At 41.1% G+C, this 130,602-nt stretch overlaps 2 protein-coding genes across 10 annotated transcripts; one reads left to right on the top strand and one right to left on the bottom strand.

The window, feature by feature from the left end:
• Positions 1 to 84,933: 84,933 nt before the first annotated feature.
• FASTKD2 (FAST kinase domains 2) lies at positions 84,934 to 103,322 on the bottom strand. 2 transcript variants are annotated; one of them, XM_032354554.1, is made up of 13 exons: positions 103,191 to 103,322; positions 102,824 to 102,941; positions 101,191 to 102,011; positions 97,980 to 98,083; positions 97,217 to 97,325; positions 96,570 to 96,693; positions 96,162 to 96,301; positions 94,461 to 94,633; positions 90,545 to 90,708; positions 89,361 to 89,564; positions 88,881 to 88,962; positions 87,364 to 87,478; positions 84,934 to 85,130 (listed from the first exon to the last, which is right to left on the bottom strand). In XM_032354554.1, the coding sequence occupies exons 3-13, from the start codon at positions 101,911 to 101,913 to the stop codon at positions 85,011 to 85,013; spliced, it is 2,058 nt and encodes a 685-aa protein (XP_032210445.1). In that variant the 5' UTR covers positions 101,914 to 102,011; positions 102,824 to 102,941; positions 103,191 to 103,322; the 3' UTR covers positions 84,934 to 85,010. The 2 variants fall into 2 exon arrangements, with proteins under 2 accessions (XP_032210445.1, XP_032210443.1); XM_032354552.1 differs by lacking the exon at positions 102,824 to 102,941.
• A 94-nt stretch (positions 103,323 to 103,416) lies between these two features.
• Positions 103,417 to 130,028, top strand: MDH1B (malate dehydrogenase 1B). Of its 8 annotated transcripts, none has more exons than XM_032354556.1 (11): positions 103,469 to 103,568; positions 107,847 to 107,959; positions 110,675 to 110,809; positions 111,356 to 111,498; positions 113,429 to 113,925; positions 117,351 to 117,492; positions 118,824 to 118,987; positions 121,963 to 122,102; positions 122,408 to 122,459; positions 128,364 to 128,429; positions 129,242 to 130,026. In XM_032354556.1, exons 1-11 carry the CDS (start codon positions 103,547 to 103,549, stop codon positions 129,280 to 129,282), a joined length of 1,515 nt encoding a protein of 504 aa, XP_032210447.1. In that variant the 5' UTR covers positions 103,469 to 103,546; the 3' UTR covers positions 129,283 to 130,026. The 8 variants fall into 8 exon arrangements, with proteins under 8 accessions (XP_032210454.1, XP_032210447.1, XP_032210446.1 ...); XM_032354555.1 differs by having other exon boundaries at positions 128,361 to 128,429; positions 129,242 to 130,024; XM_032354563.1 differs by lacking the exon at positions 107,847 to 107,959 and having other exon boundaries at positions 103,417 to 103,568; positions 128,361 to 128,429; positions 129,242 to 130,025.
• Positions 130,029 to 130,602: the final 574 nt, after the last annotated feature.

Raw genomic sequence — 130,602 nt, 5'->3', positions numbered from 1 at the left:
CTTACCAATCCATCAGCATTGCTTGGTGCTCATCAGGGTAACCATAAGGAATGACAGCGTCCTCACCAAAATAATGAATGCTTAGGAGCACAGCATGTTGTCCTTTCTGTTCTCTCTAATGCCTATGACAACTCTTACCCTCCACAATGGAGGTCTTCTCTACAGAGTGTTACTGACTGCCCATTTTTGGAAGTACCCAGAGCTTCAAGAAAAGTTCCCAAAAATCAGAGACTGTCAATCTCTTCACTTTGAAATGACAAAATCTTTCTTAATGGTGAGGGAATGCCAAGAATTGGGCACAGAAATTCATGCTTCTCCCTATTTTAACTCCAAGCATCCCATAGCTGATGGTTCTTCCCAAGTGAGTTTTCTGTGCCTGTTTCTGCCCACCTAATAGAGTGAATCATTTACCAAATGTGCAAATTTTCAGCCAGAACAATATCTATTTTAACAATATTTTATTTTCAGTTTTTCTTATAGAGAGTGAGCAAATGCTTTGTAGGTAGGAAATGTGTTGGGGGTCTTTTTGTTTTGTTTTGTTTTCAGTGGGTCTCATGGACAAATCCAGAAGGCCCACAATGACACAGATAGTCTATGCATGCACAATTCATAGTATTTTTTCTTCTCACTGAAAGATATGCTAGACTGGTCTGACTTTATTGATTCAACAAACATGTCTGTGCTCCCACCTGTCCCAGGTGCCAAATCTTGGGGTTGTACTTCCTAAGTGAGTCAAGGTTGTGGTTGCCTGTGAGTGTGGTCTCCTGTTTCCTCACTAGCTTCTTAAACCTGACATTACAGAATAAGAGTTCTATTCTCTCATTTAAAAAAAAAAAATAAGAGGCTTTGTTCCTTATTCAAATGTGTAAATAATATTAAACAAGCCTCGTGGTTGTTTACACTTTTCTGCTCCTTAGCTTAGGAATATGTATGCTTTCCAAGAAATAGATTTTGGCTAAGGAAAGTTGAAAAGCCCAGGATATAAAGGATGAGGAGAAAAACAGTTAGGTCTAGTAGAATGGAGTCATGTAAGCCTCATTTACTTCTTTCCTACTCAGGACCTTAGCCACAGGGCTCCATTTTGGATACATTTGCCATAGTTTTGCTTCTCAAAGTATAGTCCTTTACCAAATGTTATCAAATTCACTGGGGAGCACTGATCTAGATACACGGACTGCAAAGTATGATAGACAAGTCACAAATCTATGTGTATTTGATTGCCACTACCACCCCTCATAAACTAGAAGCACAATAGAAGAAAACACAACCATTTCTCTTCCCAAGTCTACATTTTAATGGTGAATATAGATGTGAAAAGTAGTCATTTTGGTATTTTGTGATGAGTGCTATAAAAAAATAAGAATATGCCAGTATAGCAGGACATAATTGGGGCATCTAACCTAGTCTAGGGAGGACTGTGAAAAAAGACAAGGAAGAATTAGCCAGGGGAAAAGGATTTAAAGTTAAGAGTGGGAATAAAAAAGATATGGTCCATATATACAATGGGGTATTTTGCCTCCATCAGAAAGGGTGAATAACCATCTTTTGTATCAACATGGACAGGACTGGAGGAGATTATGCTGAGTGAAATAAGTCAAACAGAAAGAGTCAATTATCATATGGTTTCACTTATTTGTGGAGCATAAGGAATAACATGGAGGACGTTGAGAAATGGAGAGGAGAAGTGAATTGGGGAAAATTGGAGGGGGAGACAAACCATGAGAGACCGTGGACTGAAACAAACTGAAGGTTTTGGAGGGGATGGGGGAGAGAGATGGGTGAGCCTGGTGGTGGGTATTAAGGAGGGCACGTACTGCATGGAACACTAGGTGTGGTGCATAAACAATGAATTTTTGAACACTGAAAATAAAATAAAATAATATAAAATTCAAAAAATAAAGCACTGTCAAAATTAAAAAAGAGTGGGGACATCATTTGAGGCAGTAGGCATAACATATATAAAGGACTACAGTGAGAATAGGTGTGAAATAATAAGAATATATTGGTTTCTGCCCCCAGTTCCTGCTAATATTTGGTCTTTGATGCCAATATAGCAGAAAGATTTTAAAACCCCAGGAATTTCCTGAGTAATGTGAATGATAAGAGCATCTTATACAGGGCTCCAAAATCCCTTAGAATTTTCTGAGTGATAGGAGCATCTTTATTTCTAATAAAGCAACTCTTAGCAGGCTCCTGGATGGTTGTTGGTCACCCAAAGGACTAGTCAAGAAGCTTAGAACTTTCAGCCCCACTTGCCATCCTCAAGGGAGGAAAAGGGCGCTAGAGATTGAGTTAATAGTGGATCATGCCTACAAGAGGAAGCCTCCAGGAAAACTCTAAAGTTCAGGATGGGCCATGCCTCAACTTATTTAGAATACAACCACTGGATACACAGATGATTGGAACTTGATAGTCACAATAAACCCACTTTGCAGAAAATCCATTTACTTTATAATTTTGAGGTCCCAAAGGAGAAATTAAAAGTTATTCTATTATGTTAAAAAGAAGGCTGTTACCCCTTTGATCTCTTGCCCACACTAATTTCCAGTCTCCTGGATCATCTAAAAGGTCTTCAGCTTTTCTAGTGCAAAGCAATCTGTATCCCTGGAGAACTTCTGTAAAAGCCAGCTGAGTTCTGCCAGTCTGGCCCCAGCCATAGACTGTTTCTCCCTCCTACACTATTTCTATCTTCTCTTTTTTTGGGGGGGGGGGGGTGTGGAGGGGCAATGTGTGTCTTCCCTAAAGATGAAGTAGAATCTTATCAGGTAAAAGTACAGATTCTATGAAAAAGTATCTCCTGGTAGGAGACAGTGGTTTCACCTGTTATTTTAAAAGAAGGCATTTGATATTAACAATAATTAATTAGATAAAAAGAATTGCTAACTGAAAAAGATAAGATGAAGTAACAACTGCTGGAAGCAGCTGTCACTCCTTAGAGAGAAAGAGCAGAGGGAAGAAGTTGGAATTATTAAAATGTAGACACTTGGAGGAGGAAATCTTCCCAGAGCGGGGTGCCATTCTGCTAGTGCTAGGAGTGTTGGGAACACTGGAAACTGGATCCTACGGCAGCCGCTGGAATGAACTGCTGTTGCTGAGATAAAGAGTTTTGCTGGGTTATATTCCCTGGAGAGAGTGCTGAAAGGAAGCCCACAGGAAGCAAATAAAAAAGAGAAAGTACCTACTTCCTGCCCTAGTCTGGCTGTCCATTGTAGCACCCCCTGCTGGCAAAGCCAAGCACAGACTCAGCAGGCAAAGCAGAGACGTGGTCCAGTGAGACCCAGCCTCAGCCTCAGCCTCAGCCGCAGAAAGCAGCAGATAGAATGGTGAGTTTAATTTGAGAGATAATAAATGACATTCTTCTATTTTTTTTTTTTTTGTAAAAAGGCCCCTGGTTAAAAAAAAAAATGGACTCTAACTTCTGAATTACACATCAACACCAGTGTCCAGAAACAGAAAAAATAAAACCTTGATTATAAGTACAACAGATTTTTATGAGTTAGCCACCACTTGTACAAGCTACAATAAATGATGATACTGTTCAATTTTCTTAGAGATGATGAATCTTACTTTCAGCCAAATGTGGTAGATTTGATTACTGGTTCCAATTGCTTCTTCCTACATAATAAAATCATATAGCCACACCCCATAATAAAATCATATAGCCACACCCTTGCCTGGCTTTATGGTGGGAAGAATGGACTCTTCTGGCTCTTGATTTTGTGCCCTGACGTGTGACTTGCTTTAATCAATGAGACATTAAGTAATGTGACCAGGGCAGAAATGAGCTTGCACAACTGAGCTTCCGTCCTTCTATGATCTATGGTGAGATTAACATGTTCCCAGTGCAGCTGCAGCCCTTTCAACCTCAGTTCTAGAAGAAGATACATGAATCATACCATATGTTCTGGATAACCACTGGTCCAAAAAAGAGGAGAGACATATGGCACAAACTTGAACTCATCTGGAAGCCTGGAGCCCAATAGATCCATCAATATAGGAAGCAAATCTGTTATGTTAAGACCATAACAATATCTGGAGTTTGTTATGCAGCACTACTGTGGCAATAGCTGACTAAAACATTAGGTTTCTCGGCCTCATCAATGTATCAGTAGGTTTAATCAGGAAACGGAAAACACTTTGATTATTCAATAAAGAGAAATTTAATGCAGAGAACTGATTATGTTCTATCACTCAATCAAAAAGGCTAAGAGGTCAACCAGAGGACATTGAGGCAAGCCAGAGATTGGTAATAAGAAACTGCTTCTACCCCTAGAGTGGAGGGAAAAAGAGAAGACTGAGGATCATCCTGTGGATTTTGAAACCTTGACAGGCCTTTTGGATGGCAACTGAAGCCATCAAAGATACATAATCACTGCCAGAGATGCCACCTAAGAACACAGAGGGAGGGAGAAATACCCTGGTTTCTCCCGATTTCCACCCTCTAATCTCCTTCTAGTGCCTCTCGTTGGCCAAAGTCCCCAGAAGCCAGAGGATGATGTCTGAGAAGTACAGCTTGCAGGAGACTGCATGTCGTACAGAGCTGAGCAAGGGATGGGGAATGAATGGATCTGTTGGAGATTCTCTAATCAACATTAATGCTTACCTTATTTTTTACCACAAGAAAGCCAGTCTTGGAGAGTTCCTTTCTTCAAGAAATTTCTAGAATGCCCACTAGAATGCTTACATGCACTAATTAGTCATCTGGATCATTGTCACTGTGGTGACAAGTTCGAGGACTCCAGTCCAAGCAGTTTCACAGTGGTTTCAGGTCAAGCTACAGCTCTGCTCTAGAGGCCATACCTGCTGTGCCATGAGGTCCCTGGAGCTGGAACTTTGCAATGCCCCGGTGCTGATAGGATAAGAATGCAGCAGAGCTGATATAATACCACCATTCTTTAAGATCAGAGATTCACATACTGATTTTAAGAAATGGAAAAGTATGCAACGTTTATGTTTTTAACTGGAAGAAGTTCCCACAGTTAGACTTTGTGAATCCTAAAGCATTATAGCATAGTGAAAAATCTTTGTCCATTCCCATATGTTGTTTTCTCCCAGAACATACAGCTTATGCCAAGGATGACTAGTGTCAAATGAACTTTCCTACCATTCACCAAACCATTGACAGAAATATGACCCTCCTTAATATTTAGAGTTTGTATGTGCTTCACGTTTTTATCATTTATGGTGAATTCCCTTAGAGGTCCTTAATGACCTTTTCTATGATATGGCCTTAGTCAGAGCTCCCCAGCTTATTAGACATGCTTTACAATAGTGAACCTCCAAAATTAAAACCTTGGATACTGTTTAAATATTTTTCCAGGAGAATGCATTACCCCATTTTAAATTGGTAGAAGGAATACTTAATGGAATGGGTATGACCACATTCACTAGCCAGAGCATCTGGGTCTCAGCTCCTTCTCAAATGAGTTACCTGACTCTGCTCATGGGTCAAGCTAGAGGGATTCTAGAGGTTTCATTTAATGGTGTCAATTTAGATTTGAGAAAACTGAGGTCCAGAAACATGAAATTATTTGCCTGAGGCACAAGGTTGGCTAATGAGTTGTGAATAAGTTTCCGAATAAGCCAGGTAAGACACAAACTAAGGGAGACTCGGTGGCAGCCAAAAGCACATGAATAGAATGCTGGAGAAGAAAATAAGACCAGGGAAGCTTAATTTAAAGAAATAAACTCAGAAAAGTTAGAAGATTACATATGTATATTTGTATGTAGCTACCTACCTACCTACCTATCTACTTACATTTAGGCTTTGATAAAGGAGCTCTAGTCTCTTCAAGAGCCCTACCATGTCTTTTCTTAATTCCTCTTTTCTTGAGTTGTAGAATTACTCAACTCACATTTTCCCAAACTAAACAAACAAACAAACAAACAAAAAACTCTCAATATATCTTGAGATAATATGAACTGAGAGTCCACTGTGCATAGTAGAGCAGAACAAAGCAAGAGAGACAGGCCGACCTCCTACATTAGGAATGAGATAATGTTATCAGTTGCTCCTCTACTATCCGCAGAAGTGGTCTCACCCCCAACATTTCATCTTGCCTCCCTGTGTCTGTTTCCCCATCTATAGAATGTGATTAGCTCCATGCAACCCCATCCCTCTCATAGAACTGCTGCTAGAATCATGTTGGGCATAAGATGCCTTTTAATTCTTAGGAATGACATGAACATACCTAAGGAAAAAGCAATGAGTTGCGGAACTAAAGATGATTATTGTTTTAGATACCTATAACTTTAATAATCAGGAAATAAAAGGAAATAGAAAACCTGGTCTTATTGGAGGTTAAGATAATAATCATTCCTCCTGTCTTCTTTGAGCCCAAATCCAATTATAGCTAAAGGGGCTTTTAAAAATATGATTTGTACTAGTAAAACTATATTGAAGCGTAAAGCTTGGACTTGAGGCCAGTGTAGGCTTCGGGATACTCCTCACTCACCCTTCGCACACTCAGAGACTTCAGACCTGCAAAACAGACATTTGCCCCCACGAGGTACTGGAAGATCCTGGCTTGCCTCATCCTTTTTGAATGCAGAGGGTCCTGTTAACAGAGACAAAGGAAGGAGGCCACAAAGCCTGCAACCTTCCAGGTCTTCACCCAACAGCAGACAGCTAGCTGCCCCACCCTCACCATCACACCAAACAGGTGTCACCCCTCCTTTTATGGGAGTGGGCCAGAAAAAGAAAAAAAAAAAAAAAAGCACTTCTTCCTCTTACCACAAACAGGCTGCAGATGTCTATTTTATTTATTTTTTAAAGAGTTATTTATTTGACAAAGATCACAAGCAGGCAGAGAAGTAGGTAGAGAGAGAGAGGGGGAAGCAGGCTCCCCGCTGAGCAGAGAGCCCAATGTGGGGCTCGATCCCAGGACCCTGAGATCATGACCTGAGCTGAAGGCAGAGGCTTTAACCCACTGAGCCACCCAGGCGCCCCGAGATGTCTATTTTATTGACCAGGAAGAATAAGAATAGAGGGAGGGGGGCATCTGGGTGGCTCAGTGGGTTAAGCCTTTGCCTTAGGCTCAGGTCATGATCTCGGGGTCCTGGGATCAAGCCCCACATCAAGCTCTCTGCTCAGCAGGGAGCCTTCTTCCCCCCCACCCCCGCTGCCCCACCCTTCTCTGCCTGCCTCTCTGCCTACTTGTGATCTCTCTCTGTCTATCAAAGAAATAAAATCTTAAAAAAAAAAAAGAATAGATGGAGAGGATGTTTTTCTATAGGTCCTTCCGGTCCTGGTTACCCTGGTCAAGAGGGAAAAGGTTACTGGTGTGCAGTGTACAACTTTTAGCTGCACTCCTGCCTGGACAGGGCACCCAAGTGAATAGTGGAATGGAAGCAAGGGAAATGATGTTTGTGACTGCCTTGGCCTAGGCTGACCCAAGCAAGTGAAGTCGGGACTGTAAAATGAAGCAGAAAATATATATATATATATAAACAGTCGACCAGATAGTAGTTGTCTAGAGACTCTTCATTTCTTATATGTTTAACTGGAATTTGGGGTTTGGAAATTAAGTCCTTTTTCCCCTTTTGATAAGAAGGTGGATCTTCACAATATTCAGGAGGAAGCAGCTGCATATTTTGGCAACCATTTAGAGGAAAAGAGTGACTATATGAAATATTACTGCAAAAGTATAAGGGAGAAATTTGAGTAGACAGCCAAGAAAAAAAGTGAGGAGTGGAGAACAGTAAATTTAGGAGATCTCCATCTGATACAGTTTTTCGAAGATTGTGTATTTGAAAAGAAAGAAAGAGAAAGAGAGAAAAAAAGGAAGGAAGAAGGGAAGAAAGGGAGAGAAAGGAAGGAAGGAAGGAAGGAAGGAAGGAAGGAAGGAAGGAAGGAAGGAAGGAAGGAAGGAAGGAAGGAAGGAAGGAAGGAAAAGAAAAAGAGCAAAGGAGAAAGGGATGGAAGCAAGGGCTTGTGCCGGGGTCGCGCCCCTAAGACGGCGCCGGCTACATAGCCCGAGCAGCACGGACAGCCTGAAAAACACCCGCCCTGGCCACACGTGACCTCGTGCTGGTCACATGAACACCGCGTGCCACCACTGCCTACGAGCCCCAGATACCTCCTGTTCACGTGAACACCTCTGTGATTGGCTGTTATGCCCTATATAAGGCAAGGGAACTTCCCCGCAGGGGAAGGAGAAAGAAAGGGAGGAGAAAGATTGACCAGGGAATAAACAAGAGCTTGTGCATCGACCTGTGTGTGTGGGGGTGTTGCGTCATCTCTGCAGGCAGGGAGAGCGCGACAGGCTTGGACCAGTGAGTACCAAATTGAGGAAGAACTTTCCTGAGAGACACTGAAAAAGTAATCAAAGAAACAAGTTAAAGACGCAGGAAGGGCAGTTTGCCCGGAGCTTGATATGGAAAGAATCACGAAGAGATTCCCTACTATGTCAAACTCTCACTGGACCGGGAAATCTGCTGTGCTAATAGCTCTGAACCAATTGCTTTGCATGAGATCCAGGCTGGTCTAAATGACTTTGTCAAACTTCAATTTCCTGTTTTAAACACAGAACAAATAGTGGTTTCGAGATGCATATAGCATTAGAACTATTAAATTACCTCCTTGCAAAGAAGCCCAGTAAGTTAATACACTCCGGAGTTTCCTCACGTGAGCCTGAGAAAGGCTGGGTGAGCCGCTTCTGTAACACGCCTTTCCCGCCCTGCCCTTCTCACCTTCAAAGTGCACTTTGCATCTGATGCTAACTCATTCCTGGACAATGCTGTGTCACCACTCTACTCTTCCTCTCCCTTATCGGGTTCTCTGTTGATAGACCAGACAGGCCTACGGAGAATTCATCGTTGATATAAATTCAGAATTTCTGAGACTTTAGATTACTCCCTGTTCTACACTTAAGCTGACTTCTTATCACACTTGGATACAAGGTGTGCCATTCTAAGGTAATCAAGTGGCAAAAGCGACCCTAAAAGCTGTCCTAGGGATTTAACATTTAGATCAAATAAAATCCCAGCTGATAAAAGCAACAGTCATTAAGGGGTATTGATATTGAACTCTGACTGAGCAAGGGGTCATTTAATCAAGGCTTAAATATCTGATTTTCTAAATGATACCATCTGAAATAGATCTTCCCCCACAAATGAGCCAGGTGGAGGGATGTAGAAAAGGCTCATCAAACTATTGTGGACTGGGATGCCTGGGTGGCTCAGTTGGTTAAGCAGCTGCCTTCAGCTCAGGTCATGATCCCAGTGTCCTGGGATCGAGTCCCACATCAGGCTCCTTGCTCAGCAGGGAGCCTGCTTCTCCCTCTGCCTCTGCCTACCATTCTGTCTGCCTGTGCTCGCTCTCTCCCCCTCTCTCTCTCTGATAAATAAATAAAATCTTTAAAAAAAAATATTGTGGACTGTCTTCTAATCAATGGAAAGAAACTAAAATGTAAAAGAGAGTCTTCTGAATTCCATAAAGTTCGCTAACTGATTTTATAAACTTTATCTCATGGTGGCATTGGCATCACTACTTTCATTTTAAAGGTGCATAAACTTAAAATTAAAGGGATGATGTCATTCATTCAGGTTCATACCACTGTGATGTGGCAAACCCAGACTTCATGCTCCCAGCTCTCTAACTCTATTAACTCCCATTCCTTGGTTATTATGGAGTTGTCCTAATGGATTTTTTTTTTTCTTCCTTGGACCATAGCCCTGGGTTTCATCTCATGGGACCTTCCAGAGAGAAGTCAGCACCCACTGGGAGAACAGACGCTGTCCTCTGTGGAACTGGAAGAACTCGATGAGGTCCGGTGGACAGCACATCGACGACACTATGACAGATGCCAGAATAGGGAGCAGAGAATTTGGAATAAAAATACAAATACAAGTATGACATGTCTCCAAACCTTTGTAACAGTTTTCCTTCCCATGAAGTCCTAAAAAAATAAATAAATAAAAAGATGATAGATAGATAGATAGATAGATAGATAGATTTGACAGAGAAAGAGAGAGCACAAGCAGGGGGAGCCCATAGGCATAGGGCAAGGAAGAAGCAGGCTGCCTGCTGAGCAAAGAGCCTGATGCAGGAGTTATCCCAGGACCCTGGGATCATGACCTGAGGTGAACACAGATGCTTAGTTGACTAAGCCACCCAGGCATCCCTCCTTCTAATGAAGCCTTTTCTGCACCTCCCTTCCTGGACTGACTTCTCCCTGCCTTCGCTAGCAGAGATATCTTCCACCATGGCTCTCCTGATGTTGCATTACGCTTGGAGCCTGTTTCACAAAGGAGAATCCTGCAGTTGGTCCTCCTTGATGGACTGGAGGAGAGGAAAAGTTTGCAAACGAAGTAAACACTTCGTTTTCTCCCTACATATGACTGTCTGCTCCTTGAGAGGAGGAAATGCATCTGTACCAAGGGTTTCGCACAGGAGTTGGAGCATGATAAGGTTCAGAATGAATTAGCCTAGTAGTGGAGAGAAATATGAAAACAACTAAGTGAAGATTTGAGGGAAATCAGGGGGAGACAAACCATGAGAGACTGTGAACACTGAGAAACAAACTGAGGGTTTTAGAGGGGAGAGGGGCCGGGGGTTAGGTGAGCCTGGTGGTGGGTATTAAGGAGGGCACGGATTGCATGGAGCACTGGGTGTGGTGCATAAACAATGAATCTTGGAATGCTGAAAAAATTTTAAAAATTAAAAAAAAAAAGAAACAGACAAGTTAAACTAAGGGCCAACTCAACTGATAAGATTTTTCCAAATAGGGGTTCAGCTGAAAAAAAGAATCACCATAAAACAAACCAAAAAATGCTGAAACATCAAAAAGAAGAATCCATAAACATACAGTATGATATTATCCCTTTACCTTTTTCACACTGTCTTCTATGAGCATCTGCAGACACCATAATTTATGCTGCCCAATGTTCTCCCATTGCAAACTACAGGCAAGGTGTGTGGCATTCACTGTAATATTATTTGTTTTCTGACCCACTTCCTTCATCTTCTATTATCTGCTTCTCCCACTATGAGACTACATTTGGCTCGTGCCTCATAAAAGGGCAGAAACACCTTCTTTGATTCATAGTAATGTTAACGGCTTTTACTTACTGAATACCTACTATGGCTGGGGAATAGTTTCCTGACACACTGATTTTGTTTAATCTTCACAAATGTCCTGATGAAATGACTATTAAGTTTCCACATTTCCCAGACAAGATTTCTGGGACTAGGTTAAGGAATTTCTCCCCTAAACTCCATGGTAACAGGAGGCAGAGTAAAGATGTGAATTTTGGTTTGTCCAACTTCAGAGTCAGAACCCTTAAACACTCATCTATGCCCAGCAGCCTTAGAATCATTTTGCAGGAAACAAGGATACCCAACATCCTTCAAATGCTTCATCTCCGGAGGAAAAGGACCTTCCTCATAATGGATCCTGCTGCACCGAGCTGCCTCTATAGGGTAAAGTAGTAATTCTAGTATGTGATTCCAGTCCAGTTCAGCTGCCTCCAGGAGCAGCAATCACCCATGGGTACAGCTGGGAAGAAAGTTGGGTCTGAAATGGAGTCACACTTTATTTTGTGGGGTCATTTTCTGCATCAGAGAAACATTTTGTATCAGCAACAGAAGAGGACAACACCGAATCCCCAGTAATCTCAAGAGGAAGCGTTTCCCCTTCTCACCAGTTGCAAATTCTCAACTCCTCTGGAACGTAGGCATGTAAATAATTAGAATAAGTAGAGTCAAACTCAGAGCCTCTAGGGAGGGAATTCATAAGCTCTGTGCAAAGTGGTTTATAAATGTCGTGTTATTATTTCTCAAAATGGGTTAGGCAGGTGTTTATCCACACTTTTTTTATAGACCAAAATGATTTCATATTCTCAGATCTTTCTCCTGCAGACTGGAAATGGTTACAGGCTGTCTGTAAAGGAGAAACTGAACACATATAAGCACATATGTGTTAGGGCAGAAGGAGCCTCAGAGCTCAGCTAGCCTGACCACTGTCAGCTAAGGCCAGGAAAGCTGGGGACTGGCCTCAGGACACATCCTGGGTACATCAGTAGATAAGTTCAGAGCCTGGAACCCACATTTGCCTACTTTCAGTACGGGATGACTTTTATAACACTCCAGAGGAAGCAGTGTGAATTCAGAGAAGCCAGAGTCAGAGTGTCATGTAATGATTTGGAAGGCTCATACTAAGTCAATATGCCCCAGTATTTTTTTTAAAGTAAATATAAGAACTTTTAAATAAATAATACAGATTTGGGGCACCTGGGTGGCTTAGTGGGTTAAAGCCTCTGCCTTCAGCTCAGGTCATGATCTCAGGGTGCTGGGATCAAGCCCCGTATTGGGCTCTCTGCTCAGCAGGGAGCCTGCTTCCTCCTCTCTCTCTGCCTGCTTCTCTGCCTACTTGTGATCTCTGTCTGTCAAATAAATAAATAAAATCTTTTTTTAAAAAATAAATAATACAGATTTTTTTAAATAGATAAATAAAAAACAAATGGATAGGGGAAATGACATAATCACCTTATCACCCCGAGACAGTCACTGATTAAACCTTGGTATCTATGCCTCTGGATGTTTCTATGCTTACGTGTGCCTATAAATTGACTCCTTCACACACATGGGACCACACATAAACACTGTCTGATAATTAGCTTAGTAGCATATTTCAAACATCTCTCCAAGCAGATGTATCTTCATCTATGTTATTTTTAGGGGTGACTAGCATTCTATGGCATGGCTGCTCTGTAATTTATTACATCAGATCCCTAACATGAGATCTTGACTTTTTTTCACTGATAGAAGCAACAGGAAACATGGTGTGATGACTGAATGGGCTCCACCCCCTTCCAGTGGTGTTGCTTTACAGCTGTGCCAGCATGGACAAGCTACTCACCTCCCCACACCTTTTCCTCAACCAGCAGTCAGTCACACCTTTCACAGGGTTGGGAGAGAGTTAGGGGAGGGAGCTCTTATAGGATGTGCTTAACACTTGTTAGTTGCCTTCCTTGTTCCTATTTAGTTGGACTGTATATTATTACTAGCAACTCTTCCACAAAAATCTTTTGAGCTAAATTTTCGTGCCCACCCTTAACTATTTCCTGAGAATAAGCCTTAGAAGTTGCACTATTAAATCAAAAAAAAATATTTACAGATTTTTCACATTTGTTGCCAAGTTGCCCTCCTGAAAGACTGTGCCAGGTTACGGACGCCTGAAAAGAAACGAGAGTGCTCATTACCTTACACATTCTCCACAACTGGCATTGTGATTCTTTCTAAATCATCTTTGCCAAATCGAGTATTGATAAAGACATGTCATTATTATTTTCATGTTATTTCTTTGTGTGTCAAGAAAGTCAACCATTTCCATCTATGTTGTGGTCACTTACATCTCTCCTTCCTCCTCCTCCTCTTTGTGGACTTGCCTCTGGCACAATTTTATCTCTCTGAAATTGTTCATGAAGTCCGTTTAGCAGCTGCTTTAGACCTTTGGGTTAAAAAAAAAAAAAGTCTGCTAGACTGCTTAAGTACCATGAGGACAGGGATGGAGACTGTCTCCTTTACTCTTCTCACTCTCCATAGAGCCTCATTGTAAATGGCCCCAGTAGACGTTGATGGAATGACTGATGACCGAATGGATGATGGATGATGGTGGGGGGCTTGCCACAAGGAGGCTCCCCGCAGCAGCCCTGCAGCAGTTACCCAACATAGGTCTCCAGCTTTGCCAAGCTCTCTCTCCAATCCATTCAAAGAAAGATACCCAGACTCAGGCCATGTCTCTAGTGAGACCCTCACATCGACCAGGATCTCCTCCCCATCTCAAGAATGTTCTTGGCATGAGGTCGTGCATGTCACCAAGCATGCTGGCAACTCGCATTCACTGCACATGAAGAGGAGAGCCTGAATACGCAGTCAGCGTCCACCAAATACATGACATCACCTTTGATTTTCATCAATACACCAACATTGTGTACCTGTCAAGGAAAGAAACTAGGCTCTGGGAGAAACAAATAGATGAAGAACATGGAGGGAGGAATAGGGCATGCTGCCTCCATCCTCAAGAACAGGACTTCTTTCAGTGCTTCCAGACATTTCAGGAGCCAGGCAGGTAAGTATTGTGGTGACACAGCCACCACCGAGGGGGAGTGAGTGTGCCCCTAAAAAGGGCAGTCACTTCTCCGCTCTAGTCAACTGCCGCCAAAGCGAGAACACGGGTTTGGAGTTGCCAGAACCTATCTGGAATGTTCATGAAATCACTCGACTGAATGTCGGTTTAGATTTCCAACATTATGCAGGTCCCACAAAAGGTCAGAGCTGGCCCATATGGGAGTTCTGCCTAGGAATCAGACAGCTCATAGGAAATAAAGCAGCCTTGCTGTAAATGGGGCACATAAGTGGTAAAGGGCAGGGGGCACAAGGCGGGGAGTAGTGCTTGTGGGGGAGAGAGCTGCAGGCAGAGGTGAGGCATGAACCTTGTTGTGCAGGTCGATGTTCAGATAGGCTGAAAGGACTATTCGAATGGACGCTGGATGAATTTCTTGATCTTTCAGTACCAGAGAACTGGCGTGCGGGGCATAAAGGCAGAGTCAGGGCAGAGCACGTTAAGTGAAGTGGACATGCAACTCATTGTGACTGACTATAGGATCTGGTGGGTCTGGCAAGACATGAGAGAGCTAGTTTGGGGAAGATGGCAAGCCCAAGCACCCAACAGACAGGGTCCTCTCCAACCTTCACAGCATCATGGATATAGCTCTTACCCTGCATTTCCCCCTGAAAGCTAACCCAGGACACCAGCAGTTTTGGACCCCCATGAGTAGGTGTGCTGTAGCAATCCTAACTAGCCTCACAAAACCCAGAAGACTCATGAGACTGACATTGCAGAATTTATACTGGCAGACTCCCATTTTTCAAGCTGCTGCCCATCCTTTTTCTCTTTAAACAGCAGACTCATGTATGATGTTCTATTTTTCCATTTGAAAACGCTCCAGCTGAACACTTGCATGGTTACCATGGCAACTATCAGGTAGCATCGTCTTGTGCCTGAAGCTGAGACTGCCAGCAAGAAAGCCAATGCAGGAGTATATTGTTTCTTCCTGGACTAATCTTTTAAACTGTAGCCTATAGTGTTCCCATAATATATTCGATCAGAAGCTTGAGTGGTTTATTGAATTTAATGTGCCATGGCTCTCCTTTGACCGAGCAATCCATTCAGTAGTGGGCCTTTATTTTGAATTTTCTCCTTGGCAATAGAAAGTGCAGGGCCCACTGTGGTGCGTGTTTTGTGATTTCTAAGATTCTAAGAAAGGAAATAGATTTGCACACACAAACAGACTCTGTCTTTTTAATCTCACCCTAGTTGAAGAATTACTCATCTTATTCTGACTGGACCCAAGTGGGCTATTTGCCAAACATCTGATTTCTAGATACTGTATATATCACCAGGGGAGAGCTAATACATTTCTGTGATTAGTGAACACTGTAAGGAGGCGAGAAGTAAAAGCCAGCTGGCTCAGCCAGACAGTGGCCATCAATTCTAAACCCTCCAAGGTACCCCCCACCTATGTCCTTACAGAGTGTCCATACCTCCCCCTGGCTTCCCTGGGCGAGGTAGGTAAGGTACGCAGAGGATGGGGGTATGTTTCCAATGGAACGGGGCAATCTAATAGGACACCATGAATTGGTAGTGTTCTTTGAGACTAATAAAATGAGAGGTTCGGTTGTTTCAAGAAGTTTCAGAGTGAACTAGAGACTGGAAGAGAGCAGTGGATTTGAAGGAGCTGTTGTACATCTGTGCATGGACCTTTAAATGTTTGAGAGAAGTGTGGGTGGACACTGGAATCCTTCTGGGGGCTATTCTTCTTTAAATGTGAAACCACTCAGGATAGGGCTGGACTGCATAGGTCATAGCTTAGGACACATTACATTTTTTTCATTGGAAATCTAACTTTTCCTAACAATTTAACTAATAGTCATATCAAGCCTTTGACTAATTATAAAATATTTAATATTAAGCTTTTTATTTGGGGGTGTCAGTTGGACACTTCCTGTGTTGATTTTTTTTTTTAAACCGGACCTTAGGCACACCCTCATCATCCATCCAGACATGGCTGTCTCTGGTAATTCACTTATCTACACATCTGTTTACTTCTTAATAGCATACGGACACCCATGAATCTATCTTCCTCTCTTTACCAGTTCTAGATGTTGTGGGAGGTACAAAGATGAGGAAAATGGATCACTCTTCTTAAAAAGCCTCTGATTTCGTGTGATGGCCTGATAACAGCTCCCAAGGACATGTCCAAATCCTACCATTTGGAACCTGTGAATATCACCTTATTTAGGAAAATGGTCTTTGCAGATAGGATAACGGTAAGGATCTAGTAATGAGTAGATGATCGTGGATCCTCCAGAGGGACCCTAAATAACATAAAAAATGTCCTTATAAGAATCAGACATCTGACCCACGCAGACAGAAGAGAAGACAATGTGAAGAGAGAGGCAGAGATTCAAGCGATGTGTCCACAAGACAACGAACACCAAGAAATTCCTGCTGGTGTCAGAAGCTGGAAGAAGCATGGGACAGATTCTTCCCCAGTGCCACCAGAGGGAATGCAGCCCTGCAGACATCTTGACTTCAGACTTCTGGTCTCCAGAACTGTGAGATAATACATTTCTGTTGTCTTAAGCCACCACGTTTACGGTAATTTGTTATGGCAGCCCTAGGAATCTAATACATCTGGTATGATAGTGAGGCACGCATCTGAGCAGTGACAGTGGCAGCAACTAGGAGAGCTGGCACTTACTGAATACCTTCTCTGTTCTGAGAATTTTACCTGCATTCAGACTTCAGGATAATCGTAGATCGCAGGGACGTAAGAGAAAACAGGACATGTGGAAATGGACGCAGACAAGATAAACTCCTCATCGAGGTGCTGGACAGCAGAAGAAAAGAGAAGAAAGGAGACAGACAGAATAAGAATAAAGGTATCCGGGCATCAGCGGGTCAAGTCTTTTCCATATAGGAGAGACTGAGTGTGTGTGGGGCCAAAGAAGACTGGAAAGGAAACCAGGGATTTTTTTTAAACTGAAGTATAACTGCCGCACAAAGTCACATTAGTTTCAGGAGCACAACGTAGTGATTCCACAAGTCTATACATTAAGCGCTACTCACCACAAGTGTAGCTGTTACCTGTCACCATACAAAGCTATTGCAGTACTATCGACTACATTCGCTAGGTTCTACCTTTCATCCCCATGACTTATTCATTCCATAACTGGAAGTCTGTACCTCCCACTCCCCTTTACCCATCTGCCCATCCTTTCACTCCCTGTCCTCGGAAGTCAATGAGTTTTTAAAGCCCCGGGGTAAAAACGGGAGTCTTTCCTAGATTCCAAAGCAAAGGGACTAAACTCAGTTTGGCAATTCTCCAAGACGGTCCAGGGAGGCACAGGAGTGTGTGAAGTCCTTCGAGAGTCTAAAGTCAAATTTCAGAGCCACTAATGCTTTGATGATGTCTATTTTTAAGTTTTTACACAAATCAATATCTTCATTTAAAAAAAAAATTTTTACTAATATTTAAAGTAGCTGAGAAAAGAAATTGTCTTTTTTTCTCACCTTGGCCCAATTCTGGTCCTGTGATGCCCAACACAGAGGCTATGTTTACCAAGTGATAGCAGAAGGAGTAAAGAGCATGATTCTACCGTATAAGTTCTATGACCTTGGGCAAGTTACCTAAGCTGGTTTCTTGATCTCTAACACGCAGATAATAATACCCAATAATACCCAAGTCACAGAAGTGTCGTGAGCATTAACAGAGATAAAGAATGTAAAGCAGGTAGCATGGTAGGTGACACACAAGAAATGGAGAAACTACCAAGTTGTTGAGACCGTGTTTTAAGAAGCCATGTAACAGAGCTGTCAGGAGAGAAGCTATGAACCAAGTATACTTGACTTCCAATCCAGTTCAGCTGGTTACTGTCTGGGTGACTGTGGACAATTTAATTAACCTTCTTAAAGATTATCATACATTTTTAAAATGTGAGCAATAATATTTACTTTATTAGGGATGTTGTGAGGAATGAAAGAGGTATTATATGTAGAGCTGGCCTCTTCTTTTACATTAATATGCCAATTTAAAAATAATATTTCACTTTTAAATGGAAAAAGAAAGTTGAAATCTCCAATAAAAACTGTTTGGATGCATTATTTTCTTCAAAATGAACAGTGCTATCATTTCCTCTCCATTTTCCCTAGTTTAAGAGACAAATAGTTATGCACTGCTAGATTTAATATCACTCCTTCCCTAGATTAAAAGTGTCCCCAACCTATCCATTCTGAATGGAGTAGAGGTCTACAATGTAGACATGTCTAATTTTACATGTAGACATAATAACATGAAACTCCACAATGTTCCTAGTCTCTCTCTGGTTGGATTCAATACTTCATGGTATATAAAACAAAAAAGGTTCACACTTTCTATCCCCCAGATGATGTGAGACAAATGGGAAGGGTAGCAAGTAAGATCTGAGAAGATTCTGGAATGTAGATTCTCATAGTTCACACAGCCTCTGAGTGCCAGTCCGCAATATCACTTCTAGATGATAACTGAAGACATCGATATTTTCACAAAACATAACAATTAGATATGACACTTTAGGGTCTATAATCCCACAAGGTTCTGCTTGATTAAAAATGGTCCATGTGGAAACTTTCAAAACCTGAAATCAGTTTCAAGATATGAGAAACTCTTTTCACACATTCTAATAACGGACCAATGAGAACCTGGAAATTGTCGAAGGAAGCACATTGATTCAATGCTCTAAGTAACTAGAAACAGCCATGTGTTCCAACTTTTGCTCCACAGCATGCATAATGATTGAGTGTCCATGTGACCTAAGGATAATTAAAACAAGGTCCCTGACATTGAAGGGCTCAAGGTCCAGTGAGGGGGACAGACACTTAAGCATTCAATATAAGTGCTATCATAGAGAGATGGACAGTGGGTCATGAGGGGACATAGTTTGAGGAGAACAAAGTGCTTAAGCTGGTTTGACAGATTTAGCAAAACATTTAATTATTTGGCTTTTAAATCACTAGCTGCAGAATGAGAAAGGCTGTTAGGGAAGCTTAATTTTTAGCTTAATATTAATCTCTAATTTCACATTTTTCCTTTTTAAGATATCCATCTCTTCTACCTCTGATTGGAAATTGAGGTCTTGATGCTATAATGCATTGAAAAATCTATTGGAAAAAAAAAACTTGAAAAATAAGAAACTCAGAGAACCTATTGTTTCTTTGATCTACACTGAACCAAAGTATTGATTTGAGTGGCGAATTGTTGTTTCATTTGTTTCTCGCTAACTTCGTAGTACACAGGTTACAAACTAAGTGAATTCAGAAACAGCAAAAGGTCCCAAGAAAATTAATCTATTAAGAATTACAAGAAGATTGGTGCTACTAAAAAGGAAGGAAGAGTCCGTTAAATGGAAATTTCAAAGCTGTCAGTACTGTTACTTAAAAAAAAAAAAAAATCAAGATTTGGATGTATTTTTTAAAAGTCTTTGAACTAAGAAGCCCAGAAATTGGTTCTAGTCCTGCCTCTCACTTTGTCTAGGTCTGGACAAGTCACCACCACTTTTGGTGTCATTTTCCTATGTCTCTAAAATAAGGAGTTTGTAGTAACCAAAACTATTTTGGACATAAGTAAAAGAAATCCAATTCAAACTGGCTTCATTTTTAAAAAGGAAGGACTCCAATAATTTAGGTAACTAAAAAAAGGTAAGCCAATTTCAAGCATAGCTTTAAGTTATGTCATCAGGATAGTACAGCTCAGTATTAGCTCTAATTTCTATTGTGTTGGCTTCATCTTCACACATATTCTCCTTCTGTGATGACCAAATTGCTACTCACATATTCAGCTTTATTTCCTAAAAACTTAAAGCCCAGTAAAATCTTAAAGGCCAACGAAAAAAAGGGGGGGGGTTGTCCTTCACTGTAATTCTAGGAAAAGTCCCAGAATTGAATTTCATTGGATTTAATCGACTTTATCACATCCCTAAACCATTTGCCTTCTGAATGGGGAATGCAGTGTTTCAACTGGTCAGACCTAGGCAGTATGTCCTCCTCTGGGGCCAGGAGTGGAGTTGGTACAAAGCCTTAGAGTGAGGGAAGACTGATTTCCAAAAGAAAGCCAAGAATCAGCTACAGAATAAAAGGGAAAAGGAGTTTTGAAGCCCCCCCAAAACAGATATCCATGGTAGGATGAAATACATTGCCGTTAAGGCCCCTTCTAACCCTAAAATTACCTCTTGAAACCTTTATTTTATTAGATTTGCCCAAGTCTCACAGCTAGTTCATGATGGAAACTGAACTCTGGTCTCTTAACTTGCAATCATGTGTTCCATATCTTTTCGAGGGTTTTAACTCCAGAATCACAATGGACCGAACCCCACGCGGTTTACAAAGTATGAACCCTACCACTTCAGGAGAATGTCATAATGAAGGTCATTCCCTGTATTGCTTCTGAAGGTGCCATTAGGAACTGCTGATAACTTACGGCAGGTGCCACAGAAAACCTCTGCATTGCCTAATTTGATTAGTTGACCCTAGTTCGAACATGCTACACATGGCACCTGTTTCTTGTCCAGCTGAACATGCTTTGCGTTCTCATTTTTAATGTCTAAGAAGAACTTGTTCATGGTTACCATAGCAACTGTCTGGAGGCTACTTCTGTGTGGAGAGGAGGATGCCAACAAACAGTACTGCTTCTTTTTCTTGCTCTAGACTAGCCTTGCGGGTGGACCCAGACATGGGTGATTTTCTTTCTTAAGCTTATCAGATGATAACATACAGCCAGGGTTAGGAGTTCCGATATAGCCCTTAAAATTCTTCTTTTTTTCTTTTTTTAAATTTATTTATTTATTTATTTATTTTCAGCATAACAGTATTCATTATTTTTTCACCACACCCAGTGCTTCATGCAACCCGTGCCCTCTATAATACCCACCACCTGGTACCCCGACCTCCCACTCACACACACACACACACACACACACACACACACACACACACCCGCCACTTCAAACTTCTTATTGAGACAGGTTTGGTTGAGATTTCAGTTAGTTCCCTCAATCTCATACCTCCTGTTTCACTTCAGAACTTCCCATCAGTGCACACCTAGTGACTTATTTACAACCATATATATTTATTTTTTCTCTTCTTGAAGGATAGGATCTTGTCCACTCTGGCACATTATGTGATTTCTGGCTTTCCAAGGTGCAAACTCATAAATATTCTTAATGAGAACTGTGGTTTCTTCATCTCTTTCAAATTGGGCTATGTTGGAACTTAATTGCAGCAAGGGACTAGGAACATCTGGCAGGTCTAACAGCCATGATCTGTGGTTCTGAATATACTGTATGAATTACCAACAGAGTGGTGCGTCACTGAGATCGCGGATAGGCTGTGAAGATGTGGAGGAAGTAGGAAGCAAAGCAAATAATGACCTCTCAATTAAGTTTTGCAAAAGGCTGGGATGATTCACTGGCTACAGGCAAAGTTTACTCCTCAATTGAAAACATAAGCAACAACATAAAACAGGCACACCTGCCATCCCAATATCTTCGGGCTGGTGAAAAGAAACATCTCATTTTTTTAAATTAGCGGGCTGTCCAATGTTTGGCAGCTCTTTTCCAAATGATTTTATTTTCCTTCCTTCATTAGTATGAAGCCTGAAATCAGTTCTATTCAATTTCATATTATGGACTTGATGTATGTCAAAACATTGTACTAGTTATGACCTAGGCTGTGATAGGCATATTCAAGGGAATGTGGCTTGATATTTAAAATGTGGTCCTTGAAAATTGAATGGGAAATATTTAGTAGAGAAATTCTGCCTTGTTTTTGAGAATTTAATGGAATAAATTTAAATTTTGTGATTGAAAACCAGGTGGAGCATCTTGGTAAATAATCGTGGAGAATGTATTCAGTAAATATTTATGGAACATATACTATTTGAAACTCTTTAGACACTATAAGGGAGATAAAGCTGAATGTTCTTGGGATGTCTATAATCCCCCAGAAGAGATGAGAGAAACATTAAATACTACAGTGTTAGCCATATGCGATAAAATATGATAGTATTTTGAAGTAGGTAGACTTTGAACTTGGCAGAGAAAAGCAACAGTCAGGCAAAAGGACTAATAGAAGCAAAAATTCATAAGTGCCAATGGGGACAGAGCGGGTGGCAGGTGACTTCACTGGGTGTGTCACGGTGTGAAAAGCGGGTTACAGATTCTTTTTAACCCATGTGATCACGTTTCATTCTTGAAACAACCCTATGAGTTTATTCCCAGGTAATTTCCAGATAAATAGACGGAAATTACGAATGCTAAGTAATTTTTTCCCGATCACTCAGGCAGCAACTGGTAATACAGAAATGTAATATTTACGTTCATGGGGAAAGGAGTAGCTCAGATTAAATCAAAAGAGGGAAAGGAGTCTGGAATGTAGTCAACCGAGGCAATATCACACAGGGCTGGAAAGTCAGACTGATGAGTTCAAAGTCAACTCCACAGGTAATGTGACTCATTCGCAGTCTAACCTAAAGCTCAGCCAGCTTGCCCGCGCCCAGAGAGCTTTGACAGGAGCCTGATGCCACAACCTGCGACGGTTCAAATCTCTCCTACATTTCCCACACTTTCCTATGTATATTTCCTCTCAATTTCCAACAGCTCCATGCTCCTGTGTCGTGCCCATCTATGTGGATATGATGCCCGGCTTCACCCTTGGTGTCCCCCAAAGCCATGACTTCCAAATATTTCACAAGCTTCGTAATTTTCTAAAGAGGGGTGTGGGTCGTGCGACAAGACACATCAAGGAGAGAGCTATATTCTGCCATCACCTGGGCCCACTCCATCTACTTCTGATTCCCTGCTTCTTTTGTTTTTTCTACTGCTTTTCCTTATGACTCAAGGCACTGTTCTCATTCGCCTCTTTCAGGACCATTCCAGCCATGACTCTGAGTGGGTCCTGGGAGCTTTGTCTTCTCCCCCAGTACCTTGTGATCTATTTCTTCTAAACAAATGCAGAGTTCTCCGTGGAGGGAGTTCTAGTCCATAGATGGACAGGATTCTGGAAAGCCTGGGAGCAGGGAGACACATGCTGAAGACCATTGTCCAAGTGCAGCCCGAGCCCATACTGACTTTACCCAGATGTTGCCAGTGAGGGGAGAAGAATAAAGGGTAAACCCGAGACATGAGGAAGGAGAAACTTTTCTGTTTTGCGGATTCGTTTGCACCATGAAAACTACCTAAGTTCTTAATGAGGTTTATGCTATTTTTTTTTTCTTTCTCATCAAATGCTTTAGTTCTATCTAAGTTTTGGACATAAGGCAGTATTCTCTCCAGTTATAAAATAGAATATCAGCAGGTGGTCTCAGAAAAGAATTTTCCTAACATGCTGTACACTGTCAGAAAAATTTTTTTTCATGCCACTAGTTTTTTTTTTAAATCATGATTTACTTTCCAGATAGTTAAACCTTTATTTCCATTTAGTTTGCTTTGAAACGCAGCAGATTAGCTGGAGCACAAGAGTGTCTAGGACCGGCTGAGCGGCAGAGAACACTGCCGCAGTGAGAGAGCGGCAAGGCGAATCATTTGTCTTCTCTGCAAGCACACACAAATGATCCTTCCCTGCCATATGTTCCAGAGAATTCTCTTATTTCCCTTCAGGTATTTGACCTCCCATTGAATAGAGGCATTGATCAGAGTTGAAGCTGTAGAACGACTGACAGAACAACTTCAGCTTTCAGTAAATCAAATGTTAAAGAAGAATCAAAAGTAAAATTCTTGGTGTTTAATTCCTGTTCCTGAGTCTGGCTTGTGTGAACACAAAGATGTTGCTTAACAATCTTGGGCTTCTGGTTTCTTTTTCTCTTTTATTTATTTATTTTTTTTAAATATACACAGCCAAGAAAGTCTACAATGAGAAATTATTTTGATTTGGACTGACCTTAGAGATGGAAGTCCTTAAGTAAAAGATGGTAATTTGGACTAAGGCTCCTTGTGTCTATTTCTAAAGAATTATGACTTGGAAGGTTCATGTGAGGGGAAGGAGAACGAGAAGAAATAGACATCTAGTTGAGATGCTGTGCCAAACATCTGGAGGAGAGAATGAGAGAATTATGGGAAAACAGATGGAGGGAAGCTTGGCCAGATAAAATTAAAGGAAACGCCGCTCAACATCTGATTAGCTAAGAGAATTCTATTTAAAAGGAAAATATCTATAAAACCTGTACTTTAAATTGTCTCTTGACATAAAAACACTTCTAAAAATTAGAGTTCTTATCAGGCCTTGAGGTTTACTTTGAAGGTTTTAATTTACTAATTACTCTGTGCATTGTCTCATTTTGTTTTTTAATTAGAAACAAGACCCTCACTGATAACCAAAAGGCTTATAGATAAAAGACCTACACTAAAAATTATTTCTATACTAGTTTAATTAACCCACTGAAATTCCATTTGAACAATCAGGGTCTAAATTAAGCATTTGCGGGTGTGAATTAAATATTTGTGTTTGTCAAGAGAAGCTGATAATGCCTCTTTGGGAATTGGCTTTACCTCTGCTAGGAAGAGCTTACTGTCGTCAATGAATGTTTCATCCATTAGCTTCATTGAGCACAGGGCTGCAGTTCACAGGCTTTGCAGAGAGGTCCATGAAAATGTTTAAGATCTGATCTTAAAAACTAATTGGATCCAAAATAAGACACGAAACTAAAATGGCAGTGAGTAATCACATCAAGAATATATAATACCAAAAGTGAAATTACAAAGATGGTTTCCCATCCTTACAACAGAACACCATACCATATGCAATGTGACACATGAGACATCAGTCCTCTAAAATCGAGATGCCCAGGTCTTACCAGAGGCCCTGTGATAGCCCTGTTGGTGGGGAGAAGCATCCTTCTGAGAGAGCACACACACACACCCTTCTGGTAAACATGTCTTTTGTAGACCAAAGGAAAAGATCCTCCTTTTCTTTCATATCCAGAGGAAGTGGTTTAAGCCCCTAATCCTGGAACTGGGAGATGTATAGGCTGCCCTTCAAGACTCCGTGGCATTACCCTGGAGTCTGTTGCTACCCTACTTCCCCCTGACCCAGACTTCCTGCCTCTTTGACTCCTTGCTGACTTTCCCTTCTCCCGTGACTCCTCTCCTTTTTCCATGCTGTGCGCAGCCACCTTCTTCCTCGTTCCTTCTGACACACACCGCCAACAACAAGCCTTTGTGCACAACAGACTTTTTGGAATGCTTGGGAATAATGAAGAGGGACCAGCTCCTCATGGAATAATGAACAATTCAACACTGAATACAAGAGAAGAGTGTTCTTATAGTTCTCCATCCGTCTCCCAAAGGGAAATTTCTTAACCAGTCCTTTCTTGTCTTGGGTCCTGGCTTGCCACCATATTGCCGGGTCCACTGTCCCTACAAGTTCCCCATTTTCCAATTTTCCTTCTCTCTTGGCTTCCAGTACCCCCTGCCTACCAGAAAAAAGTGAGCATTCCTGTTACAGTCCATCTAGCTCATGGACTTCCTTTTGCATACCTAACAATACCCATTACTGCATTTTCCTAGCAAAGGCAGATTTTGTCCTTAGTTAAATTCTACCACATCCTTGAAATGTGGAAACTGCTAAATATTTCTCTCTCTCTCTCTCTTTTTTAGATAGTAATCTTTACCTTTCTATACAACTTCTAAGGAAGAACCACGTGCTCAAAATCACAAATGGCATATGTTTCAGTAAGCCTTCTTTTCCACGAATAGGTTTTTTTTTCCCCCGAAGTTTTTGAAAAAGAATCCTTGGAGATCTGAGTCCTTTGTTGGTTAACAGAAGAGACAGAATACAAAGAGCCATGAAACACAGCTTTTTCTTGCATGGATCAACATACTTCAATCCAAAATACTGGTTGAGTCCAGGGTAAGGAATTTAGGAATGAATTATGCAGCAGAAACAATCATCATTAGAAGAGTTAAATAGAAGGAGACAAACATAGAAATGATAAGCCAACAAAGGCCCCCGGGAGAAGGCAATGTGTGAATTAGGCCTTGAAGAAGAAGTAGGATCATATCCCAGGAATGCCAGAGAATCGTTTTCTTCAGTTTTATTTGACTCTGGACATTGTGACTGAACATGTTCCCTAAAGAAGTCCATTTTATCTTGATGGTATAGTTTATTTTTTTTAAAGATCTTATTTATTTATTTGACAGACAGAGATCACAAGTAGGCAGAGAGGTAAGCAGAGAGAGAGGAGGAAGCAGGCTCCCCGCCGAGCAGAGAGCCCGATGCGGGACTCGGTCCCGAGCAGAGAGCCTGATGCGGGACTCGATCCCAGGACCCTGGGATCATGACCTGAGCCAAAGGCAGAGGCTTTTAACCCACTGAGCCACCCAGGGGCCCCGATGGTATAGTTTAAAGGATAAAACTATAATTGTTCGTTTACTCCACAAAGAATGAAGAAAACATTCACTTATTTTCACCAAGTTTGCTAAGCTATCAATGGACTCGAGACACTTTTTGAACCTGCCTTGAGCTCAGCACACTATTTTGCCAGTTTCACCAGTGATGATCATTTCAACCTGTTATGGACAAGCACAGTGCTAGGAGACAGGAACAGACACAAGGAAACAAACACAGTAAGACACAACCTCTCTGATCGCTGAGTGAGGGATAACAGAGCTGCAGATAGAGAACTGCAAAACAACGTCGTGAATGGCATAATAGAAAGGGTCAAGGACAGCTGTGGGCACAGAGGGTGACCAACTTTCTCCAGTGATGTTGGGGAGGGTTCTAAGAGAAGGTAGCATCTGAGCTCCTTCTCTAAGTTTGAGTGGAGATCGCCGGGCAGTGAGAAGGAGGAGAACATTCCAGGGAGAGGGGCAGAGGGTACAATGGTGGAGAACTCAGTGAGTGGCCCAGTGTTGAAGCTGCACAGAAGGATGCTGAAGAAGCTGTGCCATGTGCTTCGGATGCTCCTGATCCAGACAGGTTCTAAGGGATCCTGTGGATGCCACAGAGAGGAGAGAAGATGGCTAAGGTCAAGGGGGCGAAACACGTGGGGACATAGACTGGGTGGGCACAGACTCTGCCTGCACCCAACCCTACTTCCACGGAGCACAGCTGCTTCAGTGTTTTATATGTGGGGATTCCAGATAATGTTTCATTTGGGAAGAAAGGAAAAGTAAGGTTTAAAAAAATAGGTGACAGGAAAGCAGGAAGATGACCATTATAGAGTTGTGATTTAGAAAGAAAACTGCACCCTTGGTTACAAAGTAGATTGGAAGACATGGAGACGGATAAAGGGCTTATGGCAGTCGTTCAGGCAAGAGATGATGAAGCCTCGAACAAGGGTATGACATAGTTTGGAAGCCAAATGTAACAACTAGAGGATTTTCAAATGTACTTCAGGGCATTTTTTTAAGGTCGGAAATGTTCCAGAGATCTAAGATCATTCTGGGTAAAGAGGGAGAAATGAATAATACATGAAACTACTTACTCATTTCACTTCGACCTGTGCCCTTACCATAGCAGGAGGATATGTCCTTACTGTCAACTGTTTAAGTGGGTCCATTTGGGACTGTCTTCAGAACCGTCTTCCTTATGGGTGGAATCCAGCTGACAGCTGGTGATGGGGGTGCGGAGCACCAAAAAGGTGTCAAACACAGACTGGGAATCCTGAAAAGGTTTAGTCACTTCTCTGCTTCAGCCTCAAATAAAGTTTTCCATGCAGAACCAGAGGATAATGTACCTCGTCTATTTAAGGCATCCCCACATTCATAGGAGTGGGACCTTCCTTTTCTCCACCTGCCCATAGCCTCTCCCACACTTGGGCTCACTTGGCCTTGTTAATGCCTGCTCCCCTCCCCTTCCAACCCCCAAGGTCCCCCTTCTCTGCGCATTACCAGCATCCTCCCTCCTCAAAGACTATTAATGACTCTGGAACCCAAGGATGGAGAACGGAAAGGATGAGAGACCGTCGTCGTGGCTGATCTCAAGGTTAAAAATGTAAGGTATAATTAGACACTAAGTGAACTATAAAGATTAAATTCTGCCAACCAGCCTCCTTGTAGCTTATAAGGCTAGAAGTGCTTCCAAAATTCTATTGCATTTCAATGTGGATAGATACTGATATAGATAGATGTAGATGTAGATGATATAGAGATGTATAGATGGAAGTGTAGGTATAGGTACAGAAACTATGCTTATACACATATGTACACATGGAGTTTCTCTATTTTCTTACCTTGAGAGAAACCTAGTTCTCCCAAGGAAAACAGAGGTGGTACACCTTTCCCACCACATTTATAAATGTTGTTTCTAACTTAAATAAGATATTTACATAATTAGATGCTAAAATATTAGTTTTTCTTTCCCAAAGTCATGTGCAGATTAGCAAGCAAAACCTCAAATAGAGCAAAAGAAACCAAGACCTAGAGCAACCACTATACATTCCTGGAGGGGTGGGCAGCATTTTTCGACCTTCAGGACATCCTCAGTGGTGAATTTTTCAACTCCTGTGTCTTCCTCACTGGAAGGAGGCTAAGTCCGGCTGGCAGGGAAGAAAAGAAGCCCAGAGGTAGTGGCTGGCAAGGAAGGACATTTTGGTAACTCGAGAGATCTTTCTTCATTAAATCCTCCAGTCTCCATGTCTTTTTCAACAAATTCTAGTCCCTCCTTCAAACCCTTTCATATTCCCTGTAAATCTTCCTGCCTCCATGCTGATCCACGGTGAGTTACTGCTCTCTGAACAGCCGTTATGGTGAAGTGGGTTAAGATCCAAGGGCTTTGGGATCAGTCCAGTTTGCGTCTGAATTCTCAGTCTGGTATAGGATTATTGATTGAATGCTGGTAAGTTATTTAACCTCTCTGATTCTCAAGGTCGTCGTCCTTGAGAATTTTCCCTCATAGGATATATTCACAGACCGTTGACTCCACATAGGCCCTGGTTTAAGCACTATGCTTACATTATCTCCATTAATATCAAATCAGTAAGGTAAGTTCTATGATTATCCTTATTGTTTATCTGAGAAAATGGAAGCAAAGAGAGAGACATCAGTGCTCACAAGGTCACACGGCTGGTAGCAAAGGCTGGATACACCAGCTGAATCTGTGGGATGGAGTGTTCTCCCTCTGTAGCAGGAAAAGGCCAGGCCACAGCCAGAACCAGAGCTTTGCAATCCGATTCCAGAGTCTGACACTAACCACTGCACCTTACTGTGCCCCGCCCCTCCCAACTCCTGTGCCCTGAGGTTGGGGCTTGTAGGTAGAATTCAAGAGATAAATATGTGAACTCTTTAGCATGGTGTCTGGCATACAGCAAAAGCCCATAAATAAAAACGATTGTATAAATGTCTATTGAGACTTGATTATTACCCACGTCAGAGTTAGATGTCCCTTGTATTATTACCTCTGTGTCTATCATATTTCCCTGCAATCTCACAAGGTCCCTGAGAGAAGAATCCAGGTCTCCTATCCAATTCCTATTCAAGCAGCACTGGGAACCTATGTGTCAGTTTACATAGATTACAGACAATTCTAGATTGAGGCAGTATCTGTTGCTGTGGGTTTTCCCCGGTTTGATCCAAAGGAATCAGCATTATGGCAGAGGGTGTGTTTATGCACATTCTTGTCTTGTGTCTTCATAACATGCATTGGCTTGAAAACAAATGTGAGTCACTGACCCTGCCATAAACTAGGGATTGTAAGAAATAGAGAAAGAAAGGAAAGGAAAGGAACCGGGAAGGGAAGGGACAGGGAAAGGAAGAGAGAGGAAAAGAAGGAAGGGGGGGGAGGGAGGAAGGGAATGAAAAAGTGTGGGAATGGGAGGAGAGAAGAACAAAGGAGAGAATTCTGGTTCTTTTTCGAGTATCTTTAAGCATCCTTAAGACAAGCTGTGACATTCCTCTCTTTGTCCTGAACCCCGGATTCCAAGGGTCATTGCAGTTTGTATTAACCACCGTTGAGGGAAAACTTTTATTCCTTTAACCGTCGGGCAAAATCAAGAATGTGGCAGTCATAAAACTCCCATTCTGCTCTAGCAGAATCAGTATTGCCACCTCAGGAATCGGGGACGTAAGTCCTCTGCAAAGTTGTCAAGGAGGTTCTATTTTTGGCCCCCAGTCTGTTTCAGCAGTGATGAGAAAAAGCAGGCCAGAAAAACACGAAAAATTGTTGAGGGCATCTGTAATACCCATGAAAGGGACACGGAAGGAACTTGCATGTGTCAGATGGAGGAGAAAATTTGAAACAAAAGGAAAATCTGGAGGCAGATTATTTAACATTCATTTATGCATTCATTCAACAAATATTTGCTGAGTGCCTACTTGGTGCAAAGCACTGCACAGGGCGATCTTATGGAGGATATAAATATTAAACAGGCTCAGCTCCTGCCTTTTCTTACAGTCGAGTAGGAGAGATAAGGCATGCACATATTTATTATTTAGTGGTGTCATGTAAACGTTTGAGGTGGGAATCTTTAGGCTAAAACACTCTATTAGTCATTCTACCCAGAGTGGAGAGGCAAATCAGCCTGACCTCAGCTTCGTCACTGAGCACATAGCATCGGCCTTCTGGCCTCTCCGTAACCCACAGGACGTGGGTCCTTTGTCGCCAACCCACACTCTAAGGCAAGGCAGCCGAGTCCTCTCTCTTTCAGAGGTAGCACTGGCTACATGAATTACACAGAAATTCCTGTTTTCAGTGGCAGACAATTTCAACAGTCTAACATAAGTGGATATTCTCCGAATTCAGGGAGGCAGTAGGCTATGGAGGCTTTGGAAGCACAGCCAAGGAATGCTTCTCACCCCTGCCTGTTGGTTCCTTGACAGTGAAGTTCTCTGAATCTCCATCTCCTCCTTTATAAAACGGCAGTTGAGAGGATTCCCTGAAGTAATGTGCTCTGGAATAGAGTGCTCAAAAAACAGACACTGGTAATAAATGGACCAGTAAAAAACAAAACAAAATAAAGCAAAACCAAGAAAACCACCACACACAGACATTAAAGTCATCTGGGTCCCTTTGTGTTCCAAGAGCCCTGTACTCCTTACTATACTAGCAGCCTATTCTTTATTTTTCCTTTTGTCTTGGGTGATACTAGGTGAAACCTTTCATCGTTGTCTCATTCTTTCGTATTGCTGTGGTAAAATATACATAACATGGAATTTACCATTTAGCCCATCCTAGGTGCACAGGTTGGCCGCATCAAGTACGTTCACATTGTTAGACAACCATTGTCACTACCCATCTCCAGAACTTCTTCCTCTTCCTAAACGGAAACTCCATGCCCACCAAACATTAACTCCCATTTTCCCCTTCCTCTCCACCCTTGGCAATTACTCTTCCATTTTCTGTCTCTATGAATGTGAGTGTAAACGGAAGTATACAACTTTAGTCCTTCTCTGTCTGGCTTACTTCACTTAGCATCCCGTCCTCAAGGTTCATCCAGACGGTAGCATCACTGGAATTGGCGAAAGGGCAGAATGCTATTCCATGGAGTGTATATATCACATTTCGTTTATCTGTTCATCCATGGATGGACATCTGGGTTATTTCCACCTTTTACCTCTTGTGAATAATGCTGTTCTGGTCATCAGGGTACAAATACCTATTTAACCCTTTCTCATTTTTTTTAAAACAATGTCTTAAAAATATTAATGCTGTATTTTTTTTTTTTAAATACCCTCTTTTCCCTCTAAGTGACAATATAAGGATTGGTGAAGTAGTTTCTCTTTAAACTATTCTGTTTATCATTTATTCTTTAAACTATTCTGTGATCATAGTATGCATATCTGGAAAGTCATTTTATTTGAGTCCTATAGAGAGGGTCCTTCCATCAGTCTCTGTAACCTTAAAGCAAGCATCCTTATAGCCATCATAAGTTTAGTCAATGTAGATTGACTGCATTTAAAAATATATTACTAAATGGAAAATATACTCTTGTTGAACTTTTAAAAAGTATTCAATTTTTCCTATAAATAAAAAAGTTGTAAACAAATAGGGATTGGCTAACAATGGCCCATATCCCCAAATCCAGCCCACTGCCTGGTTTTTATTGTCTGTGAACTAAGGATGAGTTTCACAATTTTTTAATGGTTGGAAGAAAAACCCTAAAAAGAATACCTTGTGACATATTAAAATTAAACAAAATTCAAATCCCAGTGTCCATAAATAAAGTTTTATTGGCACACAGCCACACTCATTTAACCATATATTGTCTAGAGCTCCTCTCGAGCCTACAGTGGCAGAGCTGAGTGGTGTGGTAGAGATTACGTAACTCTCAAATTCTAAACATTTGTGCTCTATCCCTTTACAGAAAAAAATTTGTCAACTCCTAATATAAATCACTGATCTAATCAATCCCTCATTTACAGTCCAAGAAAACCAGTCCCAGATAAGTGTCGTGTCAGACCAGAGATTTCAAACCTTAGAGTGGCTAAAAGGAATCCCCTGCTGCAACCCCACACCCTGAGTCCCTAATCGTGTCTCAGTGTATCCCTAGGTTATAACACAGTGGCTTCCCATACAGCTGTACATCATAGATGAAAACCTCGTGGTTTCACGTTGATAATGAAGGAAGGTCTGCTTCTGTCTTCCACTTCTTCTGCAGAATGCTTGGTTGTTAACTTCTTTGGGAGGGTCACACAAGTTCATATCTTTACAGGCTAACTTTTGTCTGTAATTCTTTTTTATTTTTTTTAATTTTTTCAATTTATTTATTTTCAGGAAAACAGTATTCATTATTTTTTCACCACACCCAGTGCTCCATGCAATCCGTGCCCTCTATCATACCCACCACCTGGTACCCCAACCTCCCACCCCCCGCCACTTCAAACCCCTCAGATTGTTTTTCAGAGTCTATAGTCTCTCATGGTTCACCTCCCCTTCCAATTTCCCTCAACTCCCTTCTCTTCTCTAACACCCCTTGTCCTCCATGCTATTTGTTATGCTCCACAAATAAGTGAAACCATATGATAATTGACTCTCTCTGCTTGACTTATTTCACTCAGCATAATCTCTTCCAGTCCCGTCCATGTTGCTACAAAAGTTGGGTATTCGTCCTTTCTGATGGAGGCATCATACTCCACAGTGTATATGGACTACATCTTCCTTAACCATTCATCCGTTGAAGGGCATCTTGGTTCTTTCCATAGTTTGGCGACCATGGCCATTGTCTGTAATTCTAAAGCACTATTTCAAATAATGCTAATACTTCCCAATTGCTTTTGTGATGAAACCTAAATGATTTAATAGGTCATAAGTCTCGTTTTGACCTGACCTCAACCTACCTTCTCAGTCTTACTTCCCCACCATTGTCTTTCCCCCTTCTCTTGTCCTCTATGCTTACAGGACTTCTACAATCTCTTGGTACCCTCTGCAGACCTATCTCACCTATGAGTCTTTGTTCATGCCATTCCTTACCAGAGGAACAATCTCCTCACTCGCCCAGCAAGCTCTTCATCATCCTCCAAGATCCAGCCCAAATGCCTCTCCCTCGGAGGGGCCTCCCCAATTCTGACCACAGGCAGGAGCAATAACTCTCTTTCCCCATGGACTGCGGCCAAAATCGTCTCAACGGATACTGTATTAAACATCAGAATTTATTATGAGAACAGACAAGAAGTTATTTCTAGAGACTAGCAGACAATACGACATCAAAGGCGAAGGTTCACAGACATTTATTTCCCAACTTTTTGATTCACAAAGATGCGAATCAATGCCATTTGCTCATCAAAATTCACAGAAGCTTGGATTGTCATCATGTGTTCTCCGAGCAGTTTTTGCCACAATGCGTAGATACCATAACTACAGTTTGAGTCACGGTGCTTTACGCTAATATGTACAAAGCATTATGGGGTTTTTGTTTGTTTGTTTGTTTGTTTTTAATTATTATTAACATATAATGTATTATTAGTCCCAGATTTACACACTTCATAGCACTCACCATAGCACATACCCTCCCCAATGTCCATAACCCCACCACCCTCTCCCTACCTCCCCACCTCCCAGCAGCAACCCCCTCAGTTTGTTTTGTGAGATCAAGAGCCTCTTAAGGTTCAAAGCATTATGTTTTGAAAATGAAACATTTTCTTGGGTTTATTCTGAAAGAGCACTCCAAAAACTAGAATAATGAACTCAGAGCCTCATTTTGGTTGGTTCCCAACCAAAAATAAAATCTTGACTGAAGCGAGTTTTATATTTGAGTTTTCTTGAAAAGACCTCCACTGTCAACATGTTGTAATTCAGTTGATAAAACCTTCCTGAAAACGAGATGGCATACAAAGGAGTTTATTGTTTGGTGTGAGCTACACATTTAGATCTTGATATTTTATAATAAATTTGGTTACAATAGGGATTTGAAGGAAAGTCTAAGTAGCCACTTGGATCATTTCTACTATCATTTCATTACCACCCCATTGATTTTCCTTTTCTTCCCTAGCGCATGCTGGCCAGAGGGACAAAAGAATTTTCACTTGGGTAAATTTTGGAAAAGCCATCCATGTTTCAGCACCCCTAAAATTGTCTCTAAAGGCAAATGTATAGGTAAAAATTCCCTTCCTGTCAGAAAACCAGGACCCGAGTCTTTATTCCTTTATTCCTATCATTAACTTATTTTGATCAAGTCAATCTCTCCTTATGCTATTTCCTTATCAGTAAAATTGTAATAGCAATTCCTACCTTCTGGTTTGTTTTTTGAGAATTATATTATGTAACTTCTTTCAAAATTGGGCACAGCCATTAGGAGTATGATGCCTATTTAGAGCATAATTCATCCCAAACTCATCCTGTCAAATTCTCACCAGATGCTGAAGAAGAACATAAGTGTTCTGTCTAGTGAAGAGAAAGGGATCATCTCCCTCCCCCCGCTTTTTTAAAAAGATTTATTTATTCGACAGACAGAGATCACAAGTAGGCAGAGAGGCAGGCAGGGGTGGGGGGAGAAGGCTCCCCAGTGAGCAGAGAGCTTGATGCGGGGCTTGATTCCAGGACCCTGGGATCATGACCTGAGCCGAAGGCAGAGACTTTAACCCACTGAGCCACCCAGGTGCCCCACCATCTCTCCTCTTGAGGAGCAAATATCCAACTCTCAGAGGCATCGAAGAAATAAATATGTGAGTAGAGATTGTGCTGCGTGCTACAAAGGAATGGACAAGCTGCCCTGAGAGACAGAAAACACTTCTCAGGGCGTGACATGTAAGCTTTAGTTCCCACAGGCTGAGGACGCATCGGTCATGGAAAGGGGATGGACTCCATGTGAGTGATTAAAAAATAATAAAACCCAGACCTCAGTAAGGCCAAAAGGACGCTGCTCCCTGTGACAGGAGAAATGTTTAATCTCCTTATCTATGCCACAGATAGAGGAAGGGCTTGTACAACACATTTGTCCTTTCTAGGCGGGATCCAGGGGCAGGTGTCAGAAATCCCAAAACTCATGGAGCACACCACCCACGCACAGCACTACTAGGCATCATGCGTGAAGAAGGTTCCTGGCGTTTTGTGCAATACAAACACTCAGAATACTGAATCTGACTTCCTGAGGTGACCACAAATTGTAACTCTGTGTGCAACAGCAGCGTGAGAATTTGTTGATTCCTTCACTCAGTAAGCATGTATGTGGGCCATGCAGTCTGTAGGCCTGGTATTGTGATGGACAGTGGAGAGGGATAAAGGCATAGTCCCTGCCTTCCGGGAGCTCAGAGCCACGCTCTGAATAGAGAAGTGAACAAAAGAGTTCAGGGAAACACATCATAATGTGAAGAAGGAGGTAAGTTCCGGCCCGGTAGAGGTCCAGGGGGGACTCGCTCAAACTTCAGGGGATGCAGTTGGAGGAGGCTTCCCAGAGGAGCCCTGTATGGTAATGGAACAAGGCATGCGATGAACACCCATCTGGGATGTTGCAGGTGGTTCCATACAGTTGGGGCAGAAACTGTACATTTTAGGAGACAAAGGAGAAGAAAAACAGGCCAGTTAGATGGGCCTCGTGTGCCCTCCTGAAGATTTGGGATAATACCCTAAAGGTTATAGATTGCTAATAAATGGCTCTAAGCAGGGAAGTTACGCATTTCTTTTGCATCCATGAGGAAATGTTACTATATTTTAGATTTAACTTTCAGAATTGTTATATACATAAAATTCATAAATCATAAGTGTGCAGCTTGAGAAATTAGAAATTACACTTTAGGAAGGGATTTTATTATTCTATAGTAATTTACAGTCATCTTGGCTGCTATCCTGTATTTTGACACTACAGGTGCTTACAGTTTCAACTTGAAATGAAGACATTGTTTATTCTGGCCTAAATCATGATAGAGCAGTGCTAAATTACTCGAAGTTGTATGTCTGAGGGTTGCAAAGGAATCCAATAAATATTCACTGAGTTTCAGCCATACCTGTCTCTCTTCTGTTACTCAAATTGCAAAACACTTTTCTCAGCTCAGAGTATTTGTACCTGTGGTTCCCTGCACCTGAATTCCCTCCAGATCCCACTGAATTCCACTCCTTTCCATTCTTAAAATCCCAACTTAAATGTAACCTCCCTGAAGAGATCTTCCCTCACCTACAGAGTCAGAAACCCTGGGGTTGAGCATAGCATATACTGAGCTTTGAGAACCACTGGCTAAGAGAGCATATGGAAAGAATTATAGTATACGCCTGGGAGACTCTGAGTTCTAAAGAATTTATGCCCCATAAGAAATGTATTCCGATAAATAAATGCCCTCTGCATATACTTATGCAACGTTTGTGTAATAAGTACTATAGAGGAAACCGAGTAAGCAAGGACCAGTGCTGATAGGGGGCCACGAACCCCAGGGTTCACAAAAATCCATTCATTTATTCATTAAACAGTGTAGTGACTGTGGCCAAGTGCAGGTGGTAGGATGTCACGGACAGTATCCTGTGTTCCTGAGCTGGGCTTGAGTTGACATGTGGATGAGGAGGTTTCTGAGGATCGGGGGAAGGACAGTGCTGGAAAAGGCCTTGAAGTGGGCAGGGATTTGGAGTGTTTGAGAAGCAGAAAGGGGACCAGCATGTCTACAGCACAGAACAGGGGTGTGGAGAGAGAGGTAGGTGTGCAGAATGCGGTAGAAGCAACTGTACATGGCCATGGTGAGCTTGGCATTTAACTCCTCACACAAGGAAAATAGCCCCAGAGTATTTTAAGCAGTCAAATAACATGAAGGAATCCTCAGTTTTTAAAAAAAATCGCTGTGGATACTGTGTAAAGAGTGTACCACGAGGGTAGTGGCAGAACTGATGATATTACTGATACTCTTATGGGTCTCGAAGCATACTTACTCGGGACTGCTTTAAACCCTTGACAAGCATTAATTCACCAAAGCTCTAACAGCTGATGAGGTGAAGATACTATCACTAGTCACACTTTATGAACAAGACAACTGAGGCACAGAGAGGTCAGTAACTCTTCTGAGATTGGACAGCTGGTAAGTGGGAGAGGCAGCACTCAAAATCCAGGCAGTGTGAATTCAGAGTCTGCACTCATAACCACTGTGCTAAAATAGGCATACTGTTTCTGCCTTCCCTCCTGACAAAGGATGGATTGGAGCTAAAAATAGAACACTCTAGTAAAGTGCTTTGAATATTAAGAAGGGTACTATGTGAATTTAACAATGCCGTTATATTGTATAAATATAACTCATTAAACAAAGTATAATGAATTGGCTCCTAATCTTCTGTATATTATGGTTAAAAGCAGCACTAATATTTGCAGCAAGAAAAACAATTAGCACATTCATTAAGTAGAGTCCTGCTTACACTTCACTCATTAACTTTAATCATCTATGAAATGCTTGAACTAAACTAACCTGTCAGCCCCAGAGTCATTAGTGCCTGTCTGCAAAGGATGATGCTTTAATTTTTAGGGTATGTTTTAATTTTACAGACTAACAAAAAACTGAGCTCAGTCACTTCTTTCCCTTAATGGTGCTTGTGATCAAGACATTGAATATTATTTAAGCTAAGAAATTATTATCCTTCACCATAGCACCATAAATTGGATCCTAATTAATAGTTGTATTTATTTCCCTTTACTTTCCCAAATATTATAACTCCATTCGACCTTCTTTTATCAGCAATATACGTTCTTTTTAAAAAATATTTTATTTATTTATTTGACAGAGAGAAAGACAGTGAGAGAGGGAATATAAGCAAGGAAAGTGGGGGAGGGAGAAGCAGGCTTCCTGACAAGCAGGGAGCCTGATATGGGGCTCGATCCCAGGATGCTGGGATCATGACCTGAGCCGAAGGCAAACACCTAACTACTGAGCCACCCAGGCACCCTGAGCAATATACATCCTTAAATGGAACATATCAATGCAGTTGACCCTTGAACATCATTGCAGAGGAGCGGAGAGGAGTGGAGAGTGGTGCCAACCCCCTGCACTGTCAAAAATCCACATATAACTTCTGGGACTTCCCCAAAGCTTAACTACTAAGAGCCTACTGTTGACTGATAACAGGGACAGTTAACACCTATTTTGTATGCTGTATTTTTATATACTGTTTCTTATCATAAGTGAGCCAAGTCAGAGAAAATAAAATGTTATTTAAAAAATCATGAAGAGGAAGTACATTTACAATACTGTACTGTATTTTTTTAAAATCCAAGTATAAGTGGACCGATGCAGCTCAAACCTATGTTGTACAAGGTCAACCGTATTTCTAAGAATGTATAATTCTCAAGCTTCCATCAACATGGGGAACTCCTTATGTGACACCAGATAACCAGAAAAAAAATTTTCCTTTTTTTTTAAATTTTATTTTATTTTTAAAAAGTAGTTTTTAATGACAGACACCTTTAAGAATCTGAGTATACAATGGACTCTCTTCCAAGAAAAATTTACATATGCACTTTCAAGAAGTTCACCAAACTCCTAGGTGTGTATCTTTAGGTCACTGGGAATCCCACAGTAGGAATCTGTGCTTTAATTTAACTTGGCTGTTGAAAGGCAACTAAAGTTTATCCCTAGTTCATGATATAAACCCTTCTTCAAAGAAGGATACTGACTACTAAGTATAGAAGGAAAAATGGATGTAGCAAACTCACCACTGGGAAAATTTGAATATGGAGTTGATATTGGATGGTTTTAGGATATTATTGTTTCTTTTCGTTAGTGATATAGTACCTTTGTTATGTAGGAACCTGCTCTTATTTTAGGAGATGTAAGCCTTTAACTATGAAGGGTCATGATTGAAATTTCCATTGAAAGGGTTCAACAAGATTAGATAGATAGATAGATAGATAGATTGATTGATTGATAGATAGATAGATTTATGGACAGAGTTGATCCACTGCCATTCTGCCAAATTCTTATGGTTGACCCCTAATTCCCAATGTGATTATATTTGGAGATAACTCTTTAAAAAGCCATTAAGGTTAAATAATATCATAAGAGTGGGACCTTAACCGAATAGGACTGGTGTCCTTATAAGAAGAGGAAGAGATAGGAGTGTGCACAGAAGAGAAAAGATTAGGTAAGGACACAGCAAGAGGGCAAGCCAAGGAAAGAGACTTTAGGAGAAACCCAAACTAACAACTTTGATCTTGGATTTCCAGGCTGTAACAAAATAAATTTCTGTTGTTTAAGCTACTCAGTCTATGGTATTTTGTTATAGCAGCCCTAGGAGACTAAGATAGGTAGGTAGATGATAAAAACAGATTACATGATAGATAGATGAGAAAAAAGAGAGAGATGACAGAGAGCTAAATAGAAAAGAAAGAAAGAAAGAGAGAGGGAGGGAGGAAGGAGAGGGTGGTGAGTATCTGGTTTCTATCTTAAATGTTCTTGCAAATTTTCTGACTTTGAAATTTTCATATTAAAAATTTGCAGAGGAAATAGTCTTCATTTTGAGCATTTTGGGTATTGGAAAAGAAAGCATTAATGTAATTTTGAATTCTAGGGGGGGAAAGGTAAGACTTAAATGGATATTTTAAAATAGAAGCTTCTATTAGAAAATTCCAATAGAAAAGAAGTTTCAGAATTGTTCTAGAAATAAGATCAGGCAAGAGGTTAATAAAGAAGGAAAGCCTCAGGTTAGGATCATAAATTGTCTCAACCCACCTTAATTTCAAATAAACTGAAACTTCTTTGCAAATTTGGTTTGTTTACTCTTTTCTATGTAGAGCTATCACTTTCAGCCTTGACCACTGGAGTCTTAATTTTTTGAGGAATCTATTAAAAATATTGATCTGATGTGTGTTTTATCAGAGTTTGAGGATATTACCAGTAAATAGAGCAGGTGGAACTGATGTGAGGCAAGGGCCTTCCACAGCAAGCAGAATCAATGGATAAAAGGAATTTTAATGCATTGCTAGGACACAGAAGAAAAACTGGGTAAGTGAAGAGATGTACTACATTCCTGGGTGGGAAACCTTGTAAAAATATCAATTCTCTCCAAATCTGTACCTAGATTCAGTGTCATTCTAACAAAAATCTCAACCAGATTTCTCACGTCTCTTGAAAAGCTGATTCTAAAATCTGTGTTGAAGACCAAGGCGGGGGTGGGGGGACTTCTTCACATAAAAAGAACAAAAAGATTGAGTGACTTGCCCTCACAGATACTAAAAACAGCATGATGGTGTACTATTGGTGTGGGATAAATAAACAAAAGTAGAGTGTCCAGGGTGCCTGTTTGGCTCAGTTGGCCAAGCGCCTGCCTTCCCCTCAGGTCATGGTCTCAGGATCCTGGGATCGAGCCCCGCATCAGGCTCCCTGCTCAGCCGGGATTCTGTTTCTCCCTCTCCCTCTGCTGCTCCACCTGCTTGTGCTCTCTCTCTGTCAAATAAATAAATAAAATCTTAAAAAAAAAAAAAAAAGTAGAGTGTCCAGAAACTGATCCCCATACATGGAAAATTAATGTATCACAGAAAAGACTTTGCATATTAGTGAAGAAAGGGTAGATTCTTGAATAACTGGTGCCTGGATAATTGGCTGTATGTATTGAAAATATGAGCTAGATCCCTTACAGTATAACCCAAAAAATCCTTTTTAATTCAGGTCTAGGTTTCAAATGAAACTTTTCTTTATAGACTTTGGTGAGGAAAAAATGTACCTCAATATGGCCAAATAAACAAAAAGTGAAGGTAAATATTGCTACTTTGACTACCCTAAAGTTGAAAATTTCTGGATATCATTTAACAGGTAAAAAATAATCCACTCATTGGCAGAAGATATTTACAATTCATATATTAAACAGAGGATTAGTATGCAGAATAGTTAGAACTCCTAAAAGTAAAAAAGACAAGCAAATGCACAGAGGCATGAACTGAACCAGCATCTCACTGAAGAAGAAACGCAGAGTTAATAAACATACGACATGTTGTCCCCTGATAAGAAACTGAGGAAATGCAGATTGAAACTGCAAAAAATATACCATTTACGTTCACCAGATCGGCAGAAGTTGTCAAGTCATACAGTCCCAAATGTTGGCCAGGATGTGGAGCATCAGTGACATGTATACACAGCTGGTGGGAACGTACGCTGGCACACCCACATTTTCCAATCAAGTAAAAAAAAAGGCAGATACCCTGCAGTCCACCAGTTTAATTTCAAACACATACCATAAAGAAAAGCCTTCACGTGTGCACGAAAATGCACATGCCTGGATGTCCACAACAGTGTTGTTCATAACAGCAGAAAACTGGAAAAAAAATACATGACTATGATGACCCTGAATAAATATCTGTATCTTTATAAACAAATAGGTAGGTAGGGATAGATAGATGGATAGATAAATCCCTTAACAGTTTAGTTTCTCTTCCTTTTAAGGATATTCTCTTCATATAACTACTGGATATCCCAGTTATTAACATCAGGAAATTTAACAAAAATAACAACATTTTTATCTAATCTTCAATTCATAAGACTTTAATCTTCCATCCACAGCCAGCTTTTCCTATTATGTCAATTATGTATCTTTTTCCTCCAGTACAGGATGCAACCCAGGATTATGCATTACATCTAGTTATCATGTTGCTTCAGTGTCCCTTAATCTGAATTTCTCAAATTTTTTCTTTGTGTCTTTCATGACATTGACATTTTTAAGAATTTTGGCCAATTACTGAACAGAATAGTCTCAGTTTATCAGTTTTTTCTTTTACTATGTTTGGTTTCAAGTCATGGTTGTAAAAACTTTATCTAGATCTGGATTATAGAGGAACTCATCCATGTCCCCTAGTCATTGGAGTTTCATTCTTCCATATGGATCTTCTATTAATTTGGAGTTTACTCTTGGGTGTAGTTTTAACTTTATCTTTTCCCAAGTGGCTATCCAGTTGTCTCAAATCCCTATGGTAGAAGAGCCAGTCTTTGCCCCAATAATTTAAGATACCACCTTCCTCATATACTAGAATTCTCCGTGGAGATGGTTTGGTTATGAACCTTCTCTACTGTTCTATTATTCAGCCTATTCATGTGCTAGCAGCACCACAGTTTCAATCAAAGAAGCTTTGGAATGTGCTCTGATATCCGGGAGAGTTAGCCTTCTCTCACACTTCTTCTTTTTCAACATTTTTCTAGTGATTTCTTTGTGCTTATTTTCTTCTATTATGTTTAGAATCAACTTACCCAGCTGCAACAAGGAATCTGTTGATACTTGTATTTTTATTAGGATTGCATTAATTTAAAATTTAGCTTAGGGAGAAGTAGCATCTTGATTATGTTGAGATGTCCTAAGCAAAACAAGAGATGTGATGTCTTTCCATTTGCTCTAGTCTACTTTTGTGTTTTGCACATTTTGAGAATAGCATTTTAATATGGTTAAACCTAATAAATGGAAGTTTATCATGCCTTTGGAGAGAAGACTTGATATAATGAAGATGTCATTTCTTCCCAACTTAAAGACCAAATTTAATAAAATTCTAATCATAGTCTCAGCAGCAGTTTCATTACCCTTGAAAATAATTCCAAAATTCATCTGCAGAGGTAACAAGTCAAAGATAAGAAAGAGAAGGGAGACGGAGACTTGCCCTATTAGAAACCAAAACTTCCCATAAAACCAAAATAATTAAGACAGTGTGGTTATTGATGCTAGGATACACCAAAAAACCAATGGAAGAAAACAGAAAGCCTGGAATTCCAACCATGGTATTAATCAGGATAAGCTACAGCAACAAATTAGCCTGGAAATCTCAGATGTTTAGCGCTTATAGTTTACTTTTTGCACACGCCAAGTTTGCTATTTTACAGACGACCATAAGGTGATTTAACGATCAGGCAGCTCTATCTTGTGCCCCTGCCATCTCAACACATATTCTTCAGGGAAGCTGAAAGATTGATCAAGGACTTTTTAATCTTTTCCCAAAGTTGACACACATGGCTTCCGCTCACAGGTCATTCATTGGCCATTACTAGGTATGTGGCCCTGCCAAGCCAGCGAAGAGCTGGGAGATAGTGTTTGACATGTCTAGAAACAATAGAATAATGAGATATTGGTGAGTGTGAGTAGTGTCTGCCTTACACAAAAAACTTAATGTATGAAAGTGATGCTATTACAGATCAGTTTCTTTTAAATGGAATATGCAATAAGAGTAAATCAGTTTTCATATAGAAAAAATATTAAATTTGATTCTCATCTTATTCTTTTTTTTTTTTTTTAAGATTTTATTTATTTGTCAGAGACAGAGGGAGAGAGAGCGAGCGAGCACAGGCAGACAGAGAGGCAGGAAGAGGCAGAGGGAGAAGCAGGCTCTCTGCCGAGCAAGGAGCCTGATGTGGGACTCGATCCCAGACCCTGGGATCGTGACCTGAGCCGAAGGCAGCTGCTTAACCAACTGAGCCACCCAGGCGTCCCCTTATCTTATTCTATGTCCAAACATACCAGATGGATTTAAGATTTAAATGTGAAAAAAATAAAACTCCAGCATTTTTTTTTAAAGATTCTATTTATTTATTTGACACAGAGAAAGAGATCACAAGTAGGCAGAGCAGCAGGCAGAGACAGAGGAGAAGCAGGCTCCCTGCTGAGCAGAGAGCCCGATGCAGGGCTCGATCCCAGGACCCTGAGATCATGACCTGAGCCGAAGGCAGAGGCTTTAACCCACTGAGCCACCCAGGCGCCCCATAACTCCAGCATTTTTAGTAGAAATTAGAAGTTACTCTCTTTACTAAACCCAATAAAGATTTCTTTAACAAAACAAAAGCACAATTATAAAGGAAAAAATTGATAAATTTCACTAGGAATAAAAGAAAGCATAAGTAAGCAATGTTTAAAAAAAATTAATCATAGAATTGAAGAAGATATATATATATATTTGCATTATATAATAACAGATTGAATTAAGAAATTTAAATAACTCCCTCAAATGAAAAAGAAAAATGAAATGACAGGGGTTGAATTCTATGAATAGGCAATTCTACTTCTAGATACAAAGACATTTATTGGCGTATTGTTGGTATTAAAGAAAAATTAGAAATGACCAAAACAGTCAAGGACAGAGACCTGGGTAAATCAGCCTATGGTATATCTCATACAATGGATTTTAAACTGAGTTAAAGTGAAGATCTGGATCTACTTGTGTTCATATGGATAGGACCTAGAAAACATAGTGTAATTTTTTTTTAAAGGGAAGTCTTGGAATATGTACAGCAATAATGCCATTAATTCTCTGTATTATTCTGTGTATTCTGAATATATACAGGTATCTTTTTTATATATTCCTATGCATACACAAGCACCTTGTCAAATAAAAAAAATTATGAAAAGAAAGGACACAACAACAACTTTGAGATAGAGATTTCCCTTAGAGAAGGAGGAAAATGGGGTTGGAAGAATCTTTTCTCAACTTTAGAATATTCTCTTCTCCTCTTCTCTCCACCACTTTCCCATGAAAGATATGAAGTAATGTGACAAAACAGCAGCATTTATTAAATCTTGGTAGCTGGTAGCTGCTTATTACATCGCTCTCTACACAGTTCAGAATGTTGGATATACTTCTCAATAATAAGGGAAAATAAAGGAAAGCAGAAAGCACTTAGAAGACCTGATTTGCTAAAAAGATACGTGTTTGATCAAATCGGAGCTCCCTATCTAGTCAGGAGGAGTGAACAGACCTTGTATTCAACTATCAGAGACCAAAGTAAATAGGGAGTTAAGAGACCTGAGCTCATCGCTTAGATCAGACCTTAGTTTTACAACTGGCTTCCTTTTAAGGACACAGCAAACACTGCAGTGTTTGTAAGAACAGATCCCACCTGGACACTGAAAACCTTCAGAGGTGCATTTAAGTCTACAGGTCACAGGGATATTATTTTGTCCTGCAGAAGCAATAATTTAAATAAAGGCACCTCAACCACCTACACAGAATAAGCAATCTCACAAATAGCCCCATTTTATGGTTACTAATATACATGTACCATGTACCTGTCGTTAAGATGCTTTGAATTTCTGAGGAAAACATGATTATAAAATATTATTTGACATACTTTTTCCTTCTATTTTTGGACATCAATGGCATTTTAATAGCTGCCATAATTTTGGCTACACTGCAAAGTCACCCATATATCATTTATGAGGCTCCCCGGACATCTGTTTCTTGCATTAGGTAATTAGTTCAGAACAAGTTATGGTGAATGACATGTATTCAGATGACCATCTGCTTCCATAATGCAGCTCACTTTCAGGAAATGGCTCTTGTTCTATGTCATACCATCAGTATTCAGTGCATAGGTGTATTGCCCAAAGTTTCACTTCTACTCTGATCATTTTTATCTTAACTCTTGCCAAAAGATTTACAGAGCAGACTCACAACTAACACAAGGGAGATTTAGTTTTAGAGAGATTTAGTAGATGCAGTCAAATCCCTTTAAAGATAGACTGGTCAAATGGTTATAAATGGATGTTTTTATATGTGATGTGGTTTTCCTAAATCAACAAATCTTATTATACGTTATACATCACCATTACAATGACAACTAAGAGCCCTGATCCAAAACAACGCTGAAGTGTCACAGCCAATGTCTGGCATTTCTTCTGGGAAAGAACAATAATTCTCAGGACAGTGCCATGACACCAGCTTTGAAATCATCTTGAATTTCCTGCTACGTTCAAAACTGCCTCACATGTCCTGGGATAGCTAGCAGTCTTTCTGGCTCCTTGTTCTATAAGCCTTGTAAAAGTGGATATTCATGTTATTCACAAGGGCTTAGTTTGTTGAAAGACCAATAAGGAAATGTGGGGGGAGTGAGGGTGGGAAATAGGGAGACGTATTATTTTCCAGAAGATTTGAGCTATAGAATGCTGTGTGTGTGTGTGTGTGTGTGTGTGTGTGCGCGCGCGCGTGCGCACAGGTGCGTGCCTTTTAACCTGAGACTTGGTTTTCTATCATAACACTCAAAAATCACCCCATGATGACTTTATTTCTGTTTTCAATTGCCATATTGCTATTCCTGATGTCCCAAGAATTATAAGTAAATTCATCCTAATTTTAACTTGCCTCTGTTTTCTAAATTTTTTTACAATGAGCACGTGTTAATTCTATAAGCAGAAGAAACAGGCACTTTAATTCAGAAATGTTTTCGGGTTTGCCAAAATATTGTGATTTCATCATATAATTTTGTTTTTCTTATCTGGTTTTACCACACACAGATGTGAAATGTGATAGTAACTGGGAATGACCTTATACCCATTGCTTTCCTGCATATTTAAGGTAACTATGTCATATTAGTTACAAATTTATTATTTTGTTCCTGTTGTTACTAGATTACAACACTCAACTGGAAAATGTTAACAAGTAGCAAAGAAAATGTAAACACCATTTGCTCTGCTGATATTTTAATAAGCTTCCTTTGCTGCAAGGTCTCTTGACACCATAACACGATATATATGCAAATATCACTTAAATAGTTAAATAACAATATAATGTGAGTGGATCAATAATGAGGTCCCCACAAATTTAATATACTATGAGACTCAGCTAAAATAAAGAATTGAACAGGAAAGTGTGATTTTATCTACTAGATTAGACCAGGATGAGTAGATTAATACACATGTTTTAAAGGTCAATAACCATAGGATCAGACACATTCTTAAGCGTGTCATATTTTTCCCTTCAAGGCCTTATTCAGATTTTACCTCTCCCATGTGCTTTTTCCTGTTATTTCTGGAATCTTTTTTCTTTCCCTGGCTTTTCTCATAATTTGTGTCTTTTTAGTATAACACTCACCACTGCCTCATACCACATTGTCTCCTTATTGAGGCACATAATTATGCACATTTTAACATTTCTGAAATTAAGAGGCATCCTATAATTTATATGCATATCTAATGTGGTGCTTTTCTCCCTCTTCTCTCCCTCCTGCACCCCCCAATTAGTTCTTATAAATCAGTGCAAGAATTTACATTGATCAAGCCTGGGAATAGCCTTGCAATCCAGCTACCAGGAGGTAGGACAGTTCGTTTTTGATTCTTGTATTTTCTAAGAATAGAGACTATAGTGCTTATAGGATAGAGACCTGGGGGAACTGTAATTAATAACCTCAGGATCTCTTAGACTGAGAGGAAAGAAAAATTTTAAAGAGGTGATCCCAGTCAGGAGGAATGTCTGGATTTATATCATCGGAGAGCCATCCAATGATTTCCCCTTCATCTCTCCAAATTTACATTAGTGTTCTAAGTCCCGGTCTCAGATGATTCTGTGATATTATATTTGTCTATTTGGCAGCAAACAAATCAGACTTTACATATTTTATGTAAGTGACTTAAAGTTCAAAGCCTTAATTGCTTTCCTTTCTTTAATGGACACTGCGCTGGGCCATCGAGAGGCCTCCGCCCTCTCAGAACTAAGGCACTCATTTCCCCAGCTGCTGGGAATATTGGTGGCTGACAGCTCGTGATTGATTTCTGCGGGTGCGATTGCTCTTTGTTAAAGAGAACTGCCTAAACTAAGCTCACGTCGCCTTCTTGGGAACAGCCCACTCCAGTGACTGGTCAGAGAGGTGAGGCCAGGTTCTTTGCCCCAATTTGGGATGACAACACAGAGCCATCCCTGTTTCAGAGCAAACCAGGGGATGGGTTGTAGTTTTGATTATGAATGCGTCACAACCCAAACTCTCCCTCTGCTCACTCCTGATTCCTTCCTTTTCCCACAAGAGTCTATCCAGAGGTTGCTCCCTCCCAGAGAACTTGATCTGGAACAGTTGGTGTGCTAGGAGCAGTCCCCAAAATGATTCAACTATGAGATTTGGGAGCTGGGTCATCTATGAGCCAGTGAATAATAATTCCTATCACTGATGGTAAATGGAGCATGGAGGGACCCTAGTATGTGTAGACATTTTCACTGGGTGTAAACAAATGAACTAGAGTATTTAACAGGTCTGATATATGGGGCATTTGAGGAACATGGAGGAAATGGTAATAATAAGGGTAATTCCCCTTCAACAGCATTGAAAGACTAGGTGTGCAAGCCAAATCCTGCTCTGTGGCATACCATGTGACTTTTTTCTCCTGCCATTGGAGGGCAAACAAAGTTGAGAACCATGCCCGAGACTTATAAAAACAAGAGTTGTATAACTCCCAACAATTCTACATCCCTGGCAGGTCTGATACACCAAGGCCAAGGCCCAGTTTGGAAGGAATAGACCTTGAGACATGAGATGAAGATATCCAGGTTGATGCACTTGACAATGTTAAGACCTCAGGCTTTCCTGTAGAAGTGACCCACTCTTCCCTGTTAAAAACTGATGCCACCCCAACTCCTCTGTTGGAAGGCAAGGCAGAGGGACTCTGTCCTTCCAAGATAACATAGATTCTACTCAGGACCTGCCCTATCTTCCTCTTCTGGCCACTCAAATAACTAGATTTAACTCATACTAAAATTTGGCCCAGGAAGTGCTGGGTGTGGTAGAGGAATAAAGGGATCCTAGGCCAAAGGAGCTATAGAACCTAGACAATAGTACTGGCAGGAGAGTTGTACAGGACTGAATTCCAAGGATTAAGAAAGGGATAGAACATAAAGGCAGATAAGGGAGAATTTATAGGTATGCGGGTAATATAGAATTTAACACTTGGCAAGAACCCGGTTAGACAGTGCTAATATGTCACTAGGAGGGATCTCAGGAGCTTAGAGAAAGTAGTGGCCCACATTAAGTAATGTAGAAATACTGTGCCATATGGTTGAAGGAAGGATCAAAAGCACCAGGAAAGTAGGGAATAATGGGTATACCAATAAAATCTGGGAAACCTATGAGACGATTCTGATCTACAAGAAGGCCCAGAAAAGCATGCTACTTAATAAAACAGTAAGGAATAAACGGTTGCAGGGGGCAGAATTGCAGGGAAGCGCAGTGGTGGCCATCATCAGAAGATCACTCCCGTCAGTGGTAGATGTTACAGAATTAAGCTCCCTGGTGAGGGACGGAGTGGCATTTAGTCGTCTGAAGCAAAGTGGGTGCATTATTATGATGAGTATCAAGGACAAACTGGAATTTTCTAAATATATATCTTTAGACTTACTAGAGCAGAAATATCTGGAGAAAAAATATATATATCCATTTCTCATTTTCCACCCCATACCTACAAAACCACAATATTTGTGGATAGGCCCAGGAATGTGTATTTTTTTAAGCTCTCTGGATGATTCTTGTGTGCAACTTAATTTAGGAACTGCTGCTACATCAGGAGCTCAGACTCAAATCAGCCTAAGATGCATCTATATCTTCTTTTTAAAAAAATCTTGCTCTGTCTTCCTGTTCCAGCCTATTACAGAATGGAGAAGCAAATATGGTCCAAAGTTTGGTACTACTAAATAAAATGTGGAGAGCCGATGTATAAAGTTCTCAGGAATGACTGGTATATTTTTGACTATTGGGCACTGACTACGGCAGCTCATCCCATTTCCCTGATTACCCAAAAAGCTCTGAACAAGGTTTATAGCCAACCTCTGGCTTTCAGGAGAACTTGATCATTTTGGTTTCCAAGTGTTAACCTCATCGCTGGCTGTCTCTCAGTTTTGCAATCCAATTTCCCTTTCACCCCAATTTCCTCATCTTTGTCTTGTTATATTTATATTCCACATATCACTGCAGGCAACTTCAAACCCATTTTGTTGTTGTTGTTGTTGTTGTTACTGCGAAGAACAAGTAAAGAATCAATTAAATGAAGAAGGAGAAAAAGGATCTCATTAGTGCTTAGAAAGAGAGATATCACGGATGTACTGGACCTGAATTCTTCAGAATATGGATGATCACAAGCTGCTTTTATCACACCGTTATTTTAGAATGAGCGTTTACTATTGGGCATTTTCCTAAATATTGGGAAGTTAAATATGCAATATGTAGATTTGTATATATCTATATCTATATGTCTGCATCTATATCTATATATTGGGAAAGATAAGAAGGTATGGGAGGATGAATTTGGCCATGGTTGGTCTGGCCCTGACTGAAGGTTCAAGTTTCAGTGTCTTTCCTCAGGCATGACCAGATCCCTACCAAGCATTAGTCTTCAGACCCAAAGTACTCAGAACATCTATAAGCAAGGCAGCTAGGTGGGGAAGGTGTGGAGGGCAGGCCTGAGGGATATCCTTCGTAATCATTCTTACCTTGTCCAGAGTGATATTTATTATAATTGTAGATCCCTAAATTCCCATTTGATCCTGTTCTTTTTCTACCCAGTAACCCCTGTGTGTTTTATATTAAGATTCTTAGTCATGGGAGGAGAAGTGAAAAGCTTTCTCTGGAACAAATCTGGAATGGAAACCTACTAATGTGTTTTTTTTTTTCTTTCAGGCTGGATAAATGTCCTCAATGAAAGTGCCAAAAAGTCTGACATTACATCCCTGATTATAAGCTTTTTTCTGTCCTTCTGTAATTGGTAATTCCTTGGAAGAAGAAAGCAACAGTCTCCAAATGTATCAGAGTTTTAGAAATACAGCTTGCACACATTGAACTTTATGTTTTCCTCTCTGGAAGGTAAATGATCGTGATTAATAGCAATTCCACTTGTGGGACTCCTAGGCAACTTGGCCCCCTAAGGAAAAATGAGAAAATAAAATCAAGCTAAAATGCATTTGTCTTCATTTCAAGAGTATGTTATTCACTTCTATTATTTAATGGTGTGTTCTATCAGTCTTTGACTGGGGTTGCCTAATATTCGTGTGCCTCCTAGAGGATTTACAATGGCCCTACTACATATCAGAGCTTGCCCCTGAACTAAGCTTGTCCTCCATCTGTCTTCCCACCCTCACATGCCCTCTGGTCCTTTAGAGACACATATCTTATAAGGAGAAGCAATACAGGTCCCTTGGTCTATACTAAAGTATGAGATGAACATCCAGGCTTTTCAGCCCACAAAGGTGCTTGACTTTATAGAAGTGTGACCCTAGTCTACTTTGGAACTCTATAAATGCTTACAAAAGCTAAGAAATCTGAAAACAGAGGGAGTTTAAGGTCTAATAGAATAAGCTCCTCCCTTAAGCATGAATGGCTTCTGGAGAAAATTAGCTAATATTTAACTGGCTTATCTGGAGTTAGAAACGCAGCATCACATTTGTATGGCATTTTATTGTCTGTCATGACATTTCACAATATTACTCATGGGGTCTGATGAAAAAACTAGGAAGGGGACAGAACTGATATCATGATTTTCCTCATACAACCACTTTCATACAACCTGCCTCACTCTCAGATGCTAATTCCTCTCAGTCTCTAACATTTATGGCTTTATACTTATGATATTTAAAAAATTAACTAGTTCAATTGCTCAGCCTGGTAGAGTTGTTAAAACATTATCATCATATCCTTTTGGACAAGATGACCACTTTCAGACCTTAGCTTCCTCACCTTAAAAATAAAGGGTTGGGATTATAGGATTGCTTAGTGTCTATGTAGCCCTAACACCCTACTGGCCTATAAAAAGTCCTAAACAGAGTAGGTATGGTTTCTCCATGGACTTCCATAAGAAGACCCTGAACTCACCTCCTCCCACAGACGCACTAGATCTATAGTTACATGTGGATCGTTTTCCTCTGAAAAAGATCTGAAAACTAGGTGAACTGCTATTCCACAACAAAAGATAAAAATACCACATTGAGGGATAGGAGATGCAGAGACAGGGTCTTACCAAAAATCAGACCCCATGTGTGGGGACACACAATAGAAATGGATCTCTCCAGGTGGGTGCTTTTCCTGGAGGAGTGAGGGGTTGGTGCCCACATCAGGCACCTTAATACCTGGCATCTGCACAGAGAGATGAGCTCCTATAACATCTGGCTCAGGAACCCAAGGGACCCAAAGTGCTAGAGGAAAGGGAGAGTCCCCCTTTAAAGAGCTCGTATGCACATGCATCTCACTTATTCCAAGACCCAGGGGGAAAAAAAGCAATTTAAAGCACACCTAGACTATATGTAAGGAGATTATCTATTAATCAAAAAATACTTGCTAAAGGGGTAGGGGACAGTTAAACTTTCCCTAGAGATGGAGGCACTGGAAGACCCCCCTCTTTTTTACACTCTCTGCCTATGCTGCTAGTACTAGTACAAGTGGATGAGCTCAGAGGCCACACCCTCATGCTCCCTTTTAAGACCAGGAGCCACACTATTCCACTGCTTTGCTGAAGTCAGAGAGCATGCGTGGTAGCAGTACTGCCTGGTTCCCAGGCTGGAGCTGTCAAGGGCAAGCAGTTGCAGGGCTCTCCCACTCCCAACGAAAAGCAGGTATACAAGCACAGACAAGGCACTCTCCTTGAAGACTGCAGGCTCTGCTCCCAATATTTTCCTGCTGCCTTTCTGAAGCCAGAGAGCATGCCCTACCCCTTACTCTCTCTAGCTGCCCAGCTAAAGTCAGTGGGCATGTGCAATCCGCACACAGGTTGCCTCTTGATCAGCTGGTCCTGGTGGCCCAGTGGGCTGCATTCCTGAGCTTCATAGGAATGTAACAATTGGAAAGATGGCGTTTGGCAAGCCACCATCCCAGGGCACTGCATAGACCATAGACTGAAACACAGCCCTATCTTTCTGTGAGAAAGGTCTGTTGACTTAGCCAGGATCTTCTGCTTGAGATATATGCTTCAGGTTTCCCACACATCTAGAAGCTAAAGAAGCACACTCAGGAACTGTAAGCCCAAAGACACCATCATTGCACATGAGGAACCAATCCAAGGGTTCCTGACCCTGAGATACTAGAGCTTTCTTGGATATTATTCCTCTGAAGCCTCATTATTGAGCTTTTCTTTTGATTTGTGAACCACTTAGTATCCCTCCATAAGGAAAGATGCTGTGAAAAGTTTCCCTTGGGCATCCCTGAAGAATCCACAAATGAGCTTTAGTTGGATGCCTGTCGTTACAGAAGACACAACAGTTTGATTAGAACACCACCAGTCCTGATGTCAGTGAAGAGGGACTTCTCTATCCTATTCACTAGCCTTGTCCTTCACGCCTAGCACAGTGAGTCACTAACACTACAGTACATTAACAAAATATTTGTTGAAGGAACGAATGAAGGAAGGAAGGAAGGAATGAATATTATCCAGGCCAAGAAGGAAAGAATGATTAAAGAGAGTTCCAAACAGAAAAAGAATCACATGGAGATGAGAGAAAACATGGTATGGTAAAGAAACTAAAAAGAAGTCAGTCTGCATATGGTCTAGAGAGCCAGAGGGGGGATGGTTAAAGATGACATAGGAGTGGTCAAATTATGAAGGTGTATAAGCCTGGTAAAAGTTAAAACTTCACGAGAAGGGAAAAGGTATATCTTTAAAATGTAATCAAGGGGGAAAATGATAAAATAGGCATTCAGAAAAGATACTGGTTGCAATGTGGAGGTTTGGGTTGAAGAAGCAATGAACTAGAAGTAGGTGGCTAACTTAGGGTAGCAGTAATGTGTGGCAGTATTTTGGAAGAGACTTTAAAGAGGTAAAATAATGGTGATGGAGAACGAGCAGGTAGGGATGATGTCTGACTTCTAGATTGTCTGCCAGATGGCGGAAGATGGTATTGACTAACCTAGAGAATATGGGGGAAGAACAGGTGTCAGAAGAATGGTGATGAATTGAGTTGTGGATGCAATGAGTTTAGGTTCTATAGCACTAGGCCCAGAAAATATCTGGATATACAGGTCTGGAACCAAGGGGGAGTATGTGAGTCGAAGATGTGGTTAGGCAGTCATCAGCATAAAGGTATAATGAGAGATGTAAAGCAACTAAGACTGTATCACAAGGTAATGTAGCGTGAGAATAGAAAGCCTAAGATGAGACCTAGAAGAGGGAATACCAATACTTAAGTACAGGCAGAGGAAGAGGAGCCTGTAAAGAATATTGGAAAGGAGCAGATAGAGAAATAGGAGACACAAATATTTTAAAGCCAAGAAAAGGAAATATTCAAGAAGAAAGGAGCAGTCAGAAGTTGCCCTGTAATCAAGTGAGATACGGACCTCAAGTTTGCATTGCATTTAGCAGCAAGGACATCACTAGGACTCAGTGAGAATGATTCCAATGAAGGATATACAGAAAAGTCTGTGGGGGAGAGGGAACGAGAAGAGGAAAAGTAGAGAAGTGAGGTCAAAAACCTTCTTCGGAGTTTGTCCTTGAAAGGGAGGTGGAAGAAGGCAATAGTTGGAGAGGGATTTGGGGTTGTGGGAGGGTTTTGTGTGTTTAAGATGCAAGCATGTGAGCATCTTTAATCAATGATGGGAAGGAGGCAACAGGGAAAAAGAGGGTAATAAGTAGAAGATGGGACTAGAGGTAAAAGAGATCACATCCTGCCAGGTATTTCTCCATCAGCTGTCTCGTGTTTTCCAAGTAACCACTTCAAAGTTTTCTACTCTCTCAAAATTCTTATCTCCCTGCCCCCACTCACAATCGGCTGGAGATAGCTTCTTATACCCCATGAGAAAAGAGAGCCATCAGGTAGGAGCTCCCTGGACTTGTTGTATCCATGACCATATTTTCCTACTTACATCTTGATAAGCTGAAAGGTTTTCTCACCCCTGTTGCCCCACTTGCCCTCTCCCTCATCAATTCATTCAACATTTCAAATAACCCCAAACTTGTGCCTAGTGTGCACTGGGCTCAGGAGACCCAAAGTTGGAAAAGTCTTTCCCCCAAAGAGTTCATGGTCTATTGGGGAAAAAGGTAGGTAATCATATTCTAAAGGGATAATATTGTTAGTGCTGTAATAAAAGTGTGAAGATCCATAAATGATTCCAAATTGTTCTTTTGGAATCTCAGAAAATCCTGGTATCTCCTAAACTTCCAAAGACTAAGCCCTCTCAATTCCATCAGTACCAACCCATTAAGGAACGTCATGGAAACCCTACAGAAAATTTCCATTTTATCATTGCAGTGGAAAACAAAAACCCAAATCCTCTCAGGTGCATGTGACTCAAAAGACACAAAACTTCCTATTTTTTTAAAGATTTTATTTATTTATTTGACAGACAGGTATCACAAGTAGGCAGAGAGCCAGGCAGAGACAGAGAGAGGGGGAAGCAGGATCCCTGCTGAGCAGAGAGCCTGATGTAGGGCTTGATCCCAGGACCCCGGGATCCATGACCTGAGCCGAAGGCAGAGGCTTTAACCCACTGAGCCACCCAGGTGCCCCAAAACTTCCCATTTTGGAATACCAATGTACTCTTAATATATCTTCTTTAAGTGTTAAGTAAACAAAACACCCCATTGGCAATTTCAAGAGTCATCATTTATTTCTTAGTTAATTGTCATGTTCCAGGGACAAGTTTGTGGAACATTACGGAAAAATTCTCAACATTATATTTTAGGTTTCCCTTGGATATAGTTTGAGGGAGGATGGTAAATATGATAGACAATGTAATTACCACCATATTGCGTTTGCTACATTAAGATTGAAGTGTATTCATGTATGAATAACGGAAATGTATGAAATATTCAAATTGTATCAGTTTAAACATGACACTTGAAATACGTAGTTTCCAATGGTTTCTTTCTCAGTAATGAACAGTCACCATCTGGGCATCATCAGTAAGATACATACCTCATAAGATAAAACTCACCTCAGGGAAAGACAAGCAGTCACTAAAGAAAATCAAAAGGGAGAGATAACCATATGACCCCCCAGTATCACTATTTTCACCATCTTCCTTTAAGTACTAGAAAGCTCTGAATTTTTCCTAGATACTTGGTCACTCAACTAGAGACTGTATTTTCCAGATTTCCTTGAAGGTGAGTGTGGCCTTGCAATGATATTTTGGCCAAATTTTGGCAACTTCTGTGTTATATCTTCTAAATGGACACTGGTTCCCCTCAATTCCCTCTTTTCCTCTTTCCATGGGCTGGAAAGATGATGTGATGCTTATGGCATGGCTTTAACCATGCAGCTGTGGACAATAATCAAGGGGAAGGCAAAGCAACAAGTCTCAGTGAACCTAAGACCCTAGATTGCTCGTGGGGCAGGGCCATCCACTTATCCAACACTTCTCATTCTCACCTCTGGATTGTTATGCAAAAAAAGAAGTAAACTTCAGTGTATTTGAACCATAGTATGTTTGGGTCTCTTTGCTCCAGTAACTTAGTCTGACTCTGACAAATACAGACTGGTTCTAGATAACTTTCTCCAAGAGAAGGAATCCCTGTTGTTGCTCCTCATTTCAGTAGAAGATAACCACATCTCCCACTGGGGCTCAGTGATCACTAAGACCTCTAGAGGATCACCGACACCCAACCTGAGTCTAGAGAGAGCACCCAAGACAAGGACAACAATTGAGTGTGACATACTCATCTTCAGCATACTGGTCTTATGAGTTTCTGTGACATTCAATGCCAAAGAAGCAATTCATTATTTTCATCAAGGTGTTTAAGGGAGAAAAACAACCAGGTAGTCGAGGTAAAGTGTACTTCACCTCTTGCTGCCACACTCTGGAAGTCCACTAATACAGACAGCAGTCTAGCAGTGAAGGATTTTATGAGCAAAAATTATATAGAACAATTAGAGAAAAAGAGCTCTTTGTGTACACTGAATGGTCAGCAATATGGCTTTTTTGTTCTAAAAGTTATTAGCACTGTTCTCCCGCACATGTTTACCATTTGCTGTTTTTCCCAGTGACACCAGCCATATTTTTTTCTATTATCCACTGAATGGTATACTAAATACATATTAAAATATAATTTTTTTTCTGAAAGAAAGGCTTCTATTGCTAAACTGGCACACCAAAACATTTTCATTTTTCATAAGAGTTAGAGTTCATTGTTGATTATAAACCCAATAAACAAACATCCCTTTATTGCCTCATTGACAATTACATAATATCTTTACCCTTGTACCTACTGAGTTTTATGGAAACTATTTCAACAGAGTAGACATTTATCATCACAAGAGAAACTCCCATTTAGACATTAACTACCTTAGGTTTATTAGAAACTCATTTTCCCCAGATGTCCAGGCATGATTTGCTCCCTTTTTATCAGGAAATAAATAATATCAGGTAATAGCTTCCTGTGGCAGAGGTTACATCTTTATTATACCCAGAGAAATAGATATCAACCAGTCAGAGTACAGCCAGATGGCTTACCCTTCTTATCAATAAAATTTAATTTTCACTAAGCCAATTGTGACCAAGCCCATTTTTAAATAGGAAGCCAACATTTAGGATTCTTACATGAGGCAGCAAATACGACATCCAGGAGAGTTTCAAATTTGCACTAACACAGATCCTAAGTCAGAAACCTGGCCCTCTTCACTGGCACTAAGACACTCATTCATCAAGTCCTACTGGTTCCATCCCATATTATCTCCTGACTCTGTCCACTCTGTGTTTCTAACACCACACCCTCAGTGTAGTCCTGTCATTTCATACCTGGTTCACTGACACAACCAACTCCTGCCTGTCCCACTCTTCCTCCTCCGTGCCATCACAGTGGGCTGTCAAAAGCAGAAGTGCATCCTTTTTAGAAGAGAGCAAACTGCCTAAATGTGGTTTTAAATGTCTGTTTGATCTGCTCCCCTGCCTGGTTTCCTGCCTTATTTGCTACTTCCCTATCCCTTTCCTCTGACACTAGGTTCCATTTATGGACTAATTACTTGCAGTTCCTTCAAGTAGACATAATTCACTTCTATCTCTGTGTCTTTTGTTCCTTTTGCTGAAAATGCCTTTTCCACTGCCCTCCCCACTTCCATTCACATTGGCCTTAGTAACTAACTGCTGCTTTCCTTTAGTCTCCAACATAAACATCAACTTTATAATGAAGAGTTCCCTGGTCCTTCCAGACTAGACTACATACAGTTCCTATAGGCTTCCCCAGCATCTAAGTGAGTGTTTGATAAACTTTATAAACTACAGTATTGTCAACATGAACTGGTTAGTCTTGTAGGATTTTGTTCAGATGATTAGCTTGGGCAGGGACAGCGTGTGTACTCAGGTATGATTATTACTCTGGTTTCTAGTTCTGACAGGCACATCACCACCCCCAAGCCCACTGACCTCAACAATGTCACCAATAGGTGCATCAGTTAGAAACTGCAATAAACTGCTCATACCCGAGAACAAAAATCACAGAGGCTCCAACCAAATAGAAGGTTGTTGCTCTCTCACTGAAAGGGAAGTCCAAAAATGGACAGTCCAGGGCTGATCTGCCACACCACAAAATACCTTGTCTTGCTGCTCCACCATCTTTAGGGTAGCACTTCCATTCTCAAAGCCACAAAATGTCTCTGGGTCTGTAGACTCCCAACCTTCATTCCAAACAAGAAAAGGGTTGAAATAAGGGGGACTCTTCCTGATAGGTAAAAGGGAGTTCTTCCTGATGCCTTACCCATTGTCTTCAGCTCATTCCACATTGGCCACTCTTGTATACAAGAAATACCATGAAATGAAGTCATTGAGTTGAGCACACTGGTGCCTCAAATAATATCTATTTACAAAGAAGGGGAAAGTGAATACTGAGTAGACAACTAGCAGTTGACTCCACACTGAGAAGAATTGTATAATCCACTCTTCAAGAAAATAATTGCTCTGCTTTATAAATTCAAATTTTACATAATCTAAGAAACAAAGAATTGTTCGGAAAGAGGAGTCACAGCAGGGACTTTCAAAGGAGTAAACTTCAAATACAAAAGAGATTTTAAAAAATCCAAGCCATATATAATTTTTCAGGAACACATCTCTTATATACAAGGAGGGATAACCTCATACAGAGATCTCACTTATTCACTCCTGTGTTATCCATAATGAACTATCAATGAGTAACATTGACCACATTACCTTCTGTGCTCCTCACTTTATGAAAGATTGGTATCCCCGCTTGTAGATGAGAACACTGCAGCAGAAAGTAGTGACTTACACGAAAATTACATTGCGGGTGATAGCACTAGCACTTGAACCCAGTGCCGTCTGCTGCTCTACTCTGTAATGCAACTTCTCCACAAGCCTCTGTCACTTCACTTGGACTAATGATTCTGACACTCCCCAAAATAGAATTTCCATCATGTTGAGTGTGCTACATTAAGACTGAAGTGTATTCACAGATGAATAACGGAAATGTATGAAATATTCACATACTGTGAGTTTAAACATGACACCCAATAACTAAGCCCATGCTGGCTTACCCTTAATAGAAAGTATTGGACATTTTGTTGGGTTTAAGTACACGATGAGTGGTTTAATTAGATTAATCAGGTCTTAAAGCTAGAAGAGTCTGTATAGATCATCCAGAATCCCTTCGCTTATTTTTGAGATGAGAAAACCCAACTGGCTAACTGATTTGGTGAGAGTCACACAACCAATGAGTTATACTGCCAAGGAAAGAACCCAGGCCTCCAGCCTTCAATATTCCAAGGTTTGCTTCTTCTGCAGCATCTCATAGCTTTCATTTCCCCAAATCTTACAGCCAGAGATCTAAGCCTTCTCCCACACCCCGATACCCTTTATTTTGTAGAATTATTTGTATTGAGTAGATATAAATCAGAGATTTTTTGATGTTCAGCTTAAATTCCCTGGCATCCTTAAGGCACTCCATGATTTTCCTAATGAGAATTAATTGTTCTTTGCTCTCCACTTAAATTATACCTTGAACCTCCATTCTACCACCTAGTTCCTTCTGATTTATATTAATTATTTTGCTGGTGTCCCATTCTAGATTATAAACCCTTTAAAGATTTGTTTTTATAGTCTCCAAGCAGATTGTTTACTCTTTTATCTAGACCAGGTGTTCAATGTGTATTCATTGAGGGAATGCGTGAATAATACAATCATATTTTTAATATTTTCTGGGATATTTTAATTTTCTTTTTTTAATCAAAGAATAGTTGACACCAACATTACCTTAACTTCAGGTGTACAACATAGTGATTCAACAACTCTATATGTTATGCTATGCTCACCAAATGTAGCTACCATCTGTCACCATCTAATGCTACTAAAATACCATTGACTATATGCCCTATGCTGTACGTTTCATCCCTGTGAATTATTCATTCTGCAACTGGAAACCTGTTTTCGTAGGCTTAGTAGAGTGAGTATTTCTTTAAGTGTTTCTGTTTAAAGTTGTGTCTCTCTAGATTTAAAAATAAACAAAACTGTGCTCATCCCTCTACATTAGTGCTTTCCATATTGTGCTGTTTGTTGTCTATTTACGCATTTAGAGTGTCCTCCAGCAGAATGCCAAGTCTGCACAAATAGGCTTACTTACATTCATTCCCTCCCTTTCCCTAATGCCCAGCATTGTGTCTGATACAGAGCCAGCAACCAAGCATCCAATAAATGGGAGATAAGTGAATGAATCTCCTCCATTTCACAGACACTCATAGGATTTTTGCAGTTTCAATCCAAATCTTTCTGAAGCATACACCCATGGAAGTAAATACCTCCAAACAGTCATTTTATTCTTCCAAAGAAATTACTGTAGAATGTGTGAGAACATTCAGTGGCCAAATACGCAACATGTTTTGTTTTGTTTTGTTTTTAAATGGAAGTGTGGTTGTCAAAGAGAAAAGATGTAAGGACAAGAGTCTTTGAAGCTATATCATTAACTATTCCCAATAATGCTGACTACAAACCAACCACAATACTTCAGTGCCCACACAACACTAAGCAGTTCTTGCTTGTGTCTCTGGGATGTTTGATCAGACAGCTCTGCTAATCTTGGCTGGGCTTGGCTGGGTGGTTCATCTGGTCTCAGTTAAACAATCTCACATGTACAGGGAGATATATCGATGTACAGGGGTCAGCTGGCTTGCAGCTGAGCTAGAATATTCTTGGCTAGAATGACTAGGCTAACTCATCTCTGTTCCAAGTATCCTAATCATCCAACATGCTAGGATAGATATTCTTATGGTGAGGAAGAAGATAAGAATGAGAATAAGCTTGATTGCACAAGCACTCTTGAGCCTCTGTTTAGGCCATGCTTGCCAACAACTCATTGGCCAAAGTAAGTTTCATGCCTGAAACCAGAATCAAAATGGAGACCACTGTAAAGTTATATAGCCAACAAGGAGTGGGTGGAGAAATAGATAGATGAATGGATGAATTAATGAAACTAGTTTATGGGGTTCTTAATAGAGACTTATCCTCAACAATTCAACTATTGACTAAATTATGTCAGCAAGAGAGCATTTGTCCTGACATTTCCACAAGGTCCAATATAATATCTAACAAAAGTAGAAACAAGCACACACTTACTATGTCCATAGTCAGCTCTTGGAATGTGTTCTTCAGAATCCTTGCCTGGCTTCAAGCTGTATTACAAAGCTGTGATCACCAAGACAGTATGGTACTGGCACAAAAACAGACACATAGACCAATAGAACAGAATAGAAACTCCAGAAATGGACCCTCAACTCTATGGTCAATGAATCTTTTACAAATCAGGAAAAAATATCCAAAGGGCGGGGTGGGGGGCGGTTAGGGAACAGTCTTTTCAATAAGTGGCTCTGGGGAAATTGGACAGCTACATATAGATGAATGAAAATGGACAATTCCCTTACACCATACACAAAGATAAACTCAAAATAGATGAACAACCTCAATATGAGATAGGAATCCATCAAAATCCTATAGAACACAGGCAGTAACTTCTTCAACATCGGCCACAGTAACTTCTTTCAAGACATGTCCCAAAGGCAAGTTAAACAAAAGCAAAAATGCACTTTTGAGACTTCATCAAGCTAAAAAGCTTCTGCACAGCAAACGAAACAGTCAACAAAACTAAGAAGCAGCCCACAGAACGGGAGAAGATATTTGCAAATGCCATATCAGACAAAGGGCTGATATCCAAGATCTGTAAAGAACTTCTCAAACTGAACACTTAAAAAACTAATAATCCAGTCAAAAAATGGGCAGACAACATGAACAGACAGTTCTCTAGAAAAGACATACAAATGGCTAACAGACACATGAAAAAATGTTCAACATCACTAGCCATCAGGGAGATACAAATCAAAACCACAATTAGAATGGCAGTTACGCCAGTTAGAATGGCAAAAATTTACAAAACAGGAAAAAACAAATGTTGGCGAGGATGTGGAGAAAGGAGAACACTCTTACACTGTTGGTGGGAATGCAAGCTGGTATAGCCACTCTGGAAAACAGTGTGGAGTTTCCTCAAGATATTAAGAATAGAGCTACCTACAACCCAACAATTACACTACTGGGTATTTACCCCAAAGATACAAACATTATGAAAAGAAGGGGTATATACAACTCAATGTTCATAGCAGCAATGTCCAGAATAGCCAAACTGTGGAAAGAGCCAAGATGCCCTTCAACAGATGAATGGATTAAAAAAAAGATGTGGTATGTATACACACATATACACCATCAGAAATGATGAATATCCACCATTTGCATAGATGTGGATGGAACTGGAGGGGATTATATTAAGCGAAGTAAGTCAAACAGAGAAAGACAATTATCGTAAGGTTTCACCCATATGTGGAATATAAACAATAGCACAGAGGACCATAGGGGAAGGGAGGGAAACCCAAAGAGGGAGAAATCAGACAGAAAGATGAACCATGAGAGACTATAGATCCCAAGTAACAATCTGGGGGCTTCAGAGGGAAGGAGGTTGAGGGGAAGGATAACAAGCTGATGGGTATAGAGGAGGGCATGTGCTGTGATGAGCACTTGGTGTTATACTTAACTGGTGAATTATTGAACACTACATCAAAAACTAATTATGTACTATATAGTGGCTAACTGAACATAATAAAAAATCTTTGATGAGCATGAAGTATTTTTCAAGGTATTCACCCTTCTTTAGTTATAACAAATATTTCTGTGCAACTAAACTGAGTTTTTATCACAACTGCATTACAGACATTCTAATATCTCCAATTCTTGATTCTTTATTACACAAAATTAAAGCATCTACAAAGTATCTTTGGGAAAAAAGAAAAGTATCTTTAGTCACAATTACACACATTTTTATTGCAAGTACGGCAATAGTAGAAGCCTCCTAAACACAGCTAGCCTCTGAAAAAGCCATGCAATAATCCAGTTTTGTAGTAGATCTCTACTCAGGAACACTTAACAAGGGAAGAAATTCTCCACTGGTGATTAGATTGCACTGTAAAATTTTCAACCCAAACCGAGAACTGCTATATAACTTCTTCCTTATCTAAACTCAAAACAGGATACAGCATTCTAATGAAATGGATTTAATAGAAAATTAATTAACTAAGTCAACGGGTTAGGATGGTAAGACTACTACATCATACTTCAAGGAAACAGGAAAACAGCACACTTGTTCCAAGAAAGAAACTCAAGATCTCTTGGTGATTTCTGTATAATAAGCAAGTGATAAATATTAATTGTTGATAGTATTTATTATTTCAGATTGTCCTGAGGAACATAAAAATTTGGGTACATGTAGTTAGTTCAATAACCAACATTTACTGACCCTTAGTGTATGACAGTCTCTGAACTAATAACTCTTAATTCATTGTCTTGTTTACTCCTTACAATGTCTTATAACATGGGTATTTTTCATATATTTACATTTTCCTATACATATTATAGCGGAAAGAGCTAATACTACCAACAGCAGTGTGACCATGCATCCTGGTTTGGCCTGATTAGTGCTTGTGGTCCTGGCATAATTCTTGATAACACTCACTTCACTCTTAGAAGTACCCAGGTTTGGATGATTGGTATGATCAGCCTGGTAAAGAACCTTGCCCACATAGCTGGTAAATGGCTGAGCTGGGACTACCAGGTGGGTTAGTCTTACACCTAAGGCATCAGTTTCACCTCATTGTCTTACAAGTTCAACCACAATGATGACTGACACACTCCATTGCTGGTACCTGTCAACTTAAGTCCAGAAACTGAGAATGTAGAGATCCTGAAGTATAATAAGACTAGAAAATGGAACTTGAGTAAATTCTAGTTACATTCCCGAAAGACTGGGAAGAACTGAATAGCCCCCAAAGCTGGAAAACAATCAGGGCATAGATGCTTTCCAAAGTAAGGTCCTTGAAATTAATCCTTTGGATAGAAATTAAAACATTCTTTTATATACTTAAATGTCAAACTAATTTATTGAGTTGCTATTGCATTTATTGAATATGCACATTGAAGAGACCAAGATTCCATCCTCGCTCCTAAGCAAAAGAGAGGACAAGTTTACAGTTGGAATATCCTTCCTCTTTCCCATTTATCTTGCTGCCAGTAAATAGCAACATTTATCTCCTTTTTTGCAACAGGAAGGATAGTTTGTATTTTCAAAGAGGGTCAATTTATGTAAAATGTAAATCAACAAAATCAAAATGCATTCTTTCAAAGTCCCGCCCCTTCCCCCAGTAGTAAGGATTACACACGTTAGCAGCACAGAAAATGTAAAAGAACTAAGGAGGAAAATTCTAGGGGAAATGCAAATAAGTGTATTTCTTGTATTTAGTCATGAGTAGATTTCTTGTAAAAAGAGACAATCACCCAGTTTCCTTAGATCATATTGTCTATTCTTTGATAATGCATAAGAATTCATACACGTATACTTTATGCAAATCAAACTGGAAAAAAATTAACTTGGAGGAGTGGTTGTTTGCTTATAAAAGAATCCCCATTAAATTCTCTTGAGAAAATACATAGACTAAATCAAAGGAGAAGGAAATACCTAGCCCCCCAAAAATGACAATAGTAGAAGTTGGCCCAAAGTATAAGAACAGAGGCCAAATAAGAATCAGGGAATTAAAAAAGCAATTAGAATAAACACAGGAAAGGAGAAACAGAAGTAAGGCCTTCTTACAGAATATTGAGAGAGTGGTGATGACTCAGAATTGCTCCTCCAAACTACAGTGTACATTGTGAAGCCAGAGCATCTCAGACTCATAGGGGATGTGTCCACTGTAGACAGTGACAACAGATGTCCCAGCTGCTTGATTGCTCTGGAGAGAACTGTGTAAGCAATAATGCAAACCCCACCTAGGAGACAGAAAGAAAAAAAGTTCAGTGATTCATAAGGGAAGAAAGGAGCTAGGTGGCCCTTCAGCCATCTGCCTGACCTTACCAACAGGCCCACCTAAACCATCAAGCAGATGAGACCTCCAGACCTGTAGCTCCATGACCCCCCTTGGTCACAGCATCCTGGGGTGGAATATTGGTCGGAATAATTTCCTTCGTACTAATATCAACCCTCTTTCGTTCTGTTTGCAGTGCAGAGAGACGCAGGTGAGCCTCTCCCGTCTCGTTTTCTCGTAGGGCCGACAGGCACTGACATTACTTTCTAGCGTGGCCATAGCATCTCTTGGCAGAATATTACCAAGAATGCTCACTGTCACCTCCAGGCATATTCATCCAGATCCTGGAAGCCTTTCTTCCTGAGAGGTAATTTCTAGGTTTTGAGGATTGGTGCAGTTTGAGAAGACCAATTTTTTAAAAAATCAATGTTAAGGAAATAAAGCTTCTCATAATTAGAAACACATCAAGACAAGACGCATGGGAAATGAGACTCTGTGCCTCTGGTGGCTCTTCAGATATGGGTTCCAACGGCCAGGACCCATGCAAACCCATTAAAGTGTGACAGTATGGAAATGGAGGGCCCACAAAGAACGGTACATGGGCCAACATTTAATCCCGGCAGCTCCGGACTTCTTCTCTAGACGGCTCTCTCTGTTCTACCAGCTCTTGTGTGGGCCCTCTTTTAGGTGGTAAACGTTCTACGATTACTGATACTATGAATAATAAGAATGACACAAAAGTATATAGTTGGCCCTTATCGGTGCTTGCTGTGTATGGTAAGCAGAATAATGATCCCCACCCCCACCCCCCAAAACATCCTAATACTCAGAAACCATGAATGTGTTGTGTTTAACGGCAAGGGAGAATTGAAGTCGTTAATCAATTGACCTTAAAGTCGGGAGTTCATCCTGGACGACCTGGGTACGCTCAGTGTCATCACAAAGATGCTTAACGGCAGAAGAGAAGGACAGTGTCAGGCTGAAGAGATGTGAGTAAGACCTGACCGACCGGTCACTGCAGGTTTTGAAGACAGAGGAAAAGGCCAGGAGTCAAAGAATGCAGGCAGTCCTTAAAGATGGAAGAGCAAAAACCATAGCAAAGCCCAGATTCTCTTCTAGGGAGAGAAGACAGGCAGGCAGACCTGCCAACACCTTGAGTTTATCCTGCTAACACCCATTTTGGACTCCAGAGCTCCAGCACCATAAGATACTGAATGTGTGTGCTTTTAGGACACGATATGTTACAACAACAATAGGCAGCTAATACACGGTGCCAAATTTTGGGCCGAGTGGTCCATGTCCAATGATCTCTCATTCAGACAAACACTGCAATAAACACATGACCATCCCATTCACACCTATGAAGAAACTGAGGTTCCCAATGTTAAGGGACTTGCCTGACGTCTCAGTTAGTAAAAGGCAGAGCTCTGATGCAGTCCAGGCCTGTTTGACTCCAAAGCCAGTATTTCTTCTCTACTCAAGACTCAAGAATCAGACCCGAAATGACCTTAGCTCCATGTCCAGAAATGCACTGGTCTGGCCCAGCTGTTAGACTTGCTTCATAGAAGCTGAACAAAGCACACACACACACGCACACGTACGCACGCACAGAGTCAATTACCATTTAAAAATAGCTCCCTATCCAAATGGCCAAATGGAAGTATTATTTTGGTCTAATTGGTCCTCATTTATTCACTATATAGGACTCTTCTGAAAAAGGATAGAAGGGGCCAGGGGTGACTTGTGAATGTAGCCTGAATGCCTGGCTGAAAGCGCTTTGAATCAATAAGCAAGTCAATGCTTTGGTCTAGGAAATTTACTACAGTCAAGTTTGAAATGCTTTTCACTTTTATAATTAATTACTGTGGTTAATGCTTTTTGTTATTATTTTTGTAATTAATTACCAAGCATTGCTAGTCGCCAGCAACTTTTCATACATTGCTTAAGCATACGGAGATAAGAAATCAGAACCGTAACTAGAGTGCGTGTTCATGGATTACTAAAATACTCACATAAGAATTACACACTAATTCAACTACAATAAAAAAAATTACACTTGAAGAGCTTATTATATACTATTCCTTCCCCTTCTGAGAAACATTTGAACAGAAGCCTAGCACGGTTACCATGACAACTATAATGCAAAATTGTCAGTAACTTTATGAATTGCAAATTCCTCTAAGGGTGTTGGGGATTTTTTTTTCCTACTTCCATTTTTAACCATCTCATATGCATTATTCCAGCAATATGTTAAACAAGGCTTTTGGGAACTCATGCATCATTTCAAAACAAGCTATGTTCTAAATGCTCAAATTCCATTATTCTAACAAGAGAAAGCTAAACAGGGAACACCCAATTTGCTGAATATTAAACTGTCCATTGTTTTTAACTGAGTTCCTAACATATTTACTACCCTCACCCTTTCTGAAAAGGATCCAGTTAGTCAATAAAAGGAATCACCATATTCTCTATCACTGTCTGTATCTTCCTGAGAATGGAGAGAGGGATAGTCCCAGTTTAAAAAACAAAACAACAAAACAAAACAAAATAAAAATGCACAATCCCGCAATCTATTTCTCCCTCCGAGTTACTTCAGTCACTTTCTGCATCAAAGCTTTAATCAAGTGAATGGTCAATGTTCACTGTTGTCCTTTCTCGGGCCATCGTCTCCTGTGTTGTCACTAGACCACAAAAATAACCCAGAGAAGTTCCTTGAGTAACTTTGCAAGTTGCCCAACATGGATTGTTTGTGTTAGGAGGTTAGAGACTTGGAAAGATAGCCAAAAACATTGTGTGACAATGCAAGAGCTTTCTCACTTACAAATACTTGTAACGAGAGGTGGGGGGTACCCATATAATCATAATTATCCGGTGTTCACACTGCCAATTCCTAGCTATAAAAAATCACTTCTGCTCTGCGAGCTTTAGCTTCCTCACCTCTAAAACAAGGATTTTAATTTTTGCCCTGTCCATTTCACAAGACTGTGTAAGGATCACATGAGATCATGTATTTGAAAGCCACCATGTCCTATTAACATATTACTCTCAATACTTTTCAATTTTTATTTCAGATAACCAGTACTAAGAATCTTTAAAATATGATTTTTTTTTTCAGAATCTGGTGTCAAGAAAATAAATGTAGCTTCATATCTTGGGTGTCTTGGGGTTTAGAAAATAAATTGAAATAAAGGTAAAAACAAAAAGATCAGAATGAAATCCTGTTTTATGAAGGAAGACCTACATTTTTGCCTCTGATCAGTTTCAAAGTTGTGAGACCTATTTGTTTGCAAGACTACACGCAGAGAATGATTGCATGCAAAGCATATCTCTAAGACAAGTGTATATCCATGTGCTGACTGAGCTCAAGGAGCAGCAGCATTTTGTGAAGCCAAGTGAGTCTACTGTTTGTTCCTCTCTGTGCTGTTTTGTAGCAACTTCCTAAAGTTGGAAGAATGCTAGTTGTTTCCCTATCCTTGAACAGTAGCCTTCAAAAAAGGATGTAAGTATGACAGAACCCCTGTTAGACATAAATTATCGTATACAAGACAATCAGAGAAACGTGGTGGAGAAGCTTTAAAAGACTGAGATACTGGTTTCTTGAACTTTCTGTTCATTCCTTCATTTGTTCACTTAAACATTGCCTGAAAGCCAATTCTACTCTATTCCAGAAAATAAAGGGAAGAATCAAACAGTTTTCTGCACTCACGAAGAGTTCTCTGATTTATTGGGGGAGGGGGGAGGAGTACGCGATATTTTTTCTCTAGCCCTAACTGCATCGAAAGGCCATGAGAACAGAGAAATGGCAAGACTAGCACGAATGGGGCAGGAACAAGTGAGGAGAGACATCCCAGGGAATGTGTGTTTGAGCTGCATGGATTTAGGAGTTTTCCAGGTGGAGAATTTGTGGGAGAGATTCTGCAGAGTAGAAGGCATGCGGAAATGCTTGGGAAAATGAGATTGAAATGTTGAAGGTCCCCGAGGCTAGAGCACAGGATGCCAAGGAGGGAGAATAATGAGAGAGGAACCTCAAGGAGCAGGTTCAGGTCCAACTCGTCAGCATGCAGTATGAGCAGAAGCAACAGGGAGTGTGAATACTTCAAATAAGGAAAGGGAATGACACTGTCAGGTCTGGGGTTTGGGCAGGACTCTTTAGGAGTAGCAGAGTTGACCAAAACAAGTACAAGTGGTCAAAGTCACTGCCATGTGCAACAAGAGAGCCTGCCTTCATCAGAACAGACCTAAAGCCCAGTGGTCTCGAGGGCATGAAAAGCCAGGGAAAACTGGGGAAAGGAAGTCAGATCCAGTGGACTCCACAACTTCCTGAAGAATGAGAGAGAGTTTGGAAGAGTGTCAGCATTATCTCAGAAGGTGAGAACACAGATTCCATAGTATCTCTGCCTGCCTTCCCCAGCTTGGCAAGAAGACAAAAATGCGGTCTATTCCCTTCACTCCAAGTAACTCACACCAGATGCTGATGCCCTTAGACTCTTCCACAGCTACAGTTCCCAAAATCATTTCTTTCCAGAGGTCAGGCATCTGGAGCTCATTAGATCCCACACGCCAACATTTTAACTGTGTAAAACTTTTTATTCGCTGTGCCATTGAATGTTGAATTTGATCTATGCAGCACTGTGTATTATTCCTTCTGGGAGGACAGCTTGCTCACCTTGGAGCTGAAATCGTGTTTGGGGGCAATGGGAAGGACCTTTAGCCAAGCGCTGGAATTGGAAATCTAGGCTTATGCTAATCGTTTGTCAAGAACGGAGAGCTTCAGTTCTTAGAGAAGTTCTTTTTTTTAATTTTATTTTATTTATTTATTTATTTGACAGAGAGAGATCACAAGTAGGCAGAGAGGCAGGCAGAGAGAGAGAGAGGGAAGCAGGCTCCCTGCTGAGCAGAGAGCCCAATGCGGGGCTCGATCCCAGGACTTTGGGATCATGACCCGAGCCGAAGGCAGAGGCTTGAACCCACTGAGCCACCCAGGCACCCCAAGGTCTTAGAGAAGTTCTATGTGACCTCCTTATTATACAGGCAAAGAAGTCAATACCTGAAGAAGTTCAATGACAGAGGTAGAGGCTGGGACGTAGGTCTTTTGATTCGCGGTCCAGCGGTCTTTCTTCTAGTTCCACCGCCTCTCTACAGTTCAAAATACAGAAGAATACGTAGAGGAGAAAGGAAGAGAAGGAGGAGAAAGAGGGGAGGAAGAAAAAGGAGGAGGTGCGGGGGGGGGAGGGGGAGAAGAAGGGAAAGGAAAGAAGAGTCTTATCTATGATGAAATTCAAAAATGAAAAAAATCGCCTATGGATAATGTACTGCACATTCATATCATAATATAAAAATGAGAGAAAATTGATGAGATTTCTTTGAAAATGACTTGCCCTCTGTTTGACTGGCATAAAGTTATGGAATACATGATGTATGGCTCTTGGATCAAATCTGAAACATGAAATAACCTGCGCTAAATCATGTGGCTGGAGAGTCTAAGACCGGGTGTTTTCCTCTGTAAAATGGGCATGATAACATATACATCAAAGTTGTATTGTTTTATCTAATTAACCTTTGAGAAAAGAGCTTAAAAGACAGTGGCTAATATTGTGATTTTCATATTATATATGTGGGTTTGAGTTTAAAATAGTTTCCCTGGGAACTCACCATATATTCATTCCCATGATGCTGTCATTGTTCAAAATATTTGGTACATTTTTCCTTTGGAACTGCTGCCAGAGCTAGCTTTTACATCTTAGGAGAAAATTATCCCTCTGAGCCTACATTTTGGCCAAGAAGAGTTTTACTCAGTTTTATCAACTTCATTCACCAATGTTAGCTGCGAGGGAGTTTTAACCATTTGTGAAAACTACAGCCAAATGCAAAAGATGAAGATTTGCCATGACTGAGGATACTCAAAAGAATTTGCTTCCTCAGATAGAAGGGATAGATTTTGTATTTGTATTTCCTGGACCAGGCCCAGGAACCTTGGGAAAGCCACAAGTCACAGAACCAAACCCCGCTCCAGAGTTGAGAAGGTGGGAAAGAGGGTATTGGGGACTCAAGTTCGGCCCTTGGGACACTAGAATTTTCTGGAACTTCTGAGGTAGAAATCTTGCCTCTGAGAAACAATTACATGCGGATTTTCACAAGCAGGAAAGATCCTTCTAGCTCCGGGAATGATTAATTCTCATTCTGTGTGAGGGATAGAAGGAAACAGAAGGACTGGGAGGGCCACTCCCGACTTTGAAAGCAAAGCAGCCTGAGGAAGGCATGGAAAGCACCCGGGCTGCACCTACCTCCTTATTCAGGATAAACTTATCCCCTCTCCTCTCCACTAGGACAGACAGAGCGTGCAAGCACGCGTGCACACACACACGATTACAGACTCCCCGCCTCTGAAACTCTCGGGGATTCTAGGGTTAGCATCTTGCTTGGAAATTGCACCTCGAACATTTTCATTCTTCGTGTTATTATCATTATAACCCTATCATTATGCTGCTGGTTAATCATGAATAAAACAATAAACAGAGAAAAAAAAATCCTTTCCCTCCCTGGTGAGCATAAATAATTGCAGATGAAGACCTCGTGTTTGGGCTCCACACCACGTAACGCTCTATGCCGTGATGAGCAGTATCAGAGGCGGCTTTATGGCAAGGGATCGTTTTTTCTAACTGTTGCATTTACTCCCTTCAGATTCCAGCCTCATCCTGAAGGCCCTACCTACAAAGTTCCCCGCGAGGGAGTTTGCAGCTCTGGCCTGCAAGCGATGGAAGAAGGACCCTTTCTTTCTGGAAAGAATCCTCAGGGGGGAAACATGAAGCCAAGCCGAAGAGGGCTGGAGCTCCTTCTTTGGCCAGAAGTTAAAAGAAAAAAACACACAGGGTATGGATTCTAGAGAAGGCCGAGCTGCTGGGAGGGAAGGAGCAAGGAAAGGAAATGTAGCTTTTCCTTTGAAAATATATCATGCCCCTGAAAGGCTATTGGGACGTGAAACCAGCCCCTTGTACCGGCCAGATGGGGCTGGAAGCGCCTCCAGTTCCCTGCCTCCCCGGCCCGCCACTGCTGCTCGGCCGCTCCCCGACCTCGCCCAGCCAGGACGCCAACAGCTCAGGCATACCCTGCAGTGGTTTCGGCCACCCCGGGATAGGAGAATAGCCTCACGTTCAGCTATTAGAATTTCATCACTGACCCATTCTCAAAGCCTTCTAATCTCTCATCCACTTAAGGTTTCTTTTCCCTGCTCAGTAGTGAGCAAGTCTCTGCTTCTGCTGTTTGCCCATCCGGTTCTTTCTCCCAGTTCCCCTGCCCCACCCGCTGTGCAATCTGTGGCTCCCACAGGATCAGGATGGAGACGAGGGACAAGGGATAAAGGGTCTATTAACTGATGACCTTGTATTCTGTGAAGATGTCTTTTGTGTGTCGGCTGCATAGATGCTGGCTTCTTCTCACATGGCGGGGGGGAGTGTTGCGGGGTTCTTAAGAGACATGATCACCCCCCTTTCTGCTGGCTGCTGCCCTCTGACACCACAGTGTCCCTCCCCTGACCCCCAAAGCGCTCTGTCAGGCTGACAGTGAATACACCATACGCACTCTCTTTGCTGGGCTTCCTGTGCCCTGGCAGGAAGTCCTCTAGGGCGATGTCTTTCAGGATGACTCAAGCAGATATTACGCATCCAGGCCATGCCCCTCTCCAACCCAGCCTGGAAGCCTAGAGCCCTGTCACACGGCCCCCTCCATTGGCCCTGCCAACAGAAGCAGATCCAGGCAGTCACCTCCCTTTAGGCTTTTGCAGGCTAGAGTCAGGATCCTATCTCCAGGCCCCTCAATCCTCAAAGGATTCACAACAAGATCTCAAAAGAATTCTGAGTCAGGGTCTCTGGAGTGTCACTCCATGAGTCATGGCTGTGCCTCACTGAGTGAACAGCGAGTCCAAGCCACCAACACGCCCTCCAGGATGAAAACCGTCCCCTCTCCCTTCCTTTCCATACACCCCGGATGGCAAGTGGCTCTAGCTAGGATTACAGATCACGTTTCTGAGAATATATCTCAGTTTTTCGACTTAACCAAATATTTTAAGCATAATATCCTTCTATGTTATCATTTTAGTCAACTAAGAGAGATAAATGTGACCTCATAGCTATAACACATGACGTATGGATTTTTAGATTAATTAGGATATATAATTCCAAGATACAAAAGTTCATATTCATAAACAGTGTTTCCACAATACTCTGGTCAAGGATGGTCTCATGCTTGTACTGAAGTTCATCTCTGCTAATTAAAGTTAATCCTGAAACCCTTGTCAAACATACAAAATATCAGGTACTTAATTCTTTCAGAAGTCCTTATGAAAGGGATGAATAGGTGGCTAGATGGAGAGATGAAATCTTTTTAACGCACCAAATCTAGGAAGTCAACATGAAATTGGAGATGGATTTGGTTTCTTATTCTTCAGCATGATATCTGTGACCTTGGGAAATGTCATTTAACCTCCGCACGTCTCAATGTCTTCGTCTGTAAATAGATACAAACACGGTCATCGCAAAGACTTGCTCTGAGCATCAGATAAGAGAATCTTGGGAGCTAACAGAAGGATGTTAGTGAGATGGAGGCAGAAGTTCTGCCTCGAACAATTTCCATGGTTCTGTGACTCACTTTTACTACCTGCAAAATAGCCACTGAAAGGCTTCTCTCCCGCTTTCCCTGCAAGGCAGCACACCCAGGGCGTATAGGAGGCCCTTTGATTTCAGGCCCCAGGAGATCTCACTAGCTGTACAACCACGGACCAGCCACCAAAATCTCTGTGCTACAGTTCTCTCAGCTGTTTAAAAGGATAATGATGACTACCCCAGAGAGCAGGGGTAAGAATCAAACGTCTTAAAGTAGCACAGTGCCTAGAACGTAGCTAATAATACTCAGCCTAGGCAGCTATTAGAATCAACAGTGTCCTGTGAATTTCCAGGGAAGAATACCATGGGGTTGCCTCTCTCTTTATTGCCTAGATTCAGTCGTTTCTGAATAAGCTCTGTTGCTATGGTTACCTTCCAAAGACACCACATTTGAAAACGTGTTGGGAGATAGGGATTGATGGCAGAAGGCTTTAGTAGAGGACACAAAGCAACTTCAGCAACTGAGACATTTTAATACATGTGAAGTCTTTCTCTTGGAAACCAAAGTCACATTTTGCCAAAATGGAAATGAACTCAGGAAGTGGAGTTTCAGAAGTTCTGCATTTGGCCAGCCTCCTTCCCCCAACACCAGGACCTCAAGGACAGGTATATCTGGCCCCAAACCAACTCCTGAGCATCTCGGTTTTCTCCCCCAGGATCTGGCAGTCTGAAGGATGTTGGTTGCCAGACAGAATTCATCAGATTCACTTCCCAGATGCTATCGCTTCTGATGCCGAATAAAAAATAGGTTGCCCAGAAATTGAGGTTGGAAAGGACAAGGGTATCTGAGAAATGCACAGTGATACACACAGTACAATAAAGGGCTATTCTTGTGAAAATTCATTAGCATATATATTTGGAATATTCCAGGGATCTTCATATCCCTCCAGTCCCACACTTGGTCCCTGCAGGGGCCAGCCCTAACATCCCGGGCTAACCTATCCCCCACAGCAGTGTTATAAATGGTTTTCGATCTGTCAAAATCAGTCACGGCTCCAACAGGGAATGAATAGAAGTTGGCCTGACCACGCTTCCTGTTTCCAACTACAGCAAACTCAGGACCTAATGGAGCCTCACAGGCCAGAGTATTGTACACTCAGTCCTACTAAAAAGATTCTTTCTTCCTGGTCATTTTTTTCCCAGATGTCCCAGGGAGCTGTCCTGCTCTTATTTGAAATTCAAACCACAAGGAAGTCACCTCTAAAAACACCAAGTTTCCCACTTGCCTTTTCACGATGATGCAGCACCACCTAGGGGAGAGTGCCATTCATTTCTTGCTCATGCACTATAAAATTCCTTTTAAAATATTGCAGCCCCTCCCTTATCTACATGAGAAAGCCACAGAAGCTTCTCTGCACACATTTTTCTAGATCCATCTACAGATTTATGTCAACTGGAAACCCCAGTGGACTAATTGATTACACGATGATCACTGTGAAGGATTGTGGCTCACATTTACAACTGCCATGGACAATTTGCTTTATTATTATCAGCACTAATAATGATTAAGCACCTACCACATGATAAGGTATATATGTTTGTTTCTAATATATACAGTAGTCTTTCGAATTGGGCATTGCATCCCCATTTTACATATGAAGAAATCAAGGCTCAGCCAGACGAAGAAACTTCCCCAGCATCCCAGACCAGGGCTGTCTTACTCTTTCCACTATAAAATGCAAATGTGAGTTGTGCTGACATGGCTGTGAGGCTGCTCATTTTAATGACTCTACAGCAGAACATTCAAATAAGTCTTGTCTTCCAAAGAAGTCACTTTGAAGCCGCTACTGTCATACCACTGACGAATGCTCCTAACATTTCTTGAGTGTCTGTTTTGGGAACTGCCTGCAGAGCCCTGAGCTGCACAACACAATCTCCTGTTTCATTATGTTACATGTTTAACCAAAATATGGTGGAGATACCATGATGTCAAGCAATGTAACTTTTCCAGGCCCATTCTCTGTAGATTTTAATTCAGTGTATCTGGGAAAAAGAGCAGCAATTTGTATTTTCATCAAGTATGCAAGTCAATGTAATCATCAGGAAAGTTCCAGAAATACCGGCATAATGATACATGCATGTGCCTTGGGGTCAGGAGGACTTGGGTTATGGATCTAGCTCTATTTATTTATTTGTTTGTTTGTTTAATAGAGAGAGCACAAGCAGTGGAAGCAGTAGGCAGAAGAAGAAGAAGCCTCCCTGCTGTGCAAGGAGCCTGATGTGCGACTTGTTCCCAGTAATCATGGGATCATGTCCCATGATCACTGGGATAATGACCTGAGCTGAAGGCAGACGCTTAATCGACTGAGCCACCCAGGCATCCCACTCTGTCTTTTTTCTAATTGTGCACCCCTAAAAAAGTCATTGAAAGCCCTTGAGTATCAAGTTCTGTTCTCTAAAATGATATTAACATGTGTTCATAGCCACCAGACAGGGTTGTGGTATGGACTGGATGAGATTACCGATGAAGGGCTCGCACAGTGAGTGCCCGGCTTATAGGAGTCACCTCGTAAATGGTCATTGCTCTTGCAATGTCATCAGCCTCTCGGTTCATCAAATTTTCCCTATGTGACTTTTTGCTATTTTCAAATATTAAATCCACAGTGAAGGGATATCAGTACACATAAAATGTCCTACTGTAACATGTGCTTAAATAAAAAAAAATAAACAACTAAAGACTCTACGGAGAGAAGATGATAGCTAACAAATAGAGACAGAAATACATCATCCATAGAGTAAGAAAATGCTCTGGAAATGAGAAACCGACATTTAAAACAGTTTGACACTCAAGAGAATAACATGTTTCTGGAGGGGAATAAAACCCACAACACACTGATACTAGAGATGGAAACAGCCCGAGTGTCCATGGATAGATGGATGAATAAATAAAATGTGGCATATACACACAATAGGGCATTACTCAGCCTTAGAAGGGAAGGAAATACTCACACCTGCTCTCACAGGGATGGACCCAGGGGACCCTACATTGAGTGAAATAAGCCATCACACAAAAGGACAAATACTGTATGATTCCACTCATATGAGGTACCTACAGTGATCACATTCATACAGATGGAGAGAAAGTGGTGGTTGCCAAGGGCTGGCAGGAAGAGTAATGCAGAGTTACTGTTCAGGGGGTGCCAGTGTCCATTCTGCAGGCAGAATAGAATCCAGCAGAGGGAGGGTGGTGATGGCCGTGCCTCAGTGGGAGTGCGCTCAGTGCCGCTGAACTGCACCCCTACAAACAGTTCCAGAAGATGTGTATTTACAATTGAGAACATTTTAAATGGAAAAAAAAAAAAAAAGCCCATATGGCTCTCAAAATCAAAATGAAATTCGCATCAGACAAGTCTTGGTGGGTTTGTGTTTCTTAAAGCACCTGGTGAGAAATGCAGAGAGTCTGTCTTTTCCAAAAGTGAGCCCGTCCATTCACAAGTACTCTAACATCCACATTCTCAACATCGTGACCAGCACTGTCTCGCTTGCTTCTGGTTTTCTTTGCGGCTGCGTGTTTACCCACGCCAGCCAAGAAATATTTCTGGGCAAGGTAGGAGGCTGTGAGCCCTGTTCTGATCTCCCTGCCCTGGCCTGAGGTGGGGCTTTGAGGAAAATGGCTGTGGAGGCGAGTACTCCCTGAGGAGGACTTGGATGGAGCTAGAGAGCAGAGGAGCCCTCTTACAACCCCAGCCCTGTGACTGGGGTGGGTCCTGCTGGGGGTGGGGCATGGCTGGGTAGAGAGTGGGCACTTCGAAGGCATAGCTCCGTGGGTTGCACTGTGTGGGCCTCTCTCTTGCCTACAACCTGCAGCGGCTGCAGAGGCACTAGCGGTGGCTGCTAACTTGATGTGAACCGCGAGCTGGTGAAGAGGCCATTGCCCGGTTTCCTTCATCTTTGATTTTCTTTGAGGCTAGCATTTAATAAGGTAAGACAGGAGATTTTCTGATGACTCTAAGTGACATCAAAGCACTTCAAAGTTTCTGAAATAGGATAGCATTGGCTTTTTTGTCTAATTTAACTTAAAAGTTATGACAAGAGGAAAGTTTTATGTATTTGACAAATTCTACGTCTTTCCCCATTCGTTGCCTTTTTTTTTTTTTTTTTTTGCAAAAATAGGAATGGATTTCCTAAAACAATTTGGCAAAAATTAGATGCTATTCTCTCCCTCTTCGGGATGATGCGGGTCCTAGTGTACAGAGATTGCCTGAGATGGAACTGACAGATTTCCAGAGTTGAAAACTGGAGAAGTATGGTGAAAATTGGGTGTACAAGTAGAAAATAAAGAGAAGAGGTCTTGCCTTTCATCTGCCAGGGAACATTTATCGCAGCCTGGAAGACTCTCCTGAGGGTGAGAACCATGTAGAACGAGCTGGCAGTGTACACGGATAGCCTTAGTGGGTCTTACCAACATGATGGATGTCTCTAATTTTGAGTGGAAATCTTTAGAGCAAATTTCAGAAAGTGTTTTAAAAAGGTATCCTATTTTTGGCTCCACAATAGATTGATAAACACATAGATAGATAGATAACGTTCTAGTATCTTTACCAGAAATCACTCTATCCAGCTTAAACACAATGTGCTTAGACGTTAACTTCCGGCCATTCAGAGAAGCCTGCTTCCTCCTACAAGGTGACAGGGAGAACTAGAAGAGCACCTCCAGCCTCACTTCCAGGCGTGAGACTCAGACCACCAGCACAAAACGGGCTGTCCAGAAGAGCGCCTATCTCTGCGGGCCGCGCAGAGGCTGGAAAATCATGAAGACGCTGCCTGGTTCTTAGTTCTGGAGACCCAGCATCTTCGTCACAACTCCCACCAGCAAAACAGCGCCCCATATCCTGCCGCACCACACCCTGGGACCTCTGCTATTGCTATTCCAGAAAAATCAAATGCTCCTCAGTTGTTGGCAGAAAGAATGGTTTCCTCCTCATCTGGCCTTCTTAATCTCAAGCAGGTACATCTGCTGGGAGGAAGCCAGGTCACATCTGGAACTCAAGGATGTAAGGAATGTTGGGAAATGTATAGACTTCGGTCCCCTGCGTCCATCAGTGAGCCACAGCACACCCATGCACCACAAGGGGTTAAAAGTGTATCAAGAGATTCTGTCCTCCAAGCCTTTTGGGTAGTCACAAAGGCCTGGGCAGTCAAAGCAACTTTTGGCCACCTCACCTAGCGCTCCCTCGAAGGGGCAGTCTAGACAGAGTGGGACCTGATAGCTCACCCCTCAGTTCCCAAGAATAAAGATGAAAAGCATTGGCTTTCCCTATTGTGCTGGGATGTATTGTGTGAAGCCAAGAATGTGTCCAGTTACCCAGACAGCTACTTAAGAAGCCTGCTGCTGGCTGAGCTGCTGACCATATGGACCAGGGACACTCCAGCTGCTGGATAGTTTCAATGGTGAGGTGCAGACAGCTGGATTTGGGGAAGGCCACATCCTCACAAGAACAGCTCGAGGTATATGCCCTAAAATCTCTTCTGTTGACTTATCTCTGTTTGCTTAGAGACATCCAAACTAGTTGCAGGGTGACTGTTGTAACAACACACACACACACAATCAGAACTTCACTATCGTGGAGCCAAAAATAGGATACCTTTTTATTTATTTTTTTAAAGATTTTTTATTTATTTATTTGACAGACAGAGATCACAAGTAGGCAGAGAGGCAGGCAGAGAGAGAGAAGGAAGCAGGCCCTGCTGAGCAGAGAGCCCGATGTGGGCTCGATCCCAGGATCCCGGGATCATGACCTGAGCTGAAGGCAGAGGCTTTAACCCACTGAACCACCCAGGGACCCCAGGATACCTTTTTACTTTTTACTTTCTGAATTTTGCTCTAAAGACTTCCACTAAAAATTAGAGACATACATCATATTAGTAAGACCCACTAAGGCTATCCATGTACACTGCCCCCTGGTTTTACATGTACCTCAAGTATTTAGAAAAACTTGAGATGAAAAAATTCCATTGCATTTCAAACCCATTTGTATTATCACACAAAAATCTACATCGCATTTGTCAATGACAGAACAAGAAGAGCTGTTAGGCCCTAAATGAAATCTTCAATTTTTGAATGGTTTCAAAAATGGTTTAAAATTGTTTTATCGGCTACTTATGTAAACAAAGTTTCTTGTCAATGGTGACGACCAAGAATTCGAAGACCTCATCATTAAAATACCTTGATCGGGAACTGGATATAGCCATTTCAAGCATGCAATTTAATATTTAACAGTTACGTCTAGAAAGCAAGATCAAGTTTCTCATTAAAGTATTTTTAAAATATTTGGGAATTTTACACAATATCAATATTTAAAATCTTCTGTAATACTTTGGGTTTTACTGACTTTCATCCTTATTATAGCATATGAAGACAATATTTTGTTCTACAAAGTGCCAAATAAACACTCAAAATACTCTTTAGTTTAGTGTTATGAAAACACTTCATTTTCTATGTGCACCATGACGTAACGGTCGGGCTTGGAATGGAGTAGCGAGAGCCACATTATCACACGGAGAACAAGATTTCACAGTAAAGTAAATTTATTTACTTACTACATTAACATTCTAAGCAGAGGATAATTTCTTGGCTCCTTTCCCTTTTACAATTTAGTCATCAGAATTTATCACATGTACCACCACCACTGTTGTTCCATCTCATAAAATACCTGCAAGAAATGTTCAGATTATCTATGGTCTCCCTGTGTATGTTACCAACTCATACTCACTCTCCTCTGTACAGCCAGCTCTGAAAACCCAACCCCGTGACCCCTCAGACTTCCTCTTCCCTTTTGCTTGGAGCCTTTTCACAGATCAGGTTATCTTTTGGCAAACAATAATGGCATCTTATCTTGTTAAGCAACTTGAGAGGATCGCTGTCTTAAGTTCTTCATATCACCCATGATTCTGGGAATACATTAAGTAAGCTCTTCATGGTTATCACTAATTACTACAATGCTGTTTGGAGAATCAGGCATTAGGAATGAATGGAGATCAATTAATGATTTGTTTTCTAATTATTCATTTCTGAAAATATTAAAAATGTGGATAAAAACCACAATTCTATTCAGAAACATCACTCTTTCCATCTTTATCCCTTTCTTTCCTGTCTTTTTGTGCACATCTATGCATTAAATAAGCTGTATTTTTTTAAAATAAAATTTAAATCCTAGTATATGGAGTTGGTATTTGTTTTTCCATTTAATATAATTGTAGGGTTTTCCCCACATCAAGTACATTATGGCACATCCAGATATTTTACAAATATTAAAATGATGTCTTAGGACAGTGTTTCTCAGATTTTAATGAGCATACAAATCACCTGGGATTGTTACAGTACAGGTTCTGGTTAAAGGGTCTTGAGATGGGCCCCAAGATTCTACATTTCTAACAACCTCCCAGATGATCTGACACTCCTGGTCTTGGACCGTACTCAGATAGCAAAGGCATAGAAAATATATATATTCCAGTAATGATGAACACACATAATTTTCAATGTCTGGCTCCTATGCAGTGAAATACCCCACCAATGGAGTGATAAGGATCCTTACAATGCAGGAGTAATACAAATATTTATCAAGTATGTACTATGTATGCATATAGGCACAAGATCATTAAAAATCTAATTACTGGCCAATATCAATAGATAGCAATATTTCCAAGACTCTGGATGCATACAGCCAAAGAACATTCCATGGTGACAAAAAAACAGACCAATGGTTTCCAGGGAACAAAGGGAAAGGCAAAGAGGGAGGTAACTTTTAGGGGTGGTGGGTATGTTCATTATCTTGATTGTGGGGATGTTTTCATGGATATTTTATATGTAAAATCTGTTAGAATGTATCAAATTACACTTTAAATATATGCAGTTCATTGTCAGTTACATAATAAAGTTTTTTTTTTTAATATGGGGGGAGGGGACAGGTCACAAAATGTATTCCAGAAAGGTGTTCACGTTCTACCAGCTGCATATGCAAGTGCCTACCTCATTACACCTTCTTCGGCAGTACTGGAATTCTTAAAAGGAAGGAAAAAAAAAACACTATTTTAAAAGACAAACATATCTCATTTTTTTGAATGTGCATGGTTTTCATTAGTAGTAGACTGAAGTTTGTGTTGATCAGTTCTTTACTCATTTTTCTTTTGTTACATTAGTGTTTCTTATCAACTTACAGGATCTCTTTAAATATTTGTCAAAAATATACCATCTTGGGGCGCCTGAGTGGTTCAGTAGGTTAAGCGTCTGCCTTCCGCTCAGGTTATGATCTCAGGGTCCTGGGATGGACCTCACATGACATCAGGCTCCCTGCTCAGTGGGAAGCCTGCTTCTCCCTCTCCCACACCTCCTGCTTGTGTTCCCTCTCTCCGTCTCTCTCCTCTCTGTGTCAAATAAATAAATATCTTTTAAAAATCTATTTTTCCCCTTGACTTGATGTTTACCTTTGTGTATACTTGATGTAATTGTAACCTATGTAGACATTTTAAAGAAGCTCAAGACTAAAAAAAATAATAATAATCTTAACACTGCTCCACACACACAGGACTCAGAACACAGATTTAGACAGAAATGAAGTTGAAGTCTTTTCCCGACACCTAATTTCTTTCACAAGGTGGCTCACTTCTTGCCACAGACCGCATCAGAAGCAAGCTGTGGATCTAAACCCATCAATTTCCATCTTTCACATTCAGTCTCTTGTTTGGTTGATACAGTAAAATGGGTTAGTTTCATCATTTCTACAGCGTGGAGATAGTGGTACTAAGATACAAAGTATGTTGTGACTTGATCAAGAGTTGTCAGAATTTGGATTTATAAACTCCCATTTTATTGATCCTCTCTCACTGAATGAGAAATAGGTCTGAGAAATCAAACTGGGGCTGTGTGCTTGGGTTTTGTTTTGTTTTGTTTTGTTTAAGTCAATTGAATGAATACCAGAAAAGGAAAATATATGAATATTCTCCTGGAGGAATAAATTTCTCTATTCTGATAAGACATATATTATTAAGCTGCTTCCCTTTGCTGTACCTGGAGTCTCACAATAAAGAATACTGATTCTAGTAATACTAGTGTAAAAGAGGAATGCGTTTTTTTATCTGCCATGCCAACTGATACAAATGCAAAGAAATTACTTCCCCAAAAGCTAGTTACAAGTCTTCCAGAAACTGTCCAACCTTTTGACCATGAGCCATAATTAGCCACTAGAAGCAACAGATACATGATATTCAAAGAATGAATCTTCATTTCTTTAATATTTTTAATTCTCATTCTGAAGCTTCTAAGGATTGAATCATTTGACCAAAGACACAAAGCTCAGTGCTGTCCAATACGGAACCAGAATCCAGATTTCCTGAGACCCAAGCCAAAGGGCAGTAGAGGATGGAATGATGCGGGCCCTAACCTTTTCTAAATGCAGGTTGGATAAACGGGTAAAATCTCTGACAGTTGAATAGTCCTATGCTGGAGATTTTTTACGACTGACCCAGGGTTCAAGTCTCTCTTAAGCCTAATTCAGCTCGGGTTCACGCTCCAGCCCTACCCTATTACCTGCATAGTCGTGGCAAATAATTTATCCTATTAGAGATAAGGAAATGAGGCCCCCCAGAGGATCCTACTCGCAGCTACACCTCCATAGTTAATTAAGGTAATGAAGAGAGCACAGGTGAGTACTTCGCTGGGTCTGGTGGAGAGCAAAGTGTCCAGGTCTGTGTATTTGGGGTATCTTGGTTCATCTGGGCTGATGTTAACAGAATCCCATCAACTCAGTGGCTTATCAACAATAATTTATTTCTCACAGTTCTGGACTCTGGGAAGTCCAAAATCAAGGCTCTGGCAGACTCAGTGTCTGGTGGGGGCCCTCTTCCTGACTCATAGGTGGTCATCTCACTGTGTCCTCAAATGGTAGAAGCAACAATGGAGCTCCCTGGGGTCTTTTATAAGAGGAGTAATACATATCATGAGGGCTCCACCTTCGTGGACTAATCACCTCCCAAAGCTCTACCTCAAATACTGTCACCTGGGGCTTAGGTTTCAACATATGAATTCAGAGGCGGGGACATACACAACCAGTCTCTTGCAAGGACGTAAAATCATACCACCTTAATATGGCACTCAGGATTCATAAGCGAAACTCACTGTGTCCACAGTGAGTCAAACACTAGGTAGACAGCTATACCGCAGATATGAACTAATATTTCAATAAAAGAATTAATAAGCAATTGAAAAACAGTCCTCAGGTCTGACTCACAACACAGTTCAGCTATATATTTAATCTAAAAGACTTCATGAAATGGTGGGAAATGGAAAGGGGAAAGGAATGATCTCAGCAATGGCGAAAGTGATGTTAGCAATCCAAAGCCTAATAAAGTTGGACTCCTTGACATCTCTGCACGGTCTCTTCTGTATCTCTCAGCGTGGCCCACGAACCACTTCCATCTCAAGTGCCTGTTGCGTATGCAGACGCCTGACCCACACCCATTCTGCACATGCTACTTCCATTTCTTCTTAACACACGCTGCAGTTCAAGCACTTGGCTAAACTGCCCACATGGTCAACAATGAAAAATGTGGTCAATGCCCGAGTCCCAGAACAACTTATGGTAAGAGTGCAGATGTACAGATATTGAACACAAGACCTTCCCAAGGTCTTGAACACCTCAGCCGCAGCCCATCACAACTAAGGAACCAGTGTTTAATGCATGAAAGCTAAAAAGCAAAAGTAAAACCTACAACCCACGAATCTGTCAACTATATGGGACCTAGATAGAATAGGTATGATTGGAAAAGTGACCCTTCTGGGGTCACCTTCAAAAATGCCAAGAACATTTCTTCCACTCTTAAAGCTGATTTTAAGGGTGAACTGAAGCATCACGTTCTGCTATGTTGAGCAGTCAGGTGAATTCCATTGACAACTGAATTGTAGTCTTTATTAAAATTCTTTTACAAACTTATGTCTGCTAATATGAAAAGGCTGCTTTGACTTTAACACGTGCTTTGCAGATTTATATCAGCAGTAAGAAAAGCTTCAGTTGAGTAGAGTTTGGTCTTCAAAAATGTGAGTACATCCTTCTTCTCCAGCCTTTCCACCTCCCAATTATAGACCTTACCAAAGAAAGGGGAAAATCATCAGTTTGCAAGAAGACAATGACATGTAAAATAAAAACTAGTTTTGAGATCCAAGCATATCAAAGTAACATCAAGCCAACTTTAAAAAAAAAAAAAGTGTTATCACTACATTTGTATCTTCAGGGTAAATACCCAGTAGTACAACTGCTGGGTCGTAGAGTAGTTCTATTTTCAACTTTTTGAGGAGCCTCCACACTCTTTTCCAGAGTGGCTGCATCAGCCTACATTCCCACCAACAGTATAGGAGGGTTCCCCTTTCTCTTCATCCTCGCCAACCCCTATCCTTTCCTGACTGATTAATTTTAGCCATTCTGACTGGTGTGAGGCGGTATCTCATTGTGGTTTTGATTTGTATTTCCCTGATACCGAGTGATGCGGAGCAAATTTTCATGTGTCTGTTGGCCATTTCGATTTTTTTTTGCAGAAATGTCTGTTCATGTCCTCTGCCCATTTTTTGATTGGATTATTTGTTCTTTGGGTGTTAAATTTGGGTGGTAAGTTCTTTATAGATTTTGGTTACAAGCCCTTTATCTGATATGTTACGTGCACCCGCATGTTTACAGCAGCAATGTCCATGATAGGCAAACTATGGAAAGAGCCTAGATGTCTATCAACACATGAATGGATAAAGAATATGTGGAATATATATACAATGGAATACTATGCAGCCATCAAAGAAAAATCCAAAATCTTGCCATTTACAATGATGTGAATGGAACTAGAGGATATTATGCTAAGCAAAGTAAGTCAATCAGAGAAAGACAATTATCATATGACCTCACTGATATGAGGAATTTAGGAAACAAGACAGGTGATCATAGGGGAAGGGAGGGGAAAATGAAACAAGATGAAACCACAGAGGGAGACAGACCATAAGAGACTCTCAATCTCGGGAAACAAACTGAGGGTTGCTGGAGGGGAGGGGGGTGAGAGGGATGGGGTGGTAGACGGCTGGGTGGCTGGGTTATGGACACTGGGGAGGGCATGTGCTATGGTCAGTGCTGTGAAGTGTGTAAGACTGATGATTCACAGACCTGTACCCCTGAAACAAGTAATACATTATATGTTAATTTAAAAAAACAAGTGTCGGGACACCTGGGTAGCTCAGTCAGTTAAGCATCTGCCTTTGGCTCAGGTCATGATCCCAGGGTCCTGGGGTCAAGTCCCTCATCGGGCTCCTTGCTCTGCCGGGGACCTGCTTCTTCCTCTGCCTGCTGCTCTCCCTACTTGTGCTCTCTCTCTCTCCTCCCAACAAACATACAAATAAATTTTTTAAAAATAATAATAAAAAATAAAAAACTTAAAAAACAAGTGTTATCTTATAAATTATTCATATTTTAAAGGTTTAGTGTGACTATGTGCTAGGATTGAAGAAAGCTCTACCAGTGAAAATTCTAAAAACTTTAAAGGCCCTCTAATGGGTGCAAAAACTCTTTTCTTGGGATAATCTTCCTGAGAATCCATATAATATCCATTAGGGGAAAAAGTCTTAAATAGTAGCCCATTAAGAGAAACATGCCATCGTAACCTCAATAATCTGCACGTAATCCACATTTGGATACAGAAGTACCATAATGAAGATGAGAATTTCTCACTTCACCTTATGTGCAAGACCAAGTGAGTGGCCTTTAGACAGACACATAGACAGAGAAATAGAAATATATACGTAGATAGACTCACTCATAAGGTGCTTGCTCCATAAGAGACATGTGGAAAGGCTGGCCTAGCAAAGCTGCAGGGCTCAGAATCAAAATGAGGTGTGGGAAGGAGGAGAAAGAACTCTCTTCTCACGCCCATCTAGCTTTTTCCAGTGACAACCACGTGACAACAGCCTCACACCAGCCCATGATCACACAAAGCTTTAATTCACATCTTTACTTCCCTTGCTCAAGAAACTCTAGAAATTGAGTATCATGTCATGGGTCTTAAGTTAAATAAGAAAACAAATTATTTACATTTTCCTCTTAACAAAAAGGAATAAATTTACCAAACGTTGCACTTATAAAACTCCTAGTAAATAATAGTTATCCGCTGAGCAGGAACCACTCATGCACAGAAATGTTCTTTTCCAAAGAAAAAATAACTAAGGTACTTACTCCAACACTGCCGACAATTCCTCTAGAGTCCTCATAACCAAGCTCAACCACAAAATCCCTAGCAGAATGGACATCAGTAACGGAAAAGTATTTCGTTTGCATTTTTTTCTTACCAAGATTACGTGAAAACCCATTATTTTCAAATGTCGCAATTTCATAGCAAGGAATCCTCTGGGATGGGCTAAATCCAAACAGTAAGCAGATCTAGGAACACACAGTACAGCTACTCTGAAAATGAAAATGCACAAAAGGAGACCCATTATTAATGAGATTACATCTACAAGCGAGCTGCATTCCTCTTTGGAGATTTCAACGTTGAGTTCTCTGCTGACCCCAGTTGTCACCGTTCCCTCCTACCCAACTGCCTCCACCTCCTTGTTACTTGGCCTCTGCAAATACTCCAGTATATGAAGGCTACAGAAACCAAAAGCTTCTAATAATGCTTTACATGATTATCTCTCAACCATTTTAAGAATGGCTATATTCTTGAATGAAATATCCAAATAAGAAAGCATTTTATGGCCTTCCTGTGTAGCGTTAATCTCTGATCTAAATATAATTATTTATGCTACTAGAAGTACTGATGTAAATAAACCAAATGGCAAATGCTCTTGTACATATTGTCTCCCAGAGAGAGAAGCACTTAAAAACCAGAAAGGAGAGAGCAAATACAAAGAAGAAAACACTAAGAGAAAGGCCAGACTGTTAAAATGATAAAATCTGTCTGTTAACGAAACGTGGAAGGTGTAATTTGTTTTTTCATTGTTCTTGGCCTTTTGGAAAGATTAAGTTGGTCGGAGGGAAAACAAGACCTTTGTATCGTTACTGTCTTCTGTTATACTTTGGCTGTTATCTGAGAAAGCATAAAAGAAATGTCATTTTTTAAAGGAATGCTCATTATTTCCTTACTTCGCCTCAGTACTTTAGGCCGAGAGCTACTGTGTTATTAGGCCCAAACAGTACAGTACCTGAAAACGAAAAATAATCTTTCACAGAGGTCTGGGAGAAAGCCTTTCTTTCAGGGGAGATGGGTAACGTGCATAGGGAGGGTCACAGTGAAAAAGATGGCCGAGGAACAAGCTAGATGAATTCAGAAAAGGGGTAAAGGTTACAGAGTTGGAAGAGAATGGAAAGGCATGAGCGGACAGAGTGTGAAGCCTTACAGGTTTCCAGCGTTTTCTGCCTCTCTCTACTGTAGTTATGTGCACATCCTATGAAGCAATGAGGACAGAAGTTCCTTGGGGTCACAATCCATGTCTGACTCATCTTTGTGTGCCCCGCAGGGCCTACTAGTGCCTTTCCACAAAGACTGACTGAACACGCGGTGTGAGCAACGGGACCTGAAGTATCCGCACCCATAGTTTCAAGCATGTTAACGTTGTTTTACTGTAGTACTCAGCTTTAAAACCCAATCTGTAAAAATTGCCTAGTTCATTACATGGCTCAACTCCAGTCCACTGTCTTTAAGGAACATCTGCATTTACACCTACGCAGTAGATTAATGGAGGAGAAGTCTCTTGGTATATCACAAGCTCTGCAGAAAAAGGTCTTAGTATTGTTACTGCTACTTAATATGAAGTCTTTGAGAATTAAATTCAGAAAGCTCAGCAAATGAATATATGTCAGCAACCTTTGAATATCTGCAGCAGAAGTTACTGCGTCGGAAAATGGAAGCACTTGACTCCTGTTAATATCCATTCTGACTTCAAAATCTGAAAGAAAACAATTAATTTTTTAAACATTGCTCAAAGTGATATTCAGTTTCAAAATATATACTAACGCTACCAATAATGATAATGGCATCAGACACAACATATGATGAGCTTACAATGTGCCAAACTCCAGCCTGGAGTTTACACGCATCACCTCATTTATTCATCACGAGAACCGTATGAGGTTCCATGACGCTTACTGCCAGTTTATGGACAAGGGAAGGAGGCGAGCACCTCGCGAACACATCACTGGCACGTACGGAGCAAGACTCCCAACCTGGCAGTCCAGCTCCGGAGCCAACACTCCACTAACCTGCCATGGAAAACTCTTCATCTTTGCCCGAAATAAAGGAAAAGAAGTAAAATACAATAGAGGAAAATCACAGAGACCCCCATACCGATATGATAATTATGTGGCAACTGTATGTCTTTTGAGAAGTATTCTTCTCCCAGAAGGCTACTTAGTGCGTCTGCCACCTTCACATTTTGATATTTCGTGGATGACCGTGGTGGCAGGTCGAAGTCTATGGCCTTGTGACATGGAATATCCAGTTTTAGGCAAGCAGCCAAAATACGAAGCTTGTGAGCATTGCTCTCATCACCTAAAAAAAAAAAAGGAGAAAGAAAAATATACAGTTAAGAAGAAATATTAATGTTAAGCTTAAGACATTGTATTAATGTACCTATATTGCTAATGATGATTCTTCTCAGGAGGAACCTGTGTCTCCCTAGTTCCCACAGAGCCTACATCGGTGCCCGGTATTTGATAATGCTTTAAAGTTTAGAAGATCTTTGTAGGTGACTTAGTGTAAACTCTTCACTGAATGATGAGCAATGCCCAGGAAGGTTCAAATGCCTTATGATTAACCAAAGGCCAAGCTGGGACTCAAATCCATGTTTCCTGGGTTTTAGAGCTGTTTCCCCCACTGTCACTGCCTTAAAAAATCAGCACGTGCTATTCCTGCTTCACAAGTTGACTCTGGAATTTCCTAACATTGTTTTTAAAAGAATTTAAACTTCTCTATTCTCAGACCCATTACTGAATTTTGTACATCCAGCCAGATATTGCTTTTCTTTGTAAAGACCCAAAGTCAACAATTAATTTCGTTCTAAGAGTAAGTTAAGTTCACTACTGTGGAAACTATCTGAATGCTTGATCTAAAAGCTTGTGTCCTCATTACAGGCCAGGAGTGACAAAGTGATTAGGGCTGCAAAAACTGACTTGAACTCAGCTCCAAAGGTGGTATGTAAGGATTAGGAAATACAAACGCCTCCGATCGAGGCATAAAGAACATGGTAAACACACAGCCTTTGCACAGGTGCAGATGGTACAAATAAAAGGAACAATGGGGATGTGTTTCTGATCCTTGCCTTCTATACCTAAGAGTCTGTCATTAAAGGAGGCTGCATAGGTTTGCTGGCTTGAAGCACTGACCTCTGACTTCACATTTTGGCTCCTTTCCTCAGTAGTATCTGCATGTTTTAACTAACTCTGCTCTAACAATGACCCCATTCAGAATCACAAGAAAGCTAGCTAGTGGGACTGCCTTATTTCGGTCACGACCATATACTGACATCATACCTGGTATCAGCAGCTCCTTGATGACATCCTTTTGGAGAAGTGGATTAATAAGGGCCATGGGGAAATGGTTCATCAAGCAAAATGAACACACAGCATTCAGTAGATTTTCAGAAGAGATGTTGTGAAGATAACCGGTCAGAGAATTAACCATAACTTCTTGGAACCTTCGAGGGAACAAAGAAAAGTCAGCTTTCAAATATAAATAGAAAACAAGGTTGTGATAGGGAAAGTGGGGTGTCAGAGAACCCATGGCTTTAAGGAGTCCAAAGAAAGGAAGTGAGAAAATCAGACTGGTAGTATCCGCATGTCTTTGAGGTCAGGTGCCTATCTCACAATAAATATAGGTTCTCAATAAATCTTAGTTGGCTACTGCTACATGTCTCGTACAGAGTAAATACTTCATAGGCTGTGACCCTATTTAATTACTATTAACACTTTATGGGTAGGTATTCTTCTCATAATAAAGATGAGTAAACAGGTTCAGAGAGGTTGAGGAACTTGTCCAAGAACAACCAGGAGGAAGGAGCAGAGACAGCATTGGAATGCAAGTTGTCAGGCTCCAGAGCCTTCTAATCATTCTCCTGAATTTTTACCTGTAAGGTCTGGAACACTCCCAGTTTTACCAGCAATTAAAATTCTGTAGCTATCAATATTCTGAGTTAAAAGAACTTCCAGCCTAATCCTACCATGCAGAACTAATGCTCTACAGTATGGCACGGCAGTTAAGCATGGATGAAGAGAGCGAAGATCAAATTACGCAGGGTCTCTTGCTCAGGGTGACATGATAATAAATGGCACAGACAGGCTCTGAACCCAGGTTAGGCTTAGGACATAAGCTATCTACAGTTCTGTAAGAAAAAAACGAGCGACATGCAAAGGACAGTGATGGCACACAGGAAAGGAAGGAGACAGAGCAGCTTTGCGGATAAGGAGAATTTCAGGACGTGGAAAAGATGCAGTGAGCCCTTGTGCACGACGAGGCTGTACAGGAAATGGCCTCAGGTCAGCTGGGAGGTCCCATGGGCAGCAGCGGATGGCTGAGGGACGGAGTGGGAGGCTGTGATAGGACAGGGCAGGACTGTGGGAGTTACTATGGGGTGGGAAGAAGGGAACAGGCCCCAGAGACAGCAGTGAGGCGAGAAAGGGTGGGCGGCAGAGGACCGTCTTTGGAGACTCGGGGGGGTAATCACCTCTCGGACCTTCTCATCCCACTTCTGTGCCTCCTGCTTCCGTTAACACCCAACTTTACAGCCTTCCCTGCACATGCTCTGCTCTTCTTTCCTCCCGGACAGGAATATGGTGTCGCTTCTGCTCAGAATCTTCTTTCCTGCTTATCTGTCTATGGTTGCCTCCTATCTCCCCACCTTTGAGGATGTGCTCAGGTACCACCTCCTCCAGGCAGCACTGCTTGGAGGTAGCCCCACATCACCAGGCTAGCGTCCTGGAGCATCCTTCCTCTACTGTCATATATTCTGCATAAAATCTATCACTCCAATTTTCATGCTGTCTTTAACTACCAAAATCTGTGCCAACCTCACCCATTACACAGAATCCTGGCAAAAAGGACTATGTCATGGGAAGCCTGGCTGGCTCGGTTGGTGGGGCATGTGACTCGTGATCTCGGGGTTGTAAGTTCAAGTTCCATGCTGGGTGTACAGATTACTTAAATATCTTAAAAAAAAAAAAGGATTGTGTCTTACTCATCTTCATCCTGAGTACCCAAGTACTTGGTATAGGTTTTCTGGCTAAATAAACCAATTTAGATGAGGAAGACACAAAGGAGAGAATGTTTGTAGAAAAAGACGAAGCAAGAGTAAGGATGTACAACAAGTTGTATCCATTAAATATGTACAGCTTTTTGCACGTTAATCATGAGATGAATAAATAAAAGTGGTTTTAAAAATCATTTCATACAGTTTTTAGTAAATAACTGATGGAGGAAGAGGAGAGGGAAGAGGAAGCAGGAAAAGAGAAAGAAGAAGAAGATCTATGGTGACCACAAGTAAGCCACAGACGTTCTGGAGTTCAGGAGCACACTGAGGCCCAGAGATTCAAATCTGGGATTATCTACGGGGTGGTAAGTACAGATCATGAAGAAAAAAAGAACTGAAGTAGTGACAGTTGAAAAGCTAAAATGTTTTCTTTCTTGGGTTTCAAACCCAGGAACACACTCTGGATTTAACAGACCCTCTCTCCCAGAAGCCACCACATAAATAAAATTATTAATGTACCACATGTGGATATACAATGTGCTAAGTAAGCCAAATTTTCTACCACTCTCTGCTAATCAACTTCTCAAATGCTCTGAGTTAGCCTGCTTCTAAAAATCCACCACTGCAGCCGAAGACACCATCATCCTCTCTCTGTCCCCTGAAGTGTTCCTTTGGTACCTCCATTTACTGCCTTCCTCTGGAAATCCAAGGCTTGACTCCTTAAGTAGTCTGGAAGAACAAGGAACATGATGCAACAACATGGACCACGCTGTGTCTTGGGATGGCCACAGTGAATTGAAAAACTCGTTAACCACCCAGTGTTTGTTCTCCTAATACCATGGAATCCGTGTGGCTGTTCCTGGAGTTCTACCTACCACTCAGCTTGACACTGTCGCTAAAGGTACATGGGAGCCAGCCTCAGAAGAAAACCAATCAAGGGGAACAGAAGACGACGGAATTCGGGGGATACTTGGAAACCTTCATTAGATGCCTATTCTGTGCCAGGTCTTGTGCCAAGTTCAGAATAACAAGAATCTGGGTCTGACTCTGGAGAGCTTTCCAGCTGAGAAGCAGACACAGGCTTTCTGACAAATAATCCCAGCTCTGTGTCAAGGTTCAACCAGAGATTCATATAAGGTGTGACAAGCACAGGAGCTCTGGAGGCAACAAGCAGGCAAGGCACAGGAAATGCGGCACAAACCAAGTTCTTCAGTACAGTGCAGGCTACGGCAGGCAGCTGGAGGCCAGCACTTCTTTGGGTACGTACTCCAAAGGGAGGGTGTGGGACCCAAACTCAATCAGATCTCCTCTTTTAGAAATCCAAATCCTGATGGAAACCCCAAGGACAGAATGCAACTGAAGTCAACTCACTCACTGGATGACGGAGACAGTCTGTGACTCCTGCCACTGAGACCCTCGAAACCGGTCTAGTTTATTCCTGTCATCCTGTGGCTACCCTGCAACTCTTTTACACAGATTCACCCACTTAATCCTCTTAAAGACTCAATGTGATTAGGAGTAACTCTTGTGTCTTCTCCCCATTTTAACAGATGAAGAAACCCAAGCACAGATCAGTGGCTTGCCAAAAGTTAAGTAGCTTATGAATGGCAGAGCCGGGCTTCAAACCTGAGTAATACATCTCCAAGGTCTGCGCTTCTACAAAAATGGCATCTTACATACATTTTCTTTCATTTTTAGTGAACTCAAACTGATCCAGAGAGGTAGAAAAGATGTTCTGGGTGGAAAGCAGAGGTAGGAAAGAGCCCAGCATGTCTGAGGAACTGCTGTATTTAGTAGTAGAAATGCAAGGTTATGGTTAAAAATGAAAATTATAGAAAGCAGTAATTTGGGACCAAATGGATAGTCACAATCAAAACTAACTATGAACTTAGGAGCTGAGGGAATAAGGTAGGAAAGTTTCAAATGAAGATCTAGGCTGAATTAACAAATAAAACCATAAAGAACAAAGAAACAAGCAAGACGACCAAAAAGAAAACAAAAAAACAAAAACAAACAAACAAACAAAAAAAAAACAGCAAAAAAACCTTCACAAATAAAGACTACCAAGCCTTGTTTCTTGATACAGGTGGCAGCCACGGATGTGCTCACTTGTAACAATGTATTAAGCTTATGATAATATGTAACCTTTCCTTGAAGTATGTTATGCGGCAATAAAAAAAATTTTTAAAAGAACAAGTACATACTCTGAGGTCTGGCATTTGTAGAAGTGATTGAGAGAAGAATACACATGAAGAATACAGATAATGCTTTTCATGTTTAGAGAGGCAGGATCAGCTATCACTTTCTTCATGAACACGTCCATCAGATCAGTATGTCGAAAGCCAAGGTTTTCAAATAAAATGAGGAGAAAGATAACCTTTAAAAAAGAATGAATTGAGGGAAAACATTTTAATAATTATAGAATGCTACCAGTAATTTTTTTTAGAGCTCAAAAAATTAAAACAGCAATAAAACTGTCTGGATGAAGAGAATATTCCCTAAAAAGAAAAATTCTCTTTTCCTCACAAAATCCATTCCAGCAATTCCTGAATTAGATATTAAGTTAATAAGCAACCCCATTTTATAAATGAGAACCAGGGCATACAATGGTTTCCATAATTCCATCTCATTTAAAAATAAATCCTTTCTTACAACATCAGATCTAAAAACTACCTTAATATACAATGGAATATTACTCAGCCATCAGAAAGGATGAATACCCAGCTTTTGCATCAACATGGATGGGACTGGAGGAGATTATGCTGAGTGAAATAAGTCAAGCAGAGAAAGTCAATTACCATATGGTTTCACTTATATGTGGAACATAAGAAATAGCATGGAGGACATTGGGAGAAGGAAGGGGAAAATGAAGGGAGGAAAATCCAAGGGGGAGATGAACCATGACAGACTATGGACTACAAGAAACAAACTGAAGGTTTTAGCAGCGAGGGGCGGGGGATGGGTTAGCCCAGTGGTGGGTATTAAGGAGGGCATGGATTGCATGGAGCACTGGGTGCTCTACACAAACAATGGACCTTGGAACACTACATCAAAAACTAATGATATACTGTATGGTGACTAACATATCATAATTAAAAATACCTTACATATACCTTTTCTAAGGTTTTTCAAAATGACCAACTCAACTTTGAACTATTCTGCATTCAAAACATGTAAGAGGTAATTCAAAAATTTCTATATTCAATATTGAGTTGTACAAATGAGAACAGAGATTAAATATACTGTGATTAAATTAAAATTTCCAGTTCACTTCTCATTTCCCTCTTGGAGACTCTCACTATTAGTATTTCTCTTTCCAAAACTGATTTCCATGGCAAACTCAATATGCACCTTACCCTCCAAAGTAAAGTGAACCTAGGGACTGAACACAATTACCACTGTATCAGTACAAAAAGAAGCTTTTACCAGCTGCTTCATTAGATGTTTCTACTACTAATACAGCCCCCAAATTTAAAGGTTCTTATTCTGGAAGAAACAAAACAACTTTCCATAAATAGAAGATAGACATGGTCACTAAGTAATGACATTTTACACTTCAAAACGCATAAGCCTGTCACATCATCTGTTTTTACTATTCTAAGTCTAAAAAAGAAAAATAGAAAGATAGAAATAATCCTAATTATCCAAATTATCATGCTATCTTTTAAAAAACAAACATAAGAACAAACTTTGGACAACATAGTTTCTCTTTCAGAAAGATGGTTAAAAGATTAAATAATATATTAACAGGAAACTCCTAGACAGAAATGATAAGGAGCTATTCTTTCAAAAGTCATTTCAACATTGGAATATTTTGGTCTCTTAACTGCTATAAAGCTGATACAGAAATACCCAGAATGTTAAATGAATTGACCTGCTTCTTGGAAAACTGTTAACAAACTTACTTGCTTTAACTTCCAGATGTCAATAGTCGTAGCCACATAATCTGCTATTCCCTTAAAAAGATCTAAATTATGGTAACGGAGGTCTCTGCAAGACTGCAATATGTTGATGAGTACTTTAAAAGGACACCCATGGATATTACCTTTAAAAATGAGTTAAATAAACAAACAAAAATTACCACATAGCTTTGAATGTAAAATCCAAGATACTCTACACTCAAAATGTTTGTTTCTTTAGAAAAATATAGCACTGCATTTTGTAAAAGACAAACACAAAAAAACTAAAGGCAAAATTAAATTTAGATCTAATCATATCATCAGTTATTTGTATAACAGTAAAGTTTTTAAAACAAATACAGTCCAGAACAGTAGGTCAGATGCTAAAAATCATGAAAGAAAAATTCCCCTTACCTAGGACCATCTTACTGCATTCATCCAAGAGAACAACAGAGCGGTGATTCATGGCAGCTAATGCCTCAAACATGTGCTGGCTATTCAAATCAGAAAATTTGTCTAATTCTCTCAAGGCTTTCATCTAAAGAAAAACAAACTTCAATTTATAATCTCTGGCAAAGTAAATTAAACTTTTATTTTTAAGTAAAAAGGATAAAGTTTGAGCAAAGTGAAATATACAGTGAAATATACAAAGAAATATACAGGTCAAATATACACATTTATATATACAGGGGCACCTGGGAGACTCAGTGGGTTAAGCATCCAGCTCTTGGTTTCAGGTCAGGTCATGATCTCATGGGTGGTGAGAGTGGGCCTGGTGTTGGGGCTTGACACTCAACGAGGAGTCTGCTTGAAGACTGTCTCCCTCTGCCCTCCTCTTACTCCCACATGTATTCTCTCTCTCTCTCTCTCAAATAAAAAAATAAATCTTTAAAACTAAGTACCTATTCATATATATAAATAAATACAAATCTATTTCTATTACTTCACTCTAGCAAAATTGAACCTAAAAGCACAACAAAGTCTAGGAACTAAGAGCAGATAATAAGAAAAAATTTTTTTTCAAATCTTACCCACTTTAAGAAAATTCAAAATGTGTTTACCTCCAGTTTCCTTTTAAGAGCAATTGGTGCATCTTTTCCAACACATCTTATCAGAGCTTGTAATGTAAAGACACGTTCTATTTTCCAGACTCGCTGATCAGCTAGTATCCTGTAATTAAACACAATAAATACCACAATCCTAAATTCTGAAAACCAGAAGAATTATTTTAGAAGTCATATGGTCGAGCTCCTATCTCTAGGCAAGGAAGATGGACCCTACAAAAATAATCTACCTGCCCAAGGGAATGTAAGTAGTTAAAGATTGAAGACCAACCTAGCACTATTTCCTCTCACATTATTCTACTATCATGAACAAACAAACCACATCAGATTATAGTAAGATATCCCAATGCATAGGCAAAGACAAAGGAAATTAAGTCTTATTCTCACTGACCTATGACATTCGATCAGTTGCATTAATTTTATAAATTATACAACTCAAGCTCTTTTTTGGGCCAGGTCCTTATCATGTAATCCCAAAAAGTACCCAAGTAACTGTTATGAGCTGAATACATGTCCAGATGCTCCCAGCCCACATCTGTTATAAGATCAATTTAGAATTCAGTGTCACCCATACTTTTTTTATGGTGGACACTAAAAGAAGCATTATTTCTAGTGATCCAGAATCAGGATTTTAAGTTTAATAAGGTATTAAAGTCTATCCCCACCCAAATAAGGCAAGTCAACTTTCACTGTAGTTTTTTATCTGAGATATACACGGAGGAGAGGAAGCCACATGAAGAAAGCACAGGAGAGTGCTCACCGCAATCCTGCTCGAAGAACGTCCACATTCTTACATGGCTCCATTGCCTCTAAAATAGCTGACAAGACTGAAAGACATTTCTCATCACACTCATTGATACGTTCCTATTGAAAAAATTACAAAAACACTGCAGATAAGCCTATTGTAGACTACCTCACCTAAGCAAAAGCACTGAAGCTTTCAATTAAATGATTAAGTATCAAACCAATAATTCATAGCCCATAATAAACATCTTTGAGAAAAAAATTTCATATGTAGTGAATTTTCCAAATAACCAATACACACTTTTACCTAACAACACATTTTTTACATTTACCATTACCACTGAAAACCCACTTGATATTGATTGCATTCCTCTGCTTCTGAAATAACTTTTATCAAACACAATTTTTACTTCTTCTTAGGACTCAAGCTCAGCATGAAGACAAGGGGTAATTTGTCCATTCCTAAGAACCTTAGACAGCTGTCCTCATAACTTCTCTATATGCTTTCCTGGCATCAAACTGTAACTTCAGTTGTGAATCTTCTGATCCACATCTGCTATCCATTTTACCACCACTATCTGAGTATCAAGGGGAGCCCAGGCTCCGATTTCTTTCGGATCTCTTGGGTTGAGGCACTTATCTAGATTCTAGAAATGGCAAAGGGCATAATTCAGAAAGTTAATAGCAATAACACAGCTTACTTAGTGCTCTACAGTTTAATCACAACCAATTCATACACCTCACAAGAGTAGTTGTCATCACAGGTGGGAAATTTGGGCTGAAAGAGGTATGCTCTTTTGCTAAAATGGCATGACTAACAAGGTACAAAGTCTCAGGTCAAAATCAGGTACTAAGTAGAAATGGAAAAGGCTGAAAGAAAAAGAAAGGAGGTTTTCCATAGCAATTCACAACATCCCATCAATATCTGCTGTGAAAGAAAGACTGTTTGGCTAAAAGGCAAATTCACTAATGACTTACTGACCTTTCACCTTTAGCTAAAATGTCTTTACAACATTCCAACAGGTCAATGAGACACAATCATACATATATATATTCTGATTCCAAATATTCACTCATACCGGACCAATGCAAGATGCTATGCTGATTTGGATACCTGTCCAGGATCTAGTAAAAGCATTACCAACCAGGTAGTGACTTATTATAATCACTTCTAAATAACTACATAGGGAATACAGTCTACCAAATAAACATGGATATATTGTGTGGTTTAAACGCACACACATAAAAATTCATTCTTATGAAGGACATATAGAAATCACAGTAACGTAAAAAGCTAAAGTTAAAAACTCATATCCTTAAAAACTTAATTTTATAATAGGACAGGACTATAGGGGTGCCTGGGTGGCTCAGTGGGTTAAAGCCTCTGCCTTCGGCTCAGGTCATGATCTCAGGGTCCTGGGATCGAGCCCCATATCAGGCTCTCTGCTCACCGGGGGAGCCTACTTACCCCTCCCCACCTGCCTCTCTGCCTACCTGTGATCTCTGACTGTAAATAAATAAATAAAATCTTGTGGGAGGGAAAAAGGATAGGACTATATATGAGATTATCCTCAAGAAATTTAAAAATTATTTAATTCTGATCACTGAGTCTAGAAATCTGAGATGTCCACCCTTAAAAGGTAAATTATTACTTCAACGGACTATCATTTCTTCATCACATCTGGTGCTTCAGTGAGAACAAAGAGGACACGGACTCCCTTGCTCGAATCTAAAAGTGGCTCTTTTAACCAATTTCACCCTTCCTCCAGTCCATTTCTAAAATATAAAGTTGAACATGTAAACACTTTGCTTAAAATACTTCAATGGATCCCCCAATGCCCATATGATAATTCCAAACTCCTTATGAGGGCATAAAAGGCTCTTTATGATTTAATCCCCCTCCTCCCATTTCCAGCCTCAGATCTTGCTTCTACACCCGGAACAGCTCCTCCCCAGTCAGAATTACACAATTTGTTCCCTACTCCCTCAAACACATAACCCCAGCAGTCTATACTTCAGCACCATTAAACTACTTTCAGCTCCCCAAACCTGCTGAACTTTTCTTCTGGATGGAGAGGCAATCCTCTTCTGCAAATACTACCCCCTTCACTATCCATTTTTCACTCACAAACTGCTGCTCATTCCTTGGATTCAACTTGGATATTATCTCCTACTGAGCTTAAATCCTTGTTCTACCATGAACTAGGGGTTTGTTAATTCACCCAGCAAATTAAGACCTACAAATATATTAACAGAAAGGTAAACTTGGGCAGGTTATTTAACCTAAGCGTAAATTTCCTAATCACTAGTAAAATGAAAGCAACTGTTTTAAAAGGTACACTGAGGATTACATGAGGCAATTCTGTTTTCGAACTATATACATATATCTCTGCCTCAAACTCTAATCCTGTATCCTCCTCCTGTCTCCTCTTCCCACCATAAAGGGGAAGAGGACTTCTAACTTCTTCTAAGTTAGAAGTCGGTTATACACTTCTACAAGATAGTATTTTCTTTCACTGTGCTAGAAGCTCTCTTGTGGCCATTATATTGTCCGTAATTATATTCCCTTGAGCTCAGGTCAGTTCCTATAATCTAGCAAATATCAGACTTACTAAATGACATTGGTTAGTTTTGCAATTGCCTACAAAATATGTCTTCTCCTTTATGGTATAAGGACAAGAATCACGTATCCTAAATCTCTCTAGTGACAAGTGTAGTAAATTGATACATAATTGACACGAAATAAATGTTTACCATATAAATAAATGAATTCACGAGCTGTTTGACGTTAGCCAAGTTGCTTAACATCACTAAATCTGTTTCCTTATCTGCAAAACTGAGGTAAACATTGACCTGGCAGGGCTACTGAGAGGATTAAGTAAGTAAAAAGGGTAGGTACTCAATAAATAATAGTTCTCCCCTCTTCTCTCTTACCCTCAACTAACCAACCTTTTCTTGTATATTTGATATCTCTCCTCATTTTAGTTTATTACTATTAGTCACCTCTGGCAAAGAAAAATGGTGCAAGCTTTCATAAATTTCCATAGCAAAAGGAAGGAAAGACCTGGTTAACTTATGGTCTCTAAATCATATATATGCAGAAATAAATATAAACTACCTATTCCACTAATAATTTCTTCCAAGGAGGATACATCTCTATTTCCCCCTCATTCTTTTAAGATGTGCCAGCCGTGTAAAGTGATATTTACATCTCTTTTTTATTTTACCTGGACCACCCTCAGCAAAGTCTGTATCAGCAGAGTGTTCTGAGGAATTCCAAGCTTCACCATAGCATGAAGACTGAACAACAGGTGGTCATAGTGCATGATCTTGGATTCTCTCATCATTTGTTCACACAGCTGATTAAATGCAGGGTGGTTAAACATTAGTTGCTTTTCAACACGCTTCTGGTCATCAGACATCCGTTTAGCAATTATCCACATTGCTGAAAAATAGTTACTACTGGGAAATGTAGGTTGTTCTGAAAACTTATCTAACACATCACTCAAAGAACTACACTCCTCAGTCAGCTTTTTATTGTTGACAGGGGTTGGTTTTGTTTCCTTGGTGAGCACATCTTCACTGGAGGCCTTATGATGAAATGCTGCCTTCTTCAGTGCATTATCAGAGTCAAGAGAGTGTTTTGAATCAAATGACAGTCTTCTAGGACAAAGCGTTCTGTTGACTGTAAGGACTGTTTCAGTGCCTATCCCCTTTGTTTGAAAATTATCTCCTGATTTAAAAATTAAGGCATCCTGAAACAGATGTCTAGCAGATGACTGCACTCCATTACCAAAGTCACTTAAAAGAAGGTTTCTTGGGTTCCAGTTTGAATAAACAACTTTTGGTCTGGAAAATCCCAAAGGATACAGCCTTATCGTTCTGCTTGTAGGAACTAAAGTACTGAATTGTCTGAGGTTCCAAAAAATGACACCTGCTCTGTTATTCATTGCGCTATCCACTCAAACACTTTCAAATCACTTTAAAGTAGTCTCTGATGCAATATCACTTCAAGAAGGAGTGAAAGAGAAGAAATGCCGTTGTTCTCCTGTAGGGAAAGGAGTTATAAAAGGAATAAAAATTAAAGAGAAATTTTTACTTAATGAAATGAAATGAACTTAATAGACACCGAAGTAGGAACCTATGGAGGAGACTTTAAAGATTAAAACGGTAAAACTACTAAGGGGCACCAGGGTGGCTCAGTCGGTTAAGCACTGCCTTTGGCTCAGGTCATGATTCCAGGGTCCTGCATAGAGTCCTGCATAAGGCTCCCTGCTCAGCAGAGAGCCTGCTTCTCTCTCTCCCTCTGCCTGCCGCTCAGCTTACTTGTGCTCTCTCTGTCAAATAAATAAATAAAAACTTAAAAAACAAACAGACAAAAAAAAATAAAAAACAGTACCAATATGGGCTTCCTCCACTTCTCTGGGAGAAGCCAGGTTACCTTGGAAGTAGTCGTTGTATAAATGAGTTTAAAAAATAAATAAAGTGAAATTACTGGTGAAAAGTGTTCCCACAAAGTTTCTTAAGAAAGGGATTTTATATATGATCTCTTTGATATGAGGAATTTGAGAGGAGGGTTAGGTTGTGGAGGGTAGGGAAGGAAAAAAAATGAAACAAGGTGGGATGGGGAGGGAGAAACACCTTAACAGACTCTTAATCTCCTGAAACAAACTGAGGGTTGCTGGGGGGTGACGGGGGTAGGGAGAGGGTGGTTGGGTTTGACACCGGGGAGGGTATGTGCTATGGTGAGTGCTGTGAAATGTGTAAACCTGATGATTCACAGACCTGTACCCCAGAGAAAATAATACATTATGTGTTAGTAAAAATAATTTAAAAAGAAAGAAAGGAATTTTATGTTACCATTGCTTTGGAGATGCCTTCAATGAAAAAGTTTTAACGTTGACGGATCCTTTTTATCATGAAGATTTAGCAACAGCAAACCCGGACTTTAAGAATATGGACTGGGACAAGTGAACCGCTAAGGAGAGGAAGCAACAAACCAAAGTGATGCTTGCACGCGGCCTGCGATTGGGAGGGTGACACAATCGGCCAGTACCGCCAGATCTCCTGAAGTGTTAGGAGATAATACTTCCCAAGCTTGGCCACCCAGTATTAACCCACCTCCCTAAAGTTAAGGCCCAAGCAACTCCTGAGACTCTTCTCCAAAGGCAAGAAGTCTAAGGTGTAGCACAGCAAAGTGCTCCGCCTATTCTCGTTGCCCACTCACCTGAGGTCAGAACCCCGTGGTCTATATAGGCGCAGCCATGACAGCTTTCCTGCGAGAGGGGAGTATCGCGAGATTTTACGGATCCTTCATAGGTCAAAAAGCATACGTTCGCGGTAGTCGGAGAGGTTTGCTCAGAGAGAAGAAAGTTTACCGAAGAGAGCGACTAGTTTCCTTGGGTTCAGGGATAGGGAAAAGCATGAAGCTTTTAAAGGCAATGTATGATCGTGTGCCCCAACACCTAGCCTCTCTGGCAGGGTCCCAGACCCTGCGCTCAGCTTCAGAGTGCGCCTGCGCCACGCCGTGGTTGCCAGGAAACCGCCGAGCCGCGGTTGTTGCCGGTGGGTCGTGGATTTAAAATGGCCAAATTCGTGCTTGCGGGTGAGTGGTCCCCACGTCCGCCCGTGGTTCGCTCAAAACATCGACAACTACTCACCCCCTGTGGTCTCTGGACAGTGATCTTCTTAACTGCCTTTTGTTTTGCAACTCCAACCTCTATATGGACCACCCCAGGCTTCTTATGCATTTATTTAAAGATGCTTATTGGGCAGGGTCCTGTGCAAAGCACTCCCGGACACTGGGGACACAGTGAGGGGAAGATATACCCGGGCCCTCGAGGAACTTTCAGTCTCACGGAGTACAGAAACATGTAAACAAGTAATTTTGATTTACTGTAATTAACGAAATGAGGCTGATGTGCACAGGGCTCTGGGAGGTGTTTCAGGAGCTGATTTTTGAAGGTTTGGGATGGGGAGACCATTCCAGAGAAAGGCACAGAGGCTATAAGTCTCATAGCCTAATGGAGGAACTAGATATGGAGGAAGTGACTGGATCTAGGGCCAGAATGGGAGAAGCAGGCAGATCCTTGCACTTAAAGTGCACCAAACAAAAGTGTTTCAACTGAAAGCAATGACGAGTCTTAAAAATTCCTTAAGCAAGAGTATATCTTTATTGGGTTTGCATTTTAGAAAGCCCATCTTTGTCAGCAAATGGAGGAAAAGGATAGAAAATGTCACTGGCATCCCGAAAACCACTAAAGGGTTTTAGTAAAAACAACAGGCTATTGTATCTGCCTCCGTTCCTTCTCAGCAAGTTTCCTGAAAGAGTAGACTGCTTTAATATCTTCAAGTCCTTCTTCCACTGAATCTGGCTTCTACTTCTGCCTCCTGTCAGAAATGGCCTTCCCCAGAGCCACCAATGACTTTTACAGAAGCTGTCCGGTCCTTACTGGAACTTTCTGATGCATTAATGCAATTGACATCTCCCTTCTGCCTAGAAATCTATTTCCTTTGCATCTTTATTCATTCAGAAGAACATTTTTGAGCCCTGACTGACTATATGTTGGGAAGGTAGCGATACAGACACATACAAAGAATGTTGTGTGTGGGCCAGTGGCAGAGGTTTCTATAGGAGCAGTAGCAGGGGCCTTTAGTCAGGCAAAGCCTTCCCAGAGGGAGTGGTTTTTTAAGAGTAGATCTTCAAGCAGAGTGACCTACTGGAAAGGAGGCAGGGAAGAAGAGAGTGATTAACGGATACGTGGCAGGGACTGGGGTTGGAATGAGAAAAGCTAGAAAATGGAAATAGATTTAGTAGGATTGTAGCAAAGGGTACAAGAAAGAGAGTATCATAGGCTGAAGCCAGAATTAGATATAGATTCTTATGAGCCATGTTCAGTGTTCCAGGCTTTATCCAAGGTACATAGAAGGCATTTTTGGAAGGAGAGGACATAATCAAATTTGCATTTTATTTGAATGTTGTTCTCTATGGAAAAACAAAGATCAGATGCCAAGATCCCAGTTAGTTGCAATAGTCCAGAAAGGAGATAGTGGTGGCCTGGCCTAGGATGGTAGGCAATGAAAATGGAAGGAATTGAGTGGACTGGAGAGATATTAGGGAGGCTGAATTCATAGAACTAAATGTCTGATTGGCTGGAGGAAGGCAAGGGAAAAGAAAGAATTGAAATTATTTCCAATCAGTGGTTTGGGAAAATGGGCTGATGAGTCATTAAAAAAAAAAAAGTGGAAAAGTAGGCTTAATACTCTGGATATCCCTAATTCTCTTAAATAACTGAACATAAAGAACATAAGAGAAGGAACAAATTTAGTGGGGGAGCTGTGGCAAAATCTACCCTAGATATGCTGAGGGCCTATGAGACATTCAGAGGGAGATGGGAAAATACAGGGAGGTATAAACATCTAAATAAGGTGATAGCTCAAAACTGGGTGTGCAGATTGCCACTTGAACCCAGGAAATGGAGGTCAGCCAGGAAGAAAGCAGAGAGTATGCAGATTCTTAGAGGAATGCTAACCTTTTAGTAGATCGATAAAGGAACAAGCACCTACAAAGTATAGTGAGAATGAGCAGAAAAGTAGATGAAACCCTGAAGAATGAACCCAACATAGTGGGTTGGAAGAAGGGAAATGCCAACAAGAAAACGTCGACAAGAAAAGGATCAAAATGTATCCATTGGATGGAGTGACATGGAGGTCCTCACTGCGGTGAAAGCCAGGTTGCAGGGGGATGGGAAGTAAATGGAAATTGAGAACTGGGGATGACGAGTGTAGAGAAATTTCTCGAGACGTTTTAATACAAGAAGACAGGTGGAACACAATAGCTAGAGAGGGACACACACTTTATGTTTCTTAAGACAGGAGAAATATAAATGTAACTTGACTGTATTCAATAGGATGGCAAAGGACCATTAAGAATAGGGATAAGATGGGGGCACCTGAGTGGCTCAGTGGGTTAAGCTTCTGCCTTCGGCTCAGGTCATGATCTCAGGTCCTGGGATAAAGCCCCTCATGGGGCTCACTGCTCAGCAAGGAGCCTGCTTCCCCCTCTCTCTCTGCCTGCCTCTCTGCCTACTTGTGATCTCTAGCTCTGTCAAACAAACAAATAAATAAATCTTAAAAAAAAAAAAAAGGAATAGGGATAAGATGGTAAAAGAGATGTTAACCAATTAAGCAGAGTTGGCGGCAGTTCTGAGGGAGGAAGAGGGTGGGGTTTAGTGCCTACGTGGTGAGGTTAGAGCTGAACAGGAGGTAGAAGCTGCCTTCTAAGAATAGGAGAAAGAAGGAAAGGATGAGTCCAGATGCAGAAAGCCTTGAAGGTAGGATAGCAGGAGGTTAGGGGATTCCCCAAATGATGACATTTTGTATGACTTGGTTTTGTTTTTAGATCACTCTTTTTTTAAAGACTTTTATTTATTTATTATGTTAGAGAGAAGAAGAGAGCACACGCCAGGAGAGCAGCGGGCAGGGGAGAAGCAGGCTCCCCTCTTAGCAAGGAGCCCAATGCGGGACTTGATCCCAGAACCCTGGTGTCATGACCTAAGCCGAAGGCAGACACTTAAACCACTGAGCCACCCAGGCATCCCTGATTTGATTTTGGTTTTATAAAGCAGAAAGCAAGTTTATCTCTTCTGACCGTGTGGGAAAATGGAGAGAAGGAGGAGGTTTGCAAGAAGGGGGCCACGTTTGGAATGGAAATTGTGGAGAACAGAAGAGAGGGCTGATAAGGAAAACAGAAGGCTCTCCAGGCAGAGTTGCAGGCCAGTTGAGGCTGGTGACCATGAATTCATAATGGCACCTCTCTGCTGGCTTCTACCATGTTTCTCCAGGGGTGCCAAGACACAGAAAGGGCAGGCAACTGTGTTCATCCAGGGCGAGAGGCTTTTACCAAGCTGATTTGCCAGAAACATAGTGGGGCAAGATAATTTAAAACATGAGCCAGAGTGTGGTTTGAATTCATGAACCATGGATTTGAACTAAACAGGGAGGCCAACAGACAGGGAGTGGTTGAGAGGGCTGATGATTTAGAAGTCGCTATGAAGTGGAAGAACTCATGACTGAGAGTAACTGGGGAAGACTGTTGCAGAGGGGTTCTGTCCCCCCGACTCCCATCAGATATCCAATCCATCTGCTCTGGTGGCTTTATCTTCCTGCATGTTGATGGCTGCAAAATATGTCTCTGAGGCCCTTGCATGGGTCCTGTACTTCAGACTGGTAGGTACAGCTACCTGCTGAGCATATCCACTTAGATAGACACTCATTCCCTGGGTCACACGATGGCTGCACACACGATGGCTGCACACACCTCCAGCTGCACTTATCTGTAATTAAATGTCTTACCTGTGACTTCTGTCCAGTAAGTGCAGGATCATCTACCCAAGCCAGAAATTAGGAATTATCCCAGACTTTTTTCTCTCCCTCAGCTTCTCTTCCCCGGCCCCACTGTACCACTCCCCACAACACATATCAAATCTACATGTGATTTAACCACCACTCCTCCCCTCACCCCTTGCCTTTTAGTGGCTACTAATGAGTAGGTCATTATTCGTAGTTCATGCTTAGTTAGTAGCATGGCAGCCCCTTAGAGAATGTGAGGTCTAGCATACTACTGGAGGAGAGTAAATATCCAGTAGCCTTTTCTTCTTTCCACATTTTATTACTTAAGATTTTGACCTCCTATGAGATAATTTTATTTTTACTACTGTTATAAAAACCAGAAGTTTATATGGTGGCAGTTTATACTATAATTCTATGTTATAAAATGTATCATAACTGTATGATTAGTTCTATAATTATTTGACAAATACTTATAACTACATGATGGTTTCTGTGTGATATAAGGAAATGTTGCAAATTTGAACTCTTTTAGGTAGAGCAGATTGCCCATATTATGCTAAAGCAGAACTCCTAGCAGACTACTTACAAAAGAATCTTCCTGATTTTCGGGTACATAAAATTACACAGCATCCTCAGGTTTGGGAGGTAAGAAGCCTTTGTTGTTTGTTAAACTCACACACTCTACAAAAATGTGTTTTGATTTAATGAAATATTAGCCAGTGTATCAGATGGACCTCCAATAATTGATATCATGTTCTACTGATATTTTAACACTAATAAAATTAATTCCTACTTAGTAGTCTCAGAACATTATGTGTTTTTTTTCCGTCACACCTAGTAAAACAAATGAGGCCCTAACCAATCAGTACAATAAATTCAGCTGTTTTTTTCTCCCAAGAATCCAGGTAACCTATATTAATAGGTTAATATAATTAAATAATTATATTAATAGGTTAACATTTCATTCTCCATTTGATTTCTTACATGAAACACTTGCTTATTTGAAATACCCTTCTTTGGGACTGTGTTTCCCCACAAACAGACAGAGATTTTGGGGAAGGAGTTTCCTTTACGGGGGGGGCGGGGTGCCCTTGGGAACAACGCCGTGGGAAGGAATGAGGACAGCAGAGCTGTACAGTGGGAGAGGCTGAGCCACTGTGGTGCTGTGGCAGAGGGCTCCGCCAGCCCGGACCTCTGAAGCTGGGGTGGCCCTTCAGAGATACCTCAAATACAGACAAGGGACCAGAGCTTTTGTACTGACACAACTAACAGTCCTTGGATGCAGGCTGCTTCTGGGCAGGGGACTTAACCCTAGGCCAGGGAAGCTCTCTGAGGTCATTTCCTGGAAAGAGACTCAGCACTGAGCCATCGTGTGACCCAGGGAATGAGTGTCTCAGTCATAAAGGGGGAATCTGAATGACATATGACAGGATCTGCTATAGCTCACCAGTTGTTGTGTCTTTTGGATCTACATGCTCCATATAAGTTCACACCATCTGGGAACAGCTCTTCTGGGTTTCTGGTTTGTGTCTTTCCCTGGGGACACTTGACAAGAGGATAGTCAGTGAAAGGAACGAACCATAGTCTCTACTGCATATCATTTTAGGGCTGTAACTGACACTCATCACTGTTCTTATCTATGATCCAGTGTCAATCCCCCTCCCCCTCTTCTGGTCTAGGTATAGGTACCCCTGTATCTTCAGCGGTCTGAGTCCTAGTTTCCCAGGCTGTGATTGGATGTGACTGCAGCAAGTGTACACTTGCTGTCAAAATTGAGCAAGGCAGTACTAAGGATGCCCCAGTGGCTCACCTAGATGCCTGCCCACATGTCCCTGATCAGCAGGGCCAAGTACTCCTTCCAAGATGGTAACTCCCTTTCCTTGACTGTTGTCTCTTGGTGTAGGAGCTCAAAGTGACCAAATGGTAGCCATAGCTTAACGTTTAATGGAAGGAACTCTTCCTGATAGAAATACCCTTGCACCTCTGGAATTGAAAATCTCCAGATCCATAGAAGCTAGAGTTAAGTGGGTTTGGGGAAGCACAAATTCCCCAAGTGGGTCACTGAGAGTAAACAGGATCACTCTTAATTCCATCCCTCAGTTCCTGGATTCATGTGTTTCACCTCGTGGGGAAAGCACTATACTGAATCATGGTGTATATTGCATCCCGAAAGACAGTGCTTTATCCTTATAAGGCAGCAACCTCTGAGCACCTTCAGTGGACAGTCCTATCCCTCTCTCAGGCCACAGGGTGATGTAAAATATGATAGGGCCAGTGCATCCCATGGTTACATGCCCAATCCCACACGTGCTTTACTCCAAAGTGGTTCAAAGTGATGTTATACAGAATCCTATGTTGCTAGGTTGAACATTTTATAAGCTCTTGGGCAGGGTGCTAGTCAAACCCTATAAACATAAAAAGTAGTTCTTTGCCCAGAATCTATGTTGATTGAGTCAAGATGAATCACTGCCCTTTCTAGGATGGAAGGGGTGAAATGCAATCAGCTTGCCACTAAGAGGCTGGTTAGTGTCTTTGAGGGGTAGTGCCATTATCAGGGAGTCAGTGTTGGTCTCTGTTGCCAGCACATTGGACACTTAACCGCAACAGTGGCTCGATCAGCTTTGGTGAGTGGTGGCTTGTTCTCTAGGGCTGTGGTATAACCTCTGTCTCTTTTGTGAGCCCATTGTGCCTTAGCAAAGTGACTTTATCTGCTGGATTTTCCCGTGCTTTTTTCACAATAGATGTCCTCTGGTGGGCACTGGCCCAGCCTCTTTTATTTCAGCCTCCTTGATTCCGCTGGGGAGTCCATGTTGAGCATGTTCCTCAATAGCTCTGGCCTAGGATAGACAGCAGTCCTTTTCATGTCCTTTTGACCACATTCATTTTGATGAATGTGGTCATTCTTCAGGCTCTTCTGGAGAACGTAATGGACTAGTAGGTTTCTAGTCTTCCATAGTAGCATATCCACTCCAGCATGCCTATTTTTCTAAGCTTTCTGATTCCTTCTCGTACTGTCTTCTGTGGTGGTCTGGCATTTCTGTTTCATTTAACATGAACCATCACTTTGTCCAACCACTTGCATTCCCGGTCTCCTCAGCAAAGAAAGCAACTTTAAGTACCTTTACTTGGTCAACAAATTTGAAGAAGTATTTCGTATTTGATTAATTAGTTATTTCATTCACCACTCATTTCTCTATTTACATTTTATAGTGTAACGATATCTAAATTTTATTATGTATATTCAGTGGTGGTGGTGCGGGGGTGGGGGGAAACAAGGTAGTTTGTGTCTGAATTTGCAGTATGGAACCGAATTCTGAGACAGATTCAATGGATGACTTCTCTTGGAATATCATTCAATAGGAGTGGTTAAAAGATCTGTGTGAAAAGAATAAGTGGAATCACAAAAAGTCCCCCATCATTTGGAGAGAGCTGTTGGATCGTGGAGGAAAGGGGTTGCTTTTGGGAGGATATAATGAATTCCTGGAATATGCCCAGGTATATGGATTAATTTTGTTTGTCTGCTCAAAACATTACCATTCTCTCATGCCTTCTTCGAATGTCTTGCTTTCCAAAGTATTCTCTCTGTTCTCTTTCTTCTTTTTTTTTCTCATCTTTTTTAATTAACATATAATGGATTATTTGCTTCAGGGGTACAGGTCTGTGAATCATCACCCTTACACCCTTCACAGCACTCACCACAGCACATAACCTCCCCAATGCCCATAACCCCGCCACCCTATCCTTCCCCCCACCCCCCAGCAACCCTCAGTTTGTTTCCCGACATTAAGAGTCTCTCATGGTTTGTCTCCCTCCCTGGCCCCATGTTGTTTCATTGTTTCCCTCCCTAACCCTCACGACCCTCCCACCCCACCTCTCAAAGTCCTCATATCAGAGAGATCATATGATAATTGTCTTTCTCTGGCTGATTTGTTTTGCTTAGCATAGTACCCTCTAGTGCTCTCGCTACTCTGTTCTGGCTTTCAACAAGAACTTTCCATCATGATCATTGTCAGTCTTGACATTTTCTTTCCTAATATTTAGCTTTACTATGGTGTCACCTCTAGCATGACCACTGAGCTGATGAAGTTAATTGCCCAAGAGAACCTGGAGACACATAAGGAGAAAGAACTGGAGGAAGAAACCAGGAAAGACCTCATCCAGCCTTTGCAGGTTTGGATCACCAGGTGGGACAGTCGAACTCCAGGACTCATGAGATTGGGTGTTATTTAGAAAGGACAATAATAAGGGATTCAATCCATAGATAGGTACATGTATAGATATGTGAGTATCTACATGTATATCCCCCAATATAGCTGCATATTTAAGTTTTAGGTTATAGGTATGTGTATATACACACACGTATGAAATCTAGGAGCCACCGTATAGCAAAGATCATTCCGTTGATAACCCTGTCCTTAGGTTATCTGTGTCTCATGCTATCCGCTGTGTCTCATGCTATCCGCTGCTGGCCTTCTTGCTCTTCGCCGTGCCCCCCTTCCCTCCCATTCCCTCGCTCTCTTTCTCCTCGCCCCACTCTGGTCGCACTGCCTGCTGCCCTCCCACTCCTTCCCACTTGCTAGGGCTGTCCTCCTGTTGAGTGCCGGCCTCAGCAACCAGTGTGTGGCGGGACCAGCCCATGGTTCTTACTACGTTTGCAAGACCCCCTTAGCAATAACCATCAGGAAACATGGGGAAAGGGGGTTTGTTACCTATACATCCTGGAAATGACATGGCACCTCTGAAGCCACACAGTTAAGTCACTGGTGGGGAGATACAGACAGACAGACAAACAGAGAGAACATGTGAGCCCACGTGGGCCTGGGGCTTTGCTTTTATTGGGGTTGAGAGTGGGGGACTTAGGTTTGGTGGGCTCACTGTATATTGCTGAATTTAAAACTTAGGAGTGGAAACTTACAGCTTGGAAAGAGAAAAAACAGGTGGTCCAGCTGGCTGGTTATTGACATCGGAGATCTCTAAAACAATGGAGCCTCAGAGTGGGAGGACCCCTAGCGCCATAGTGGTGTGGCTGGCAGTGCATTTATTACACATAGACATCTTTGAAGCGGATACCTCCTCAGCAATCAAAACTTATAAAAAAAAGAAAGCAAACCTGTCAGGGTTTATTACTACACCTCAGTTTTGCTCCTTCTTCCTTTTTCTTATCTCTTGCTTCTCACTGCATTCAGTCTTGGGCACACCTCCTTCTGTCTCTGCACTCCCTCTCTCTCCCTCGGTGTCCTTTGCTGTCCTTTTGCTCTCTCTCTCCCTCCCCAGCCCTCACTGTGTCTCTCACACACTGCCCTTCTTTCTTACTACACCTGCATGTATCCTAACATAATGCTTCTTTGAGAAATTATTTGTTATGAAATAGTTCAATACAGAAAAGAATTAGGAATGATGTACCTCATTGTACAACATGAACCTCACACCCAGATTTAATAAATATTACATCTCCTTTAGATATTTTTAAATGATTAAAATGGTACAGATACAGATGACACCTTCATTGAACCCTTCCCTAAACCCACTGTGAAATTCAAAAATGCCCGGATGCATTTCCAAACTCCCATCAGGCTGATTACACCTGTCGATTGGTAGCCAAGCTATAGAGTACCCAGATACTTGCTGAGTTGTGGGTACAGATACACGATACCTAGCCTAGGCTGATCCTAGGCTTCTTTACAAGGATTTAGAAAAGACAGTCCTCTCCCAAAAAAATGTCATGACTTTATAGATGAAAGTATAAAGTAGGAAAGAGCTATGGTTAAATAAAACTTGTTATTTCCTTGACTTTTTATAAGAAAATGTAAATATGTAATTAAAGTACTATGAAACCATTCTTTTAAATGTTGCTTTCTCCATATTCTATTTTATTTGAAGTCTTTTTAAGCAAGTACATTTCTTATTTGGGGATTGTTTTCAGATGGCCAGAGCAAGGGATTAGTAGCAAGCACTTTTTTGCTCAACTTTTGCTTTCTTGCCTTAAAAAGTCTATGTCTATTTAAGATAGTAAACCACCCTATTAATGGACCTGCAGAAATATCTATTAAGAATCAAGGCTTAGCAGGAACAAAAGATTTAACTGTTCATAATCCGGCTTTGCATTTTTATTAGTGCATCTGGTCGTGTCTGCTACAACCTAATTCCCATCTTGACAAGTGGCGAAGTATTTGGAATGCACACGGAAATTAGCCTGAATCTACTTGGCAATAAGCAGGCAGAAGAAGATCTCCACATTATCATGACAGAGACGCGGGACCTGGTGGCCCCCTTGCTCCGGAGCATCTCCATCTGCACCCAAGTGGAGGACGCCTTCCGCCAGGCCCACGTGATCATCATCCTGGATGAGAACACTGACGGGGAGGTGTACAGTCTAGAGGACTGCATCCGAAGCCGGCTTCCTCCGTGTAGGCTCTATGGATACCTGATCGAGAAAAATGCTCACGATTCCGTCAGAGTTATTGTGGGAGGAAAAACATTTGTGAATCTTAAAACATTTCTGCTTATGAGATACGCCCCAAATGTGGCCCACAACATCATCGCCGTGGCGCTGGGTGTGGAAGGCCAAGCTAGAGCTGCACTGGCCAGAAAACTAAGAACAACCCCCTCGTGTGAGTGATCTTCTGTTTCTGATTCTATTTTTTTTAAGATTATATTTATTTATTTGACAGACAGAATACAAGTAGGCAGAGAGGCAGGCAGAGAGAGCAGGCTCCCTGCTGAGCAGAGAGCCCGATGCGGGGCTCGATCCCAGGACCCTGAGATTATGACCTCAGCCGAAGACAGAGGCTTTAATCCACTGAGCCACCTAGGTGCCCCCTGTTTCTATTTTTCAACAATGTGATTTCAAATCTGCTAGGAACATGCCCCTTAGGATTATTCTAGACATTCTAGATATTTGGAATAGAAAGTATGAAGCAGATACAAAGAACTCCCTACTGTGTGATTTGCCTGCAGTGCGAACATTTTTTTCTTACAGTTTTTCCTGATAGGCTGACTTTGTCCATCATTTAAAAAATTAAACCAATGTTTACTATAATAAGATTTCCATTTTTCATGTTATAATTTGAAACCTAATATTTCAATTTTTCATAACAATAATCAACTAAGGTAATCCATGTTTTAAAAAAATCATCAGGGATGTGTTTAAGTGGCCTCACCCCACTCCCCACCCATGTAACAACGCAAGGTTATTAAACTTGTTCGCGGGGTCCTGCTATCTGGTCAGCCTCTGGCCCCAATTAGTCTTGGAACTGGTAGACATCAGAACCTCATGAGGATGAGACTAGATCAGAAAATGGATTATTGTAGGGACGCCTGGGTGGCCCAGTTGGTTAAGCAGCTGCCTTCGGCTCAGGTCATGATCCCAGCGTCCTGGGATCGAGTCCCACATCGGGCTCCTTGCTCAGCAGGGAGCCTGCTTCTCCCTCTGCCTCTGCCTGCCATTCTGTCTGCCCGTGCTCTCTCTCTTCCCCTCTCTCTCTCTGATAAATAAATAAAAAAAAATTAAAAAAAAAAAGAAAATGGATTATTGTATTTAAAAGGGGAGTGCTGTATTGGAAAACATTTATCATCTTCAACAAAGATGTTAGGTGTCGGTGCCTTGAGATGGAGCAGGTGCAAAAAAGCCCATTGAGAACACAGGGAGGTACAAGACATTCCCTCAAGACAATGGGGAGACAATGAAATGTAAGCCTGGCATGCTCTAATTCAGGGCTATAAAGGGCTTCGGGGAGCCCCTAACACATTATAGCAAGAACTGTTTCACCCATTGCTTTACAGTGAGGCCCAGGAACCATCTCTGCTGGTATTCTCGCATACAGATCTTCAGTGCCTCACCCCCAGGACCAGTGATTACCCTAGCCAAATTACTATAAAATTTTTCAGTAGGAAAAAAAGAAACATTTTCTAATCATTTTATCTCTGTGCCAACCTTACATACAGGTATGTAGACACTGCTTTATCACAAAAGATTTCTGATATGTCTGATATGACATCAAAGTGCCAAGAAGAGGCAGTGTTACAAAATTTAAAACAAGGTGGGGACTTTCAACCAGAAAGCTGCTCTCATATGGGCCTGGTGGTGCCATAAATTGTATGCTCTCCTGTACCCAAAGCCAGTAAGCATATGAGAAGCAGAAGAAAGAGAAATGGAAAAATGTTGGGTAAAGGAAAGAGAGGCTTTGGAGGGACAGCAGTCAATGGGAATGGTCTGCAGAGCACAGCCAACAACGCCAGTGGAGCAAGGGGAACTAACACCAATGATGTCTCCTTGACGTCAAGGAGAGTCATTCAGGGAAGAGCCCAGATCCCAAGAAGGTAACAGATCTTTCCAGGATATCCCTTGAGTTTTGTTCACATATAACCCTGTTATGTCTGACATCAGACCATGTGCACTGGGTTGGTTGAAACTCTGTTGCGAGTGACAGCAAGTCCACTCAAAGAGGTTAGTCAGAGAGAGAGCTTTTCTTCAGGCATAGGTGGATGCTGAGGCTCCACTGACGACATCAGGACTGACTTGCGCTCTCTCTTGATCTATTGCTCTGTTCTACTTTCCTCAGCACTGGTTTGATTCTCAGTCAGGCTCTCTGTATGAAGCGGCAAATTGGCCACTGGTGTTTCCAGACTCATGCATTCATGGCTGAGCTTGAGCTTACCCCTGGAGAAAGAGGGCTTGCTCTCTCGAATGCACAAAAGTAGCAAAATAATATCTCATTGGCCAGGCTTGGGCCATTTGCCCATCTCCAAATCAATCGTCATGGCCAGGAGTCTGGAATCTGGGACTCATGCCTATTGATAGACCTGAGGGGTAAGGACAGCCCCACCCCAAGCCATATGGACTGAAATTGAGAAAGGGTAGTTATTTAAAGGAAAACCAGGATGCTGTTAAAGAAAAGCAGTAGGAAGCAATGTTAGAGGAAAAACAGCAGATGTCCACTATGATTTTCTCTAGCAGAGCTATATAGAGCCTGAAGTCTGACAAGAAAAATTCTTTTCCCTACTGCCTGCCTTTGAACACAACCGTGTGCGAATGTGATACTTGGAGCTGCTGCAGCTGTTTTAGGACCATGAGGGGCAGGCCAAGAGAATAGCATCTTTGAGCTGCTGAGCAACCACCAGTGTTACTGCCTACCTCAACTTGTTATTGTCTGAGAAAAGTGAACTCCTAGATAAGCCAAGTCAGAAAGGATATTTCATTACTTGAAGCCACACAGCAATCTTACCTCATGCATAGCAGTAGAGAATTTAATCTCCACCGTAGGAAGTGGTTAGACTTTGGATAGTCTTTAAGCAAATAAATAAGTTAACAAACCAATAAAATGACTTATTATCACTGCAGTTACACCATTCCTAGAAGATCCACAGCTTTAGAATCATAGAGATTTTAATCCCTATTTCTTTCTAACCCCTATTCTCTTATTTCCCTTCACAGAAAATATCACTTTGTACAGTAGTTGCTTTCTTACCTGCTTCCCTCCACCCCCAGAATGCTGCAAGGAGTTGGGGTGATGTGTTTCCTTCTAAACCTTCCACTTAAAATGCCTCACACACAGAATCTAATTCAATTACTTATTGATTAGAATGTTCCTGGGGTCCTCTCGTTATAATGCCTTCCTTCTGCAAGGAAATGAAACCCATCCAGGTGTTAAGTGATTTGCCCAAATTTCTATTCCAGTCTAGAATCAAGAACTCTTCTTCAGAACCAAAGCAGATAAAAAGTTCTAAACACTCTAAGCAGAGGGTTTACATTAGGACCACACCAGTAGTATAATTTTCAGTAGCAATGTCTTCCAGGGAGCATTTCAGTATTTCTTGAACTCACTTATATGGTCTACACATGAGCATGATTAGGAATTGCCAATCCCTGATGATCCAAGAAATCATCCATGTCATTTGTACATTCGGGGGAAGCATAAACGTAGATCATTTTACAGCAAAAAGATCAACCCTAAAACAAACAAAAAATAGAGTACAGGTCATTTTTTTCTATGCATGCGCATTATTATGTTAATTTTAAATTTCTTTTTCTTCACAGGCATCAAAAATGTGATCGTTTGGGGTAATATTAGTGGAAACAACTACATCGATCTGAGAAAGGCCAGGATTTACAGATATGAGAGTGCTATTTGGGGACCTCCTAACTATTCACGCCCTGTTTTGAGCTTGATTTTTGATAGGTAAGGTATATTTTTAAGTGAGGTAAACTGACAATGCTGGAGACATATAGAATGGTTGTTATAATTCTTTAAATCATTTTAGAAGTCTTTGTACAACAATGATGTGACACTGGCATTGTTCATAATCACCTTTGTTTATGTGCTCTATTGAAGATACAGAAAATTCCACAGAATCACAACTGGCCAATCCCCACATCTAATTTATTTGATTTTACTATTATGAATTTTTATATTTCAGAGTATCCCTAAAGTAGCTCACATAGTCCTTTAAATTTATCTCTGAAGCAAGCATATGCAAAATGAGTCTTATTTAACACAGAGAGAGAGAGACATGTATCCAAATTGAAATTGGTAGAAACATTTTCGAGAATAAGGAATTAAGACAGTGAGCGGGCCCTGGCCATGCTGGACATTCTGCTCCAGGAGAGGCAGGACAGAGGGCCGGGAAAGAGCACGATCTCTAGAACCAAGCCGCTTGGGTTGGGATTCTCAAGCAACTACTTCCTAGCTGTGTTGACTTTAGAGATGTTAGGTAACCTCTCTGTGCCTCGGGTTTTTCATCTGCAAAATGGAAATGGTCTCATAGTCTGGGTCTTACAGGGTCGCTAGGGAGATGAAATGGCTTGGTACAGCCCCCAGGCCCCTCCCCCGACCGCAGTCAGCACCATCTTTATGACAGGGCAGGGGAGGAGAGAAGGGAAGGAACAGCTCTGAAGCCTCTTTCGAAGCTTTGCAGCCCTTTCCAGCTGTAGCACTTCCTGTCCATTGCCCCTTCCTCCATGCTCAGAAATGGTGTGCCCCCAAGCCCACCCCCCTGGTACCTGTTTCCTTTGGGTAAAGGCAGTGTCTCCTGGAGCTGTAGGTGCTGGCTCAGGAGGAACAGCCCTTTATCAGCTGGACGACTCCCTGAATCTGAACTTGAGATGATAACAACGACTTGGTTATTTCCCCAGTTCTCACTGTGCATAATTCAATGTGTTAGGATATCATTTTCTTTAGGATAAAGGATACCACTGGTTCCAAGATAACATCTGCATAAAATAAATTCTTTGTAACGGGAGTAACTGTTCTTGGAGTCTGACTACTTTTTCTGTGTTCCGATATTTCATTTGTTTTTCATTTGACACTTCAGGATTCCTTTCTGTGATATTTCATTACTTTTCGATTGACCTTTTACAGGATTGAAGAATGTTGAAGAAGGAAGGTGCACAGGACGTCATATTTCTCCTTTATGGAGATGATTTCTTCTACTGAGATCCATTGACCCAAGGAGCATTGTTTCATTCCCATTCCTCCCTCCCTCGTAAATTCATCTCTTTCTTTCTTTACAGTGAGTGGGTAAACAGACAATATGTAGAAACTCTTAAAAAGCTGACAGCCACAGGAAAACAATTTGGAGCCATCTTAGCTGCGCACAGTATAGCTACTACATTGAAATACTGGTACCATGGCTCGCCGCCTGGGGAGATCGTGTCTTTAGGAGTACTAAGTGAAGGTAAATCTGGGTTGGTTGGTTTGTTTTTACCTGGTATTACTTTCAGACCTCCGTGTATACCTGTGCTCCTGCTTCTGTGTCCCCACCTTCTGCCTTACCTGGTCTGTAAGCTGTTGGATTTCCACAGTTTCATATTCATGTACGTATTCATTCATTCACTCACTCATCCATTCAGAAATTCTGTGATGTTTTGTGTGAGTGCACAGGGAACAGGCACAGCGCTGCTGCCTTCAGGAGACCTAGAGCAGAGGGAAGAAGAGCCAGCTATGAAAACCCAAGTTCCACTAAGCTGTTCTCACTGTATCCCAGCTGAGGAAGGGAAAGCAAGGTCGATTTTAGGGAGACAGCAGGAAGAATCAGGACGGACTTCAGTAAAGTGGTGACCCTCCAGGAAGCCTTCAGTCTGAGCAGTGTTGACCTGACAGACTAGTGTGGGAAGAACATCCCGCAGGGGCCACAGTAGCTAAGGTGTGCGATCAGGATATGAAGGGCACATCAGGATGCAGACCTTAGGGCACCAGTGGGAACATGGAAAGCTTGCTCTCTAGCTGCAAATACTTTATATATTTTTTTTAATTTAATTTCTTTTCAGTGTAACAGAATTCATTGTTTATGCACCACACCCAGTGCTCTATGTGCACATGCAGTATGTGCCCTCCATAATACCCACCACCAGGCTCCCCAACCTCCCACTCACCACCCCTTCAAAACCCTCAGATTGTTTTTCAGAGTCCATAGTCTCTCATGGTTCACCTCCCTTTCCAATTTCCCCCAACTCCCTTCTCCTCTCTATCTCTCCATGTCCTCCATGCTATTTGTTATGCTCCACAAATAAGTGAAACCATATGATGATTGACTCTCTCTGCTTGACTTATTTCACTCAGCATAATCTCTTCCAGTCCCGTCCATGTTGCTACAAAAGTTGGGTATTCGTCCTTTCTGATGGAGGCATAATACTCCATAGTGTATACGGACCACATCTTCCTTATCCATTTGTCCGTTGAAGGGCATCTTGGTTCTTTCCACAGTTTGGCGACCGTGGCCATTGCTGCTACAAACACTGGGGTACAGATGGCCCTTCTTGTCACTACATCTGTATCTTTGGGGTAAATACCCAGTAGTGCAATTGCAGGGCCATAGGGTAGCTCTATTTTTCACTTCTTAAGGAATCTCCACACTGTTCTCCAAAGTGGCTGGACCAACTTGCATTCCCACCAACAGTGTAAGAGGGTTCCCCTTTCTCCACATCCTCTCCAACACACGTTGTTTCCTGTCTTGCTAATTTTGGTCATTCTAACTGGTGTAAGGTGGTATCTCAATGTGGTTTTAATTTGAACCTCCCTGATGGCTAGTGATGATGAACATGTTTTCATGTGTCTGATAGCCATTTGCATGTCTTCATTGAAGATGTATTTTTACAGCCTCCCTGCTTTCGTCTGCTAAAAACTATTTCAGGGGACTTCAACCGTTTTTGAAGCGCAGGAATGTGAGAAGAGATGATGTTCTGGGCTCTGGGCTCCATCCAAAACATCTCTTCCATTGTGTTTTACTTTCTCCCTGTGTAAACTCATTCACCGCTGAAGCTTCCCGCCTCAGCCTCTCTTCACACTGCCACCTGAACATCATGTGGTCACCTCAGACAGACATATATCAAACCAAACTCATTATCTTTCCTCTCCATTCAATCCGCCTCTTGTGTTCCTTATGTTATTAGTGGAACCACCATCCTGCCTTTTATTCCAGGGCTAACCGTGCAGATCAAGGAAATCTCTCCAAATCCCCCAAGTCAGAAGTCATCTATCTCTCCTCTGTCCATGAACAGCATTTTGTTCCTCTGTCAGGGAGCACATTCCAGCCCCCTTATTGGTGGTGCGGTTCATTGTGTAAGTCCCTCCATTACAGTGCATACACTCTGGGGGCAGGGCTCTGGCTGGGTCTTCCTTCACAGTTAGATGCTCAGCAAATCTTGTTTCAGTTGCAGCAAGGTATATGGGCATGCTTTTAATGAATAAGGTGAATCAAATCAGAATGTTACCTTTTTAGTGTAATAGGCATTTAAAACCTTATCTTTATTTGCTAACAGTTTAATTAATCTCTGTAGTAGTTTACCAATAAACAATGCAGTATTGGAGGCGAAGAGCAGGTAATCCCTGGCTCCCTGAAACCGTGTAGTTATACTCTCTATGTCGTCCACCCATAAGGTTGGCTCTTTATAGATAAAAAAGAGAGTGAGCAGAGAACCCCAGAAGCCCTTTAAGGAAAGGCCTTTTAGGTCCTGGTTTGTTCATTATCTTCACATTTTTGTTCTACAGACAGCATTTTAGATGACTAAAATGGCAAGAATAATTTTCTTGTTTGATTGAGGCACAAAAGGCAGTGGGGGGCAACTGTATCTGAACGCTGCTTAGTTAGTAGTAAGTATTGTCCATCTTTTTATTTGGAACACATCCAAACTGGGCCCTGGAAGCTGCTGGGAAATCATCAGCTTCCCCAACCCCTTCTCTCTCCCACCCCAGCCTCACACTGTAGCTATGGGACCACCACAGCGGGCTAGAAGAACGCAGGGCCAGGTGGACAAATGTCTTGGGGTCTTAGGCTACTGAGGGGGAAAGGGAAGGCCCTAGGGAGCAGACAAAAGGAGTCCAGAGGAAATGGAGGAGAAAGACTGCATGAGCCCCCGAGGTAGAGGCAGGGGGTCTGAACCAAATGAGGGGGTACAGAGGGGTAACGAGAGGGAACTGTAGTTCTTCTTTCAGAGAGTAACAAAGGAGAGTTGTCCGAACTGGGAGAGATGCTCAGGCAATATTTCTAGGTTAAAAGTTTCAATCCTCCTGGAAAAGGAACTCTAAAAATTTAGTTCACCATTACCAGTAAAAATCATGTACGATCTCTGTCCTTTTCTACAATGCTTTACATGATGGGTTTATTGTTCTGAGTGCTTCTGTTTTGCCTTGCTTTCTATTTGCTTACTGCAGGCCAGTTTGGTATTCCTGAAGGGATCGTCTTTTCTATGCCTGTAAAATTTGAGAATGGAACTTGGGTAGTTCTAACAGATCTCAAAGATATTGAAATCAGTGAACCAATAATGACCAGAATGACAAGTGATCTCATTCAGGTAATGTCCAAATAGATACAAGAGTGATGACTTTGATAATGACCATAAACTGATTCCTATGGGCTAAGGCATACACTGAATTTCTGTGGGTTCAATTTATATCCTCTTCCTCAAAACAATCAGGAGGCAATAGGAGCTTGAAGAAATCAACAGAAGACCCTACTCATTACATTACATAATGTGTGGCATGTTAAAAATATTTGTTGGTTACTTAAAAATCAAGACCCAAAATATTTTTCTATTGAAGATGGATTAAGTTAGCAACTGTGGTCATTTACTTCTCTGATTCTAAAATTTTTCAACAGGAGAAACTTGTTGCACTTGGAGATTTGATCAGTTTTCAGCCCTATCAATCAGGTAACCTTTTCAATGTGATATTTTATTGAGCTGCTACTAAAAGACTATTAAAATATTTGTTGGGGCACTTGGGTGGCTCAGTCGATTAGCACCTGCCTTTGGCTCATGTCATGATCCCAGGTACTGGGATTCACGTCAAGCTTCCTCTGACAGGGAGACTGCTTCTCCCTCTCCCTCTCGCCTCACCCTGATGCTGTGCTCCCTCTCGCTCTTAAGATCTTGTCTCCCTCAAATAAGTAAATAAATATTTTTAAAAATTAAAAAAAATTGTTAAAACTGAATTGCTATTGAATATTGATAATTATAATCCACGTTTTATCACTTTTAAACGAAATTTCTGACAAAATAAACTGCCAAGGTCAATGTGTCCTTCAAAATAAAACATCTCATAAGAATGCTAAAGAAATCCCTTCTTAAAAACACAATGACCTTATAAATGTATATGTAACATATGTATTCATGCCCCAGACCTGCTGTAACAAATGACGACCAGCTGGGTAGCTTCAACAATAGAAACTTAATCTCTAGCGAACAGGTGAGATTAGCAGACCTAAATCCAAGTGTTGGCCGGGACATGGTCTCTCAGATGGCTCTAGGGAAGCACCCTTCCCTGCCTCTTCTGCTGGTAGTGTTTGGTGTCCTGGGCTATGGCTGCATCACTCCAGTCTCTGCCTCTGTCTTCATGTGCTGGTCTTCTCTCTGTGGGTGTCTTGTTTCTTCTCCTTAAAAGGACACCAGTCATCGCAATCCAGTACAATCCCATCATAACTTGATTAAATCTACTAAAACCCTATTTTCAAATAAGGTCAAATTCATAGGTATCAGGGATTGGGACTCCCAACACATCTTTCTGGGAACACAATGCAACCCATAACATTCCATTTACCTTTAGTTCACTTAAAAAATACATTTTAATAAGCTTATTTTTCTCACTGGCCCCTTCTTTAATCCTAAACTCATAAGGAAGTTCTATCATCTTTCTTTAATCTCTAAATATTGAAAATATTTAACAAGTATGTTACAGATTCCACTCAATCAAAATAGTTGCTGCCTCTCAGAATGAATTAACTGGTAAAAAGAACCTGGTAGGAGACAGCAGACTGACCTTGGTCAGGACCAGAGAGGGCTTAAGTGAGGTCAAATATGGAAGTGTAGAAAGGGCAGAGAGACCAGACCTAGAGGAAAAGATGTTTAAGGCAGAGGATGGGCTTTGGGAATAAAGATCTTGTTCTGCCTAGTGGTCAACTCACTGGGAATGGGCCAAAGGAAATAGAGGCCAAAGCAGCATGGAATCCAAGGGCACAGACACAGAAGTCTGAAGAGCAGTTGGTTTTCACTGGAACTCTTTTTTTTTTTTTTTTTTTTTAATTTCCAGCATAACAGTATTCATTATTTTTGCACCACACCCCGTGCTCCATGCAATCCGTGCCCTCTATAATACCCACCACCTGGTACCCCAACCTCCCACCCCCCGTCCCTTCAAAACCCTCAGATTGTTTTTCAGAGTCCATAGTCTCTCATGGTTCACCTCCCCTTCCAATTTCCCCCAACTGGAACTCTTTTATCCCCAGAGTTTAGAAGCCCTCTGTGCGGCTTCCTGCTTTTGCAGAGGAGAGCTGCAAATTCCTTTTCTGAGAATGGGCTCTAAAGCAGTCAGTCTAAATTTGACTGCTTTGACTGGTAGTTAATCCTAAATTTTCCATAATCTTGCATTATAGAGGGTTTGATGAAAAACAATAACCTGGTTTTATGCCATTTTCATTAACAAAGGTCAAGTTATAGATACCTAAATAGCCAGCTAGCTAGATAGATCGATCGATCAATCTTGATTCTGTCATCTTCAGACCTTGCCCAAAGCACTGTTCCAGAGATTCCAAGATCAGAGCATTGAAAATAATCAGAATTTTGCACAGTTTGGAGATCTCTACTTATTAGCATATCAATGAGATGATTCATGCATGAGGTTTGTTTAATCTTTTTGATTAATTTAATACTTAATTTCTTGACTTTAAGAGACTGACTTAGCCAAAAGCTATGAAAAGACCACCTTACCTACCTCATACAATGACCAGGAAAATCAAAGAGTCTCAGATGGTAGGTATATCAATTGAAAAAAAAAAATGTCCTTTTTAATCCAAAGCTTAACACTAAATTTCGAAGAAAGGAATTTGACCATCTATTAGCCGCAAGGTAGGAATTGAGTCTTTTGTCACTCTCATCCTATATTAAACAACCAGGTCATATTTAAAACCTATTAAAATCTTGGAGGAAGGGGCGCCTGGGTGGCTCAGTGGGTTAAAGCCTCTGCCTTCGGCTCAGGTCATGATCCCAGCGTCCTGGGATCGAGCCCCGCATCGGGCTCTCTGCTCAGGGGGGAGCCTGCTTCCTCTTCTCTCTCTCTCTGCCTCCCTCTGCCTACTTGTGATCTCTCTCTGTCAAATAAATAAATAAAATCTTAAAAAAAAATCTTGGAGGAAATTACCAGATATTCATTGAGTACTTTCTGTATGCTGATCACTGTGAGAGACACTGGGGACAAAATGACAGAGTTATAGCCACAAGACATGTCTGGAGAAAGGAGCCCTGAGAATACAAAGAAGTAAATGCCAGGATATACAATGAATTAAAAGGTTCAATAAAACAAAGCAAGACAGATCAAAAGGAAAGAGAATATATAATAAATAATACAGAAATGCATAAGGAAAAGAGAGTTCCTTGTAATATACGAAGGAGAAGACTTAGTCATATCTTCAGATCTAGTTGGGACTTAAGATGGCTAAAAGTAATCAAATGATCATTTATTTATTCAGAAACTAGTGGTTCTGGGTCACCTGGGTGGCTCAATGGTTTAAGCCTCTGCCTTCAGCTCAGGTCATGATCTCAGGTTCCTGGGATCGAGCCCTGCATCAGGCTCTCTACTCAGCAGGGAGCCTGCTTCCCCCTCTCTCTCTGCCTACTTGTGATCTTCCTTTCTGTCAAATAAATAAATAAAATCTTTAAAAAAAAAAAAAAAGAAAGAAAGAAAGAAACCACTGGTTCTTACACAGAAGGTGAAAATATTCTAGAGATCTATTATACAACAATGTATACATACATATACAGTACAATGTATTGTGCTGTACACTGAAAAAACATGTTTAAAAGGTAGATTTCATGTTACATGTTTTAGCACAATGGAAAGAAAGAAAGAAACAGCATTAGGTCCTAGGGACATGAATGGAAATCAAACATTGTTCTTGCTCTCAAGGTGCTCACAAAGCCAATCAAAAACTACCCTGTTTAGGGGTGCCTGGGTGGCTCAGTTGGTTAAGCATCTGCCTCTGGCTCAGGTCATGATCCCAAGGTCCTGGATCAAGCCCACATCAGAAGCCCTGCTTAGCAGGGAGTCTGCTTCTCACTCTACCCCCTTTTCCCCCCCTTCTCCCCCTGCTCATTGCTGGCTCGCTCACTCTCTCTCTTCCTCACTCTTTCAAATAAGTAAATTTTTTTTTTCCCTTAAAGGGACGCCTGGTTGGCTCAGTCAGTTAAGTGTCTGCCTTCAGCTTGGGTCATGATCCCAGGGAGCTGGGGTGGAGCTCCACATAGGGCTTCTTGGTCAGTAGGAAGCCTGCTTCTTCCTCTGCCTGCCCCTCTCTCTCTCTCTCTGTCTCTCATTCTCTCTGACAAATAAATAAATAAAATCTTTAAAAACAAACAAACAGGGGCACCTGGGTGGCTCAGTGGGTTAAAGCCTCTGCCTTAGGCTCAGGTCCTGATCTCAGGGTCCTAGGATGGAGCCTCACATTGGGTTCTCTGCTCGGTGGGGAGCCTGCTTCCCTTCCTCTATCTCTGCCTGCCTGTCTGCCTACATGTGATCTCTGTCAAATAAATAAATAAAATCTTTAAAAACAAACAAAAAAAAAACCCTACCCTGTTGAGAAAGAAGTGGTATGTAGAGAGAGGTCCAGGTATAACTGAACCACATTGGGGCTCTCCTGACAGGGACAACAAGGTTAGGAAAGGCTTTCAAGTACAAGGGACATGGGAGCTGAGTCCGGAAGGATGAGTAGGAATTACTCATGTCATAGTGGAAAAGAAACCCGCAGGTGGAGTAAGAGAAGCTGTGAAATGTGCCCCACCAGGAGGAGACACATGGGCAGAGGAGGCATTTCAGGCGACCAGAGGTGTGAACTTGAGGCAATCTAAAGCTGTATTGAGAAGACAATAAATGGAGTCGCTGGGATAGAACAGAGGATCCTGAAAGGATGAGTAGGACTGGAAGAGGCATGGGGAGGTCATCCAGTTTGGTTGCTTGAGAGCTCAGCAAAATGGCTGGTAGGTGGTGAGACAAGCATGAAATGGATGCCGTCAGGCTTAGAGAACTAATCTTGCTTTCTCGTTGGCCCCCTAGAGGATGATGGAGTCTCCCAAATCACTGCCTGGAGGACTGTGTTGAGCTCAGTCCCAGACAGAATAGGTATTTAAAGGGGTCCAGTCAGACAGTATCTCTAGGTGGCCGCACTGTTGTTCCAGTTGGCCCAGCTGGTATTGAGCAATACTCAAGGAAACAACTGAGGGCTCCAAGGCCCTGGTAAGAGAACTGAGAAAAAACTGTCAGATCTGTCATGACCAAAGTGACGGGCATCTTTCCAGCATGGTTGAAAAAGAGCCAAGTAGAGTATGTATTCCAAAGTTCAGGCATCAGAATGATGCATGTTGTTAGTTAAAACGTTAGATTCTTAGACCCTCTACTAAGACATAATCTTACACAGACAAATGAACATTAGTGGTAATAAAGTAGAGAAAATGGGGCTGATTTCAGGTTGTTTGAGAGGCTGCATGTTGAATGAGCATTAGACTCAAATATCACTTGATAGTGCTTTCCACACTGGGCTCAGTGGGTCATAAAAAAATGTTGTGGGTGGGGCAGCTGGCGGCTCAGTTGAGCATCTCACTTTTGATCTCAGCTCAGGCCTTGATCTCAGGGTTGTGAATTCAAGACCCATGCTGGGCTCTATGCTACTTATGGAGCCTATTAAAACAAAAGAAAAAAAAATTGTAGGTGATGAAATCAGTTTAACAACTGGCATTTTTTCCTTGAACTGGAATAAAAGTGATAAGAAAAGAGTAAGTGAGAAGACCAGATTTTTTTTTCCCAATGCACTAGCATACAATAGAAAACCAAAGATGAGTAGAAAAAATAAGAAAAGGGTAAGTTCTATTTCATGTAACTTCTTCTGTTTTATTGTAAGCACACAAGTGCACATACGGGACTATAATGTAAAATGCATGTTTTAAAAGATCTTTTTATTCACTTGAGAGAGGGAGAGAACAGAGGGAGAATGAAAAGGAGAAGCAGACTCCCCAATGAGCAGGGAGCACAATGTGGGTCTCAATCCCAGGACCCTGGGAACACGACCTGAGCTAAAGGCAGATGCTTAATCAACTAAGCCACCCAGGTGCCCCTGTAAAATGCACTTTTTACTGTGAGTTATGGTCAATAAAGTTTGAAAAATACTGACCTAGAACATTTCATCGTTGTTAGTTATATTCTAAATCCAGTATGTTTTAGCTTATTTTGATTTCAGAATATAAAGATGGAATGTGTTCTGATCTAATCAAAGATGACGAAAAAGATCCTGGTTATGTCAGACACTAAGTCAATCGAATCACAAACCATCTCTGTAGTGCTAATGTCGTGACTCATGTTGTTCAGTCTTAGAGAATAATGTTGTCAGATGAACATAGTCCAGTTCTCAAAACTCCATATACAAGTGATCGGGCATCTTGCAGCTCCCCAAGAACAAGACATTCAGAAGAACTTGGCGTGGAAGGAACAGGATAGGAGAAAATGACACTAACTTCAAAAATCAATGTACTTTAGATCCTAAAATCTCTGTTCTGCCCTTTCTTTCTTTACAGCAGTGAATCTTTTAGATCTGACTCCTCAACCCACTTCTGAAAAGCCTTTTGGTCAAGAAGCCATAAATGGTAGGTGGGGAAACAAAACATTAACTAGTCTTTTCTTATTCTATTAATAGAACTGGGTAGAAGAGATCCAATGGCCCCCAGATATAATCAAACCCTCCCCCCACCCACATCCCCAGCTTTGCTTGCTGGCATTTTTGGAACCTCCCTTTCTACATTTATAATCAGGGCTATGTCAATGGCAACTGAATCCTTCAGAATGAATAAGTAAGGAAATGGAAACAGATATATCTGCAACTCTAGATTTTCAAAGTCTATAACTTAGTCGTCATGGTATGTTTTGAAAATCAGGCTGATACAGACTTCTTTGGGATTGACCACTCAGGATATTCACTCACGGCTCCAACACTCTTATTTGAATATCCAATAAAATGAACAAATCCATGGTACCTTCCATTCTGAAAATGTATAGAATGATGGGCTTTGGAGTGGGGTTAACTTTGGGGAATTAGAATTGGTACATAGACAAGAAGCAGGGCAAAGAGAAGAAATGGAAATATGTAGCTACAAGATTCAGAATGGAAACAAAGGAACCAAACAACACTTCATGTAGAAATAGATTAAGGTCAGGAGAGAGGCCAGAATTAATATTTGCTTTATGTAAAAGATCTAACAATAGTCTTGTGGTTTGACTTCCCTCATAGACACACACTCCCTCACACACACACGCTCCCTCAGCTGAATGAGATTGAATGCAGGAAACCAGGAAATAGGAAAAAGAGGAGAGAAAATGTAAATCTAGTAAAAAAAAAAAAAACACAGGTTACTAATGGATTTTTAAATAGTTACACCTTTTCATTCTTCTCCTTTTACAGATTCTGAAGACAAAAGTGTGGAAGAGCAACAAATAAATTAGACCAACCATAAAGATATTTGATGTTGTAGTACATATGGAAAGACCCATGAATGCTTGTATCTAGGGAAGAATAGTTTAAAAGATTGGCTTCCACCTTAGATAATGTTATGCTAGACAATAATAGTGACAGTGCACACACAAAAAAGTGAGTTCAATCATTTTGGATTACCTGAATCCACTCACAGTTTTGCTTATTGTCCTATTTTCTCATATAGTTTGGTGTCAATTGTCTTTTTTTTTTTAAACTACATTAAAAACAATGGTCAGTCAATGCATCCTTGCCTGTACATGCTTCTAAGAGAGCCTCCTTCCCCCCAGAGGCCATGCCTAAGGCAGGGACAAGAACGGCCATCTTTGCTCAGCTGTTCTCACCCCCTTGGTTTCAACTGATTGGGCTAGAATGAACACACCTTACTCGAGGGGAACCATTCAGATTTAGATTTAGATTTCTCTCATGGTGTCAAACAACTTGCACTGAGAAAAATGGCTGAGTAAGTTGGTATCTGGATCATGGTAAAGGCAGGGACTTAGAAAGAGCCACACAGTTCTGCTGTGAGGTCTTCAGAGCTGGTAAGATTCACCAGTTTCATAAAGTCTGGCTGTGTATTCTTTCTTCTAGGATTTACTTGGGATAATTATCTTTATAATAAATCATGCTTTTATTTTAGCTCAGATGGAATAGGTTTCTGTTTCTTGACACCAGATGTGGCCTGAATAAATGGATTTTTCAAAGGAAAGCATAATATTTTTACCATATAATTATATAGTTTAAGTAAAAATTATAGTGTTTATTAAAGTAGTAGTAGTCAAACCAATATGTTCATATATTTTCAAGCTAATAGAATCTTTTACAAATGCCAATTAGGAACTTTTGAGAGCCCAGGAGTTGCTTTAAAAACTGCTGATCTCTGTGCTTTCTCTGTAGTTTAAATAGCTTTCACAGTACAAATTACTTTCTGAAAATTCAGGAAATTTTCAGATGCTCCTTCCTTGCTTCTGCACCATTATGGTTCAAAACTGTGACTAACTTGCTTGTTTCCAAAGTCAGGACCCCATTTGATGCTATTGTAAAGAAAACTTAGTATCTGTTGGTGTTAAGGACTTTGGGTAAGGTTTTGTGACCTGATCCTACCATTTCCCCTGCCTCTGCTTGTGGTATCCTCAAGGGAGTATGGCCACAGAGAGCACTAACTGGATGGAAGTCAGTGGTGCTCTACACATCGCTGGGCAGGTGGTGGTCACTCCTCCACATACAGGGCTTCTCTATGGTAAAACTGAGCTAGATTAGAAAATGTGACTCAGACCAAGAAACCCAAGCAA

Source organism: Mustela erminea, chromosome 8 (assembly GCF_009829155.1).
Source record: "Mustela erminea isolate mMusErm1 chromosome 8, mMusErm1.Pri, whole genome shotgun sequence".
Taxonomy (NCBI): domain Eukaryota; kingdom Metazoa; phylum Chordata; class Mammalia; order Carnivora; family Mustelidae; genus Mustela; species Mustela erminea.
This window is presented reverse-complemented; position numbering and strand designations above follow the sequence as displayed.

Excerpts from the sequence above, each read along its gene's own strand:
- MDH1B (XM_032354555.1), top strand. The coding sequence starts at position 103,547 with ATGGCCAAATTCGTGCTTGCGG. Across the intron at positions 103,569-107,846 it reads GGCCAAATTCGTGCTTGCGG|GTAGAGCAGATTGCCCATAT; the intron begins GTGAGTGGTCCC and ends GAACTCTTTTAG. Across the intron at positions 122,103-122,407 it reads TGACAAGTGATCTCATTCAG|GAGAAACTTGTTGCACTTGG; the intron begins GTAATGTCCAAA and ends ATTTTTCAACAG.
- FASTKD2 (XM_032354554.1), bottom strand. The coding sequence starts at position 101,913 with ATGAATAACAGAGCAGGTGTCATTTTTTGGAACCTCAGACAATTCAGT. Across the intron at positions 97,326-97,979 it reads GTTCTTCGAGCAGGATTGCG|GATACTAGCTGATCAGCGAG; the intron begins GTGAGCACTCTC and ends GTTTAATTACAG. Across the intron at positions 94,634-96,161 it reads ACATCTGGAAGTTAAAGCAA|GTTATCTTTCTCCTCATTTT; the intron begins GTAAGTTTGTTA and ends TCTTTTTTAAAG.